Raw genomic sequence first — 144,179 nt, 5'->3', positions numbered from 1 at the left:
TCAGCATTTTGTCAGAACGAAAGGCATTCACCCTACCAGAAAAGCCCCCTATCACACTGCCTCAAATGGTAGTGGAGAGAGCTGCACAAACGTTCAAGGCAGCTAAGAAGAAGCAGTCAACCAGACCACTACTTAGGTTGGCCACTTTTCTTTTGTCCGAAAATACTACTCCCCATGCTCTACGGGTGTCACACTTGTACATCTTACAACCATCTCCTTGTGACCCGACGTGCCCCCACTTATATTGGAATGCCTTATCACATGACCACTGTCTTGCGACTGCATGGTGTGTGCAATTCTTGATGTGGCTGTCGGAAACTGGCAGAATGTATAGCCACCTGCTGATTGGAGGTCTCACCACCAGCCATCTATGATATTGCTTATAGGCATATCGCCACACCACGCCAGGCAGTGGAGACATTCAAGTCAAAGATGTAGCCATCTAAGATGGCCGCCTGCAAAGGACCACACGCTGATCAGCGCCACTCCCTTTACACAGAGAGCCCAACTGCCAAGGTCAATGACCGCTAAGGATCCACCCAGCTACAAAGGCACCCGCCCCTTTATTGGCCGAAATCAAAGACAGTGATCAGAGCCCTGTCAAACTATTGGGTCCAAGGATAAGGACCGCCCCAAAGAGCGCAAAATCCCAGAGGGATAAAAGAGAGCACAGTCATGTGTTCTGTCTCTTTTGGATCCAGCCTGTGTCAGCCCAACTGTAGCAGGAACAGCCAGCCAAGTTCAAGACCAACGATCGCTACCTGATGGATGAGCCCAGCAGAGACAGAACCACTTTCTTCGAACCAGTCAAGTGAAATCCAGATAAAGGCCTTATCCATTTGCACAGTGCTGGTTGCCCTGAAGTTAAGTATAGGTTATTGTAGCTGATAAGTGTAGTTTAACTCGTAGTAGATATTGTGTCTGCATGTCGAGGTAACTCTTGTGTATGTAAATAAACCATCTTTTGAACTAACTAACTGGTTGTGTGGTCATTTAATCGATATAAGGGAAGGCTTGTGGTTCACCAACATTATCATTAATATTAGCAACAGTATTGACGACGCTGTTGGGATCGAAAACGAGCAACAAAGCCTCCCTGTACATGGACAACATTACTGTCTTCTGCTCAGATCCACTGTCAGTGCACAGATTGGTCAACATCTGCGACCAGGTTGAACTGGCCTCGGGTGCCAAGGCAAATTGTGACAAGAGCGAGGCCATGTTCTTTGGGAACTGGGCTGATTGATCCCTTGTCCCCATCACCATCAGGTCAGACAGCCTGAAGGTGCTGGTGATACGGTTCGGAGGGACCAGAACATGCATTAAAAACTTGAAGGAATGAGTAGGTATAATGAACCACAACTTTGGTAGGTGGGATTGCGCTCCCTCTCCATTGCGGGTAAGATCTTGGTCATCAGGTGTGAGGCACTCTCGGTATTGCTGTACGTGGCGCAGGTCTGGCCCGTTCCTCACTCTTGAGTCGTGGTGATTACCCAAGCTATTTTCTGCTTCATGTGGGGGTTAGAAATGGACCCTGTTTGAAGGGACACGATGTAGAAAAGGGGCAAGGGGAAACAAGCCCAATATCGCCTTGGACTTGATGGCCACTTTTGTGTGAGGATGCATTAAGCTGTGCATAAATCCTCGGTATGCAAACACCAAGTGTCACTATCTTCTTTTCAAATGAGTAGCTTGTTCTGCAATTTCAGTGGGCAGTTAAGATTTAACTACATTACTGTGGTCCTGGAGTCACATATAGGTCAAACTGGCTATGGATGTCAGATTACCTTCCCTAAAGGACATAAATGAACCAGATAATGACAATCTATTAGTTAAATGGTCACCATTTCTGAGGCTTGTTTTTTGATTTTATGTTAGATTTATTTAATTAACTGAATTTCAATACACAGCTGTCATGGGGATTTAAACCCTTCTTCTGATCATTGCTGCAGGTCTTGATTACCAGTCCCATACATAACCATTGCTACTGATCCACGTCCTTAACCCTCACTTCGTGCAAATTGGCTGCCACTTTCCTAAATGACAAGTGACTATACTCCAAAAATATTTACTTGGCTAGAAAGTTGTTCAGAATATCCTGAAGTATTTTTCGGTATGTCACTGTTCTACCCTGGACAGTGCATTTACCAACTGAGGCAGTAAAGGAGATTGCACTTTGAAATGCAACTCAAGCTGTGCTGTAAACCAAATAAAAAACAATTTAATTTACCAGCTGTAGCACTTGGAGAAAAATAGAATGGAAAACACAGAACTATTAAGGATAAGACTTACAGCATTCTACAGAATTACAAATTCTAACGTTGCTTATTTAAAATTGTTGTCAATATAAGTAGAACGGAATCTGTTGATTGAATCTTGCTGACAACTGCTGACATTCGAGGTCATCTTTCAGGTTTTCTACTGTTGACCTCAAGAAGCTGACAGGCATTTTGCAAGTCAACCATCTGTGCCCACCTGGAATCTGGCTCGATAATAATGGGGGCTTCTTCACGTATCGAGTTCCCATCTGTCTTATTGCATCACCCTTGTTTGCTGTTACTTTTTCTTGTGTTGGGGTTTCTAGATGCACTGTTTGTTCAAACAATGTTGACATAGTAGGATTTTGGAAAAAGTTTGGAGCAGCTTTTCTGCACAACACTTGCAACAACTTAACTTATTTAACTTCTTTAATGTAGCAAAATATCCAAAGTATTTTATGGAAGACTTATTGGACAAAACCTGACACTGAGCCATGTAAAACGATATTAGGACAGGTGACCCAAGCTTGGTCAAAGAGGTAGGTTTTAAGAAGTGGACTTAAAGGAGAAGAGAGAGGTAAAGAGGCGGAGAGGTTGATAGAGGCAATTCCAGAGCTTAGGACCTTGCAGCTGTTGGCATGATTGCAAATTTGCAGTGGCAAAGGAAATCAAGGGTGCACAAGAGGTCAGAAATGGGGGAATGTAGAGATCTCAGTGTGTTTATATATCAACGGGGTCTTAAAGGCCAAGCAAGTTGATGGAAACAGATCAGTTATTTTTGCTCAATCTTTTTAGATGACGGCTTAACCATATTGCACTTTTAAAAATAATTGAACATATTGTGAAGGCAGCCAATTTGTAACTCTAGTTTCCAGTCAAGCCTCCTGACTCAGAAACTTGATTAATGGCTTCTCCAGTTTGTTAGGTACAAAGTGTTTCTTGAAGAGTAACCCAGAATAATATATTAATTGGCGAGCTTCCCCCTTCAATTTCCAAGATACATTATGACACTGCCTCATGTTTTTGTTTTCATTGCAGCAAAGACTGCTGTACCTTTTCATTTCCCTCAACAATTTGGTGGAATTTCCTTCTGAATCTTTTGACAGATAATCTCAGCAGGCTGACTTCTCTCACAGATGACCTATTTCCTGCTGGTCAGAAAACACAAATATTTGTTAGATTATTCATTGTGAAAGCAGACTGGACATCAGAGTCAGCACAGGACTCTGAAAGATGCTTGTTTTTCTGACCCATAAATCATTCTTATACCTTGTGGTGAGCCACGTATGGCTGTTGTATATATTATTGTATTTACTCACTGTTACTGTTGTTGTGTTGATGTTGTTGTTGGCTCCGCCTGTGGCTCCGCCCCTCTGAGAAGGTATATAACCCATCGATCCGGGACAGCCTCTCAGTGCGGGAGAAGCTACTGTTGGGCACATTCTAGTTGATTAAATTGATATTAATTGATTTAATCAGCTAGAATGTGCACACCAGTAGCTTCTCCCGCACTTCGACTCCGGGAGCACGGATAGCTTCGTCCACCCGGACATGGTAAGGCCCTGTTCCCTTCTGGTCCTCCCCGTCTCACAAGTCATATCCCTAGCTTCCAGATCACACTCCGTGCAGATCCGGGGGTACTGCACCGCCAACCTGCAATACAGGGCGTCGAATACGCCAATTTCAAACTCTACGTCCCCCCCCATCTCTGCGCCCCTCTCCTATTGGGTATAGACTTTCAGTGCAACCTCTGTAGTCTAACCCTTAAGTTCGGGGAACCCCTGCCACTTTTAACCAGGCAGGGAGGCCTGTCGCCTTTTTTGCCCGTACTCTCCATGCCTCCGAAATTCGACACTCCTCTGTTGAAAAGGAGGCGCAAGCCATTGTGGAAGCTGTGTGTCACTGGAGGCATTACCTGGCCGGCAGGAGATTCACTCTCCTCACTGACCAACCGTCGGTTGCCTTCATGTTCAACAACACACAGCGGGGCAAAATTAAGAAAGACAAGATTTTGCAGTGGCGGATCGAGCTCTCCACCTATAACTATGACATCTTGTATCGTTCTGGGAAGCTCAATGAGCCCCCAGATGACCTGTCCCGTGGCACCTGCGCCGGTTATGGGCTATCCACAACGACCTCTGTCACCTGGGGGTCACCTGGCTTCTCCACTTTGTCTAGGCCCGCAACCTGCCCTACTCCACAGAGGAGGTCAAGGCCATGACCAGGGACTGCCAAGTCTGTGCGGAGTGCATGCCGCACTTCTATCGGCTAGACAAGGCCCACCTGGTGAAGGCCTCCCGCCCTGTTGAAAGCCTCAGTATGGATTTCAAAGGGCCACTTCCCTTCACTGATCGTAACGTGTACTTTCTCAAAGTTGTTGATGAGTACTCACGTTTCCCTTTCGCCTTCCCATGCCCTGACATGACCTCTGCCACAGTCATCAAGGCCCTGCGCAGCATCTTCACCCTGTTCGGTTTCCCCACTTACATTCACAGCGATCGGGGATCCTCATTCATGAGCGATGAGCTGCGTCAGTAGCTGCTCAGTAAGGGCATCGCCTCGAGCAGGACTACCAGCTACAACCCCAGGGGAAACGGACAGGTGGAAAGGGAGAATGCTACGGTCTGGAAGGCCGTCCTTCTGGCCCTACGGTCTAGAAGTCTCCCAGTCGCCCGCTGGCAGTAGGTCCTCCCTGACGCACTCCACTCCATCCGGTCACTGTTGTGTACTGCCACTAACGAGAACCCTCACGAACGTCTATTTGTCTTTCCCAGGACGCCGATCTCCGGGGACTCGCTTCCTACCTGGCTCACGACTCCTGGGCACCCGGTACTCCTCCGGAAGCACGTGAGGAGCCATAAGGCCGACCCCTTGGTCGAGAGGGTTCACCTCCTCCATGCGAACCCTCAGTACGCATACGTGACACACCGCGACGGGCGGCAGGACACAGTCTCCCTCAGGGACCTGGCCCCCGCGGGTACCCCTGCACCCACCATCACCTCACCGCTTCCTTCTACCTTCCCATCTACCCCATCAACTCATCTGGGGTCCATTAGCACCGCCCCTGCGCCATCACCCTGTCCGGGACCCTGTTGTGAGGACGACGTGCTCCCGGAGTCGAAGGTCTTGACGCCAGCACCTACACTGCGACGTTCACAGCGGACAATACACCCTCCTGTGAGACTGAACCTGTGAGTCCACTTCATACCCGCTGGACTTTTTTTTAACAAGGGGTGAATGTGGTGAGCCACGTATGGCTGTTGTATATATTATTGTATTTACTCACTGTTACTGTTGTTATGTTGATGTTGTTGTTGGCTCCGCCTGTGGCTCCGCCCCTCTGAGAAGGTATATAACCCATCGATCCGGGACAGCCTCTCAGTGCGGGAGAAGCTACTGGTGAGCACATTCTAGCTGATTAAAACCACAGTTCTTGTTAACTACCATTTCGACTGGATTGACTGGTATCATACCTTTTCTCAAATTTACTTCTTGTATAATCTTAACCACCCAGAACCAGTGTATTGTTTGTCATATCTCCATGGTTAATGTGAATGTCACTTCCTGTTTATCCCACCAGGGGGCACTGATGCAACACACAGCAGCTGGATAATTTTCCATTCCTTCCCATAGGATCACCTAATCAAGATGGGCAAATCCAGCCTCAATGAAAAACTTAAAATAGCAATATCCCTGCAAGCTGGGCTTCAAATCATCTTTAATGTAATTAAACACACCAAGGTGCTTCACAGGTACAAGATATCGGACCACGCAAGGCATCAGATATTACGTCAGATGGCTAAAAACTTGGTCAAAGAGATAGGTTTTAAGGAGTGTCTTGAAGAAAGAGACTTTTAGAGTTTGAATTCCAGGGCTTCGTGTCTAGACAGACGAAGGCACAACTGCCAATGGTAGAGTGTTTAAAGTCAAAAACTCTCAAGAGACCAGAATTATATTATGGGCCAGGGTTTAGAGAACCCCAAAGTGTATCATGGAGTTCACCTGACCCACAACTTTTAATAGATTGTGATATGGGGAGCGCACGCCCACTCAACAGGTGTGGTACAGCAGAAATGGAAAAGTATTTTTTACAGCAAAACAATGTTTATTCTATGAACTCAAGTTAACCTTTTTAAAATATACAGTGAATATCTTAGCAACCATTAATTCAAATACAATCTCCAAAGAATACAACACTAAGTAATCCTTTAAGCTTTCCTTTTAACATCCATAAGACTTAAAAAATCTTTAACAGAAGCACATCAGGTTAAAGTCACTACTTTATTAGTTTTAAATCACCAAAGGATCGGTTTACATTCTTTAGATAACAGAGAGAGACTAATACCCCTTCTGGCTGTGACTGCAGCTGTCCAGCTCTGAAAACGAAACTAAAACACACCCTGCAGCAAACAGCCTAAAACGAAAGTAAAAAGCTGACAGACAGCCCAGCTCCACCCACTCTCTGACATCACTGATAAACACCCATTTCTTAAAGGTACATTTCTTAAACACTCATTTCTTAAAGGTACTCTCACATGACAATTAGATGAGCGTAGATCTCTTAAAGGATTGTAAGGTCAGAGGAGATTACAGGGATAGGGAAAGAGGGTGGTCATGGAGGGTTTAATCTAACAACAAGGATGAGTATTTTTAAAAACTGCACGCTTGACCAGGAGCCAATGTAGGTCAGCAAGCAGTGATGGGTGAACGGACTTGGCGTGAGTAAGGACATGGGCAGCAGAGTTTTGAATGGTTTTATGGAGGGTGGAATGTGGGCACCCAGTCAAGAATTTTATAATCAGGAATCTAAAATTTACATTTTCTGGAGAGCTTTTGAAAGATAACAGATCTGGGGAGTACAAGTTTTGCACTTTTTTCATGCAGTTTCAATTTCAGAAAAAAGGCAGAGTAATGTTCCCCTGTATCTTGTCCTGACAATCGGCCTTGCAAACCTCCCTCACTGGTATTTTTTTTTCTCTTTCTATGCCAGGTGTGCTAATTGCGTCTTTGAGAGACATTGCCAGCTGAATGCCAGATCACACTGGACGACATCAGTTTATTTGTTGGACCCCATGCTTTCCAAATTCTGAGCTGTTTCAGTACAAATTTAGAACCAGCAGACAGAGAAGACCATAATTTCACTGTCCAGACTGGATGTCAAATCAAACCTCCGAGGTGCATGGGCAATGTGTTAAACAAACAGAGATGCGAGCTTAACCCAGGCTATTTGTAAAGCTACGGCACTACTTTCATCCATTATAAACATGCTGTGAACTTTCACTGAGATTGCCTTATGTAAGACTCAAATAAAAGTTTAACAAACAAAACAAAATCATAAGGGCAGCATGGTGGCACAGTGCTTAGCACTGCTGCCTCGCAGCTCCAGGGACTCGGGGTCAATTCTGGCCTTGGGTGACTATCTGTGTGGCGTCTGCACGTTCTCCCTGTGTGTGCGTAGGTTTCCTCCAGGTGCTCCGGTTTCCTCCCACAGTCCAAAGATGTGCGGGTTAGGTGGATTGGCCATGCTAAATTGACCTTTAGTGTCCAGGGATGTGTAGGTTATGGGGATAGGGAGGATAGACGGGGGAGTGGACATGGACAGAGTGCTCTTTCAAAGGGTCAGTGCAGACTCGATGGGCCGAATGGCCTCCATCTGCACTGTAGGAATTCTATGATAGCATCCAAGGGATAGATATTGTGTTTTCGGGCACAATTTGCAATCAGACATTGAGATCTTTCGGCTATATAGGGCAGAGTTTTATGGCCCATCCCGTTGGCAATCACTGTTTGTCGATGTACTCTGTTGATTATTCTTTTTGTTTACTATGTACGTACTGTGTTCCCTCAGCCGCAGAAAAATATTTTTCACTGTACTTCGGTACATGTGACAATAAATCAAATCAAATCAAGGCAGGATTTTCTGGTCCCGCCAAAGTCAATGGGGTTTTGAACAGCTCACCGCAGTTTCCAACCTACCCTGCCACATCAAGGCTATAAAATTCCACCCATAAAGGATAGTCACAAAAACACAAAATAATATGAAACTATGGGTGTAGAATATGCTTTAAATGCAGAACGTGAAAATACTTTATTACTGAATTTTAGGTCCCATCTGGGGTGGAGCAGCGTTTAGAACTGCCATGCACAACACTGACAGTGAGATTTCCTACCAAATGATCAATCAATTACTGAATTTTAGTGACTAGCGTCTGTTGAACATCAAGTGTTGAACTGCAGCTACAACAACTTGCATTTATATAGTGGAGAGCAAAACAAAGTGAGCATTTCAGGCCAATGGCCATCTGTCAGAGTTGGGTGTAATAGATTTTAAGTAAGTGAAAAAGGAGAGTGTGGGGAAAGTGATGAAAAGAGAACATCTGCAATCGGATAGAAGGCAGGAGCGATTAGCTAACAAAAGGGTTGGTGAGGCAAGGCCAAAGAATTGGTTATGGGACAAATAAAGAAACAAAAGATTTGACCAGAACGAATAGCTGCCATGCGAAAGCAAAAGGAAACAGAAAAAGAAATAAATGAGAAAATACCCAAAATTATTTAGTCTTTAACACAGAAAAATGTCCCAAACTGATTCACAGGTAGCCAGACAAAAATTGGCACGAAGCCAAAGAAGGGGACAGATAATCATGATCAGAGGTAGGTTTTAAGAAGGTTTCTTAAGAGTGGGTCAGTGGTGGGGAGAGCTCCAGAGTTTAGGACCAAAACAGTTATAAAGGCTTGACTGCCAGTGGTGGGGAGAAAGGAAATAGGGGATTGCCACAAACGTGTAATTATGATATTACAGATTTTAAGGACAACTGTTTTAAAGGTACATTTATGTTTTCAAACATTTACAGTGAGTTTAAAAGCTTTTTTCAACATGGAACTATGAACAGACAACATGGCACCTTTTATGTATGTTCAAATCGTGTCAGACTCATATCTCTAGAGCTGGCTACAAACAGTTTTCCTAAAATTAAAAGGGATGACTATTGAATCTTCTAAAAGGTGTTAAAAACCCTTTTAACTCTGAGTGAACAGGAGTCATGAAGGGACTTCAAAGGAACAGAATGTAATTAACTAATTTGCCTGATTTTGGTTTGGTTGAAACAAAAACTGACTTAATTTTCCAATAAGCTATTATGTACAGCTCCAGTAGTTCCCTACTGGGTCTTCTCTAGTCAGTGCCTGACTGTCCGACTCTATTTTTTTACAAAGCCAAGTATTGTTAAAAGTCCCTCACCCCCTTATCAGGGGAGCTTGCGTTCTGTATAATCCACGGGGTAGTTCACCATCCCTACCCCTTAAGACCTGTGCAGCATATAACATCCCTCCTCTGCCAAAGTCGGAAGAATCCTCCGAAGACTATGGCAAAGGAGGGCACCGGACCCGTTTGGCGACTGGCTGGGTGTCGTGTTCCCGAGGTTCTGGATCTGGCGGCGAGTATCTAGAAGGTGAATGCCGCTTCCAAAATGAATGACATGGCGGCTGCCATTCCTGACACTCTGGATCTGAGGGTTCCTCATTGGATACCTCCTGCATTTCCATCTCCGAATCTGAGTCAACGTCCTCAGTTATCTTGGTGACTTGACCCCCTTGGGGTACCTCTGTCGATCAGGCATCTGATGCAGTTTTAGAAGAAGATTCCAGTGAGGAGGTTCCGCTGTGGCCAGATCAGGCAGCAGATGCGGTTCTAGAAGAGGTTTCCAAGGACGAGGAACTTTCTGAAGAATTGGTCACCTGGACCAAATATGGTCAAGGTGCTTTCGCATAGTACGACCCTCGGCTTGCACCTGGTAAGAAAACGGCCTTGTCTGGTGAAGGATAATGCTGGAGATCCACTGGGCGCCGTCGGCGAAGTTACGAATAAACACTGAGTCACCTGATACAAAGGGCAGCACGGTAGCATTGTGGATAGCACAATTGCTTCACAGCTCCAGGGTCCCAGGTTTGATTCCGCCTTGTGTCTCTGTCTGTGCGGAGTCTGCACATCCTCCCTGTGTGTGCGTGGGTTTCCTCCGGGTGCTCCGGTTTCCTCCCACAGTCCAAAGATGTGCAGGTTAGGTGGATTGGCCATGATAAATTGCCCTCAGTGTCCAAAATTGCCCTTAGTGTTGGGTGGAGTTACTGGGTTATGGGGATAGGGTGGCGTGTTGCCCTTGGGTAGGGTGCTCTTTCCAAGAGCCGGTGCAGACTCGATGGGCTGAATGGCCTCCTTCTGCACTGTAAATTCTATGTAAATCTATGTAAAGTGGCTGGAAGGTCGATGTCGACTGGGGCATCCTTGCTACTCCTGATTGTGGCGCATATTCGCACTGAAGTTTCAAAAAATCATACAGAGTCTTCGGCCCATCAATGGTTCTGCGGGGGCTACCCCAGTCACTGTGTGTGGAGTGGTCCTGTGGCAAAACAAGAAATGAGCCAGCCTAGTGTCCATCAATCCAGAAGACTGTTTCTTGAGGCCTCGTTTACATGCTCGCTTTGCTAAACCATTAGAAGTCTGGTGGTATGGGGCGGTATGAATATGCCACCCCTCATTTGCCTTCAAAAACCCAGAGAACTCTTCACTCGTGAAAGGTGTGCCGTTATCAGTGACAAGTACTTCAGGGAGGCCATGCGTGCAAAACGATAAACGCAACTTCTCAATAGCCTCCTGGGGCAAGGTGCCACCATCCTGTGCACTTCGAGCCACTTTGAATAGGCGTCAATCAACAAAAGGAACATGGACCCCTGAAACGGACCGGGAAAGTTGGAATGCAACTGCGCCCAATGGCTGGCATGGCCATTACAATGCTGCAGAGACGCGGCTGGCAGGAGCTTCTGATGCTTGGCATATGGAGCATTGTTGGACTATCTTCTCAACGTCTGCACTGAGGCCCGACCACCATACGTAACTGCCTGCCAGCATTTTCATCTTGGACACACTGGGATGACCGTGTGGAGATCTTTTAAGATCATCTCCTCTCCTTTGTCTGGAATGACTACTCGCATACCCCACTGCAGGATACCATCCTCTACACTGAACTCAGATAGCTTGGAGGTAAATGCTCTTAATTCGCCTGAGATCAGTCGATGCTGTACACCATATAAGACCAGGTACTGAACTTTGGATAGGATCAGGTCCTTCTGGGTCCACTCATGGATCCATAATACCATTACAGGTAAAGAGTTCATGAAATTCAGAGACCCGACTACCTCGACCGTCTTGGAGGTCAATGAAGGGCCAGTTGACAAAGGAAACCGGCTAAGTGCATCAGCATTCGCAATTTGTCCCCGGCCTATGTTCAAAAGAATACTCATAGGCAGCGAGTAACAAGGCCCAGCGCCTTGAGTTGAAGCAATGGGCAGAATTGCCAGCCCTCCTTGAAAAGCACGAGCAAAGGCTTTTGATCCATAACGAGTGTGAAGTGGCAGCCATGGATGTATTGGTGAAAATGTTTCACTGCGAAGACCACCGCCAGACCTTCCTTCTCGATCTGTGTGTATTTCCTTTCCACTACAGCTAATGTACGGGAGGCGAAGGCAATCGGCCGTTCCCTGCAATTCTCCAAATGGTGGGACAGAACGGCCCCAATACCATGTGATGAGCAAGGATTTAGTTGGATAGTAATCGGTCAGTAACCTGGAAGACAACAACTGCTTCTTCACATGTTGAAAAGCTGTTTCCTGTGGCTGGCCCCAGGCCCACACATATGGGCGCGATTCTCCACTCCCACGCCGGTTGGGAGAATCGCCTGGGCCGCCAGAATTTCCCGGGACGCTGGTCCGACGCCCTCCCGCGATTCTCCCAAGCGGCGGGAACGGCCTGGTCAAGTTTCGTGGGCCGCAGGCCGGAGAATCACCGGAGACACCAAAAATGGCGATTCTCCGGCACCCCCGCTATTCTGAGGCCCGGATGGGCCGAGCGGCCAGGCCAAAACGGCGGGTTCCCCCCGGCGTCGTCCACACCTGGTCGCTGCAGTCGTGAGCGGTGCGTGAACGCTGGGGGGGTGTCCTGCGGGGGGGCGAGGGGGGATCCTGCACCGGGGGGTACCTCAGATGTGGGGTGGCCCGCGATCGGTGCCCACCGATCGTCGGGCCGTCCTCTCTGAAGGAGGACCTCCTTCCTTCCGCGGCCCCACAAGATCCGTCAGACATCTTCTTGCGGGTCGGACTTAGAGAGGACGGCAACCACGCATGCGCGGGTTGGCGCCGGCCAACCCGCGCATGCGCGGATGACGCCCGTTATGCGGCGCCGGCCGCGTCATCTATGCGGCGCCTCTTTTACGCGGGCGACAAGGCCCGGCGCATGTAGATGACGTGGCCCCGATCCTGGCCCATTGACAGGGCCCGAATCGGTCGGGACCGGGGCTGTTTCGCGCCGTCGTGAACGTAGACGGCATTCACGACGGCGCGGCCACTTCGGCGCGGGAGTGGAGAATCCCGCCCATGATTTTTCTTCAGGAGAAGGTGTAAGGGAGCCAACATGGTCTCAATGTTTAAGACACACTTTCCATAATAGTTAATGAGACCCAGGAAAGAGCAGAGTTTCAAGGCATCCTTTCAAGGCATCCTTTGGGTGGGGGTCTGCTGAAAGGTGCAAATCTTCGCTGGTCCCCCCGCTGGCCAAGGTAGACCACATCTCTCGCATGAAATGCACATTTCGCTCATCATAAGCGGATACCAGCTTGAGATAACAGCCTCCAGGTTGTCCAAGTGTTCTTGCTCAGAGGATCCTGTGATCAGTACATCATCTAAATAAACAGCCACACATGGCAGCCTCGCAGGATGTTCTCCATTACACACTGGAAAATAGCACAGGCGGAGGAGGCTCCGAAAAGCAGCCGCATATACTCATACTGGCCCCTGTGCTTATTGATGGTGACATATTTGCAGGAGGTAGGATCCAACAAAAACTGCAACTAGGCATGGCTCAAATCAAGCTTCGTGAATGAATGTCCACCTGCAAGTTTCATATAGAGATCCTCTATCCAGGGCATGGGATAGCTGTCCAATTGGGAAGCCGTGTTTACCGTCAATTTGTAGTCCCCTCCTTAAACGAACCATTTTGTCCGGCTTCATTACTGGCACCACCAGCGCTGCCCAATCAGTGAACCGTACAGGCCTAATGATACCCCAAAATCCAAACTAACTGAGCTCTGTCTCCACCTTTTCCAGCAAGGCATAAGGAACCGGGTACGCCTGAAATACTGTTTTAGGACTTCCAGCTCGGCCTGTATGCGGGCTATGGTCCCTTTTATCATCCCCAATCCAGGTTGGAACATTTCTGAATATTTTACTAACAGCTCGCCCAAACCACTAGAACCCATCTGGAGGATGGCTGCCAGTGCAGCTGTAGATGGCGCAACCAGTCATGGCCCAACAGGCTGGGCCCATGGCCCTTGACCACAGTAAGCGGATGGAGCACTGACTGGTGCCCAAAAACTACTGGGGTGACAGTAGTACCTGTGATATCTAACGGTTCTCCCATGTGGGTGGCCAACCTGGCTTGGGTGTCCATCAAATCCAAGGTCTGAATCCCCAGGTTAACGACTTTTGTCCAAGTACAGAGACCGCCACGCCAGTGTCCAATTCCATATCAAGCAGAGGTCCATTCACCCGCACTGTATTTTAATGGGGGCCACTCGGGGGGGGGGGGGGGGGGGGGGCGGCGGTTTGCCACACGATTCAACTGAATGCAGTTGTCTTCCTTGTCTGGCTCATCTAAATGGAAAGTATGGGACCTGGGATGGCGTCTGCCTCTACCAGCATGCCTGGACCCCTGGTTCATTCGCAGCCTGCTTTCATGCCGGGGTTGGCGACCGCAAGCCCCACATTGATCCCATCTGCTGACTTTGGGGAAGTCTCCCGTCAGGAAGGCTCTTCCCTCGGCCGTCAGGTCGGGCTGTTATGGCGTTTGGTCCAGGGTGGGGCGGCGGTTCGGGAAGAGGCCCCTTGATTGGAGGGGTGTGCCCTAGTGTGTTCACTTGCATCCCCTGTATCTCCTGCACCCCTCACTCTGCATTTTCCAGGACAGTGTAACTTGGATGGCCTGTTACAAGGTCAGGGTTGGCTCGGTTAGCAGACTTTTCTTGCAGGCTGCATAATTAATACCGTAAACTAAGTGGTCACATAGCATTTCAGATAGGGCGGCGCCATATTCACAGAATTCTGCAATTTTACATAACCTTGACAAGAGTGCGGTGACGGACACACCTGAGGTCTGTTTGGTGGTATTAAACCAGTACTGTTGTACTATAACGGATGGGGTTGGGTTAAGATTTTGCCCCACTAAAGCCACAAGTTCATCGAAGGTTCTAGTGTCTGAGGCCTATGGGTATGTAAGGCTCCATATGAATGAATACGCAGCACAGGCAGTTGGAAAATGACTACCTGGTCGTTCTCGCTGATATTGTTGGCCCGGAAAAAGTAACACATCCTCTGTGCGTACTAATTCCAATCTTCCAGTCTGGCATCAATCACATCCGAAAAGAGATGTAATGAAAACAAATTTCCAACGTGCATCCATGAGGGAGGTAGCTGTGCAGTGTCGATAGCTATCAGGTTTTTACCCTCATCGCCAGTTTTGTAAGAGCAACAAAGAATCCATACCAAGTTTGGTCAACACAAAAATGTACTTTATTTTACAATAACTGTTATGTACAGCTCCAGTAGGTCCCTATTGGGTCTTCTCTCTTTGGAGCCATTACTGGCTGACTCTATTTAAGAAGTTCCCCGCGCATGCGCAGGATGGCGCGGCCCAACTGCGCATGCATAGGAAAGAGCTGCCCCAACTGTGCATGTGAGGGTTGGTGCGGCACCCATTTGGCGCCCCATAAGGAGGCTGGAGCGGCATGAACCACTCCAGCGCCGTGCTGGCCCCCTATGGGGGCCAATATTTGCATTTACAAAGCAATTTTTCTTCTGTTAGGGACATTTGTTCTGAAACCTTTTCCAAAGACTGCCTCAGTGACAAATTTCATGACTTTCTCAGTCGATTTCCAAAGCCTTCTCCTCTGTAACTTTCATGACCTCTCTCGGTCGATTTCCAAAGTCTTTTTTGTAACTTTCATGCCCTCTCCCAGTCAATTTCAAAAACCTTCTCCTCTGCAACTTTCATGGTGTCTCTTGGTCAGTTTCCAAAGCCTGTGCCTCTGCAACTTTCAGAACAGCATTCTTTCCTCTCTCTAAGCTCCACCCTGCCCCTAAAACAAAGATTCTCTGCTGGGGTTTCCAGGCTTGAACCATCAATGTTATCTTGACTGTTTGGTTTCCCACTCCCGTTCATACAAAAGAACAGAGCCATGCTATTGATATGCAACTAACCTCCCATTGATGGACAAAGAGACCATCAGACTCTGTAAGAGGCTAATAGCTGGTCAGACAGGAGTGTCCCAAAGAATCTGGGGCATCCTGTGTATTCCCACTAATGAGTTGAAGTCTGACGGGCAATGTAGCTCGGCCAGGTATGGGCTTATCCCTCCGACTCGTGCAAGCAGGTTTTTTCTCCCCTCAGTCGGTTTAACCTTTAAATTGCCCGCTACAATGGGGTCTCATTTCTGACCCAATTTCCTCATATCACCCCCACGTAACAATATTCAATTGCAGAAGCCATCATAGCTGCTAAACAGAGCCTCAAGTTTCAACCTCTTCACTTCAGAAAGAAGGAATTCAAGCAACAGGCCCACAATGATAGCTCACAGAGACTGATTTGAAATCTCGGGCTGGATTCTCCGATTTGGAGACTATGTCCTGACTCCAGCATGGGAGCGGTGGCGTTTTACGACCGAAGAAATGGCGCAAAACGGCCACCGATCCCCCGTCTGGCTGGGGGCTAGCAGGCACGCAGCGTAGAGCACCCGGCTCTAGCTGCCGATACAGCCGGAGAATTGCTAGGTCCGTGACTGCGCATGCGCGCGGCGGCGGCCTGCAGCGGCCACGCCATGCAACATGGCGCCGGCCGCGCGCGGACCCGGCCTGCCAAATAGTGCCCCCCCTTTGGCCAGGCTCGCCACCCCCGGACCACCCCCCACCAGTGTCTCCTGCCAAAGCCCCCCTGCCCGTGGATTGGCTCTCCCCTGACTGTGGCGGCGCTGGACTCTGTCCGCAGCCATCATGCCAAGTTCCCCTCAACAAATAGCATGAGTGACCCACGCCGTCGGGAACTCGGCCTGTCGGGGGCGGAGCATCAGGGGGAGTGCCTCAGGTAACGTCCTGAGGCCATCCATACGGTGTGCAGCGTACTCCTAGAGCACGCCATTTTGGAGGGGGCGGAGCATCGAAAACTGGCACCGCCTCCGATTTCGGCGCCAACGTGGCCTTCTCCGGCCGATCGCCGAAAACGATTTTGGCGTTGGAGACCACAGAATCCCACCCCTCATCTTTCAGTATCTTTTTTCCTTTATCTACATTTGAAGCTTTGTATCTGTATTTTAGTTAATAGCAATATCACTTTTACTTAAGTAACTATCAGCAATTGCTTTGTAATAAACTAACCATCATCCTGTCTAAGACCAAAGCTTTGCTGCTGGATAATTTTAAATCAAACCATTTGCAAAATAAAAGGGAGATGCATACACACACAAGATATTCTTAGTTCACAGACCACTTTGAGGAAACACCTTTTATGTGGTCATGACAGGGATGGACAAATGACTAGAGAAACACAGGTTTGTAAGGCTGGAAGATGCTGCAGTACTAGGGAGGGGCGAGGCCAAGGAGGATTAGAACACATCCTAGATTAGTAATGCATTTAAGATAAATTCATGAAGGAGAAACAAATGGAAGAATAGCTTTGGAGGGTGAAGTGAAGTAAATTATGTGGAAATTGACTCCTAGACTGGTTAGGCTGAATAGCCTGTTTTTGTATAATGAACCCCATAACTTTTTTTAATTGCCTCATTTAATATTTACTGCTATACATTGGCCAGCATTCAGATGTGTATTTTGAATTGCATTGCATTTGTAAGACTTTTTAAACTCACATGAAGGGCATTTCACTCCATTCATATTAAGTAGCAGAAAAAATTCCCACATGGGAATTATTTTGAATTCTCTCCATTTTCCCAGGCATTGATACAAATGGCCTTTTGTTCTGAAAATGTTCACCCATTTTTTTGCAATTTAACACAATTTTGACTATAGGGTTGCAACTTTTGGATGTAGTTGATATTTGGGAGTTTGGTGAGTGGCCATTCTCCACATAAGATCCTTAATTTATTTATGCCAATTCGAGACACTGTAAACAGGCTAAATATTTCCTTTGAGGGTGGGGTGAAAAATTTGCAGCATGCAATTCTTGCACATTTCCTAGCAGCTAGGTATGAAACAGATCTGAAAATGACTTGGTTTGGGAACCTGTTACCTTAAGGTAGTGTTGTTCAATTACAGACAAGCCACAGTTGTGGATACCGTGGTACTGTTTTATCTACATCCACTAACTAGAAATGCCTTACGCACAATACTCCATGTGTGTATATTTATGAATAAACATCTACTACTGTTCAGTAACCAAGGCTGTGAAGCACTCATGACAATCAAAAAGCACTCATATATTCTGCTTCTTGTCTTATTTTACCAGCAAGTGTATGAAAAGGCCAAAGTTTATAGGCATGCATTGTGCAAATTCTGGACTCCCAATGTGGCTAAAGTTTTGGACAACATTGATTTAGGGAGTCTTTCTCTTGATGTAGGGAGAGGAGAGAGCGCATGGAAGAATAAAACCAGAAGATAACACAAAACATTTTTAAAAATTCCGAATGAAGAACTTTAATTGTTTTTGTGTATTGCATGATGCAGTGATTAGAATGATATCCTTTCAAAAAATGGGATCTGGGTTTCAATGTAGCTCAGATGATGGGACGAACGTTTATTTTTTCTGATGGGTGTCAGAATTCTAATTGCAATGAGCTTGAGCCGCCTCAATCCAGTTATTGTTGGTTGTAGTTCCAACAGTTCAAAACTGTCCATAAATTGCCATTGAACTGGCAATCTTACTTCTGGGGCAACCTCTACACGGCGTTAGGATAGGTTTAAGAACAGCATAGATAGGGGTGGGGGTAACAGGCCCTCATTGTAAGTTTTGTGGATCACAAAGGAGTTCACACCGAGTGGTTAGATGAAGCAAAGTTTTATTACAATGAACTATTATTTATACAACATAGGTTCTTCCTTGCCAGGTCACTTCCCGTTGGTACCAAAACTAGCTGACTTTATACAAGAGACAATCATATATGGGTTTGAGCTCCCTGCTCCCTTAACGGTGGAGCTTGTATTCAGCGAGGTTGACAGAGTTCCAATTGTAAGCCCCGTGTTGGTTATGACATCCCTCCCCACCAAAGTCCGAAGAATCCTCCAATGCCTACAGGGGAGGCAGGATATTGGACTCACTTTGTCTCTGGTGCTGGATTGAGTGGCGTGTATCAGGAAGGCGAATGCCTCATCCAACAGGAATGTCGTGGCAGGAGCTCTGTCTGGGGCTGCTATGACATCGATTCCCCCATCAGAGACCCCTGACGCCTCCGCTTCGTTATCCAAATCCGTGTTGACTACTTCTCTCATGTCGATGTCCGGACCCCCGTGGGGCTCTGCTCTGGTCTGTTCAGGCATCGGGTTCGGTCACCTAGACCAAATGTGCTTCAGGTGTTTTCACAATACTCGACCTTGGGCTTGTACTTGATAGGAAACTGGTCCTGTCTGCTGGATAACGGTCCCGGAGACCCACTAGGTCTGCAAAGTTTTGGACAAACACTGCATCATTCGGTACAAAGAGCCTGGGCAGTCGGCGTCAAATGGGGTAACGGCCTTGCAGGTCTTGGTTGCGGGGATCTTTCCCGCCTATATCAGGAAAAACCATAAGGCGGATCCGAAGCTGCATCAGCAGTTCAGCCGGGCCCACCCTGGTCACGGTGTGTGTCGTGGTCCAAAACAAAAACCGGGCCAACTTTGTGTCCAGCGACCCTGAAGACTGTTTCCACAACCCGCATTTGAATGTCTGGACCGCCCGCTCCACTAGTCCATTTGAAACCGGGTGGTATGGGGCAGGATGTGCCAGATCCCATTACCCTTTATAAAGCCATAGACTTCCTCACTTGTACAGGGCATGCTGTTGTCCAACGCTTCGGGATTGCTGGGTGTATGAAGGACAAACACAGCTTCTCAGTTGTTGTTCTGGAGGTTGTCACTGCCATCCTGTGGACCTCCAGCCATTTTGAATGGCCGTCAACCAGCAGAAGGAACATGGAACCCTGAAGTGGGCCAGCAAAGTCAGCATGCAACCATGCTCACGGCCACCCCAGCTACTCCCAAGGCTGGAGGGGGCGACCAGTGGGGGCTTTTTGTGCTCCTGACAGACACTGCAATGTTGTGTCATAAGTTCAGTGTCCACATCCAGGCCCAGTCACCAAACGTAGCTGCGCTCTAACATTTTCATTTGTGAAATTCCGTTGTGAAGGTCTTTCGAGATTAAATCCTGCCCTTTTCCGGGACGATGACGCGTGTACCCCATAGTAGGACACCATCCTCCACACTGAACTCAGACATCTTTGATGAGAAAGCCCTCAATTCGCCCACGAGTTGACAATGCTGACCACCATGCAATACGAGATGCTGAACGTTTGAAAGAACTGGGCCCGTTTGGGTCCACTCATGGATCCTAGACGCAGTGACCGGCAATGAATCCATAAAGTTTAAAGTGGTGACAATTCCTGCCCTGGGGGAAGATGGAGGGCTAGTTGGCATGGGCAGCTGGCTCAATGCATCGACGTTTGCAATCTGAGTGCCCGGCCGATGTTTAAATGGATACTCGTAGGGGGCCAACAAAAGGGCCCACCACTGGAACCGAGCGCAAGTGATGGTGGAATTGCCTTGTCCTCCTTAAAAAGACCGAGAAGCAGTTTGTGGTCCGTGATGATGGTGAAATGCCGGCCGTACACGTATTGGTGGAATTTCAGCACCGCGAACACCATCGCTAGGCCTGCCTTTTCGATATGCCTCACCATGACTATAGACACAGGAGATCTGTTTGAAATGTTATTCATAAAAAGTCTAGCATTTCCATTACACTCCTGGATGATAAAACCAGGTGTTACACTTTGTTATGGGCACTAAACAATCATAAAAAAAGAGAAAAAGAAGCCAGTCATTGCCCTTAAATCTACGAGAAATTACAACTGCCGTTTGATTTTAGCAGATTATAGATTTGCTTATACAAAGGCCAAGTTAGCAGCTAATCGTCACAGCTTTATTCATGGGCTGAGTTTTCCAATGAGGGATTGCCAGGAAATTTGTTCATGTTTTTTGTGGCACCTTTTCTTACTTGTCTATAAATCATTAATGTTTGAAGATTCTTTGAATGTAACAGGATAAAAATAGTGGCAATATACAATTGTTCTGAAATCCCATAGATCTTCTGGAAGTCCAATTAGACAACATTTATAGATATTTCCCATTGCACCATGACAGTGACCTCCTCAAAATATTCAATTAGATTAGTCAGACATGACCTGCCCTTCAAAAATCCATGCTCCCTTTTATCAGCTCTTACCTGTTCAAATGTCCAGCTATACTGTCGCTAATCATTTCAACCTCTCCCTCCCTCCTTAAATAATGGAGTAACGTTTGAAATTTTACAATCCAAAAACACAGCTCCAGAACCTTGAGCGAATATGCCTCCAATTTTCTCATTTACTTGTATTACCTTGGGGTGGAAACCATGAGATCTCTATGTATGTTTAGCTTAAGTCCTGTTATTTTTTTCCATTTTCGAATCCACTAAATTCCCTTCTACTGCTGCTATTTGTCCTCTTACATCATAAATTTATCGACTTGAGAATTTGGGTGTGAAAGGTACATTAAGACCTCAATCTCTCTCCAATTCCTCAACACCTCAGCCGGGCTGCTGTATGACTTCCTAGATTAACTTTTTAAAAAAAATTTAGAGTACCCAATTCATTTTTGCCAATTAAGGGGCAATTTAGCATGGCCAATCCACCTACCCTGCACATCTTTGGGTTGTGGGGGCGAAACCCAGGCAGAGACAGGGAGAATGTGCAAACTCCACACGGACAGTGACCCAGAGCTGGGTTCGAACCTGGGACCTTGGCGCCGTGAGGCAGCATTGCTAACTACTGCGCCACCGTGCTGCCGTTTCCCAGATTAAACATACACAGGTTGTTTTATACGGCATTGTGCTACAGAAATTTACATAAACCAATCACTAGTTGCCCTTGTCAATAATTAGTCAATCACGGGACTATGCACGCTGTCCTTGTGATTACACCCACCTCCCTGCATAGTGAGTGTCCAGTTCCTTTGTTCTACATTCAAATGGCTTCGTTCAAACTGGCTGTTCTGGCCAATTGTATCAATACCATGCATATAGCAATGCTCCCATGAGGCCTAGAAGGGGTCAGTTTACATTTCATCAACAGTGTTTACAAGATAACAATCAAAGACTCAAGGACTTGTGGTTACCAGCCACCTATTTCCCCTCCATTTTAAGTAACCTTCCTCCATTTTGAGTACTCTGATTAAATTTAATAAATCCTGTTAGAAGGGAGGCATGAAGGAAGGCATGGGATGTTGAGTAAGGTGAGGAAAGTTAGTTGAAAGAAGGGCTGGGGAAGAGGTCCTGTTTGTGTAAGCCATGTTGCCTGGGGTTTTTTATTGGGTGGGTGTGTTGTTTACCTTGTTTTGTTCCTTTGATACCTGGTGGCTAAAATTGTTAAATTATAAATGCCTTAATAAAATATCTTCTAAAAACAAAAAATCCTGTTAGTGTGATGTACCATCAATGACGACAGACGAGAGTTGGAAGAGTAAACTGTGGTTTTAATCAGGTAAAAGATACCTGCTGGCAGCCGGTCCCAGAATGAGGGCAGGGCTGGAGTTAGCTACCATTATACTTGAGCCCGAGGGGCGGAGCCAGCAGCGACAAACCCAGACATGTAACAAACAGTAAGAACAATAAGTACAATAAGTAAGAACAGTATGTACAATATAATACAGTGGTTTGCCACATTCACCCCCTGTTAAAAAAAAAGAGCCCGGTGGGAGTGAAGTGGACGGGTTGAATTAGAGATCGAGTCTGTCGGGGGCTCTGACCTTCCGCTGTGATCGCCTCAGTCCCAGCTGTGGTGACGACACTGGTGTCGGATGAAGTGTTGAGGCCTGTCGTGTCGTCTTCCGGATAAGTAGCAATGGAGGGAGACGGTGTAGAGTCGTGAGTAGCAAATTTAAAAAAAAAGATATTTTATTCCAAACGCAAACAATAACAACAAATCCACATTCCAGAGTTAACAATTTGTACATTTTTTCCCTTTCCATCCCATCCCTTGCCATCCCCCCCACGACGAACATCTCCTCAAATATCATCATGAACAGCCTCCAATGTACCTAAAAGCCCTCTCCTGACCCCCTTAAGGCAAATTTAATCTTTTCCAACAGGAGAAACTCATACAGGTCTCCCAGCCAAGTAGTAACCCACGGTGGCGTATCTGATTTCCAATTCCGAAGAATCCGTCGCCGGACAATCAGAGAGGCAAAGGCTGCGACATCGGGCCCCTTTCCCTCTAGCAGCTCCAGCACCTCCGAAACCCCAAAGATCACCACCATGGGGTCCGGCTTCACCTCAGCCCCCACTATCCTCAATAAAGTCCCAAACACAGCCTCGCAGAAGCTCTCCAACTTCTCACAACTCTAAAACATGTGAACATGATTCGCCAGCCTGGCCCACACTTCTCACATCCATCTATTACCCCCGGGAAGAACCCACTCATCCCAGCCCAAGTCATGTGCACCCTGTGCATCACTTTAAACTGAATCAAGCTCATTCTACCACAGGAGTGTGGTAAACCACTGTATTGTATTGTACTGTTACATGCCTGGGCTAGTCCCTGCTGGGTCCGAACCACTGTAGTATATAATCTGTGGATTGTGGTAAACTGCCACTGTATTATATGTAATGTGGTACACTACTGCCTGCTGGCTCCGCCTCCCCCGGGCTCGGTATAAAGGTGCCTAGGCTCCGCTGCTGCCCCAGTTCGGGATCCGAGGCCAAGAGGCTTTCTGTTTAGTTTATTAAAGCCTCAGTTACGTTCACCACTCATCGTGTGTTCATTGATGGCACATCAATTTAATAAACTAAACATCGAAGATGAATTCATCACTCAAGCCTGATCGCCTGGAGCTGGACCCACAGGAGCCGACGCCACTGCAACATTTGAGCACTGGCTAAGCTGCTTCGAAGCGTACCTCGGATCCTTCACCGAAGACTTCACCGACCTCCAAAAGAAGCAGATCCTCCACACACGGGTGAGCCTGCAAGTCTTTCTTCTCATCAGGGACGCCCCCTCGTATACAGAGGTGATAATGCTGCTGAAGGGACACTATGTAAAGTTTGTAAACGAAGTGTATGCTAGGCACCTTCTCGCCACGAGACGACAACGCCCTGGGGAATCACTAGCCGAATTCCTGCGTGCCTTGCGGGTACTCTGTCGGAACTATGACTGGCAGGCGGTATCAGCTACCCAACACATGGAGCTGTTGGTCAGGGACGCTTATGTCGCAGGCATGAAATCAAACTACATCCGCCAGCGATTGCTAGAAGGTGGTACGCTCGGCCTCCCAGAGACAGTGCATCTCTCCAACTCACTGGAGGTGGCCTTTCAGAACATGGAGGCCTACACCTCCGACCGTTCGGCACCCTCGTGGACCTCGTGGGCGCCGCCAATCACCCGACTCGAGTGCAGTGCAAGCCTGTGCCACACAGCAGCCCGCCAACGCCGGAAGCCCGAAGTGCTACTTTTGAGGCCAGGGTAAGCATCCCAGACAATGCTGCCCTCCACGGAACACGACTTGCAACGGGTGTGGGAGGAAGGGCCACTTTGCGAAAGCCTGCCAGGCTCGATCTCTCCCGAAAACTCCTAGGCTAGGCCCAACAGCGCTGCCTGCTGCCTGTCGAGGCCGCCCCCAGCTGCCGCGCCACACGCCATGTGCGACCCATGGGTGCCGCCATCTTGCCGCCATCTTCAATTTCACCCGCCACGTGCGACCCATGGGGGCCGCCATCTTTGATGCCATCTTGCACTCCACCCGTCATGCGCAACCCATGGGGCCCGCCATCTTTGACGCCATCCCCAATGCCACCCGCCACATGCGACCCATGGGGGCCACCATCTTGGCACCACTCCGCAGCCTCCTGGGAACCCTGCTCACCCGGTCATACGCTGGCCGCCGCTACCTCCGACCGGCCTACCCATCACCTTCCGATGCTCGCCTCCATTACGCTCGACCAGTCTCGGCCTCAACACCTCACATAATCTACGATGATCATCCGGATCAACGGGCACGAGACGGCCTGCCTTTTCGACTCCAGGAGCACAGACAACTTCATACACCCAGATACGGTAAGGCGCTGCTCCCTCCCAATCTTACCCGCGACACAAAAAATCTCCCTGGCTTCCGGATCACATTCAGTAGCAATCCGGGGGTACTGTGTCGCGACCCTTACTGTACAAGGCGTAGAGTACACAAAATTTAAGCTCTACGTCCTTCCCCATCTCTGCGCTGCCCTATTACTGGGGCTCGACGAGAAATGGACCGAATGGTTGACCAGTATGGGCTGCGGGCCACGTTCCCGTACTTAGATAATGTCACCACCTGCGGCCATGACCAGCAGGACCAAGTCGAAAACCTCCGGCACTTCTTCCACACCGCTAAACTCCTGAACCTCACCTATAATAAGGAAAAGTGCGTTTTCCGCACAACCCGCCTAGCCATCCTTGGCTACGTTGTGGAAAACGGAGTCCTAGGGCCCGACCCCGACTGCATGCGCACCGTCCTGGAACTCCCCCTCCCCCATTGCCCCAAGGCCCTGAAGAGTTTTCTTATTGTAGAGATTATTGAAGAGATGCCTGGGGTTCTTCTCTTACTATGCCCAGTGGGTCCCCAATTATGCGGACAAGGCCCGTCCAATTATTAAATCCACCGTTTTTCCCCTGACGGCTGAGGCCCGCCTGGCCTACAACTGCATCAAGGCAGACATTGCCAAAGCCGCGATGCACGCTGTGGACGAGTCCCTTCCGTTCCAGGTGGAAAGCGATGCGTCGGACTTTGCTCTGGCCGCTACCCTCAACCAGGTGGGCAGGCTCGTGTGTAGCCACCTGAGTTGGCCGCTTCCCAACTTAAAATGGAGAACCGCAAAGACTGAAGGGAAATTCAGCCAACACAGGCAAAGACTAGCAAATACAGAAATCATGTATATTGGAACCTGCAAAACAACCAGACAGCACCGAAACCTGCAGCCATCTGCATAGTAATGTAGCAGCCATCCACATAGTAATGTGCGATTCCCAGGCACAATGGCAACAGTTAAGGTAAACAAAGCCAAGCCAGACTCCTCGGCGCCAGCAGGAGCCAAGACAAAGGAAGACCAACGGACACTTAGGGACCGCCCAGCAATCAGGGAACCGCTCCAGCATTGGAGAAATCGATCCAAGTGATCGGAAAGTAGTCCAATCACTTGGAACCAGGTACGGGGTCCGCCCCGAAGGGCGGGAAGCCCCTGGGGACTATAAAGTAAAGCCCCCAAGTTCAAATTGTCCTTCTTGACAGGGTCACTCAGCAACGCGAAGCAACCCCTGAGAGTGAACTGTCCAGCGGCCGCCAAACAAGTAAGTCTCAAGTCAACGCTCGCTGCGAGATAGGCGCTCCTAGCTACCAGTCCATACCAGCTTTTGAATCCATTTGTTCCCCTGACCTGGTGGGCCAGTCTGAAGCTAAGTATAGGCCTGTTAGTGATAGAAATAGCCTAGAAAGTAGAGTTTATGCATGAGTAGCGATTGACTGTGTATAATAAATGTGTTTTGATTTGAATCTTACTAATTGGTGTGTTGAGTTATTGATCAGTACTTGAACTTGAACCTCGTGGCGGTATCATAAAGATACCTGGCGACTCTAGAGCAAAGGTTATAAAACAGAGCCAATTGAACCAACCAAAAGTTAGCAACATATTACTGGCGACATCCTGACGGGACCTGATCTAGAAGTGGCTTAACCACTCCGGGAGAACCCAAAATTTGAATTAGAAATCCAATTGGGAACAGAAAACCACAAGTGCTCAAGCAGTTCTGATCAATCCTCAAAATTCAGAAGTGTGTTAATGCATGCGTAACTAATAGGGCGATAAGGCCTTCCGGAAAATAGCGAAAGCAGTACCCGTAATTAGAGCACTGCCTTAATACCCCTTGTTCCAAATTTTAAGAGAAGTATTCAGAAAGGAAAGATGGCAATGCAGGCAATGCAACGCCTCATGAACCCCGAAGAATTTGTGGTCGCAGCGACCAGCAGTAGAGTGGGACAGTGTCCCATTTGGGAAGAGGAAATCAGAAAGTACCTCAAAGGGAAAGGATGGCCCCTTTGGAGCGAATTCTGTGAAAATGAGGAAACAGGTCCCGGGAGTATAGGACATTCTTGGTGGGAGAACCTGAGCAAAATCCATAAGAAAAGCTTGGGAAAAGCTCGCAAGCCGATGGCAATCGTGTCCTGTTTGGCACAATTGCGAGGCACAGAGGAGGTCGTTCGGACGCTCCGCAGAGAGATAGAGGAGGCACATCGAAGGAGTAAGGTCGATGTGGGCGAGATAGAGAAAGAGAACCTAGAATTAAGAATGAAGATAGCAGCAAAGGACGGAGAGGTGGATGATGCCATGTGGGTACACCAGTCTTGACTGGCGCACCTAAGCAGCTTCCAATCCCAGTACGAAAAGGCCTATCAGGACACGCAACGTGCCGGAAGCAGATTGCAGAACTGCAATCTCTGCTTTCAGTTCAAAAAGGATTCCAGGAAACCTTTGGATCACAGTTAGATGAGGAAGACGGCCCTGATTGGGAAGAATTGAATGAGATATGTTCAGGGAACATGTGCGCAGGGAAAGCCCCAGAAGAGAAAAGCGCCCCAACCCCCCACAGAGCAGATAGTTCAGGCTCCAATGAACCCAGTCACCACCCACCGCACAGCCACATCGGACGACATGGAATTTCTGTACACCACCCCCTTAACAGTGACCCAATTACGAGACGCGTGCGATAAAATCAAACCGTTCCTCCCCACCTCAGACCCCCACCACTTCTTTGCCAGAGTAAAACAGCAGGCTACCATGTATGGCCTGGATGAGCGAGAGCAAGTAAATATCACAGTTTTGAATTTAGACCCTTCGGTCGTAGCAGCCCTTCCCGACCCACAAAATGTAGGAGGAGGCACCCTTGCAGAAATGCATACCGCGATCCTAGACGCGATCGGGTATAACAGGGGTGACCCCGTAGAAGGCCTCAATAAGTGCAGGGAAAAGAAAACCAAGTATCCCACAGCATTTGCTGGACGCTTGTGGATCCATTTCGCAGCAGTTTTCGGAGACTTAGACCGCGCCCATTTGTCCCCAGATAACATGGCCAAATGGACCCGCACCCTTATCTCCCATGCCACAGAAACAGGACAAAAAGCTTGTGCCAATTATGATCCCTCAGAGGAGGCTCATAATGAGAAATGGGTTGTAAAAAGATTGTCCCGCACCTGTGAGCAATCTGTTCAAAACAAACCCACGAACAAAAATCCCGAAGAACAGCAGGCAGAAGCAGACATACACACAGTTAAGGCACACCAGAACCCCGCATGGGTAAATGAAGGCAGGAACAGCCCCCCACAAAAGCCACAGGAGTGTTACAACGGTGGACAGTTAGGACACTTTGCACGAGAATGCAATGCCCCACGAAAGCCACAGAGTGCCCAGCAGGCAGGCACTCTGAATAAGAATAGGACAGAGCCCATACATGGTGTGAGCACCCGTTCAGACCAGACGGACCTGAACGGAATGGACTGACGGTGTTCGTGCTCCCCTAGTTGGGTCTGCGGCACACTTTGGGATAGGTCTGGCCGACCGGTATTTGCAGCAAAGATACGGGGACAGCCCATCGAGTTTCTCTGGGACACAGGAGGGTCCCGCACCACAATCAATTCCTCCACCATGTTTCAAAAGGACACGTGGCCCACTACAGCCACCATCACCCTCAGCGGCTTTACAGGCCACTCACAGCAGGGACACATCACAGCCCCTGTACCCATTCAAATCGGCAACATCACCACCAAGCACCCCATAGTTTTAGTCGATCTACCCCACACAGCAGAACACATTTTAGGCATAAACTTTATGAATTCCCACAACCTGTCCTTCGATCCAGTCAATCAATGTGTTTGGAAAATATCCGCAAGAGCCTCCACAACGCTCACAATAGGAGAATATGCAAACAAGATTAACGCAGTCGGCGAATTTTGGTTTGACCCGACCACAATTAGCACAGACAAGCAGGTTAGGACAGTTCTGCAGAAGCACAGGACAGCATTTGCGACCCACAAACACGACTGTGGCCGGATTACTGGTTCCGTTCAAATCACAGGACATGACCCTAGACCCCAAAAGCAATACGGATTTCCCCAAGAGGCAGAGGGAGAAATCGCAAAAGTTATCGACAGCTTATTAGAGCAGGGCGTACTCAGATCAGTAGCCTCCACTAATAATGCCCCGATTTGGCCAGCGAGAAAGCCCGATGGATCATGGCGACTGACCATCGATTACCGGGAACTCAACAAAGTCACCCCTGCAGCAGCCCCCACGGTAACCCCAAGTCCCAAGACCATGCTCAAACAGGGACTCAACTCACGATACGTTACAGTTTTGGGCGTCAGTAATGGATTCTGGTCCATTCCATTGGCAAAAGCGTGCCAATACAAATTTACCTTCACTTTTAAAAATCAGCAGTACACGTGGACATGCCTTCCACAAGGACTCCACAATTCCCCCTCCATTTTCCACCGACAGTTGGCAAATGGTTTGACAAAATTTTCTCGCCCCAAATGTCTGGTCCAGTATGCGGACGACCTATTACTGCAGACAGACACCAAGGAAGAGCACATCGAGCTTCTATCCGAACTCCTAGCACTCCTACAAGAAATTGGTTGTAAAGTAAACCCCAAAAAGGCCCAGATTTTGGAAAACAAGGTGATATATTTGGGTATTATCACACATGGTAAACGCGAGATCGAGCATAAAAGGATTGACTTGATTGCCAAATTGCCCCTTCCCCAGAATGTTTCAGCCCTCCGGTCGTTTTTAGGACTGGTTGGCTATTGCCGAAACCACATAGACGGTTTTGCCAGCAAGGCAGCACCCCTCTCGGAACTCCTAAAGAAAGGAGCCCCCTGGGAATGGCTTCCGCAGCATACGGATGCTGTGGACTCTTTGAAAAGAGCACTCATAGCAGCCCCCACACTACAAGTTCCAGACCCGCTTTCCCCCTATGCGATAGAGGTAGCAAGCACAGACCGCACCCTTTCGGCCGTGCTCCTCCATTAACAGCACGAACAGTTAAGGCCTGTGGCTTACGCCTCCAGAGTCTTGGATGCTGTGGAGCAGGGATTTTCAGCCTGTGAAAGGCACCTGCTCGCACTTTTTTGGGCAGTACAATATTTTTCATACATAACCGGACTGAACCCCATCACAATCCTGACGGAACACACCCCCACCCAACTTTTACTGGACGGACGACTTAAGGATGGCACAGTCAGTCAAATAAGAGCAGCCAGATGGACCCTTCTTTTGCAGGGACAGGACATCACTGTTAAAAGGACCAAGACCCACACTTTCTTAGCAGATAACCTTCAGTACCCAGGCACCCCCCATGAATGTGAAATCATCTCACCGCACCTCAACACAGGCCCCTTTATTGCAAACCCCCCCCCGCCCTCCCAGAAAGACAGGTAGTTCACGCCAGAGCCCCCAGCACACAGGCACGTGCGCACCTTTGCGAATATATGTGGATGGTTCTTCCACTATATTAGAAGGGAAGCGCATTACAGGATGCGGCATTTATGTCGAGAACGCGCAGGGACACGCCCTAGAAGAAACCTCGCTAAAACTACCAGGACACTTAGGCGCACAGGCGGCAGAACTAGCAGCCATTGCGTACATTATAGATCACCCAGATTCCTTCCCCAGCCCAGCAGACATATACTCGGACAGCCTCTATGTCTGCAACAGCCTTACAGAGTTCCTACCCCTGTGGAAAGCAAGAGGACTTGTTTCCGCAGATGGAAAACCCCTCCCCTCAGCCCCATTGCTCCGCCACATTTTAGAAAAAGCACAGGGCAGGACTTTTGGAATAGTTAAAGTTCGTAGTCACCATCGTTCCTCCCCTCCCTGGAAATGTAAAATCCGACGCACTGGCAAAAGCAGGTTCCAGGCACGGATATTTTTGGACACACCCCGAAAGTGCACCAGTAAATGCAGTTCAGGTCTCGCAGACTAATATCGAGGATTTAGTGCAGGCCCAGAAGCAGGATAGCAATCTCAGGGAGATTCTGAAAGGAAAATTTACGGCACCTTATGATAGGTTTAGAAATGCACTAACCACACATTACGGTGTGGTGTTAAAAGCCACCCTTCATGTGGTTCCTGAACAGGACAGGAATCAGCTCATTTGTTTGTTCCATGACAGTCATGGACATCAGGGAATTGATCCCACTACAGCCCACCTCAGGAAGCTCTGTTGGTGGTCAAGTTTAAAAGAAGACGTAAGGCACTATGTTCAGAATTGCCTTATCTGTGCCCAGAACGATCCGGACAGATACGCCAAGAAAGCTCAACTTAGTCACACCTGCCCCGTTAATGGCCCCTGGACTAACCTCCAGATTGATTTTATAGGACCATTGCCCCCTTGCAGGAATGGTTATAAGTATGTACTCGTTGTGATAGACACGTTTACAAAATGTGTAGAGGCATTCCCATCCAGAACGAACACGGCAAAGACCACAGCCAAGATCTTAACCCACCACATCTTTATGAGATGGGGACTCCCCCGCAGCATTGAATCCGACTACGGTTCCCATTTTACGGGATGTGTCATGAAGAACGTCCTCACGATACTTGGCATTACCCAAAAATTCCACATCGCATACCACCCCCAGTCAAGTGGTATCGTGGAGCGCATGAATCGGACCCTAAAATCCACCCTCAGAAAAATGGTCCAACAAAACAACACCACTTGGGATTCAGTCCTCCCTTTTGCGCTGATGTTTTTGCGAAATACGGTTTCAACATCTACAGGTTACACCCCACACACCCTCATGACTGGACGCCCCATGAAAGGCACAGAATTTTTATTGGGATTAGATTTGACCAGCCCCGAAGTGATGGCCCTCACACACGAGAAAGCAGTAGAACAACTGGTAGAGAATGTGAAAACGGCTCAGCAGCAGCCGCGGTACGATTAGGCACACAGAAGAAACAAAGCAAGGCCTGTTTCGATAAGACAGTGCATACGACTGAGTTCAGTGTAGGACAGCAAGTCATGCTCTCCATATACAACCCCAGCACATTCCTGTCACCTAAATATTCGGGTCCGTACTCCATTGCGGACAAAGTAAGCCCCTCCGTCTACAAAATCAAGTACCCCAATGGAAAGACGGCGTGGTTCCCTATTAACCAGTTTAAGGCATATGGACCACAGTCGAACCACACACACCACATCATGCTCGACGCAGCAGACCACGCCCCGCCCACAGCCAACGTAACCCTACCCTCCCCCAACACGTCCAGCCCAGCCATGGGCTCAACCCTGACTCCACCCCCAAGCTATACACTCCGTCCCGGAACGCCCACAGACTGCAGCAGCAGCGACAGCGACTGTGACTCGGACAATAGCCACAGCATGCCACCCTACTATCCCCATACATCAGGCCCCACACCCAGCGAATCTGAACACGATTCGAGTGATCCCTTCATGATCACTTTCCTAAACAAACCCCAACACCGACCACCGACCTACGATTACGACCCCGACTCCGTCCCCACAGAACTAGACACCATCTTTTGGCACCGCGACAACTCATACAGAGATGGATCCCAAATCGTACCATGCAGCCCCATCCGCCCTTATACACTCAAGAGTTTGGCATCTGGGAGAAGATGACGACTTTGAGTCTGACTCCCAAAGCGAGAACCCCTTTGAGACCCTGTTCGCAACCGATAACTGAGGTGTCCAGATGATGTTTTAAAAAGGAACCGCTTGGGAGAAAATGGTGTCCTTTCTGATGGAACCTGCAGCATGTTTAATGTTGTTTGTTACTGTTAGTGTTAAATGTTGTTTGTAAGATCGGAAATTCTTTCCACGGTCCCACGCCTTATTTCTCGGCCGAAACCTTTGAGAACTTGCCAGCACACTCAGCGGCAGAAACCGCTGAGAGCTTGCCAGACCCCCGCTCGTAACTGCCCTTCTGGTTCGAAGGTAGAACCAATATGGCAACCCCCACGATGACTACATTTCTTGCCCGTTCTTGCCGGTTGCTCAGGCAGTGGAGAAACGGCATTGGTCTCCGCCCTGCGTGAGGACCCCCATCTGGTCAGCTACGCTCGGGTAGAGCACACACAGCATTGGTCGCCATCCTACCCGGGGATTCCATCCAGATTTTACCCGTCGCGGCCCATACGCACCTCATTTCGGCACTTTTGGTTCAAAAAGTTTTGTTTGTTTTCAGGCGACCCTTAGGTTGCCATCCCTATGGTATTTACATCCTCAAACATTTGGATGGTAAATCGCACAGCCTGCGAGACGGCTCGCACTGGTTCAGTATTTGTTAAGTGTGTCTTGTCCGGAATATTCGGTTTAAAAAAAAAATGAGGGAGTCACACATGGTGACAAATTGTAAAGGGAGAATTGGCACAAAAGGACAGACATACTAACAGACGAGATATTAAACCAAGATAGTAACAGACACTATGCTTGATCCCACAGAACTCCAGAAGCTCCAGGAAAAGAGACGAAACGGAAAGGAAGAGAAGAGAAGAGAAGAGAAAGAAGAAGACAACAATGAAGATGGCATACGTGTTTTTCGTTATTGCGATTTGTATTCGGTTGCGCGCGAACGCGAACCCCATGACCCCAACCCCCCCCCCCCCCCCCCCCCCCAGTCGTTAATGATTCACTTCCCCATAGCACCCAGAGCCCAGTAACAGGCAACACCACACCATCATGGTGTGATAAGCTCATAACGTGGTACTCCCTTTCCTACGTAGTCGAATCCCTATTAGTGTTCGTGATACTCTGCAGCATCGTGCAGACTATCCGCATGAGGAAATGGAGAAGGAGAGTCTACCGCGCTCTCACCCCGGTATACAGAATAAGATCCCCTATGTTCAGTTATCCCCAGGACCCCGAACCCCTCGATCTATAATAAAGGACATTTGTTTGCGTTCTTCTGTAAATAAAGAAATGGAAAGATTGTACAACTCTGTGCTTGACTGCCAAGCCAGGAAAAATGTAAATGCTGCTTTCATTTTGTATTGTTTAGGAAGTTAATATGATTGAATGTTTGAGTGAGTGTAGTTTATTAAGGACAGTTAGAGGTACCGTTTTTTAAATTTTGTAATGCATGTCCCTGTTTTGACATAGCGCCACGTAGAATGCTAGTTAAAATTTTTCTTCCATAGTTATGGTCAGTGTAGAGGCCATAGAAGAGTGCTCGCCGGGTCAGGGAATGAAGACAACACAGTTATGTGATCCTTCACGCTTCGCGTTAGGATCACAAGGAGGGCATGTAGCCACCTGAGTTGGCCACTTCCCAACTTAAAATGGAGAACCGCAAAGGCTGAAGGGCCAATACAGGCAAAGACTAGCAAATACAGAAATCATGTATATTGGAACCTGCAAAACAACCAGACAGCACCGAAACCAGCAGCCGTCTGCATAGTAATGTAGCAGCCATCCACATAGTAATGTGCGATTCCCAGGCACAATGGCAACAGTTAAGGTAAACAATGCCAAGCCAGACTCCTCGGCGCCAGCAAGAGCCAAGACAAAGGAAGATCAACGGACACTTAGAGACCGCCCAGCGATCAGGGAACCACTCCATCGGAAAGTAGTCCAATCACTTGGAACCAGGTACGGGGTCCGCCCCAAAGGGTGGGAAGCCCCTGGGGACTATAAAGTAAAGCCCCCAAGTTCAAATCGTCCTTCTTGACAGGGTCATTCAGCAATGCGAAGCAACCCCTGAGAGTGAACTGTCCAGCGGCCGCCAAACAAGTAAGTCTCAAGTCAACGCTCGCTGCGAGATAGGCGCTCCTAGCTACCAGTCCATACCAGCTTTTGAATCCTACAGACTCAGGACCTGAACGAAAGGCCATTTGTTCCCCTGACCTGGTGGGCCAGTCTGAAGCTAAGTATAGGCCTGTTAGTGATAGAAATAGCCTAGAAAGTAGAGTTTATGCATGAGTAGCGATTGACTGTGTATAATAAATGTGTTTTGATTTGCATCTTACTAATTGGTGTGTGGCAACTCTAGAGCAAAGTTTATAAAACAGAACCAATTGAACCAACCAAAAGTTAGCAACATGTGGCTTTCTTCTCCCGTACCCTCCATGCCTCCGAAATTCGACACTCCTCCGTCGAAAAGGAAGCCCAAGCCATCGTAGAAGCTGTGCGACATTGGAGGCATTACCTGGCCGGCAGGCAATTCACTCTCCTCACTGACCAACGGTCGGTTGCCTTCATGTTTAACAATACACAGCGGGGCAAAATCAAGAACGACAAGATTCTGAGGTGGAGGATCGAGGTCTCCACCTACAACTATGATATCTTGTATCGACCTGGGAGGTTCAATGAGCCCCCATATGCCCTATCCCGCAGTACATGTGCCAGCGCACAAGTAGACCGACTCCGGGCCCTCCACAATGACCTCTGTCACCCGGGGGTCACCCGTTTTTTTCATTTTATCAAGGCTCGCAACCTGCCTTACTCCATCGAGGAGGTCAGGACCGTGACCAGGGACTGCCAGGTCTGCGCGGAGTGCAAACCACACTTCTATCGGCCAGACAGAACGCACCTGATAAAGGCCTCTCGCCCCTTTGAGCGCCTCAGCATCGATTTCAAAGGGCCCCTCCCCTCCACTGACCGTAACGTGTACTTCCTCAACATGGTTGACGAATACTCAAGATTCCCCTTTGCCATCCCATGCCTTGACATGACTTCTGCCACAGTCATCAAGGCCGTGCACAGTCTTTTCACCTTGTTCGGGTTCCCCACCTACATCCATAGCGATCGGGGTTCCTCCTTCATGAGTGATGAGCTGTGTCTGTTCCTGCTCAGCAAGGGCATTGCCTCCAGCAGAACGACCAGTTACAACCCCCAGGGCAACGGGCAGGTGGAGAGGGAGAACAGGATGGTCTGGAAGGCCGTCCTCCTGGCCCTACGGTCTAGAAGTCTCCCAGTCTCCCGCTGGCAGGAGGTCCTCTCCGATGCGCTCCACTCCATCCGGTCGCTCCTGTGCACTGCCACCAACGAGACCCCTCGCAAGTGTATGTTTGCCTTCCCCAGGAAGTCCACCTCCGGGGTATCGCTCCCATCCTGGCTGACAGTCCCAGGGCCCGTCCTCCTTCGGAAGCATGCGAGGAGCCATAAAGCAGATCCCCTCGTCGAGAAGGTCATGCTCCTCCATGCCAATCCACAATATGCCTACGTGGCACATCATGACGGGTGACAGGACACTGTCTCCCTCCGGGATTTGACACCTGCAGGTTCCCCAGCGACCATCACCACCACCCCCGACCCTACACCGTTTCCCTCCACCACTACCCAGCTACTTCAAGGTCTGGCACCTGCAGGTCCACCGGCGGCTATCACCACCACCCCCGCCCACACACCGCCCCCCCCCTCCACCGACTCATCTACTGGGTGAAGAAGAGGATGACACGCTCCCGGACACGCAGGTCTCGACACCGGTGCCCACACCACAGCCGGGACTGAGGCGATCACGGCGGAAGGTCAAGGACCCCGACAGACTTGATCTTTAAGTCCACTTCACCCCCGCTGGACTCTTTTTTTTAACAGGGGGTGAATGTGGTAAGCCACTGTATTGTATTGTACTGTTGTACTGTTACATGCCTGGGCTTGTCCCTGCTGGGTTCGAACCACTGTAGTATATAATCTGTGGATTGTGGTAAACTACCACTGCATTGTATGTAATGTGGTAAACTACTGCCTGCTGGCTCCGCCTCCCCCGGGCTCGGCATAAAGGTGGCTAGGCTCCGCCGTTGCACCAGTATGGGATCCGAGGCCAGAAGGCTTTTTGTTTAGTTTATTAAAGGCTCAGTTACGTTCACCACTCGTCGTGTGTTCATTGATGACATATCAAGGAGGAAGTTGAGTTCCCTTGCTGCATCGCCTCACACCAGAGACCCCGTCCTATCTCCATCCCCAACTCCCCTTTTCACTTGGATTGGATTGGATTGGATTTGTTTATTGTCACATGTACCGAGGTACAGTGAAAAGTAGTTTTCTGCGAGCAGCTCAACAGATCATTAAGTACATGAGAAGAAAAGGGAATAAAAGAAAATACATAACAGGGCAACACAAGGTATACAATGTAACTACATAAGCACTGGCATCGGATGAAGCATACAGGGCTGTAGTGTTGATGAGGTCAGTCCATACGAGGGTCATTTAGGAGTCTGGTGACAGTGGGGAAGAAGCTGGTTTTTTTTGGTTTTTAAAAAAAAATGTTATTCTCCTACTTTTTCACATTTTCTCCCACATTTACATCCATCAACAATAAACAATAATCAGTAAGATATGTCAGTCCCCATAATAACAACGATCCCATCTACCCACCAACCCCCAAACCTCAACCCGCATGTTTACATAAACAAATGACAAAAAGGAATCAGGGATTACCCGTAGTCACCCTTCATCTTACATAGCTGCCCCCCCCCTCCCCACACCCCAGGTCTCCAGCTCCTCCTGTCCACTGCCTCTTGTAAAACTCCTCCTCCCAACCTCGGCTCCTTCCCCCCACTTTCCACCCCGGCTAGACCACTCGGACCCTGTTCTGCCAGGCTCCGATGGCCGCAGCCCCTCCCCCCACCTCACTCCCGTTCACTGGCCGGCTTAAACCGGCCAGCGTAGAGGCCCCCGCCCGGGTCCCTTTCCTACTTGCCCGGCCCCAGGAAAGCCCAAAGATCCCCTTTTAGCACACAAACCCCGCCTATCCACCTACACCCCAAGGAACCCTCATTTCGAGTGAAAGTCCCGTCCTTTCCCTTGTCCAAATATATACCACATTGGCTCCTTTAGTCTCTACACCCGCGCGCAGTGATACAAAAAAGAAGAAAATACAGTCATGAGGTTACATTGGCACGGTAGCATTGTGGATAGCACAACTGCTTCACAGCTCCAGGGTCCCAGGTTCGATTCCAGCTTGGGTCACTGTCTGTGCGGAGTCTGCACATCCTCCCCGTGTGTGCGTGGGTTTCCTCCGGGTGCTCCGGTTTCCTCCCACAGTCCAAAGATGTGCAGGTTAGGTGGATTGGCCATGATAAATTGCCCTTGATGTCAAAAATTACCCTTCGTGTTGGGTGGGGCTACTGGGTTATGGGGATAGGGTGGAGGTGTGGACCTTGGGTAGGGTGCTCTTTCCAAGAGCCGGTGCAGACTCGATGGGCCGAATGGCCTCCTTCTGCACTGTAAATTCTATGATCTATGGCCATTCCTCAATTTGTCAGTTCTGCCACAGTCCTTCTGCTTTCGCAAACTCCTCCGCTGCTTCCGCCATTCCAAAATAAAAGTCCCTGAGCTTGTAAGTCACCCTCAGCTTCGCTGGATATACAATGCTGCACCGCACCTTGCTAATGTACAGTGCCCTCTTCACCCGGTTGAAGGCAGCCTGCCTCCTTGCCAGCTCCACCGTAAAGTCCTAGTATACACGTATACCAGCTCCAGCCCACTGCACCACCCGCTTCTGCTTGGCCCAGCTCAGGACCTTCTCCTTCACACTGTACCAATGGAAGCACAGAGTCACTGCCCTTGGCGGCTCACTCGCCTTTGGTACAGGCCTCCACGACCGATGAGCCCAATCCAGTTCATATCGGGAGGGATCCTCCCCTCCCCCAATAGTTTTGCCAGCATCGTGGCAAAATACTCAGTCGACTTCGGTCCTTCAACTCCTTCGGGCAGCCCCACAATTCTCAAATTCTGTCGCCTGGATCTGTTTTCCAGGTCTTCCATTTTTCCTCGCAGATCCTTGTTAGTGTCCATCACCTTCCGCATCTCTTTCCCCATCGAGGCAAGTTGATCACTGTGCTGCAATAACGTCTCCTCCACTTCCTTCAGCGCCTCCCCTTGCTCTCGCACCTCCGCCACTGCGCTCGCCACCGCCGTCCTCACCGGGGAAACCGCCTCCTCCACCAGCACACTCAAAACCTCCCTCATCTCCTTCCTCACCGTCTCCATGCATTTCGCAATCTGCGCCAACTACTTTTCAAATTCCGCAGCCATCACCTTAGTTATTTCTTCAGCCGTAAGCAGTGCAGCCTTCCCTGGTGCTCCAGCCTCCATTTTCCTTGGTGACCCCGCGGTGACCTTTCCACTCCCCGACGGACCTTCAGCTGTTTTTTTTCCGGCCGTTTTCTTGCTCACCCTCGACATTTTTCTTTGTTTTTTTTTCCTCCTGTGTCTTCACTGTGCCTCCTCCGTGCCTTCTCCCTGCTTCTGCCGCCTCCGTGGACCCTGGGACCGGGCTTAAAGCCCCGAAAATGCCGTTCCCGAACGGGAGCCCTCCATTGTGCGGCCGCCTCCCGCCCGCCGTCACCCAGAAGAAGCTGTTTTTGGGTCTGTTCGTGCGTGTTCTCATAATCCTTTCCACCACTGCCTTACCCTGCTCTCCGAACCGCCTGTATATGTCTCCGATCCTGCCCTCACCCACCTCATCTGGGAGCATTTCTCCAGCAGCGTGTACTAGGGAAGTTGGCAATACCAGCAGCTCCTTTGGCGCAAAGTCCCACACCTGTCAGTACCTAAACTGACTTCCCCTCGGTAACTCAAACCTTCCCTGCAGCTCATCCAACCCAGTGGATTTCCCCTCCGAGAATATATTGCTGATCTGCTTCACCCCCTCCTCTCTCCACCACCAATATCCCCCCCTCCCCCGGCATAAACCTGTGGTTCCCATACAATGGCATCAACACAGACATCTGGTCCAATTTAAAGTGCCTCCTCAGTTGATTCCAAATCTTAATAGTCGACACCACCACCAGATTTTTATATACTTCCTCGGGGCTAACGGCAACGGGGCCATCACCATGGCCCTCAAACTTGAGCCCCTACAGGATGCCTCCTTCTGGTGGAATTTTGTTGAGGTGTTGGGGGTCTTGAATGGCGGCTGAAGATCCAGTGAGAGACCCACACTGCTTCTTTTCAGGAAAGTCCACCGAAACACAAGCCAATCAGGCAGGTTTGCGGCGGGCCCTCCCCTGGAACCAAGGCTTGGGAGGCAGAAGTCATGCCTACCAAGAGCTACCGATCAGTTGGAGGAGTTGGCTGCTGTCAGAAGGACAATTACTGGAGTCCTAGGATCATGGCGCAACAGGTAAGAAATGAGGACGGCACCGAGGACCCGGGTTCGATCCCGGCCCTGGGTCACTGTCTGTGTGTAGTTTGCACATTCTCTCCGTGTCTGCATGGGTTTCATCCCCACAACCCAAAGATGTATAGGGTAGGTGGATTGGCCACGTTAAAATTGCCCTTTAATTGGAAAAAAATAATTGGGTACTCAAAATTTATTTTAAAAAAGGTAAGTAATGAGGGGGGAGGGGGGGGGAGAGGGGGGGGGGGAGGGGGGAGGGTTTGGCGGATGTGGGGAGAAAAGCGGCAAGGATTTGATTTGATTATTGTCACGTGTATTGATGTACAGTCAAAACTATTATTCTGCGTACAGTCCAGGCAGATCATTCCAAACATGAAAAAAGACATAGGGCAAACACAATGTAAAAACATAGACACAGACATCGGATGAAGCAAACGGAGTGCAGTACTACTCAGTAGAGAAGGAGTGTGAAGAGATCAGATCAGTCCATAAGAGGGCTGTTTAGGAGTCTGGTAACAGGGGGGAAGAAGCTGTTTTTGAATCTGTTGGTGTGTGTTGTCAGATTTTTGTATCTCCTGCCCGATGGAAGAAGTTGGGAAAGTGAATAAGCCGGGTGGGAGGGGTCTTTGATTATGCTGCCCGCTTTCCCACGGCAGCGGGAGGTGTAAACAGAGTCAATGCATGGGAGGTGGGGCTGCATCATAGACTGGGCTGTGTTCACGACTCTCTGTTGTTTCTTACGGTCTTGGGCCGAGCAGTTGCCATACCAGACTGCAGGCTACAGGGCAGGGGGATGTCACTCAGTGAGCCCCCTTTTCCTGACATTGAGTCCATTGATGCAGGTTTTGTCATGATATGCAAACATGCAGCTAATGAACACATAGAATAGGACACGACCAATGAGCAGTCAGGACACTCAGGGGTGGTATCTCACTATAAAAGGGATGAGGCACTCACACCCCGCCTCTTTCCACAGACCAACATCTACAGAGTGAGACAGGGTGTATCCTCAGCATCACACCCTAGCACATGGCTGAGAGAAAGGCTGGTTCAGTTAGACTGATTTACTACATTTAGATTAGCAAAGAGTCGAGCTCATTGAGAACTGTGCTAATAGTTCAATAAAACACATTGAACTCACTTCAAAGTCTGGAGCATCTTTTACTCAAAACTGCAGCTTGTGTTATTCAAAATTACATAACACAACATGATACCAGGAGTCTGTTCAATCTAGTTAGTTCAACTCAGCAAGATCCGTGACGACCAGCGAATGTATACCGGCACAATTGAAATGATTCAGGCTCCTATCCAGCTCACGACCTCCGGCAATCTCAGTGCCAACCGGCGGACATTCAAGCATAAATTTCAGCTTTGCGTCGAAGCATCAGACCTCAATGGTGCGTCTGATGCATGGAAGATAGCTCTTTTTCTCACCACAGCGGGTGATCACGCCTTGGAAATATTCAACTCCTTTCACTTCGCCGAAGACCAGGACAAGACAAAGTTTCAGACCATCCTGGACAAGTTTGACAGCCATTGTGAGGTGGACACTAACAAAATCTTCGAGTTCTACATATTCAAGCAGCGATTGCAAGGTAAAGACGAATTCTTCAACTCATATTTAACTAACCTTAGACTGCAACGCAATCCTGCAACTTCGGTGATCAAATCATTTTTGGAGTTCACTCTGATCCTCTGAGAGAGCAGTTAGTGAAGACCAAGCATATGACCCTACCAGTCGTGATTGAAACATGCACAGTGCATGAGCACCTTAAAATTCGATAGTCTCAGTACAAAACGGCAGAAAATGATAAACTCACCTCCCACGAGGCAGAGAGTGTGCAGGCCATCTCCTGGATGCAGCGCCTCAACATTGATGAAAGCGGCCATTTCGCGCGCTCTTCCCGGGGCCGACGGATGCGCGATGCGAATGGGATAACGAAGTGGCCGAAACCCGCACTGCGCAGGTGCAGACATCTGAGAACCGCACTGCGCATGTGCAACGACGCACGGAGCGTCAGGACACCGACATCATGACGTGTTAGAACTGTGGCACCGCCCATTTAAAGAAACACTGCCCTGCAAGAGGCAGATGCTGCTTAAACTGCGGGAAGCCAGGCCACTATGCAGCCCTGTGCAGATCTGCACCACCAGTCAGGAGCCAGCGCTCCCAATTCTGGTGACGGCGCATCCGGAGTGTGCAACAAAGCCTACAGTATTCTAATCCCGGCAGTGCAACGGATCCAGATGCTGAATGCCTGGACAACGCCTACCTTGTGGGCATTATTACAAAGTGTGAATATGCCACACCAGACACATCGCAAGTCCAACTGATCCTAGCTGTGAATTCCGAGGACGAATGGTGAGCAGTGATGAAGGTCAACCACTGCCCCATCCAGTTCAAGCTGGACACAGGTGCCTCTGCCAACCTCCTCTCACAGGCAGACTTCAGACGCATTAAGAAGCCCCCCCACGGTCCTTCCAGCTGCCAACAAGCTCCTGGATTACAACGGGAATGCCATCACGGCACTGGGATCCTGCCATCTGCACATATCCAACCAACACACACAAGCACGGTTACGCTTTGAAATCGTTAAGCCGGACAGGGCATCCCTACTAGGTGCGCACGCCTGCAAGCAGCTGAACCTCATTCAAAGAGTTCACACCACGACATCCTCCCATGTGGATCTTCAGGCCGGCATCGACAACATCCTCGCCCAGTATCCAGATGTGTTCGACGGGATGGGCACGTTGCCGTATCGATACAAGATTCTGCTATGGCCTGATGCCAAGCCAGTGGTCCACGCACCACGACAAGTCCCTGCTCCACTGAGAGAGCGCCTGAAGGCACAGCTCAAGGATCTTCAGCAAAAAGGCATCATATCCAAGGTCACCGAACCAACTGACTGGGTCAGCTCGATGGTGTGCGTAAAGAAGCCTTTCGGGGGACCTGGGCATCTGCATTGATCCCAAGGATCTCAATAAGAATCTCATGCGGGAACACTACCCCATCCCGAAGCGGGAGGAACTCACAAGTGAGATGGCACACGCGCGCCTCTTCACCAAATTGGATGCATCACAGGGATTTTGGCAAATCCAGTGGAAGAGTCCAGCAGAAGGCTCTGCACCTTCAACACGCCTTTTAGCAGATACTGGTACAATCGCATGCCATTTGGCACCATCTCGGCATCGGAGATATTCCATCGCATCATGGAGCAGATGATGGAAGGCATTGAAGGGGTTTGTGTGTACGTGGACGACATCATCATGTGGTCCACGACCCCTGAAGAACATGTGTCCCGTCTCCAGAAGGTATTCCGCCATGTACATGCCAACGGCCTGAAGTTAAACAGGTCCAAATGTTGTTTTGGCACATCGTGCTCAAGTTCCTAGGCGACCAGATCTCACAGCATGGTGTGCGCCCGGACACAGACAAAATCAAGGCCATCGAGGCGCTGAAGGTCCTTGAATACAAAAAGGCGGTGCTGGTCAATTTTGGTCTTGGGTATGGTCAATTTTCTGGGCAAGTTCATTCCAAACATGGCCACACACACCATGGCCCTATGCAACCTGGTGAAAAAGTCAACTGCCTTTGAGTGGAAGACGGCACACCAGATAGAGTGGCTGGAGCTGAAAGCCAAGCTCACCACTGCACCAGTACTGGCATTCTTCGACCGGGACCGGGAGACAAAGATATCCACAGATACGAGTCAGGATGGCATAGGTGCGGTGTTGCTTCAATGAGATGACACATCATCCTGGGCACCAGTAGCCTACGCATTAAGGGCGATGACGCCCACTGAAAACAGATATGCACATATTGAGAAGGAGTGCTTGGGTCTTCTCACCGGCATCCTCAAATTTCATGATTATGTCTATGGCCTGCTGACATTCACTGTCAAGACGGATCATAGGCCTCTGGTCCACATCATCCACAAGGACCTGAACGACATGACGCCTCGGTTGCAGAGAATCCTGCTTAAATTTAGGAGGTATGACTTCAACTTGGTGTACACACCTGGCAAGGAGATCATCATCGCTGATGCATTGTCCCGCTCCGTCACCTCGCCCAGTGAGCCGCTGGAGATCATCCAATCGCAGGTGCAGCTGTATGCTAGCACTCCCCCAGCGACAGATGAGAAGGTAGTTCTCATCCGTGATGAGACAGCCAAGGACCCCCTCTTGTAGCGCGTCATCCATAACCTCACCAATGGCTGGCAGAAAGGGCAATACCCACAATTTTACAATGTGAAGGACGACCTGACGGTGATTGATGGTATCCTCCTCAAGCTGGACAGGATTGTCATTCCGCTCCGTCTCCAGAGCTTGGTGCTGCGCCAGATTCATGTGGGACACCTGGGCGTTGAGAAGTGCAGACACAGAGCCCGGCAAGCCGTCTACTGGCCCGGCATCAGCCAGCACATCACGAACATGGACCTGAACTGTGCTACCTGTCAGCGGTTCCAGCCAGCGCAGAGCAAGGAGACGCTCCAACAGCATGACATAGTGACCTCTCCGTGGTCCAAGGTTGGCATCGACCTCTTTCATGCGAATGGTCGCGACTACGTATTGATCATCGACTATTTCTCGAATTACCCTGAGGTCATGAAGCTCCCGGACCTCACCTCTTGGACTGTCATCAAAGCCTGTAAGGAGACGTTCCCAAGGCATGGCATCCCAATCACCGCCATGAGCGACAATGGCCTGTGCTTTAACAGTCGAGAATGGTCCACGTCTGCCAGGTCATACAATTTCCAGCATGTCACCTCCAGTCCGCACTATCCGCAGTCCAATGGAAAAGTTAAGAAAGGGGTGCACATTGTGAAACAGCTCATCTGCAAGGCCGTGGACTCTGCTTCCGACATACACCCTGCACTGCTCGCGTACAGGGCGACTCCATTGTCCACTGGCATGTCGCCGGCTCAACTCCTGATGAAAAGGGACCCGCGGACGACGCTTCCAGCCATACACCTGCCCAACCTGATTCACCTCCCGGTGCTGCAGAAGATGCAGCAGCTCACAGACCGTCAAAAGCAGGGCTATGATGCCTATGCCACTGATCTGGCCGTGCTATCCCCGGCAGACACTGTCAGGATCCAGATACCGGATGGTGGCTGGTCTGCCCCGGCTGTCGTTGTTCGACAGGCCACGCCCCGCTCTTATGTTGTATGTATGGCTGATGGCTCCATCGTGCGAAGGAACCCACGGGCACTGCACAAAGTTGCTTGCCCGCAACCACTTTCTCCTCCATTTCCATATGTTGAATTGCCACCTCCTGATACCTTGCCACCATGAGGACATCAGTCAAGCTTCCATCCCACCTGTCAAGGCGCCATCGTCCCTCCGCCACCTCTCCGGAGGTCGACCAGGATCAGACGCAAGCCTCAGAGACTGGACTTGTGAACATGTTTTGTTTGCTCTGTTCTGTTGTCTTCCGTCAGTCACATTAGACAGACTCATTCACATGTAAATACATTCACATACGCCAACAAAACATGAAAAAAAGGGAGCTGTCATGATATGCAAACATGCAGCTAATGAACACATAGAATAGGACACGACCAATGAGCAGTCAGGACACTCAGGGGTGGTATCTCACTATAAAAGGGATGAGGCACTCACACCCCACCTTTTTCCACAGATGTGTTATTCCAAATTACATAACACAACAGGTTTTAGCTGCCGGAAACACTGCATGCAACAGGCCTGCGCTGCCTGCAGCTGTGTTGAACTCTTTTGAGGTCACACAATTATACTAAAAGAAACAAACTCAAGGACAAATTAAAAGGCGCTGCGAAGTGGGAAATGGTCCAAAAGGGCACTTGGCACAGAAGATGGCTGCCTGACACACATGATGGAGACACAGAGAATAGAGCAGACATAACTGATGCCTGGAGTCCAGTGGGGTGCCAGTAGCACAGATAGGAACTGATCCAGGACAAAGGGTGCCAGGCAGGAAGATTAAGAAATACATAAATGTGGGACACCACTTGAATAAAGCTGACTTCAGCCAAGGTGTACACAATGATATGGTAATACGAATGTCTTGGGCCATTTCCTAAAACAAAGGGACAATCGATACTATCTTCCTGCTGCTGCCTGTAACCTGTAAAACCTCTCTGACTGTGGCCATGTGTAATTGGCAAAACGCTTACAGAGATGTACAATCTATAAAATGTTTAAAGATAACAAGGTGATAATTGTTTCGTATCTGGGCTCATTGTGAACCCAAAGTATAAAATGAATGACTGCCATTCAAACCGGGAGAAAAGCTGGCTACTGTACCGCAGGGTACGTACGCTTTCTCCCGAAGCTTCATGTAACAATAAAACTGCACTTATTTGAACACAGCAAGTCTGACTCTTGAAGTGGTTGATTTCCCACAACAGCTGCTCCTGATAGGGACACTGCCCAAACAAAACAAAGATCAACGGAAACTTGACAAACATCAAATCTCAGTGTGATTTAAGAGGGTTGCTGCAGCTGTGTTGATATCAGCGATGGGTTGAGGTCCTTAAGTTGTCATTAATTAGCCACTTATGGGCATCAGTTGACCGAGGGGCGGGTGGTGAATCCAGTACACCACCATCCCGCCTAATTACATGCCTTTCCTGTCTGCAAGCTCTCTGTTTCTCTTCCCACAAATGCAGTCTACAGGGCTGCAGTGTTTGAGCAAGAGCAACTGACTGGATTTCTGTGGAAAACTGGCATGGACTCGATAGGTCAAATAGCTTCCCTCTGTGCTATAAAATGGCAGTGTGACCTGCTAAATATCTGGCATTTTCTGTGTTTGTTACTTATTTGACACGTTTGCCATTTCCTTCTTGTCCCTTGTAGTCTTGCCTCCACCTGTCTCTAATGGGCACACATTGTTATAATTCTCTGTTATTTATAATAAACATTTGCTAGTAATCCTTGCCAGTTGCTTTTAGTCTCCCAGTTTGTTGGAATTTGACTCCCAGCGTGCCGTGCACAGCGGACAAATTAGAATGTCAAAAGAGTGCGAATAGTTTTCCCTCACGCCTGCTCAGTACAGCCCTAGTACTAAACAGCATACTCCGCCTCACTGTGAGCAACCCAGAGAGACCGGATACGTTTAAACGGGAAAGAAAATATTCAACAAGAGAGCAGGAAATGCGTCTTTGTGCTGTCTCGTTGGTAGTGTTAGCCTAACGTGTCTCGCCTGTAAATAAAATATCTAAATGTGTGTCACACGTTGGTCTTCTCTGGAGAGTGTGCTGGTGAGGAGAATGTGTCCGCCTCTTCTGTCACCCAGATGGGGCCTGCACGCGAACTAGGAAATTGCTGTTGAGGGGAGCGCCATTGTGACTGGGCGGCTGTTGCCAGGTTAGTGGGTCGGGTTCGCTCTGTGAGAAGCGGCCGGGAGTTCATGTGCTGCAAACGCCCAGCCGGTCGCTGGTCAGGGCTACTGACTGGATTGCCGTGGAGAACTGGCAAGGGGTGGATAAATAAATATATATCAAAGAAACCTAAACCGTGAACGTTCGTAAAATGGATCGAAATCCTTGTAGGTCGACCTCGGTCCACTTGACTGGATGGGGTGGGATTATGGACGCGGCAATTCAACTCGGTTTTTGATTTGGGGACTTTATGCGCTTGCTAAATGTTATAAGGCCAAAAGCATCTCTAGGTCGGAGACAAGTGTGCATTTTTTTCGGTTAGAGGAACTATGCCTTGTTCTAAATCATTCAACTGATCTGATAACTGAAAAATACATCCCTGCAATTTTACCGTACAAGCCATTGGATAATTCCAGACCTTTTTTAAACACAAAATAGACTGAATTATCAGTAGGTAGTATTCTCCAAAGTATAAAATGGAAACTGTTTGCATCCAGAGATAAATGTGTAATTTAAAATTTGGGAAGCGTTGTGACTTGCATTGTCCTCTTTAAGTGTATTGTTGCCATTTGAGATGGGAAGTTAAACAAAAATATTTTTCTCAAGATTGGCCCAAATAACGTTCATATTTTGAGATAATCTTGCAGTTTATAAATTGGAATCTTAAAAATGGATATGGGGCTATGTAATAATTTAATCCTCTTCACTAGTTGATTGTTGGTTGTTAAGGATAGGCTATGTTCTTTACTTTTATGGGATGTGGGCTTTGCTGGCAAGGTGAGCATTTGTTGCCCATTCCTTTTTTAAAAAGTTTAGAGTACCCAATTATTTTTTTTCCAATTAAGGGGCAATTTAGTGTAGCCAATCCACCTAACCTGCACATCTTTGGGTTGTGGGGGTGAAACCCACGCAGACATAGGGAGAAGGTGCAAACTCCACACGGACAGTGACCCAGGGCCGGGATACGAACCCGGTCCTCAGTGCTGCAATCCCAGTGCTAACCACTGTGCTACATGCTGCCCATCCCTAATTGCCTTTGAGAAGGTGGTGGTGAGCTGCCATCTTGAACAGCTGCAGACCATGTGGTGTAGCTACACCCACTGTTATGAGGGAGGAAGTTACAGGGTTTTGACACAGCAACATTGAAGGACCGGTGATATATTTCCAACTCTGGGTGGTGAGTGGCTTGGAGAGGAGCTTCCAGGTGGTGGTGTTCCTATGTATCTGCTGCCCTTGTCCTTCTAGATGGTAGTGGTCTTGGGTTTGAAAGGTGCTGCCTAAGGAGCCTTAGTGAGTTCCTGCAGTGCATGTTGTAGATGGTACACACAAGTATACAACGGCGGTGGAGGGAGCGAATGCTTGTGGAAGGGGTGCCAATCAAGCAGGCTGCTATGTCCTGGATGGTGTTCAGTTTCTTGTGTTGGAGCTGCACTCATTCAGGCAAGTGGAGAGTATTTCATGCACTCCTGACTTGTGCCATGTAGGTGGTTGACAGGATTTGGGGAGTCAGGAGGTGAGCTACCCACCACAGGATTCCTAACCTCTGATCTGCTCTTGTAGCTACAGTATTTATATGGCTAGTCTAGTTCAGTTTGTGGTCAATGGTAACCCTCCAGGATGTTTAGAGGGGATTCAGTGATGGTAATGCCATTGAATGTCAAGGGGCAATGGTTTAATTCTCTCTTATTGGAGATGGTCATTGCCTGGCACTTGTGTGGTGCAAATGTTACTTGTGTTCTGAACTATGCCCATAATGCTCTCTCAACATTTAATCTTTATGGTGGCTTGGAATTTCATCTCGTCTCATTTAAGATCTGTGTAATTCTAATGGGACTTGAGACAAAGCCTTGGTGACTGTGGCAATCCTTTTTATTAAAAAAAAATGTTTTTATTGAATTTTCATATTTTATATCCAAGAATTCATAAATTACAAATGACAAAACTGCACCAGATAACCAACACGTACATTTACAATCAAGTGTCTTCACTGCAACTGTGGCCGTGACCCCCTGTTAGTCAGTGTCAGCATACATATTTTACAATCCCCAATATGGCCAAAGCACATATTTACAAGTGTCTATTTACAGTTTGGTTTGGGCTTTAACTTGCCCTCGGACCAGTCCCCTGTGGCATTGTCCCTCGTGTCCCCCCTACCTCCCCTTTTCTTTTCCTCTGCCCTATGGCTTGTCCATCTCCACTCCTTACTCGACCCTCACTCCCACAACCCTGGACATGTTTCAAAGACGATCATCCAGTACCCGACAAGTCTGGGGCCTGCCCAGAACATGTGGTTGTGGTTGGCCAGTCTCCCTGCCCCAGTTTGCATTTACGCTCCACCGGCAGAAAGAATCCACTCATTCGAGTTCTAGTTAGGTGTGATCTGTGTATTACCTTTAGCTGCAATAGGTTACGCTCTGTGTATGTGGGAGTAAAATTTGCCCTGTGCAATGCTTCAGTCCAGAGAGACACCCCCCCCGCCCCCCAAATCTCTATGCCTAGTTCCATCTCCCATTTTTTCCGTGTCTCGTCCAGGGAGGATCGTACCTCCTACAACAGTCACCTGTACAGATCTGCACAGTTTCCCTTGCCTAGGTCGCCTGTGTCCAGCAGGTCTACTAACAAATATCCTGGTATGTGGGGGTATGTCGTTGTTCCTTGCGGAGGAGGTTTTTGATCTGAACGTATCTGTTTGTTTCCTCTTGGTGACTTGAACCTCCCCGTGGTTCCCCTAGGGTCGCTACTGTAACATCCATGTACATGTCCCTAACAGTCAAAAAATCCTCGTTCTGTCTCCACTTTTTAAAGGTGGTGTCCATTATTGTGGGCGTGAACCTGTGGTTGTTGCAGACGGGGGCTATGGTGGACATTTCGGTTAGCCCGAAGTGTTGCCAGATTTGGTACCACGTCTGAAGCGTGGCTACCACCACTGGGCTATTCAAGTATTTGGCCAGGGGGGACAGGAGAGCGACTGTGGCTAGGGCTCGGAGGGATGTCCCTATGCAGGAACTCTCTTCCATCTTCACCCACTCTGCTCCCGGTTCCTTAACACATCCCTGTACTGTTTCTGTGGAACTAGGCATAGAGATTGGGGGGGGGGGGGGGCTCTGGATTGAAGCATTGCACAGGGCAAATTTTACCCCCACGTACGCAGAGCTGAACCTAATTCAGCTAAAGGTAATGCACAGATCACACCTAACTAGAACTCGAATGAGTGGATTCTTTCTGGAGGTGGAGGGCAAATGCAAACTGGCAGGGAGGCTGGCCAACCACACCCACGTCCCACATGTTCTGGGCTGCCCAGTGGTTGAAATGTAAGCTCTGGAAGGCCAGGCCTGCCATGTTTCTTCTCCTTTTGTAAGGCCTTCTTTTGGATCCTCGTGCTCTTCTCTCCCCTCCAATCCCCACACACGTGTACGTGCAGACGCACGGGTACACACGTTGGAAAAGGCCTTGGGCGTGTAGATCGGGAAGAATGAACAGGAAGAGGAACCTGGGCAGCACGTTCATGTTGATCATCTGCATTCTCCCTACGAGGTTGAGTGGGTGTGGGCCCCACCTCTGCAGGTCTTTTTTTACTTCCTCCACCAGACCGGTCAGGTTCCATTTGTGGATCCGTGTCCAGTCGTGGGTATTTGGTCCCCAGGTGGTGGAATTTGGTCTGGGCTGGCTTAAACAGCAGTCTCTCTCTCTCTCTCTCTCTCTCTCTTTCCCCCCCCCCCCCCCTCTCTCTCTCTCTCTCTTTCCCCCCCACCCCCTTTCTCTCTCTCTCTTTCTTTCTCTCTCTCTCTCTCTCTCTCTCCCCCCCCCCCCCCCCCCCCCCCCCCCCCGCGCGTGGAACTTTGTAACCTGAGAAGGCTCCCAACTCCTTTAGGCGTTTCGTTATCCCTTCTATACTGTCAGGAAGTTTGAGATATAGAGGAGCAGGTTATCTTCGTAGAGTGAAACCCTATGCTCAAAAAAGTTAGATGTACCTTTCAGCACCAGAGGCACGGAGTGATGATCACTATGGTGTCAATCGAGGAATATTTTCAAACGAGCAGTGGAGGAGACTGGCTAAATTAAACCAAATACTGGACAGAAGACTCGCCTCAATCTTGGTGGAGAGTTGAAACAATGACTCATACGGTCACTCAAAGGATGAAAATCAGTCAAGTGATGTCACCGTAAGTATGCTACAAAGTCATATTGGGTATGGTATTTAAATTTATCTTTAATGAGGGTTTACAAATTAAAGCTCGCTTTTCATATTTTTTTAAAGGACTGAATAGCTCAACACGGCTTCAAGGAGGGGTGAGCATCCACAGCCTACCCTCCATACTAGTCAAGAGGAAGACCCTCGACACTTGTCAAGAGGGAGGTGTTTGACATCTCTTTATTGTTTCCCACGGGCATGATTCAAGAATATCTGTCCCAAGTGATTGGAAAAGTGGATACATTGACCTCATAAGGTAGGTGTATTTGTTTTTAAAAAAATATATATATTTTTTATTCTCCTTTTCACATTTTCTCCCAAATTTACACCCAACAATAAACAATAATCAGTAACGAATGTAATGTCAATCCCCGTATCAATAACAACGATCCCATCCTCCCACCAAACCCCAGACATTGGCCTGCATGTTAACATAAACAAATGACAAAAAGGAATCCGGAATCACCCATAGTCACCATTAACACATCCAGCCCCCAACATCCAGCCCCCAACCTAATGTTCGATGTAATCCAATTCTAGAAAGAGCATAATGTATAACGCCCATGAATTGTAGAACCCCTCCATCCTTCCCCTCAGTTCAAATTTGACCTTTTCAAAGAACAAAGAACAAAGAAATGTACAGCACAGGAGCAGGCCCTCCAAGCCCGTGCCGACCATGCTGGCCGACTAAACTACAATCTTCTACACTTCCTGGGTCCGTATCCCTCTATTCCCATCCTATTCATGTATTTGTCAAGATGCCCCTTAAATGTCACTATCGTCCCTGCTTCCACCACCTCCTCCGGTAGCGAGTTCCAGGCACCCACTACCCTCTGCGTAAAAAACTTGCCTCGTACATCTACTCTAAACCTTGCCCCTCTCACCTTAAACCTATGCCCCCTAGTAATTGACCCCTCTACCCTGGGGAAAAGCCTCTGACTATCCACTCTATCTATGCCCCTCATAATTTTGTATACCTCTATCAGGTTTCCCCTCAACCTCCTTCGTTCCAGTGAGAACAAACCGAGTTTATTCAACCGCTCCTCATAGCTAATGCCCTCCATACCAGGCAACATTCTGGTAAATCTCTTCTGCACCCTCTCTAAAGCCTCCACATCCTTCTGGTAGTGTGGCGACCAGAATTGAACACTATACTCCAAGTGTGGCCTAACTAAGGTTCTATACAGCTGCAACATGACTTGCCAATTCTTATACTCAATGCCCCGGCCAATGAAGGCAAGCATGCCGTATGCCTTCTTGACTACCTTCTCCACCTGTGTTGCCCCTTTCAATGACCTGTGGATCTGTACTCCTAGATCTCTTTGACTTTCAATACTCTTGAGGGTTCTACCATTCACCGTATATTCCCTACCTGCATTCGACCTTCCAAAATGCATTACCTCACATTTGTCCGGATTAAACTCCATCTGCCATCTCTCCGCCCAAGTCTCCAAACAATCTAAATCCTGCTGTATCCTCCGACAGTCCTCATCGCTATCCGCAATTCCACCAACCTTTGTGTCGTCTGCAAACTTACTAATCAGACCAGTTACATTTTCCTCCAAATCATTTATATATACTACAAAGAGCAAAGGTCCCAGCACTGATCCCTGTGGAACACCACTGGTCACAGCCCTCCAATTAGAAAAGCATCCTTCCATTGCTACTCTCTGCCTTCTATGGCCTAGCCAGTTCTGTATCCACCTTGCCAGCTCACCCCTGATCCTGTGTGACTTCACCTTTTGTACTAGTCTACCATGAGGGACCTTGTCCAAGGCCTTACTGAAGTCCATATAGACAACATCCACTGCCCTACCTGCATCAATCATCTTAGTGACCTCCTCGAAAAACTCTATCAAGTTAGTGAGACACGACCTCCCCTTCACAAAACCGTGCTGCCTCTCACTAATACGTCCATTTGCTTCCAAATGGGAGTAGATCCTGTCTCGAAGAATTCTCTCCAGTAATTTCCCTACCACTGAAGTAAGGCTCACCGGCCTGTAGTTCCCGGGATTATCCTTGCTACCCTTCTTAAACAGAGGAACAACATTGGCTATTCTCCAGTCCTCCGGGACATCCCCTGAAGACAGCGAGGATCCAAAGATTTCTGTCAAGGCCTCAGCAATTTCCTCTCCAGCCTCCTTCAGTATTCTGGGGTAGATCCCATCAGGCCCTGGGGACTTATCTACCTTAATATTTTTTAAGACACCCAACACCTCTTCTTTTTGGATCTCAATGTGACCCAGGCTATCTACACACCCTTCTCCAGACTCAACATCTACCAATTTCTTCTCTTTGGTGAATACTGATGCAAAGTATTCATTTAGTACCTCGCCCATTTCCTCTGGCTCCACACATAGATTCCCTTGCCTATCCTTCAGTGGGCCAACCCTTTCCCTGGCTACCCTTTTGCTTTTTATGTACGTGTAAAAAGCCTTGGGATTTTCCTTAACCCTATTTGCCAATGACTTTTTGTGACCCCTTCTAGCCCTCCTGACTCCTTGCTTAAGTTCCTTCCTACTTTCCTTATATTCCACGCAGGCTTCGTCTGTTCCCAGCCTTTTAGCCCTGACAAATGCCTCCTTTTTCTTTTTGACGAGGCCTACAATATCTCTCGTCATCCAAGGTTCCTGAAAATTGCCGTATTTATCCTTCTTCCTCACAGGAACATGCCGGTCCTGAATTCCTTTCAACTGCCACTTGAAAGCCTCCCTTTCAAGCATTAAGAATTCCAGCAGGTGCCCCCGCCACGTCAGGGCACAGGGTGGAGAGATTGATCTCCACCCTAACAGGATCTGCCTTCGGGTGATCAACGAGGCGAAGGCTACAACATCTGCCTTCGCGCCCGTTTCCAACCCTGGCTGGTCAGACACCCCGAATATGGCCTCCCAGGGGCCCGGGTCCAGTTACACGTGCACCACTTTAGAGATTGCCCTAAACACCTCCTTCCAGTAATCCTCCAGCTTTGGACACGACCAAAACATATGAACGTGGTTTGCGACCCGCCCCCCCCTGCAACATTCACATACATCTTCTACCCCCTCAAAGTGCCGGCTCGCCCTCGCCCTTGTAAGGTACACTCTATACATCACCTTCAGCTGTATCAGCCCCAACCTCGCACACGAGGTGGAGGCATTCACCCTCTGGAGCACCTCGCACCAGAGCCCCTCCTCCATACCTTCACCCAACTCTTCCTCCCACTTTGCCTTGATTCCTTCTAGCGACGCCTTCTCCTCCTCCAAAATAGCCCCGCAAACTGCCAATATTACCCCCTTCTCTAGTCCCCGCCGTCACCACCTCCTCCAGCAATGTGGAAGCCGGCTCTACTGGGAAGAGATGTATTTGGTCCACTTGAAGATGTTCCACTTGTGAATTCAAAATAACAATTAATTGCTGAATAGATACAAGCCATATTAAGTGCCAAAGGCTTGCAATCGAGTGGGTTATTAATTCCAGACTAATGAGTTTGACGAAACATATGGGCATAATCTCAATGTTTTCTTTTAGCTATAGTTCTTATTTTAGTGAACATGCTACATGTTTTTTCGGCCTTTGTCATGAGCTGTTCCTATATCACCTCTATTTTTAGATTAGCCAATGGGAAGCTTGGGGATTGTGACACACGGATTATTCTTGCTCTGAGTTTTCTTTCCTTTGTCTTCGGGAAGTGTCTGGATATTGCTAGGCACTTCCTGCAGCAGCAACCTAATTGACTTGGACAACTTTGGAGTGGAGTGCCATAGTTCAAATCTGTTTTGCTGTAACTTAATCATTGCATGCAACAATGATATTCTTCTGTGATTCTGGATTAACATTATTTAATTTCCCTTTTATAACCATGTTTGCACTTCATTTCAAATCCATTTGCAGACCTACAATTGGATGACCTTGAGGGTCTTTATGTGATAGTACATTTTAACAGCTGGTGAACACCGACACAGCACTCTGTTCCTTTTCTTTTATTTCCTTTTCTTCCCATGTACTTAATGATCTGTTGAGCTGCTCGCAGAAAAATACTTTTCACTGTACCTCGGTACACGTGACAATAAACAAATCCAATCCAATCCACCCATTCATGTTTGCTTCCCTCCGTTGTGTGAAGGTTGAATGGTATCCATTGTACTTTACATTGCTCCTACTGCTGCACAAAAGTATTTCTATTGGCATCTGGTTAAATATTGATCATTTCTGAAAGGCGAGGCAGTGACGTAGTGGTCACTGGACCAGTAATCCAGAGGCCCAGAATCATGCTCTGGAGACCTGGGTTCGAATCCCAGCATGGCAGATGGTGAAATTTGAATTCAATAAAAATCTGGAATTAAAGTCTCTAAAAGGTGACCATGAAACTGTTGTCGATTGTCGTAAAAGTCCATCTGGTCCACAGATAGTCGTCCTTACCTGGTCTGGCCTACATGTGACTCCAGATCCACAGCAATGTAAACTCTTAAATGCCCTCGGGGTTAGGCAATAAATGCTGGTCCAGCCAGCGAAATGTAATAAAATTTAGCTGGAGAGTAATTGTAAATGGCCTCCGGTCCAATACAATTGCTCCCATTGGTTAAAAAATCAGGCCAGGTGTGTCAGATAGAGACAAGGGATGATCCTAATGTGAAGTGCATAAATGCTGATGGGTCTCAAAGTGAGCTGTCTCTCGAATACCCTATTTTAGGGACAAATTGTGGAAATACTTCAAGGTTTTCTTGAGTGGAGATTTATAAGGTCACCAAGCTTTGACAAAATGGTATGTGAACAGCTGGTTTATAAAGTCATTTTCTGGGACAGTAATGGTATATTAATTAACTTTCTAGAAATCTAGAATCTTACTATGGTGTACTGACTGAAGTGTTAGTAAACTTTGTTGATTCTAACTTTGACTCTCAACCTTCTTTTATTCATGCCAGAATGCACCTTTTAGTCAACTACTTTAATTAGGAGAGGTGCCTCAATTGTGTTGTCTAGGATAGTCTTAATTTGATAATTAATATTGGAAGCTTAAAGATTATGAAAACTAGCTTGAACTTGGCTTTTATTACTGTGAATCGGAGATTTACAGATTAGCCATGATTTGATTGAATGGCAGAGCAGGCTTAAGGGGTTGAATGGCCTCCTCCTGTTCCTAATAGTCCGATGACACATTCTATTGATCTTTGGATGTAACAACTATGCTATAGTCTTGGAGAAAACAATTCAGTTCACGTTCTACTTATTAGTGTGCTTGGGCAATGATGAACATAGTGATGGATGTGACTCTGATCCATAGTGGGACCAGTCTTACTTAAAAAAAAGAATATGTTTGCCTGAGATGCTTGTATGGTCCATAATGCCTATGGGGATGGCTTCCAAGAGCTAGAGCACAGTTTTGGTGTACTGCACCTGTATTATAGTGTAATGGGGATGGATATTTGTGGTATATGTGACAGGACAGTGTTATTGGTAAGCAGATTCTTCTTCCTGTGCCCTGTGCCCTCCCGTACACTTTGGAAATTATGTTTTTATGTTCATCATCACCTGTCTGTGCCGCAATTACGATGTCGAAGAATCTCAAATGGCATTTCACAGAACAAAAAACAAGAATGGGTGCCAAATCTTTGTGGGGAGGTTTAAGACCGACCAAAAAGCTTGGTCAAAGAGATGGGTGGATGCACAAAAGGGCAGAGCCAGATGACCAGAACAGATGAACGACCGCCTGAGATTGTAGACATTTGTAGATGAGGACATGTGTATTTGTTTTGTTTAGGGGACAGGAGCGATTTGTAAAATTTAGGATAAGTGACTGGGACTTAATGCAGAGCAGCATATGAGTAGTACTATTTTAGATCGTTTCTGTCAGAAGCTTTTAGAAGGCCAACAATTAAAGAAATGGAGTCTAAGCAACAATGGGGACAAGTGCAGGATGGAAGTTGGTGATGTAATCCGGTTTTTTGGTGATGTATAGAATAAGGACTTTGTCAACTCTTGGTTAGTCTGGAGCCGTGGTTTACACTACGATTAATTTGTGTCTTGACTTTTTTTTGTACTGTACAATGTCACTTTTTCTATATGTCTAAAATAACTCAATAAAATTGTTTGCTTAAAAAAAACCTCTTGGTTAGCCTGAGTGAGCAGCAAAGGAGTGGAGAGGAAGGTTTTTTCTTTTGCAGGAGCCAAATCTAATCCATGTGGCCTTTCCAATATTAAACTTTCTATCATAAAGAAGCCCTCCTATCTATCCATTTCATAAGACATTTAGGAGAACTTGGGAGTTTTGTTGAGCTGGTAAACAGAATTTTTTTTATCTGCTCTCTGCAAATAAATAATAATGAACAAAAGCAAAGCCAGGCTATCGGTGAGCATGATTAAGGGTGCTGTTATTTTCAGATGTGTGCAGTATTTCATGCAATCCTAACAAGACTTCAGAGAGTAATGTGTTGATGTTCAACATGTCAATAGTTATGTTTAGCTGGTGGCAACCATTTCAAAAAGTAACAGTTTTTTCCAGTTCTAACTAAAACAATTTGTACCATATTGCTTTTATCTTTATATTTATGTACTTTTACTATCTAACTTACAACCTGCTGGAAGCATTGTCTTCTGATCCTTCTTTCCAGAAATCTAACTCATTCAAGATCACGACCACCATCTGTGGCTAGTTAAAGAAGTTAAAGATGGTATCAAATGGGAAGGAAAAAGCATACAATTCTGTCAAGATGAGAGACAGGTTAGGAGATTGCAAAGAAAAAGCATGCAATTCTGCAAAGATCAGGGACAGGTTAGGAGATTGCAAAGAAAAACCGTACAATTCTGCAAAGATCAGGGACAGGTTAGAAGATTGGACAAAATACAACTAACAGCACAGAATGGTTTAAAGATTAATAAGGGGGGGAGAAATTAGAGAATGAGAGAAAGCGAGCTACAAATAGTAAGAGTTTATACAAATTGAAAAAGGAAGAGAGTTAAGTAGAGTGAGCATGGGAATTAATAATAGGAATGACAGATGAACCAATATTTTGCGTCTGTCTTCACTGTCAAAGATACAAATGCACGATAGCAGAGTGGTTAGCACAATTGCTTTACAGCTCCACAGTCGTAGGTTCGATTCCCGGCTTGGGTCACTGTCTGTGTGGAGTCTGCACGTTCTCCCCATGTGTGCGTGGGTTTCCTCCGGGTGCTCCGGTTTCCTCCCACTTTTCAAAGATGTGCAGGTTAGATGGATTGGCCATGCCAAATTGCCCTGAGTGTCCAAATTTGCCCTTGGTATTGGGTGGGGCTATTGGGTTATGGGGATAGGGTGGAGGTGTGGGCTTGGATAGGGTGCTCTTTCCAAGAGCCGGTGCAGACTCGATGGGCCGAATGGCCTCCTTCTGCACTGTAAATTCTATGAACATCCCAGAAATATTTTTGAACCAGGAGATGAAAGGGAAGGAGGAACTAAGAACCATTGCCATTAAGAACATAAGAACTAGAAGCAGGAGTAGGCCATCTGGCCCCTCGAGCCTGCTCCACCATTCAATGAGATCATGGCTGATCTTTTGTGGACTCAGCTCCACTTTCCGGCCCGAACACCATAACCCTTAATCCCTTTATTCTTCAAAAAACTACCTATCTTTATCTTAAAAACATTTAATGAAGGAGCCTCTACTGCTTCACTGGGCAAGGAATTCCATAGATTCACAACCCTTTGGGTGAAGAGGTTCCTCCTAAACTCAGTCCTAAATCTACTTCCCCTTATTTTGAGGCTATGCCCCCTAGTTCTGCTTTCACCCGCCAGTGGAAACAACCTGCCCGCATCTATCCTATCTATTCCCTTCATAATTTTATATGTTTCTATAAGATCCCCCCCCTCATCCTTCTAAATTCCAACGAGTACAGTCCCAGTATTCTCAACCTCTCCTCGTAATCCAACCCTTTCAGCTCTGGGATTAACCTAGTGAATCTCCTCTGCACACCCTCCAGTGCCAGTACATCCTTTCTCAAGTAAGGAGACCAAAACTGAACACATTACTCCAGGTGTGGCCTCACTAACACCTTATACAATTGCAGCATAATCTCCCTAGTCTTAAACTCCATCCCTCTAGCAATGAAGGACAAAATTCCATTTGCCTTCTTAATCACCTGTAAACCAACTTTTTGCGACTGATGCACTAGCACACCCAGGTCTCTCTGCACAGCAGCATGTTTTAATATTTATCATTTAAATAATCCCTTTTGCTGTTATTCCTACCAAAATGGATAACCTCACATTTGTCAACATTGTATTCCATCTGCCAGACCCTAGCCCATTCACTTAGCCTATCCAAATCCCTCTGCAGACTTCCAGTATCCTCTGCACTTTTTGCTTTACCACTTATCTTAGTGTCGTCTGCAAACTTGGACACATTGCCCTTGGTCCCCAACTCCAAATCATCCATGTAAATTGTGAACAACTGCGGGCCCAACACTGATCCCTGAGGGACACCACTAGCTACGGATTGCCAACCAGAGAAACACCCATTAATCCCCACTCTCTGCTTTCTGTTAGTTAACCAATCCTCTATCCATGCTACTACTTTCCCCTTAATGCCATGCATCTTTATCTTATGCAGCAACCTTTTGTGTGGCACCTTGTCAAAGGCTTTCTAGAAATCCAGATATACCACATCCATTGCCTCCCTGTTATCTGCCGCACTGGTAATGTCCTCAAAAAATTCCACTAAATTAGTTAGGCACTTTATGAACCCATGCTGCGTCTGCCCAATGGGACAATTTCCATCCAGATGCCTCGCTATTTCTTCCTTGATGATCGATTCCAACATCTTCCCTACTACCGAAGTTAAGTTCACTGGCCTATAATTACCCGCTTTCTGCCTACCTCCTTTTTTAAACAGTGGTGTCACCTTTGCTAATTTCCAATCCGCCGGGCCCATCCCAGAGTCTAGTGAATTTTGGTAAATTATCACTAGTGCATTTGCAAATTCCCTAGCCATCTCTTTTCGCACTCTGGGATGCATTCCATCAGGGCCAGGAGACTTGTCTACCTTTAGCCCCATTAGCTTGCCCACCACTACCTCCTTGGTGATAACAATCCTCTCAAGGTCCTCACCTGTCTTGGCCTCATTTCCATCAGTCACTGGCATGTTATTTGTGTCTTCCACTGTGAAGACCGACCCAAAAAACCTGTTCAGTTCCTCAGCCATTTCCTCATCTCCCATTATTAAATCTCCCTTCTCATCCTCTAAAGGACCAATATTTACCTTAGCCATTCTTTTTTGTTTTATATATTTGTAGAAACTTTTACTATCTGTTTTTATATTCTGAGCAAGTTAACTCTCATAATCTATCTTACTCTTCTTTATAGCTTTTTTAGTAGCGTTCTGTTGCCCCCTAAAGATTTCCGAGTCCTCTAGTCTCCCACTAATCTTTGCTACTTTGTATGCTTTTTCCTTCAATTTGATACTCTCCCTTATTTCCTTAGATATCCACGGTCGATTTTTCATCTTTCTACCGTCCTTCCTTTTTGTTGGTATAAACCTTTGCTGAGCACTGTGAAAAATCGCTTGGAAGGTTCTCCACTGTTTCTCAACTTTTTCACCATAAAGTCTTTGCTCCCAGTCTACTTTAGCTAGTTCTTCTCTCATCCCATTGTAATCTCCTTTGTTTAAGCACAAAACACTAGTGCTTGATTTTACCTTCTCACCCTCCATCTGTATTTTAAATTCCACCATATTGTGATCGCTCCTTCCGAGAGGATCCCTTACTGAGATCCTGAATCAATCCTGTCTCATTACACAGGACCAGATCTAGGACTGCTTGATCCCTCGTAGGTTCCATTTCATACTGTTCTAGGAAACTATCGCGGCTATAAACTCCTCCTCAAGGCTGCCTTGACCGACCTGGTTAAACCTATCGACATGTAGATTAAAATCCCCCATGATAACTGCTGTACCATTTCTACATGCATCAGTTATTTCTTTGTTTATTGCCTGCCCCACCATAATGTTACTATTTGGTGGCCTATAGACTACTCCTATCAGTGACTTTTTCACCTTACTATTCCGGATTTCCACCCAAATGGATTCAACCTTTTCCTCCATAGCACCAATGTCATCCCTTACTGTTGCCCGGATGTCATCCTTAAATAACAGAACTAGACCAGCTCCCTTACCATCCACTCTGTCCTTCCGAATAGTTTGATACCCTCGGATATTTAACTCCCAGTCGTGACCATCCTTTAACCATGGTTCAGTAATGGCCACTAAATCATAGTCATTCACGATGATTTGCGCCATCAACTCATTTACCTTATTCCGAATACTACGAGCATTCAGGTAAAGTACACTTATGTTGGCTTTTTTTTACCTCTGTTCTGAATCTTAACACCTCGATCAGTAACCTCTCCTAAGTTATATTTCCTCTTAACCTTTCTCCTAATTTTCCTTGTCGTTGAACCCATATCTTCATGTAACAACCTGCCGCGTCGCTTACCATTAATGTTTTCACTTCCTGTTTTATTCCTTTTAGTATTCCTGGTCCTATTCACTGTGCTCCCCTCAGTCACTGTACCTTTTTGATTTTTGACTATGGCTTCTCTGCCTTACACTTTTCCCCCTTACTGCCTTTTGTTTCTGTCCCTGTTTTACTACCTTCCAACTTCCTGCATCGGTTCCCATCCCCCTGCCACATTAGTTTAAACTCTCCCCAACAGCTCTAGCAAACCCCCCCCCCCAGGACATCGGATCCAGTCCTGCCCAGGTGCAGACCGTCCGGTTTGTACCGGTCCCAACTCCCCCAGAACCGGTTCCAATGCCCCAGGAATTTGAATCCCTCCCTCTTGCACCATCTCTCGAGCCACGCATTCATCCTATCTGTCCTGACATTCCTACTCTGACTAGCTCGTGGCACTGGTAGCAATCCTGAGATTACTACCTTTTGAGGTCCTACTTTTTAGTTTAACTCCTAACTCCCTGAATTCAGCTTGTAGGACCTCGCCCCTTTTTTTACCAATATAGTTGGTGCCTATGTGCACCACGACAGCTGGCTGTTCACTCCCCCCCCCCCCCCCCCCAAGAATGTCCTGCAGACGCTCCCGAGACATCCTTGACCCTTGCACCAGGGAGGCAACATACCATCCTGGAGTCTTGATTGCGTCCGCAGAACCGCCTGTCTATTCCCCTTACAATTGAGTCCCCTATCACTATAGCCCTGCCATTCTTCTTCCTGCCCAGCTGCGCAGCAGAGCCAGCCAAGGTGCCATGAACCTGGCTGCTGCTGCCTTCCCCTGGTGAGCCATCTCCCTCAACAATATCCAAAGCGGTATATCTGTTTTGCAGGGAGATGACCGCAGAGGACACCTGCACTGCCTTCCTACTCTTACTCTGTCTTTTGGTCACCCATTTTCTATCTCCCTCAGTACCTTTCACCTGCGGTGTGACCAACTCGCTAAACGTGCTATCCACGACGTCCTCAGCATCGCGGATGCTCCAAAGTGAGTCCATCCGCAGCTCCAGAGCCGTCAAGCGGTCTAACAGGAGCTGCAACTGGACACACTTCTTCCATGTGAAGGAGCCAGGGACAGTGGACGTGTCCCTGAGCTCCCACATCGCACATGAGGAGCATGACACAGTTCTGAGATCTCCTGCCATGTCTTAAACCTTCGGTTAACTTCAACAACTACAATTTCCCAAAATAAAATAAAATAAATAAATAAACAACGAAGAAAAAATAAATAAATATACCAATGAAAAGAAAACGAAAACAGAAACACTACTTACCAGTCACTTACCAGGGATAAAAAGCACTTCTTCCACACCCAGCTTGGAATTCCCACTTAGATTCAAATTCCCAAACTCACTCTTGGTTCTGTCTCACTCTGGCTGTGTCTTCTCTGGCTCACTGGGAGAACTCACTTGGAGTGAGTTTACAAGTTGCACTTTTTAAATTGTCCTGAATTGACTCCCCTCCCCCATCCGCTTTTAGATCAAGGTAGATTTAAGTGACTGACACTTAACTGCCAACCAGTTATGTGAGTGGGTGGGGCAGCCCTTGTTAACCTCCACTGCACAATTCTAGCTTAATTTAAATTAATTTAAACTCCTGAAATTTAAAAGGAGTTGCCTTACTGATTTGATTCAATTCCCACCTAGATTCAAATTCCCAAACTCACTCTTGGTTCTGCCCTGGCTGTCTTCTCTCTGGCTCACTGGGAGAACTCACTTGGTTTCAATTGCAATTATCAGGGAAAAGGTCATGAGAATTATTACAACTGACTCCAGGTCCTGATTAACTTAATCCTGGCATCTTAAACTGGGTACTGAGATAGTATATGTATTAGTTTTTAATTTTCAAAAATATGACTCCTCTATTTGAGAAAGGAAGGAGACTGGAAACTACATGCCAGTTAGCTCAACGTCTGTCATAAGAAAAATGCTGGAATTGAAGAGGTTATAGTGGGACACTTGGAAAATCTTAATGCAATCAGGCAGAGTCCGTATGGTTTTTGAAAGGGAAATCATGTTTGTCTAACTTTATCAGAATTCTTTGAGGAATTAATGTGGATAAAGGGGAGCCTGTCAATGTGCTGTACTTAGACTTCCAGAAAGCATTTGACAAGGTGCCACACCAAGGGTTATTATTGCAATGTAAAGTGTTCATGATGTAGGGGATAACATATTCATACTCCTAAACAGCCCCTCTCGCCCTTCTCGACTGATGCACCGCTTTCCCTGTGCACAATAGGTCAAACCTCGCCTGCAACTCCTTCTTTGCCAGGAGATCCGGGTTCCCCGCGTACCTCCGTCCACCTCCAAAATGTCTTCTATCAGTCATTGACGTTCCTCCCTCTCCTCCCTATCCACCTTGGCCTTAAAAGAGATCTCCTCCCCCCTCATCACTGCCTTCAGTGCTTACCAGACCACCGATCGTGAGACCTCCCCCGTGCAATTAAACCCCACATACTCCTCAATCACTTTCTCTATCTTGTCACAGAAGATCTGATCCACCAGTAACCCCACATCCATTCTCCACTCTGGCCTCTGGGCTGCCACCTTCTCCAAAACCACATCCATCCAATGCGGAATCCCGAATGAAACAGCCTCACCTGATCCTTCACCCTCAAATGGGTCTCCTGCAGCATCACCATATTGGCTTTTAAGCTCTTCAAGTGTGTGAAAACTCTCACTCTTTTCACCCCCCCCCCCCCCCCCCCCCCCAATCTCTCTCCTGTTCCACATCACCATTCTGACTGGCAGCACGGTAGCATTGTGGATAGCACAATTGCTTCACAGCTCCAGGATCCCAGGTTCGATTCCGGCTTGGATCACTGTCTGTGCGGAGTCTGCACATCCTCCCCGTGTGTGCGTGGGTTTCCTCCGGGTGCTTCGGTTTCCTCCCACAGTCCAAAGACGTGCAGGTTAGGTGGATTGGCCATGATAAATTGCCCTTGGTGTCCAAAATTGCCCTTAGTATTGGGTGGGGTTACTGGGTTATGGGGATAGGGTGGAGGTGTTGACCTTGGGTAGGGTGCTCTTTCCAAGAGCCGGTGCAGACTCGATGGGCCGAATGGCCTCCTGCACTGTAAATTCTATTTATCTAGCTATCTATGACTGGGGGGTCCCCCCCACCACACTTGCGTTCACTAGCCAACCTCGGTGACCACTGCCAAAGCCCCCCCCTCCTCAGTAACCTGGCCCCAACTGCCAAACTCACCTCCCTTAAACAAAGAAACAATACGGAGCTGCACCCAAAAGGAAAAAAGAAAACCACAACCCAGAACACATATAAATGAACCTCCCCATTCAAGAGTCAAGAGGCAAAAAACTAAACCCCAATCAAATAGAAAATCCTCCATAAGTAAAAGACAATCCCCGTCCCCACCAACTAAGTCCAAATCCCAACTTTCATCTCATTCCCAGTCCTTCAGCCGTAACGAACGCCCCCACCATCTCAAAATAAAAATCCCTCGAATTGTGAGTCACGCTCAGCTTCGCAGGGTAGACCACTCCAAATATCACTCCGCTGCCATTCAATACCACCTTCACCCGTCCAAAAGCTGTCAGATCTTGGTATATTCGTATACCAATGCCTTCCTACTTCACATCTCACCTCTGCTTCACCCAGCACAAAACCACCTTCTTCATGTGATAGCTGTAGAAGCAGACTATGACCGCCCTTGATGGCTCATTCGCTTTAGGCTTCGGCCTGAGTGACCATTGTGCTCTGTCCAACTTGTAGTGGGAAGGATCTTCCCCCTACCCCATCAACTCCGCAAACATTTTTGCAAAGTACTTGGTCGGCCTTGGGCAGACTCCCGATTCTCAAATTTTGCCTCCTCGACCTGTTTTCCAGGTTCTCCACCTTGGCTCTGAGCGACAGTGCCTTCTCCACCCCGTTCAACTGATGATCTGGCACCCGCCCACCTCGACTGACGTCATCATCACTGCCGCCTTTACCAGGCAATCGCCTCCGCCACCATTGGAGTCATCATCTCCCTCCGAAGCACCTCCACATGCATGCCAAACAGCCTTTCAAATTCCACCGACATCACCTCGGTTCGAGTTTCCACTGTGAGGGGAGTGGCCCCACCCGACGGGCCCTGTCCTCTTTCTTCCTGCAGGACTTGCAGCCTCAGCGCCAGTGGACTTTCGTTTGCCCCCTTCTTTCCACCACCTTTCTTATGGAGCTTCAATATTTCCCGTCTTCTTCCTTATGACTTCCCACACCAACTCAACCACAAATTACCCCTGAAACCAGGGTAAAAGTCCAAAATCCAGAGACTCTAGCAGGAGCACCTAACGTGTGACCCCCACCTACATGCTGTCACCGGAAGCCTGGTTTCTTTTTAAGAAAGGATGTAAATACATTAGAAGCAGCTCAGAGAAGGGACACTCGACTGATAACCTGGGTTTGGGGGGACTAGGGGGCATTATCGCGTGATAACTGGGACTGCATCCATTGGAGTTTAGATTTTTGAATGATTATTTGATTAAAACACATACAATCCTGAGGGGACTTGACAGGGTGGATGTTTTTCCTTCAGTTTAAAAATAAGTGCTCTCCCATTTAAGATTGAAATGAGGAGACAGTTTTTTTCTCTGGAGGGTCATTCCGGGTGCTGGGTGGGAGGGGTCTTTGATAATGCTGCCCGCTTTTCCAAGGCAGAGGAGGTGTAGACCGGGTCAATGGATGGGAGGCAGGTTTGCATGATGGACTGGGCTGTGTTTACGACACTCTGTAGTTTCTTATGGTTTTGGGCTGAGCAGTTGCCATACCAGGCTGTGATGCAGCCAGACAGGATACTTTCTATGGTGCATCTGTAAAAGTTGGAAAGAGACAATGTGGAAATGCTGAATTTCCTTAGTTTCCTGAGGAAGTATAGGTGCTGTTGTGCTTTCTTGTTTGTAGCTCAACGTGGATGGACCAGGACAGATTCACTGGTGAATAATCCACTGGTGATGTGCAGTGGAGGCAGTGCAGATTCACTGGAATGATACCAAGGGTTAAAATGTCTAGTCTTGAGGACGGGCAGCGTAATGTTGTCATACATTTCCTTGAGTATTAAAGATTAACCCCCCCCCCCCCAGTGCAATTGAGGTTTCAATAGGGGGAGTTTGGGAAGCACTGGAGAAGAGGATTCAAATATTGAATTGACTACATAAATAGGAAAAAAAATTCTGGTGGGGAATACAAATCTTGAAATTAGAATGAATCTAGGAAGTACTTATTCGTACAAAGAGTAGTAGAACTCTGGGGCACTCATTACACCTAGCTAAATTGCAGCTTTCAAAATTGGCAACGGATACCCAGAGATTGGAGTTGAGGTACAGGTCAGCCATGAGACAATTGAACATGAGATGCTGAATAACCTACTCCTGCCCCTATCACACCATTAGAACGTCTCAAAACTCTTCACAATCAGTATTTCTAAAGTGCAGTTTAGGCAGATATGGGAGCCAGTTTACATGGAGATAAACAAACGAGAAGAAGAACCCATTATGCTAGGTTGTTTTTGCTTTGGTTATGAAAAGAATGTTGACTGGGATCCAGGAGAACCTTTTGTTCTTTGAGTAGTGCCATGGGATCCTTTTTTTAAACAGGCACCTGAATTGACAGACCGGATGTGATGCTCTTTATTCAATTCAAGAAGACTTATTCCAAGTTTAAAGGGAATGAGCTGAGAGGAAAGACTACAGAATAATAATAATAATCGCATATTGTCACAAGTCGGCTTCAATGAAGTTACTGTGAAAAGCCCCTAGTCGCCACATTCCGCCGCCTGTTCGGGGAGGCCGGTACGGGAATTAAGCCTGTGCTGCTTGCATTGTTTTGCATTACAAGCCAGCTGTTTAGCCCACTGTTCTAAACCATTAAAAACGAGACCCTTAACTTGAAGTGTCAATATTAAAAAATTATTCCAGGATCTTGTACAAAAGTAAAACTGGAAAATACCAGCTTCATTTGTTGAACAGAGCCAACACCTTTTTTTAATAAACAAAAAATAGGGCGGTGTGGTAGCACAGTGGTTAGCATTGTTGCTTCACAGTACCAGGTCCCAGGTTAGATTCCCGGCTTGGGTGGGAGTCTGCATGTCTGTGCGGAGTCTGCACGTTCTCCCCGTGTCTGCGTGGGTTTCCTCTGAGTGCTCCGGTTTCCTCCCACAAGTCCCGAAAGACGTGCTGTTAGGTGAATTGGACATTCTGAATTATCCCTCTGTGTACCCGAACAGGCGCCAGAGTGTGGTGACTAGGGGCTTTTCACAGTAACTTCATTGTAGTGTTCATGTAACAATAAAGATTATTATTATTTAAATCATTATCGCATGATTGTAGGACCATATTTTGCACCATTGGCTGCTGCATTTCCTGCATTACATTTCTTCAGTTGTAAAATGCTTTGGGATGTCCTAAATTTAAGAAAGTTGCTATATAAATTCAAGTTTTACTTTAAATGTAATATGATAACATAACGAGCTGGTTACAATGGTAGAAGAGTGGCAAATGGCATTTAACCATGAAAAGTGTTAGGTAGTGTATTTTGGGACAACTAACAAGACGAGGGAATATACAACGAATGGTCAGACCCTAGGAAGTACAGAGGATCAAAGGCACCTTGGTGTGCATGTTCACAGTTATCTGAAGTCAGCAGGGCAGGTAGATAAGGTAGTTGAGAAGACTTTTGGGATTTTTACATTCAATGCCTTGGTTGATAATTTTGCTAAAAGGAACGTTTTTTTAAATAGGAAAAAATGATTAGACATTAGAATTGTTTTCATTGGTCTTTGTTCAGTGTTGCATTTAGAAATTAGATGTTTAATATTCTCACAAACTCTACAGTGAAATAGTATGTTTATGGGAAATGATGTGAACCAAATCTCCGTGTTTCTTCTTTAAAAGGCTAAATAGATATTTTGAACGTGCAGTGAATGTTATTATAGCTGTAAAGAGGTGAAGTGCTAAACTCAAAAATGTTAGTGTCCAGTGCCATAGTTATTTTGGTTCATGAGGTCTCGGAGTTTTAGGCATATGGGCAAATCATTAGGCTCATCAACACGGTTGCGGATGGTACAACTCAGTTTTATTACTAATATATATTTACAATGGTAAACTGGTTATTGTGGTTCGATCATAACCCTTGAATCTGTGGACCTATTCCTAATACTATCTTGGAGTTGCACTCAGCATATGGTGGATGGCTGAGTGGCTTGTTGTGAGCTCTGTGCCCTGAGCTGTCTCCTGCTGGAATGCGCGGGAAGTGTCGTGTTCCCCGTTTTATAGTGGGTATGCTCTTGCCTGTGATTGGCTGTGGTGTTGTGTGTGTATTGATTGGTCCGTTGATCTGTCCATCAGTATGTATGTGTGTTTGCACCATGATGTTTACCTGAATATCATGACAGAAACATGTGCCTCACGATCATTTTTCACATTGCCTGCTTCAATGACCTTCCTAAATTTCTCATTCCAAATTCTTGGTTATTCTTCAGGTGAAATAGTTGCATCCAACTTCTCTTTTTTTCTTAACTTGGAATCATAGAATCAGGCAGCACAGAGGAATCCGTTTCTGTTTGGCCCATCTCTTTGAAAAATACTTGCCTAATTAGTTCCACTCCCTTGCTCATTCCTGTAATCTTGCAAAGGTTTACTTCGTTCTTTTTGAATTTGCATCATATATTCTTAATTCTGCCAAAACCTTTCATGATTTTAAACACCTATTAAATCTTGCCATAACCTTCTCTGCTGTATGGAGTACAATATCTGTTTCTCTAGTTTGTGCACATAACTGAGTCTGTTACAAAGTGTCTGTTAAATTTTGATCCCTGATGATTGAAGCAAATATTTTTTCCAGATCAGTTTTTCGCAAATTTCCCTCATGATCTTGACTTGATTACATCCCAATGACTGCTCTGTTCAACTTGCTTGAACTTTTTCTGCTTACCTCCTGTACTCGAGTAACCTTCTAGTTACCCTTGAGTAACCATGTCATTTAGATAACCAGAACTGCGCACACTACTGCAGATGGAGTCTGAATAATACTACTTATAGCATCTGTACTCTATTTCACTGCTAATACCTCATTTTCAGTTATTTTTATTGTAGCTAAGCACTGTCCTTATCCAGTAGAAACATTGATCTCTTGCCTGTTCCATTTAACAGCCATTCATAGAACACGATTAAGCACTTGTTTTTGAAGGTTCCTTTATAGTCACAATTTATATGTAAGAACGTTTCTTGTAATATATGTTTGAATCTGTTAGAATATAATTCATTACTTCGGTTGGGATGAATGGTTTATTGTGTTGAGATTTTCAGATTTAAGACAACATGATCACTGTTCTTTCTTCATACATACAGTGTCTTCCAACCGGCCAAAAACACTCCAGCTGGCAATCAGAACTGTATTGAGCCTTGGAGCGGAGTTTGCTTGTGTCATGAAAATGCTACTCGAGTACAGGGAACTTAGGTTCTCTGCTGTTGTGCATTCACCAAAGCCAAATCAAATATGTTTATAAAGGTGAAGGAGGAACAAGGGAACATCCAACTCTGGCTTCATGTCTGTTGCACAAGCTACTTGTGACTGCTGCTAACGAGCAGACACATAGGAAGATCTGATGCATCAACTTGTGGGATCTACCACACCTGCAGAACACATTCCGTTGCCAAGGATGCTGGTCCAGGTATATTATGTGACACTTGTGTGATGAATGCCTGGTTTCCTGGACTGTTGTCTCCTGCAATTAATGTGTCAAAGAATGATTTTGGTGAAACTAAAAATAAATGGTTCAACAAAATTTACTTAGCGTGCATTTTGATTTTTGTCGAGTTGTCTTCAATTTAAATTTAGAAATATGTATACATGTTTGATTTTTCCCTTCAGATAAAAATATATTATTTTGCAATAATGAATTCCTTACATTTGAAAACACACAGATGTTAGCGGGTTTTTTAATTCAGTAAAAAATGAATACTTGGAAATTGTTTTTCAAATATTCTTCTTCATATCAGGGTGGTTAGAATGACCTTTTGGCGCATAATGATGTTTAAGTACTTTAAATCAAATCATTAAGAAACATTTAACTGTTTGAGGAGCAGCCCGCAGCCCTCTTCTGTACAGAGTGTTGAGCTGCATTCAAAATGTCCTTGAATGAAGTGTTTAAAAATAGAGCAAAAATAATTTGCTAAGCACATTCACTACAACAAAATGCATTTGTAGAGCACTTTTTAATGTAGCAAATCATCACTGTGTACTTCAGATAGAAGGCATTCTTATCTACCATTCGAGATGGTTGTGTCTGAAGAAAATACATGCATTTGGAATTGCACAGCTACTGTCATTTTCAGGTTCTTGTTGAGCAAAGGGACATGACCATTTGCTAACTGCATTATATTATTCGATTATTGACAATATACACCATTCTGTCAGGCATCTTTGATATGAAGGATGAATAATGGGGCAGCTTGATATTATATGTGTTATTTTCACTTTAAGAAAGGTGACCCTGAACACATGGGAATATTGGAAACCTTGGCCGGAATGGAAGAATTGTGTCGCCCCAAAAAATCATGGGGAATAAGAATTGTACAATCCAGATTGCCTGCAAAATAAAATGTTACAACCATATGTCTATAAACAAACAGCCTTGGGTTAGTGGTAGTGCCTCTCCGACAAAAGGTTGAGGTTTTAAGACTCATTCCAGAGTTAGCACATAACTCAGGCTGCCACTTTAAAAAGAAAATTCCAATTAACGGGCAATTTTAGCATGGCTAATCCAGCTACCCTGCACATCTTTGGGTTGTGGGGGTTAGACCCAGACACGGGGAGAATGTGGAAACGTCACACAGATAGTGACCCGGGACTGTACCCGTCCTCGCTGTCGTGAGGCACTGTGCTGCCCCTCAGGCTGCCACTTCACTGAGTACACTGAACTACTGTAATGTCAGAGGTAACATCTTTTGGATGAGAACCCTCTCAGTTGGGTGTAGGGATCCTTGTGCATGATTCGAGAATTTTTGGGAGTTCTCCCCAGATGTTCTGGCGAGGTTTGATTTTATTCAGTCTTGTAGGCTTTGCCAGCATCTGTTGTCCTGCCTTTTGTAGACTGAACATAACATTTATCATATTCCTAGGCAGATGCCAGACTTTGAACGGCTTTGCTAGGGGCAGAGCTAAGACTTGGCGCACAAGTATTCAGTACTCTTGCCAGAATGTTGTCAGGGTCCATGGCCCATGACATCACATGGAGTTAATTGAATTTGCTGAACACTGGTATCTGTGATGCTGGGGACCTCTAGAGAAGCCTGAGATGGATCATTCATTCTGCACTCCTGGCAGAAGATGGTTGCAAATGCTTCAGCCTTGTTTTTTGCATTGACATTCTTGGCTCCTCCATCATTGAGGATAGGAATATTTGTGGATCCTCCTTCTCCAGTTAGTTTAACTGTTCACCACCATTCATGACTGGATGTGGCAGGTTTACAGAGCTTTGTTCGTTCTGATCTGTTAGTTCTGTCGCTTAGCTTTGTCTGTCTCCTAATACTGCTTCTGCTTTTTGACATGCAAGTAGTTCTGTTCTGTGGCTTCACCAGGTTGACACCTTATTTTTAGGTGTGTCTGGTGCTGCTCCTGGCATGTCCTCCGGAACTCTATTGAACCAGGATTGTTTGCGCGGCTTGATAATGGTAGAGTGGGGGATATTTGGGTCTGAGATTACATGCAGATGGTGCTTACCCAATAATTCTGCTGCTGCTGATCGCCCGCACAAAAACTGAATTGACTTTTAACAAACCTATTTCTATACCTTAGCAAGAAAAGCTCCAAAATAGATGGCATGTAACCGTGTGCTTATTGTATAATATGTTTCTTAAAATGCAGTCTTGGCATTTTGATGGGAATTAATGCCCTTTTACGACTCCCAGAAGTAGAGTAGGCCATTCAGTCCTTTGACCCAATTCTGCCATTAATTTGGATCACTCCCATGTGGTTGACTTTCAACCACTCCCCTGAAATGGCCTATCAAACTACTGCAGCAAAGCCAGACCACCCAACATCAACTTAAAAACTTTGAAAGTAGTTGATTCTGCAAATGCCTCCTCACTACTGACTTGTGCAAAATTGGGAGAGCTGTCACACAGACTAGTCCAGTGGCAGCCTGACTGAACCATGCCTTCAGTCAAGGTCCCAGACACTTTCTCCCATCACTGTCTTTGGGTATGTTTTGTCCCAATGACAGCACAGACACACCGGGGGTGGGACAGTGATATATATAGTTGGGAGGGAATGGCCATCTTGAACTACTGCAGTCCATCTGGTTTCGGTACACCACCTGTGCTATTAGGAAGTTCCAGGGTTTTGACCAGTGCATAGTGGCAGCTGCAGCATTTCACGAAAGCCCCTTCAACAATACCGTTCCAAACTCCTGACTTCTACCACCAAAATGACTAAGGAACAGATGTAAGGGAACACCACTACCTGCAATTCCCCTCCAATGACACGCCATCCCAACTTGGACCTATATCTGCATTCCTTTACTGTCACTGGGCCAAAAAATATGGAATTTCAAACCAAAGAGCAATGTGGATGTACCTATACTTCATAGATTGCAGCTGTACGAACAGGTGTCTCACCACCACCTTTAGCTGCGATTGGACGAATAGCAAATAATGGCCTTACCAGGGCGGCTCGGTGGTGCAGTGGTTAGCACTGCTACCTCACCACGCTGAGGATCCGTGTTTGATTCCGGCTCCGGGTTACTGTCGGTGTGGAGTTTGCACATTCTCCCCGTGTCTGTGTGGGTCGCACTCCCACAACCCCAAACAAAATGTGCAGGGTAGGTGAATTGGCCGTGCTAAATTGCCCCTTAATTGGAAAGAAAAAGAATTGGGTACTCTAAATTTATTTTGAAAACATAATGGCCGGACCAGCGATGTTCGCCTCAGGAACAAATAAAAAAACTTGATCGCCTGACCCAACAAATCTCTGTCTTGAGTTCCAGGTTTTCACTGCGCTCTGTATGAAGGGCTGCTTGATTTTACTCTTGAATTGCCTGGCTCCAATTTTTAACATTATGCTCCCTTATTTTGGATTTTCATACATGTTTAACACTAGGTGGGATTCTCCAGCCGCATCCGCCCAGCGACCAGAGAATCGCGTCAGGTCAATGGACTTCTTGACTGCGTGTCGCCCGTGGCGAGAATCCAGCACTATCTCTGTATATCCGTTTTAACATCTTAAGCACCTCTATTGGGTCATCTCTCAATCTTCTAGATTCAAGGGAATACAAGGTTATTTAATCGGTGCTCCATGATTTAACCCCTTTGTGCCTCAGTTTCATACTGGTGAATCTGTCCTCTACACCGGCGATCCAGAACTGAATGCAGTACTTTAGATGAGGTCTGAACAAAGCTCTCTAACTTGCCTGCAATTTCACTGCGTTTTGTTCTTGCTGGGAAATCTTAATGTTTACAGATTGGCAGAAAATATCCAAGATTTAAAAAAATATGCTATCATATCAAATAATTAGAAACACAAAGGAACTCTATCATGTTACTGTGTTTGACATCTGACCACTACTATGTAGTTTACCATAATCTTCAAATCTCTTCTTCAAGAGTACAACCCTGGGTTAGAGCTGCATTCTCCAACTTGTTTTTGTGCTGACCTGTCCAGTCAGCTTTCACGTGCTCAGAATATCTGGAAGAGGGGCAAGTGGACCATTACTAAAGTGTAGTTTAATGCTGCATCTTATTGTTTGTGTTTGAATTGTGCAACAGTATGTTTGATCTTATTTATGGGGCAGACATTGAGTTCTGAAATTAGGAACTTTGTAAGAATTGTTGATGAATTAGCACTTTAACAAACAATGTATTGACATATTCTAATCCCTCTCCGTTTCAAAACTGTAGTTAGGGGGCAGAAAGAGTAAATTCAGCCCATAGTATCTGTGCCATCCAAACTAGCCACCTACTTTAATCCCACTTCCCTGCACCCAGTCTGTAGCCATGCAGATTATAGCACTTCAGGTGCAGATCCAGGTTTTTTTCCCGATGAGTTGAGCGCTTCAGCCTCAATTAGTAAGTTCAGGCAATGAATTCCAGACACCCACCACCCTTTGGGTGAAAATGTTTTCCCTCATGTCCCCTCTAATCCTTCTACCAATCGCTGTATCTATGTCCTCTGGTAATTGATCTCTCGTAAGAACATTATTTGGAGCAGGAGTAGGCAATTCAGCCCCTCTAGCCTACTCTACCATTCAATACGATTATGGCTGATCTCATCTACAGCTTCTTGCCTGCTCCCTATAACCGTTCATCCTGCTATCTATCTGCTCGGATTTGTTTCGTGTTCTGGTGTCCACTGCTCTCTGGATAGAGAATTCCACAAATTCATGCCCTTTGAGTGAAATAATTCCTCATTTGTGTTTTAAATATGTCACCCCTTGGTCTAAAACTATGGCCTCTCATTCTAGAATGCCCAACAAGGGGAAACATCTGCTCTACGTCTATCCTGCCAACCTTTTTATATGCCTCAATAGATCTCCCCTCATTCTTCTAAACTCCAGCAAGTATGCACCTTAACTGCTTAATCTCTCTTCATAAGACAAATCCTTCTTCCCTTGAATCTCTATCTTGTGAACCTTCTCTGAACTGCCTCTAAAGCACTTGTAACCTTCCTTAAGTAAGGGGACCAAAACTCTGTGCAATACTCCAGATGTGGTCTCACCAATGCCCTATACAGTTCCAACTGCACTTCCCTACTTTTATACTCTGTTCCATTAGCAATGAAAGCCAAAATTTGGTTTACCTTATTACCTTTTGTACCTACGTACTAACTTTCTGTGATTTGTGCACAAGGACGCACACATACCTCTGCAATGAAGCATTTTGAAGTTTTTCTCCTATAGATAATTTGCCTTTTTATTCCTGAGCAAAATGGATAACATCACACTTATCCACGATAAATTCCATCTGCCAAACTTTGGCCCATTCACTTAACCTATCCATTTGTAAATTTCATATTTCCTCGTCACAACTTGCTTTTCCATTTACTTTAGTTTCAGCTGCAAATTTAGCCATAGTGCATTATATCCCTGTGTTCAAGTCATTAACATAGATTGTAAATAGTTGGGGCCTGAAAAGACCATTTCCAAGCTGATGTTACCCCAACCCTGTCGGATTCTACTTTGTGTATTAACCTATTGTGCAGCACCTTATCAAATGCCTGCTGGAAGTCTAGATACACTACATCTACAGGACACCCATTATCCACTTTGCTTGTTACATCTTTGAAGAACTCCAGCAAAGTGGTTGAACACTACCTTTTCATAAAACTATGTTGACTCTGGATTGCATTTTGATTTTCCAAAAGTTCACTGCCTTAATGGATTCCAACAGTTTCCCAACGACGGATGTTAAACTTAACTAGCCCCCTTTTTGAACCGAGGTGTTACATTTGCCTCTTTCCAATCCATTAGAACCTTTTCCAGAATTCAGGGAGTTTTGTAATATTATAACCAATGCCTGTACTATCTTTCCTTTAAGACCCTAGTTTGTGGGCTATCAGGCACTGGGGATTTGTCTGTATTTAATCCAGAGAGCTGGCTCAGTACTATTTCCCTAGTGATTGTGGCCATTTTAATTTCCTCTTCAACAACCACTGCATTTCCTGTTACTACTGGGATGGTTCTAGTGTCCTCCACTGTGAAAACTGGCAAAATATTGATTTAGTGTCTCTGCCATTTCTGTGTTCTGCATTATTAATGCCCCAGTCGCTTCCTCTAAGGGGCCAACGTTGACTTTAGCTACTCTCTTTTATACATTTATAGAATCTTTTGCTATCTGTTTTTATTTTTTGTGCTAGATTTCTTTTCATTATTTACCTTTGCTCTTTTTATTTTTAGTACCCCTCTGTTGGACTTCAAAAGTTTCCCAATCTTTCAGCCTGTCACTGATTTTTGCAATGGGGTGGATAGCATAGTGGTTAGCACTGCTGCCTCGCAGCTCCAGGGACCCGGATTCAATTCTGACTTTGAGTGACTGTCTGTGTGCAGTTTGTATTTTCTCCCCATGTCTGCGTGGGTTTCCTCCGGGTGCTCCGGTTTTCTCCCACAGTCCAAAGATGTGCAGGTTAGGTGGATTGGCCGTGCCAAATTGCCCCTTGGTGTCCAAAAGGTTAGTTGGAGTGCTGGGTTACGGAGATTGGGTAGTGCGTGGGCTTAGGTGGGGTCTCTTTCCAAGGGCCACTGCAGACTCGGTGGGCCGAATGGCCTCCTGCACTGTAAATTCTATGAATATGATATACCTTTGTTACCTTTAACCTCCTTGCTTAGTTTCGGATGCATTAGCCCCACTCTTACAATATTCTTCTCTGGAATGTGTTTTAGTTAGGAGGAATTGAATATCTCCTTAAATATCTGTCACTGTTCATCAACTTTTAATCTTGTCTATCCAGTCCACAAGGGCCAAATCTGACTTCATGCCTATGTATACCTTGGATTAATATCAGAACACTAGTGTGGGACTCTAGTTTATTGCCCTAAAACTGAATTTGAAATTCTTTAAAAAAAAAAAAATTTTGAGTACTCCATTCTTTTTTTTTCAATTAAGGGGCAATTTAGCATGGCCAATCCACCTACACTACATATCTTTGGGATGTGGGGTGACTGAATTTGCAATATAAGCATGCAATGAACACTCTTCCCTGAGGATCCTTTACTACAAGATCATTAAATAATCCCAAATCATACACCATACTAAATCCAAAACCGCTTGCTCCCTGTTTGGTACAACAACATATTGTTCCAAGAAATGATTTCTAATACACTCTACGAATTCTCCTTTGAGTTACCTTTGCTAATTTGATTAATCCAGTCTATATGCTTATTAAAATCATCCATGATTATTATTGTACCTTTCTTACAAACCCCCAGTATTTCCTTGTTTATACTGTGGAACTACTATTAAGGGACCGGTACATTACTCCCACCAGAGACTACTTTCCACTGCTATTTCTATCCAAATTGATTCTACGTTTTGATCTGCAGTGCCGATATTATTTCTCAATATAATACTGATCCCTTCCTTTACTAACAAAGCTATGCCATCTCCTTTTTTGGGACCCTTCGATATTCAGCTCCCAGACCTGGTCTTGTAATCATGTCTCCGTAATCTCCACCAAATCATACCCTGTTGCCTCTATTTGCACTGTTAGCTCATTAATTTTATTCAAAATGCTACGCACATTATGATTCAAAGCCTTTAGGTTTGTCCTATCATTAATTTTCCCTACTCTTGTGCAATTCCCTGGTGTAATATGATGTTCACAAGCTTTGTCCCTTCTTTTCATTATCTGTGAACAATTGGCCTCATCATTAACCTTCTCTTTAAACATGATTTTTAAAAAATGTCCTTCAGACTGTGCCTTCCCTACTATTTAGTTTAAAGCCCTATCCTACGTTATTTGATTTTGCCAGGGCACTAGTCCTGGCATGATTCCAGTGGGAGCCCATCCCAACACAACAGCTCCTTTTTCCAGTACTGTGCCAATTTCCCATGAACTCTAACTCATTTCTCCCACACCAATCTTTGAGCCACACATTTACCTCTTTAGCCTTCTTGACCTTATCTATGCCAGCAGAAACTGCTCTTTCCTGTCTAGGGGTCTCCTAATTTTGTACACCACAATTAGATTGCCCCTCTGACCAAAGGAAAGCAACCCTAGCCTATCCAATCTTTCCTTATAGCTGCAATTCTCAAGCCCTGGCAACATGTTAGTAAATCTCCTCTCCATGCTGGCCCGTCATGCTCTTTGAAAGAGCATTCCAATTAGATCTATTGCCTGACCTTTGCCCATAGCCCTGCAAATATTTCCCCTTCAAGTATTTATCCAGTTCCCTTTTGAATGCTATTGAATCTGCTTCCACCACCCTTTCAAGCAGTGTATTCCAGATAATAACTGACTGCGTGACTGACTTTACGAAGCCTGTCTGGTCCTCCGCGACCACCCGAGACACAACCTTCCATCCTTCCCGCCACCAACTTAGCCAGCACTTTCTCATCTGTTTTTAACAGCGATATGGGCCTAAACAACCCACATTCCAACGGGTCCTTCCCGTTCTTTGGTATCAATGTGATTGTTGCCTGCGTCATCGTCTCCAGCAGCTCCCCATTCTCCAACCTTCATTAAACACCCCCAGAGATGCGGTGCCAGGTCCGTCTAAAATTCCACTGGGTAACCATAGGGCCCTGGGGCCTTCCCTGACTTTGTACCCTTTATTACTCTCCAATACCTCCCTTAGGCCTAAAGGCTCCTCTAGTGCCTGCCTCTTCTCTTTCCTCCAACTGTGCAAACTGTTGCCCATCTAAAGACTGCCCCATGTCTTCCTCTTCACCCCACCCCCCTCCCGGGTCCGCCCTGTACAGCTCCTTATAGTATTCCCTAAATGTCTAATTTATCCTCCTGGGCTCGTTCACCACCTCCACTGTTTCAGCCCGTAGCCTCAATATTTCCATTGAATATAGTCTCCCTCCGCAGCTGATGTGGTAACCCTGTATTCATACTGCATCCCCCTTGCCTTGCGCAGCTGCCCCACCGCCCTCCCAGCGTCAACCTATCAAATTGCCCCTGCAACTTTTTCCTCCTCGCCAATCTTTCCGTGATTGTCGCCATCCAGTACCCCCTATCTACTTTGACTATCTCGCTCATACTCCTCCCTCCTTTCCCTATCCTCATCTGCCTTGAACGAGATAATCTTCCCGCAGATCACCGCCTTTAGTGCTTCCCAAAATGTGGCCCACAACACCTCCCTGTTCTGGTTCAACTCTACATAATCTTTAATCCGACCGCACTTTAGCACCCTCTATCCGCCAACAACCCTGAATCGGGCCTCCACCCCAGCCTCTGCTCCCGTCCTGATCTAAGCCGAATCTCCAGCTAGTGGAATGGCTGATCCAAATGATTATCTCCGCGTACTCTGCCCCCTCCACCCCAACCAAACCCCCGGCTAACCACAAAAAAGTTGATTCTTGAATACACCCTATAAAAAGGTGAGAAAAAGGAATACTCCCTTCCCCCTGGGTTCTTAAAGCGGCATAGATCCACCAGACCCATCTTTTCCATGAACCCTCCCAACTCTGTTGCCATTCGTATCCTACCCATTGACCTGGGAATCGACTTATCTACTCTCGGCTCTAGGACACAGTTTAAAATCTCCTCCCATGACCAAATCCAGGATCGCTGCCAGCAGCCCCCTCATAAAACTTACATCATCCCAATTCAGTGCATATACATTCACCAATACCACCGGCGACCCGTCCAATACCCTGCTCATCATCACATATCTCCCACCCGGATCCCTCATTTCCTTCATGCTCACAAACCCCTTTTTCTTGCTCATCAGGATGGCCATCCTCTGCAACTTTGAGTCGAATCCTGATTGGAATACCTGACCCACTCGCCCATTTCTCTGCCTAACCTGGTCCTTCATGTGGAGGTGTGTCTCCTGCAGAAAGACCCCTCCGCCTTTAAACTCCTGAGATGCGCAAAGACCTAAGATCTTTTCACCGGTCCATTGAGCCCTCACGCGTTGCATGTTATAAGCCTAACTTGGGGCTTACGCCTCCATTCCCCTCTACTGTCTGCCATCCTCCCCTTTCAGCTCTAACCCCTTTCATTTCACCCTGTACCTGGCCCATCCAAGTTGGCCCCCTTCTCCGCCCCTGACCATGCATCTTCTCCAACCCTGCCACGTCACGTCCCACTCCTTTCCTGCCATCCCCCTCTGTCATCTCTCGTGGCCTTCTCTGTCACCTCACTTGCTTTCACCAGCATTACCTGCCAGCCTGCCAGCATGGCAACACCTGCCCAAAGGCTCCTCTTACTGGCCCCTCCCCCCACCCTCCCCTCTTTGTTCTATGAAGAAGGCTCCCTGCCGAACTCCCCCTCCCCCACCCAAACAAACAAAGACACATCTCAAACTACAGGTCACCTCCCCCAAAAGCAAACAAACAAGAAAAACACAGCCACAAGTAGCAGCAGGAGGGGAGGGGGGGGGACGGGGACGACGACAACGCGAATCCTGACAAATGTTTCATCCCCACTACCCATTATCGACCCAACAAAATGCCCTCCACTTAGGAGGAAAAGAAAAAAAGCCCCTCCTCCCTCTAACCCCCACTCTACCTGCATCTTCCTTTGTTCTAGAGTGCCAGCATGCCAGCTCCCAAAAATGTTCAGTTCTCCCCCAGTTTTTGCTCCTTGATAAAGACATTTACTGTTTCTGGGGTCTCAAAGTAGTATTCCTGCCCCTCATAAGTCACCCATAGTTTTTCCGGTTAGAGAACCCCAAACCTGATCTGCTGTCGATATAGCACCGCCTTGGCCCTGTTGAACCCCACACACCATTTTGCCAATTCAGTTCCAAAGTCCTGATGTATTTGGGCCTTGTTCCTCTGCCATTCGCAGTTCCACTTCTCCTGGCCCACTGCAGGATCTTCTGTTTCTCCACGAACTTGTGGAGTGTCATGATCACCGCCCGCGGCGGCTCCCCAGCTCTTGGCTTCTGCCTCAGAGACCTGTGCTCTCTGTCCATCTTCGGGGCCTTATCCAGCACACCCTCCTCCACCAGCACCCCCTCCTCCACCTGCCCAGCCAGCATCCTCGAGAATACCTCCTGGCACTCATACTTCTACTTCTTCAGGCAGGGTTTGCAAATTATGCTTTCTCGACCTGTTTTCCTGCTCCTCCACCTTTGTTCTCAGCGTCTTGCCAAGGTCTCTTAAGAGCCCCACCTCCGCCTCCAGCTCCACCACTATCTTTATGTCTGACATCACCCTCGCAATCTCTTGGATCTGTGATCCCTGTGCAACCAGACATTTTTCAACCTTTTCCATTGAGCCCTTCAGGGGTGCGACAGCCCCTTCGATCTATTGTCATGTAAGAAATGTGTATTTCTCAAATGGCAGCAGTGATGCCAGAGTGTGGGTGGAGCTGGGCTGTCTTTCACTTTCATTTTGAGCTGAAAAGCTGCTTTGTGGCTCTGTTTAGTTTTGTTTTAGATTTGGAGAAGCTGCAATCACAGCAAGATGTGTATGAATCGCTGCGAGCCAAAGAATGTTCATTTGGTGATTTCAAAGTTGGAACTGCTCTCCTTCTGTAAAATGGGTTTTTGTCTTATGGATATCTTGAGTACTGTATTCTTTGTTGGGGCGTATTTGAATTGATGGTTGCTAAGATGTTCACTCTGTCTATAAAATGTTAACTGGGTTCATAGAATAAACATGGTTTTTGTTTAAAAATACTCTTTGTTGTCTGTTGCATCACACCTGTAAAGTGGACCCTTGTGTTCCCCATAACTAAAATCTATTTAAAGTTGTGGGTCAGGTGAACTCCATGATACACTTTGGGGTTCTCTAAACCCTGGACCTTAACACTATCCTCCTTCCTCTGCTGACGGAACTCTTCCCTGATGGAAGACCATTAACTGTTCCATTTAGGGCCTTCCAACTTGCACTGACATCTTTCCACCAGCTGCTGCACAGGTCTCTTCCAACTCCTTGGCCAGATCCTTCACCTTCTGCTGGGTTTGGTAGCGAGCAGTCATGGGGAGGGGGGGGGACTTCTCCAACCTTCAGCTACACTTTTCTGTCGACGTTACATCCGTTTTTGGTTAAAAGAGCTCTTTTCTACACCTTCAAGCAGGAGCTGCCCTGTGTGTGACCACTCACACCATGGCTGCCACCAGAAGTTCTAATCTATGCTATCATGAACACTACTTTTTTTCCACCTCCCAAACATCTCTGATCCGCCCTTCTCTTCTATCTTCTGCTGAAATCGTCCTTCATAACTTGGTTATTCCAATGCACTCCTGGCAGAGCTCATCCAAAACTTAGCACCTGCTCTAACTCTCATCAAGTCTCACCCATGTCCAACATTTTCACTAATTTCTGTTTGTTGGACTGCAATATCTATTAAGATTACCACATGGCTGACTTCTGGTGGTGACTTGTAGGTGGAGATCGCATATCAGGTGTCTCCTGCGAGAGACTTTGATTTTTGGACTTTTATGCCTGGTCTCGGGGATAGTTTCTGGAAGAGCTGGTGTGGAAAGTCGTAAGGAGGTGGGCAGCATGGTAGCACAGGTGGATAGCACTGTGGCTTCACAGCGCCAGGGTCCCAGGTTCGATTCCCCGCTGGGTCACTGTCTGTGCGGAGTCTGCACGTTCTCCCCGTGTCTGCGTGGGTTTTCTCCGGGTGCTCTGGTTTCCTCCCACAGTCCAAAGATGTGCAGGTTAGGTGGATTGGCCATGCTAAATTGCCCTTAGTGACCAAAAAGGTTAGGAGGGGTTATTGGGTTATGGGGATAGGGTGGAAGTGAGGGCTTAAGTGGGTCGGTGCAGACCCGATGGGCCGAATGGCCGCCTTCTGCATGTTCTATGAATGTTGAAGTCCCAGAAGAAAGGTCTTGGAAAGAAGGGGACGAACGAAAGTCTGCTGGCAAGTGTTGCTGTGAGTCCAGTAGGAGGAAAGATTGGCGGGGGCTGGGTCATCGGGTGGGGCCATCTCATTACGGTTGAAACGTTGACCGAGGTGGTGTCGGTGGAATTTAAAGGCTGTTTGAAAAACATTTGGAGCTACTTTGGAGGGAGATGGCGTTTTCGCTTAGAGTGGATGGAGGAGGCGATGACCCCGATAAGGTGGCATTGACAAAGACGTCGGTTGAGGTGCGTGAGCAAAGAGAGAAGATGAAAGGGTGGAGGAGACATTGTTGCAACACAGCGACAGTTCACCTCGATGGTTGAGGAGCAGTGGAGGGTGGCAGAGTGGAGCACAGGAGAACATGTCGAGGAGGCAAAATCTGAGGATCGTGGGTCTGTCCAAGGGGGTGGTGGGCCAGAGGCTGACCGAGTACTTTGCAAAGATGTTTGTCGAATTGATGGGGGGAGGGGGAAGAGCCCTCCCTCTGAGTTGGACAGGGCGCATCGATCGCTCCGGCTGAAGCCTAAAGTGAGTGAGCCACCAACGGCAGTCATAGTCTGCTTCCACAGCTACCACGTGAAGAAGGTTTTGAGTTGAGTAAAGCAGAGATGAGATGTGAAGTGGGAAGGCGTTGGCATACGCACATACCAAGATTTGTTGGCGTGAAAGTGGGTGGTCTTTGGACGGGTGAAGGTGGCACTGTACGGTTTGGAGTGGTCTACCCAGCAAAGCTGTGAGTGGCTTACAATTTGAAGGACTTTTATTTTGAGACGGTGAAGGCATTCATTAAAGCGGAAGAACTGGGACGGAGATGAGAGTGGAGACTTGGAATGGTTTTCTTATTGAGTTTTTTCTTTGAATTGGGGTTTTGTTTCTGTCTCTTAATGGGAGGGGGTTTATTTACATGTGTTCTTATGAGTGTGGTTCTTTTGTTGGTTTGTGGGAGGTGGGGTTCTGGGCATGAGGGGCTGGGTTACTGAGGGTGGGGTGGGAGGAGGGGGGCTCTGGCAGGTGCCACCGTGCTAGCAAACAAAGCTTGGTTAGTGAACAGGAGTGTGGTGGGGGGGAGGGGCCACTGTCGTTGGAGCCTGGTCGAACAGGTTTTGATGGACCTGGGAGGTGAGAATGGGGGGAGAGAATCTATACTGGGTGAGGTAGATAGTAAAAGCTTCTACAAATATATAAGACAAAAAAGAGTGGCTAAGGTAAATATTGGTCCTTTGGAAGATGAGAAGGGAGATTTAATAATAGGAGACGGGGAAATGGCTGAGGAGCTGAACAGGTTTTTTGGGTCAGTCTTCACAGTGGAGGACACAAATAACATGCCAGTGACTGATGGAAATAAGGATATGATAGATGAGGACCTTGAGATGATTGTAATCACTAAGGAGGCAGTATTGGGCAAGCTAATGGGGCTAAAGATAGACAAGTCTCCTGGCCCTGATGGGATGCATCCCAGAGTGTTAAAAGAGATGGCTAGGGAAATTGTAAACGCACTAGTGATAATTTATCAAAATTCACTAGACTCTGGGGTGGTCCCAGAGGATTGGAAAGTAGCAAACGTGACACCACTGTTTAAAAAAGGAGGTCGGCAGAAAGCGGGTAATTATAGGCCGGTAAGCTTAACTTCGGTTGTAGGGAAAATGCTGGAATCTATCATTAAGGAGGAAATAGCGGGGCACCTGGAGGGAAATTGTCCCATTGGGCAGACGCAGCTAAGGTTCACAAAAAGTAGGTCGTGTCTGACTAATTTGGTAGAATTTTTTGAGGACTTTTACCAGTGCAGTAGATGACGGGGAGCCAATGGATGTGGTATATCTGGATTTCCAGAAAGCTTTTGACAAGGTGCCACACAAAAGGTTGCTGCATAAACTAAAGATGCATGGTATTGAGGGTAAAGTGGTAGCATGGGTAGAGGATTGGTTAACTAACAGAAAGCAGAGAGTGGGGATAAATGGGTGTTTCTCTGGTTGGCAACCTGTAACTAGTGGGGTCCCTCAAGGATCAGTGTTGGGCCCGCAGTTGTTCACAATTTACATAGACGATTTGGAGTTGGGGACTAAGTGCAATGTGTCAAAGTTTGCAGACGACACTAAGATGAGTGGTAAAGCAAAAAGTGCAGAGGATACCGGAAGTCTGCAGAAGGATTTGGATAGGTTAGGTGAATGGGCTAGGGTCTGGCAGATGGAATTCAATGTTGCCAAGTGTGAGGCTATCCATTTTGGGAGGAATAACAGCAGAATGGATTATTATTTAAACGGTAAGATGTTAAAACATGCTGCTGTGCAGAGGGACCTGGGTGTGCTGATGTACGAGTCGCAAAAAGTTGGTGTGCAGGTGCAACAGGTGATTAAGAAGGCTAATCGAGTTTTGTCCTTCATTGCTAGAGGGATGGAGTTCAAGACTAGTGAGGTTATGCTGCAATTGTATAGGGTGTTGGTGAGGCCGCATCTGGAGTATTGTGTCCAGTTTTGGTCTCCTTACCTGAGAAAGGACATATTGGCACTGGAGGGAGTGCAGCGGAGATTCACTAGGTTGATCCCAGAGTTGAGGGGATTAGATTATGACGAGAGGTTGAGTAGACTGGGACTGTACTCATTGGAGTTTAGAAGGATGCGGGGGGATCATATTGAGACATATAAAATTATGAAGGGAATAGATAGGATAGATGCGGGCAGGTTGTTTCCACTGGTCGGGGAAAGCAGAACTAGGGGGCATAGCCTCAAAATAAGGGGAGGTAGATTTAGGACGGAGTGTAGGAGGAACGTCTTCACTCAAAGGGTTGTGAATCTCTGGAATTCCTTGCCCAGTGAAGCAGTTGAGGCTCCTTCTTTAAACGTTTTTAAGAAAAAGATAGATGCCTTTCTAAAGAATAAAGGGATTCGGGGATATGGTGTACGGGCCGGAGAGTGGAGCTGAGTCCACAAAGATCAGCCATGATCTCATTAAATGGCGGAGCAGGCTCGAGGGGCCAGATGGCCTACTCCTGTTCCTAATTCTTATGTAGGTGTTTGCAAGAAGAAGTGGATGGGGGAGATTCTGGGGGTGGGTGGACCAGAAACAAAAGGATGGGGTGGGTCCGCCCAGATGGGTGTGGCCTGGGTTAACGGTGATGGTGGATATGAGGGCTGGGGGTGGGGGGGGGGGGGGGGGGGGGGGGCGGAGCGGAGAAAGAGATCCCTGATCAGAATGGCAACAGAAAATGAGTGGGTTAGGGCTCATCTGCAAAGTCTAGGATGAGTCTGATATTCAAAGGAGAGGAGGGCAGCATGGTAGCACAGTGGTTAGCACTGTTGCTTCACAGCGCCAGGGTCCCAGGTTCGATTCCAGGCTTGTGTCACTGTCTGCTGAGCCTGCATGTTCTCCCCGTGTCTGCGTGGGTTTCCTCCAGGTGCTCCGGTTTCCCCCCACAAGTCCCGAAAGACGTGCTGTTTGGACATTCTGAATTCTCCCTCTGTACCTGAACAGGCACCGGAATGTGGTGACTGGGGGCTTTTCACGGTAACTTCATTGTAGTGCTAATAAATAATAAAGATTATTATTGTCATCTGTAAGCGATGTGGGAGGAGCCCTGTGAACCATGTTCCTGTTTTGGGCCTGCCTGAAGTTGGGAATGTTTTGGAGGGCCATTTTCAGTACCATTTTGGGGGTTCGACATGTTGATGTGGAGCCGGGTGTCCTGGAAGCCATATGCGGGGTGTTGGACCGGCCGGAGTTGCAGATGGGTGCGGGGGCAGATGTCTTGCCCTTTGCCTCAATGATAGCTCGCAGACAGGTCTGCTGGGTTGGAGGTCAGCTGCTCCACATGTGCCTCGGCATTGCGGGGGGACCTGGTGAGTGTTTGGCCCTGGAGAAAGTGAAATTTGCTCTAAGTTGGGGGTGATGGGTTCCCCACGGTGCAGAGCAAAATATCCTGAATGTCGTGCAGACACTCGCCCTCGGCTCCCTGCACAACAGCCTTACACAATCTACAAATCGTGGCCCAATCACAGACCGCTCCAGAACTGCCATCAAATACCCTCACTCTACTCGGTTTAACGCCTTCTCCAATGCCACAACCGCCTCTGTCTCCCTCCCCTCTGCCGGCGCCATAACCACATTCAGTAATGTTTGAAAGAGCTGCCTCCCTGTCACGAATCCCGTCTGATCTTCGCTTATCACCTTTGTGATGCACTCCGCCAACCTACCCGCCAAATATCTTCTCCAACACCTTTGCGTCCACATTCAAAAGTGATAGGGGCCTATACGACCCACGTTCTGCCGGATCCTTATCCTTCTTGAGCAACAGGGAGATCGATGCCTGCCCCAAAGTCTGTGGCAACTTCCCCTTTCCCTATCACCTCAAAACGTCCCCACCATCAGCGGCGCCAACTTATCTTTAAATTTCTTGTAATAGTCCACCGGAAACTCATCTGGCCCTGCTACCTTCCCTGACTGCATCCTCCCAATCGCATCTTTTATCTCCTGGTCCGCTATCGCCCCATCCTATATGGCCCTGTCCCCCACCCCAACCTCGGGTATTCCAAACCATCCAGGAATTCCTGCATCTCCCGATCCTTCCCAGGTGGCTCTGACCTATACAATCTCTTGTAAAACTCCTCAAACACCCTATTTATCTGATCTGGAGCCACCATCAACTTCCTGCTCTATTCCACACCTGAACAATTTCCCTCGCCGCTGCCTCCCTCTGAAGTTGACCTGCCAGAATGAGTCCCGCCTTCACTCCATACTGGTAGACCGCTCCCCTCGCTATCCTCAATTCCTTCCTTGTGGACAGCCGGTCAAAACTCGCCTGCAACTCCTTTCTCTTTTCGAACAGTGTTGGATCCACATCCTCTGCTTCATCTTCAAAGCTTCCCATACCACCACCTGTGAGACCTCACCCGTACGATTAAACCGCACATATTCCTCAATCACTTTGCCAATCTTATCACAAATCCTTCGGTCCCCCAACAGCCCCACATCCAATCTTCACCCATGCTTCTGCACTATTCCCTTCTCCAACATCATATCAACCCATGGTCTGATATCACAATTGCTGAATATTCCGACCCCTTCACCCCGGCCAACAGTGACTTCCCCACCACAAAAGAAATCTATCTGCGAATAGGCCTTATGAACTTAAGAGAAGAAAGAATATTCCCACTCCCCCTCGTGTGCATGAACCTCCAAGGGTCCACTCCTCCCATTTCCACCATTAACCCAGCCATTGCCTTCGCTCCCCCTGACTGGGTAAGCGATCGTGGTTGTGACCTGTCCAATTTTGGCTCCTACACAATATTCTAGTCTCCACCCACTATCATTTCATGTGAATCCAAGTCGGGGATGGCCCCACACACCTTTACAAACCCTGCATCATCCCAGTTGGAATCATACACGCTTACCAACGCCACCAACCTCCCTTCCAATGCCCCATGTCACTATTATGTACCTACCTCCCTGATCTGCCACAATGTTCTCCATTTGGAACCTCATTCTTTTATTCACTAGAACCGCAACCCCCAGTGCCCTACTATCTATCAGCCCTTTCCCAGCCTCCCCTGATCCTTCACCCTCGAGTGAGTCTCCTGCAGCATAGCCACATCTGCTTTCAAACTTTTCAAATGCACAAGCACCCTCAGCCTCATCACTGGGCCTCTCAACCCCCTCACGTTCCACGTAACTACCCTAACGGGGTCTCTTTCCTCTCCCCCATCCACCACCATCATCATTTCGGCCCTACCCACTGAGTCTGACACATCCTTATCCATTGTTGACATTAAACACCATCCCCTCCCCTCACTTTTCTCACCCCCTAGGCGCATTGAAACCTGTTCACCAGGCTACAATGTCCACAGCCCCTCCACCCACAACACCTCCTTTCACTAGCCAAATAAAATTAGCTAGTGTGGGTGCCCCTGCACAGGCCTTTACTCCCCGCCCAGTCCCAGGGAAGAAAACAATCACATCTATACTTTTCATTTAAAAAAAAAAAGGTTGCTCCTGTTATGGGTCAGGGTTTAGAGAACCCCAAAGTGTATCATGGAGTTCACCTGACCCACAACTTTTAATAGATTGTGGTATGGGGAGCACACGGCCCACTCTACAGGTGTGGTACCGCAGAAATGAAGAGGTTCTTTTTTAAAGCAAAACAATGTTTATTCTATGAACTCAAGTTAACCTTTTTAAAACAAACTAAATATCTTAGCAACCATTAATTCAAAGATAATCCCCAAAGAATACAACACTAAGTAATCCTTTAAGCTGTCCTTTTAACATCCAAAAGACTTAACAATCTTTAAACAGAAGCACATCAGGATTTACGTTCAATACTGAAAACATTTAAATTTCTGAATTCACCAAATGATCAAGAGATAGTCCTTCATAGCAGAGAGCTCAACAATATAGCTGCTTTGGCTGACTTCAGCTGCAACACACTGAAAAACGAAACCAAAAAGACAGGCATACCCAAGCTTTTCTCAAAGTGAAACTAAAAAGCCGAACCAGAGCTCAACTCCACCCACACTCTGACATCACTGCAGTAACATGAGCAGCCAAACATTTCTTAAAGCGACATTCTCATGACGCTTCAAAAAACTGTAACCTCTATAACAGCATGAAGAACATTATTCCATTCAAAGTTGCATATATACATTCATATATACATTCTCCCACTCTACTTCCATCCCAAGCCTTCTGCCTTCATAAATGCCTCCATTGTCTCAAAATAAAAGTCTCTGGGGTTGTGGGTCACCCTTAGCTTTGCTGGATACACCACTCCAAACCGCACTGCACTGTCGTACAAGGCCGACTTCACTCGTCCGAAAGCCGCTCGCCGCTTTGCCAATTCCACCGTCAAGTCCTGATAGATACGAACCTTGGCACCAGCCCATTGCACCTCCCGCTCCTCCTTTTCCCAGTTCCATACCTTCTCCTTCATGTTATAATCAATGAAAACAGATAATCGCTGCCCTTAGTAGTTTGTTTAACTTGGGCTTAGGCCTCAGCAACCGATGAGCTTGGTCCAGTTCATACCGAGCGGGTTCTTCTCCCTCCCCTATCGGTTCTGTCAACATCTTGGCAAAATACTCTTGTCGGCCTCGGGCCCTCCGCCCCCTTGGGCAGGCCCACAATCCTTAAATTGTATCGTCTCGAGCGGTTCTCAATATCCTCCAGCTTTGCTCGCAGCCCCTTATTGGCCTCAACAACCCTCTGCTGTTCCTCTCCCATTGAGGTGAGCTGATGCCGGCCAGCATCCTTGACACATATTTTGTGGCGCTCATTCCTTCCACACCCTCTGGTAGCTGCACAAACCCCAGGTTCTGCTGCCTGGACCTGCTTTCCTGCTCCTTCACCTTCACCCTCAATGACTTGACCAGTCACACTGCATCTCCATCCTTTGCTGGTGAAATTCATCTTTGGCTATCAACTGTTCCATCTGGGCCTTTCCTACTAATGATGCCCCTTCCCCCTCCACCATTTTTGCAATTGCTGCTGTGCCACAGGTCCCCTCCAATTCCTTAGCCAGGTCTTTAACTGTTTTTAGCAGGGTCTTGTAGCTAGTAGACATGCCAATCTTGAGGAGAACCTTTCCCTCTACACCTTGTGCACCACTTTCCTGCCGGAGCTAACCCGCTAGTGGGTATAAACTAAAGAGCTGGTCATTGACTTCAGGAAGCAAAGTACTGTACACACCCCTGTCCGCATCAACGGGACCGAGGTGGAGATGGTCAGCAGTTTCAAATTCCTAGGGATGCACATCTCCAAAAATCTGTCCTGGTCCACCCATGTTGACGCTACCACCAAGAAAGCACAACAGTGCCAATACTTCCTCAGGAAACTAAGGAAATTCGGCATGTCCACATTAACCCTTACCAACTTTTACAGATGCACCATAGAAAGCATCCTATCGGGCTGCATCACAGCCTGGTATGGCAACTGCTCGGCCCAGGACCGCAAGAAACTTCGGAGAGTCGTGAACACCGCCCAGTCCATCACACGATCCCTCCCACCCGGCTAACTCACTCTTCCAACTTCTTCCATCGGGCAGGAGATACAGAAGTCTGAGAACACTCACGAACAGACTCAAAAACAGCTTCTTCCCCACTGTCACCAGACTCCTAAATGACCCTCTTATGGACTGACCTCATTAACACTACACCCCTATATGCTTCATCCGATGCCAGTGCTTATGTAGTTACATTGTATATGTTGTGTTGCCCTATTATGTATTTTCTTTTATTCCCTTTTCTTCCCATGTATTTAATGAGCTGCTCGCAGAAAAATACTTTCACTGTACCTCGGTACACGTGACAATAAACAAATCCAATCCAATCCAAACCGACGCCTTTGAACCGGAGCTGTCTTGTATGCAATCACTCATCCATAGCCACCACCGGAAGTGTGGGCTTAGATTTTCAGTGCAATGTTTTGCCATAGAGTCCTGAAATGTGTAATTTCCAGGTACATTCTATGATAGTTATATTGCTGCATTTCTCAGACACTTAGTTGAAATGCAGCAGTGTTTTCCCACACTCCCTAGTCTTGTTCCAGAATCTGATTTCTCTCCCCAGGTTAGTGATGTGATCAACTCCTTTCCTAGGCAGCCATCTTGATTTTAATTATTCTCCCACCAGAGGCAGGTTTTGGATCTGAAACAGTCCCAACTCCTGTTTTCAACCCCCTTGGGGTAAATTCTGCCTCTGTCTATTTTACCAAATTTATTTAAACCTGTCAGAATTTTAAAATCCTCTGTTAGGTCACCCCTCAGCCTTCCTGTTCACCCTTACCATGTGGATTGCAGTTCTGAAATCGTCTGTCTAAGTCTCTTTTCCACCTTCTCCAATGCCTCCTATATCCTCTTTTCTAATATGTATACATTATTCATTTAAAAAAAAAAAAAATTTTTTTTATTAAAGTTTCACAAAATATCAACAACAAAATGTAAAAGGAACCCAATAGAATTAAATACAAACAAAACAACCCCGGGCCCCCCTCCCCCCAGACATAAATAATAAATTAACACCCGCCGAAACACATAGCAAATATATCCACTCCCTCAGATCCCCCAGTATAGACAAACAAAAATACAATGGAACCCCCCCCCCCCACCCGGGTTGCTGCTGCTGACCAATGTCTACCGTTCTGCCAGGAAGTCTAAAAACGGTTGCCACCGCCTGAAAAACCCTTGCACCGATCCCCTTAAGGCAAATTTCACTCTCTCCAATTTAATAAACCCCGCCATATCGTTGATCCAGGATTCCACGCTTGGGGGCCTTGCATCCTTTCACTGAAGAAGAATCCTTCGCCGGGCTACCAGGGACGTATTGGCCAGAATATCGGCCTCTTTCGCCTCCTGCACTCCCGGCTCCCCTGCAACCCCAAATATTACGAGCCCCCAGCCCGGTTTGACCCTGGATCCTACCACCCTTGACACTGTCATCGCTACTCCCTTCCTAAATTCCTCCAGCGCTGGGCATGCCCAGAACATATGGGTGTGGTTTGCTGGGTTCCTTGAACGCCTAACACACCTGTCCTCACCCCCCAAAAAACGGCTCATCCTTGTCCCGGTCATGTGTGCCCTATGCAGCACCTTAAACTGCATGAGGCTGAGCCTTGTGCACGAAGAGGAAGAGTTCACCCACCCAAGGGCATCTGCCCACGTCCCTTCCTCGATCTCCTCCCCCAACTCCTCCTCCCACTTACCTTTCAGCTCCTCCACCGAGGCCTCCTCCTCCTCCTGCATCACCTGGATGTTGCCGAGATCTTCCCCTCTCCACCCCACCACCCGAGAGCACCCTGTCCTGTACCGTGCGTGGCGGTAGCAGTGGGAATTCTACCACTTGCCGCCTGGCAAACACCCTTACCTGTAGATACCTAAAGGTGTTTCCGGGGAAAGCCCGTACTTTTCCTCCAGCTCACCCAGGCTCGCGACCATCCACAACCTTCTTATCCCTGCCCTGTGCCACACTGAAAACCCTCCATCTATTCTCCCTAGGAGAAACCGGTGGTTCCCCCGTATCGGGGTCCACACCGAGGCCCCCACTTCCCCCCGGTGCCGCCTCCATTGCCCGCAAATTTTGACGGTAGCCGCCACCACCGGGCTCATGATATACCTCATTGGAGGGAGCGGCAGTGGCGCCGTTGCCAGCGCCTCCAGACTCGTACCCTCACAAGACTCCGACTCCAGCCTCTTCCATGCCGCCCCCTCCCCCTCCATCACCCACTTGCGCACCATTGCTGCATTGGTGGCCCAGTAGTACCCACAGAGGTTGGGCAGCGCCAGCTCCCCCCATCCCTACTCCGCTCCAGGAACACCCTTCTCACCCTCTGAGTCCCTCGCACCCACACAAACTCCGTTATGCTCCTGTTGACCCACCTAAAGAAGGCCTTTGGGATAAGAATGGGGAGACACTGGAACAGGAACAAAAACCTTGGGAGCACCGTCACCTTGACTGACTGCACCCTACCCGCCAAGGACAGCGGCAACGCGTCCCATCTCTTGAACTCCTCCTCCATTTGTTCCACCAGCCTCGTGAAATTAAATCTGCAGAGCCCCCCAGCTCCTGGCCACCTGGACCCCCAAATACCTGAAGCTCCCCTCCGCCCTTTTTAGTGGGAGCTCGCCAATCTCCCTCTCCTGGTCCCCTGGGTGAACCACGAACAACTCGCTCTTCCCCATGTTGAGCTTGTACCCTGAGAAATCCCAGAACTCCCTGAGGATCCTCATTACCTCCGTCATTCCCCCTACCGGGTCCGCCACATATAGCAGCAATGTGCATAGAGCGACACCCTATGCTCCTCCCCACCCCGCACCAACCCCCTCCAGTTCCTCGACTCCCTCAGTGCCATAGCTAGGGGTTCAATCGCCAGTGCGAAGAGCAGGGGGGACAGGGGACACCCCTGCCTCGTCCCTCGATGCAACCAAAAGTACTCAGACCTCCTCTTGTTCGTGGCCACACTCGCCATCAGGACCTCGTACAACAGCCTAACCCACCTGACGAACCCCTCCCCAAACCCGAACCTCTTCAGCACCTCCCACAAGTGCCCCCACTCTACCCTATCGAATGCCTTCTCAGCGTCCATCGCCACCACTATCTCCACCTCCCCCTCCTTCGCCAGCATCATAACGTTCAGGAGCCTCCGCACATTCGCGTTCAACTGCCGCCCCTTCACGAACCCTGTCTGGTCTTCGTGGATGACCTGCGGCACCCAATCCTCAATTCTCGTGGCTAAGACCTTCGCCAGCACCTTGGCATCTACATTTAACAACAAAATCGGCCTGTAAGAGCCACACTGCAGGGGATCCTTGTCCCTCTTCAGGATCAAGGAGATCAGTGTCCGGGACATTGTCGGGGGCAAAGCCCCCCCCCCCCCTCCCTTGCCGCATTGAAGGTCCTAACCAGCAACGGGCCCAACAGGTCCACATATATTTTTTGTAAAATTCGACCGGGAAGCCGTCCGGCCCCGGTGCCTTCCCCGCCTGCATGCTCCCTATCCCTTTGGCCAGCTCCTCTAGCCCAATCGGGGCCCCTAATCCAGCCACCAGTCTCTCCTCCACCTTCGGGAATCTCAGTTGGTCCAGAAAGCAGCCCATCCTTCCCTCCTCCAGTGGGGGCTGGGACCGATACAGTTCCTCATAAAAGTCCCTGAAGACCCCATTGATGCCAACCCCACTCCGCACCATACTCCCTGCCCTATCCTTAACTCCCCCGATCTCCCTAGCTGCGTCCCGCTTCCGACGCCGGTGCGCCAGCATCCGGCTTGCCTTTTCCCCATATTCATAAACCGCCCCCTGGGCCTTCCTCCACTGCGCCTCCGCCTTCCTGGTGGTCAACAGGTCGAATTCGGCCTGGAGGTTACGCCTCTCCCTCAACAGTCCCTCCTCCAGCACATTCGCATACCTCCTGTCTGCCCTCACCATCTCCCCCACCAGCCTCTCCCTCTGCTCTCTCCTCTCCTTGTGGACCCTAATGGAGATCAGGTCTCCCCGAACCACCGCCTTCAGTGCCTCCCAGACCATCCACACTCAGACCTCCCCGTTATCGTTGGCATCCAGGTATCTATGCTTCCTCAGACCCGCTCGCTCACCTCCTCGTCCGCCAACAGCCCCACCTCCACGCGCCACAACGGGCGCTGGTCCCTCTCCTCCCCCAGCTCTAAGTCTACCCAATGCGGGGTGTGATCCGAAATGGCTACCGCCGAGTACTCGGTATCCTCTACTCTGCAATCAGCGCCCTGCTCATAACAAAAAAGTCGATCCGGGAATAGGCCTTATGAACATGCGAGAGAAGAATGAAAATTCCCTAGCCCCCGGCCTTGTAAATCTCCAAGGGTCCACCCCTCCCATCTGGTCCATAAACCCCCTCAGCACTTTAGCCGCCGCCGGCCTCCTACTCGTCCTAGACCTGGAGTGATCCAGTGCAGGATCCAACACCGTGTTAAAGTCTCCCCCCCCCCCCCCCCCCCCCCCCCCCCCCCCGATTATCAGGCCCCCCACTTCCAAGTCCGGGATCCAACCCAACATGCGCCGCATAAAACCAGCATTGTCCCAGTTCGGAGCATACACGTTGACCAGCACCACGCTCTCCCCTTGCATCTTACCACTTACCATTACGTACCTGCTGCCATTGTCTGTCACAATGCTCGACGCCTCGAACGACACCCTCTTTCCCACCAAGATCGCCACCCCCCGATTTTTGGCATTCAGCCCCGAATGAAACACTTGACCAACCCACCCTTTCCTTAATCTTACCTGGTCTGCCACCTTCAGGTGTGTCTCCTGGAGCATGACCACATCCGCCTTCAGCCCCTTCAGGTGCGCGAACACCAGGGCCCGCTTAACCGGCCCATTCAGTCCCCTTGCGTTCCAGGTTATCAGCCGGATCAGGGGGCTACCCGCCCCCCTCCCCGCCGACTAGCCATAACCGCTCCTCGGCCAGCCATGCGCCCGCGCCCCACGCCCGGCCCGTTCCCCACGGCGGCAGACCCCGGTCCCAAACCCATCTACTCGCTCCGGCTCCCCCTTAACCATACCAGCAGCAACCTGGTTTCCCCCCCCCCAGCTAGGACCCCTCCTAGCTGCATTGCTCCCCCCATTGCACTCCCGCAAGTCAGCTGACTCCTGCTGACCCCGGCCACTCCCACCACTCCTTCGACTCCTCCCATTGTGGGACTTCCCCTCCCCTCCATTACCCACCAGCAGGCTTTCCGCCTCCCCCTTCCATCACAAGCGCGGGGGAAAAAACCCGCGCTTCTCTGCCCCGGCCCCGCCCCCTTCTGCCTTCAGCATAGGAAAAAGCCCGCGCTTTCCACCTGCCCGGCCCCCCCTCCTCTGGTGCAGCTCCTTTTACAGGGTGAGTCCCCTCACCCCCGACTCGGGCCTCCCCCTCCCCCACAGGGCCCCATCCCCCCCTACCGGCCATCCACCCCTTACTCCGTTTACTTGCCCCCCTCCAAGAGCCCACCCGACAGACCTAACCAAAACAGTGCCCAACCCACCCTAACCACCCACACCGAACCAAAAAGAAACAAGAACAAAGAACCCCCCCTCAAAATGTAACACAACAACAACAAGCCCCGACCATCCCCATGCCCGACCCCCCATCCCGACCCTCAGTTTGTGTCCAGCTTCTCGGCCTGATCAAAGGCCCACGCCTCCTCCGGGGACACAAAATAATGGTGCTGGTCCTTGTAGGTGACCCACAGACGCGCCGGCTGCAGCATGCAAACTTCACCCTCTTCCTGTGCAGCACCGTCTTCGCCCGATTGTACCGGGCCCTCTACTTCGCCGCCCCCGCGCTCGAGTCCTGATGTATTTGAACCTCCGTGATCTCCCACCTGCTGCTGCTCTCTTTCTTGGCCCACCTGAGCACGCACTCCTGATCAGCGAACCGATGAAACCGCACCAGCACCGCCTGCTGCGGCTCGTTAGCCTTGGGCCTCCTCGCCAACACTCTATGGGCCCCTTCCAGCTCCAGGGGCCCCTGGAAGGACCCCGCTCCCATCAGCGAGTTTAACATGGTGACCACATAGGCACTCATGTCTGACCCCTCCAGCCCCTCCGGAAGGCCCAGAATCCCCAGATTCTTCCACCTCAACCGATTCTCCATCTCCTCGAACCATTCCTGCCATTTCTTGTGGAGCGCCTCCACCTTTACCGCTAGGCCCAAGATCTCGTCCTCGTTATCTGAGATCTTTTGTCGGACCTCGCGGATCGCCACCCCCTGGGCTGTCTGGGTCTCCAGCAGCTTATCAATAGAAGCCTTCATCGGCTCCAGCAGGTCTGCTTTGAGCTCCCTGAAGCAGCGCTGGATAGCCTCCTGCGCCCACTGCATCCACGCTGCCTGGTCCCCGCCCGCCGCCATCTTGCTCTTCTTCCCTCGCACTTTCTTTGGCTTCACCACCACTTTTTTAGTCGCCCCGCTCCTGGTCCAAGCCATACACTGTCGGGGGAATGTTGCAGTCTTCTTCCCACACTGGGAAATGTCTAAAAAGTGCCGTTGGGGGACCTGAAAAGAGCCCAAAAGTCAGTTCCAAGCAGGAGCTGCCGAACGTGCAACTTAGCTCTGCATAACCGCAACCGGCTATATACATTATTCATGAGTAACGGTCTATTCTTATTCCCAATTATGCCGTATTTATTCTAACTAAATTTAGGCCAGTCTTTTTCTGTTGCTGCGTCTCTAATGTGCTATTAAAAATATCCCATTGTTTGACCTGTCCATGAATTTTCCTCTCTGCTTGTCCATTGTTTCTATTCATTACATAACAGCCTGACTAAAAACAGGCACTTAGCATTGAGTATATATCAACAAGTGATTGTTTTTAAAATTCTACAATGTGGGTTCAATACCAACCAGCTAATCGCTTGTACTATATTTTTGAATATATATTCAAGATATTTATGATGTCTTTTCTATTTTTCTTAAATAGAAATGGAATTGTTTGAAGAAGAGTTGACCTGTCCCATCTGTTGCTGTTTATTTGAAGACCCACGAGTTCTCCCTTGTTCACACAATTTCTGCAAACAATGCCTCGAAGGCATCTTGGAAGGAAGTGGGAGAGGTATGCAATATAAAGTTCCTTTCAAATGTCCAACTTGTCGCAAAGAAACCCCTGCCATGGGAATTAGCAATTTGCAAGTGAATTATTCGCTGAGGGGAATAATAGAGAAGTACAACAGGATTCGAATCATACCTAAAATTCCGATCTGCAGGAAGCATAGTGGGCAACCACTGAACATCTTTTGCTCAACGGATCTTCAATTAATCTGTGGGTTTTGTGCTACTATGGGAGATCATGAGGGACATTCCTTCTGTGCCATCAAGGATGCCTATAGAGAAGAGAGAGAAGCTTTTGATGGACTTTTCCAAGGACTAGAAACCTGGTGTTCTGCTGATGTGCAGACATGTCTGGAGAAATTAGAAAGTGACAAGAAAAAGTCCCTGCAGCTAATAAGCAAGGATGCAAAAAAGGTGATGGAATATTTTACCAAGTTGCAGCACACACTGGAGCAGAAAAAGAATGAGGTTCTTTCAGATTTTGAAACCATGAAGCTGGTGGTGATGCAGGCCTATGATCCAGAGATAAATAAATTGAAGATGATCCTAGAAGAACAGAAAAGGGCTTTTACTATGGCAGAGACATTTAAGGATGTTACTGACCCAGTCTTATTTCTACAGCAGATGCAAGAGTTTCGTGATAAAATTAAAGTCGTTAAGGAAACACCATTGCCTTCCTGCACAGATGTTGAGGTGCATCCTGTAATGAAAAATTTTAATACGAGCCGTTGGGATAGCGTGAGGCTGAAGGATGTTGATAAAGTTACTTTGCCTACAGAGAATTATACCTTCAGATTCAAGGACCCTGCTAAGAAGACGGGCAGAGTGTTTACAGTTTCAATTATCTGTCTCCTGCTTTTTATCATGGCATTCTGTCATTGTGAGGTAATACTTGAGAGCATTGAGGCTTTGAAAAGTCAAATGACCACACTCACTGGCTTAGTGCACTATAGTGAAATTGTGGATATACTTTCACTTGGGTGTCAAGGGTGTAAAAGTATTATCCACAAGCTGTGGCAGAATGTAGCAGAATTTGTGCAAATTCTGAAATTGTAACCGCAACATCATCCATTGTGGAGTTGCATCTCTGAGATAGGACCAAGATATCTGGAATCTATCTTTCTCCCTACTGAATATGCAAGAAATTGTGAAGGAGTCATGATTTTTAAAAATATTTTGTACTTTAGTGAATTGGGGATTTTATTTTCAGGTTCAAGTTTTAAATTTATGGCAGTTGATTCATGTCATCAGATGGATACACTTTGGCTGTTTAATGTCTGCCTACATGATTGGGGACTGTTGTAACTGAATAATGGTCTCCCTTAGATTTATTTTATCTTGTAACATGGTGATATGCGAAGGATCTAATTAAATTAAATGTCTGAGTAATTGGTAGTTTTCCTACTTGCCACTTGCATTGTATAATCTAGGCACACATGCACGCGCAGTTATGCACATCTGCTTTCTGCTTCTGCAAAACCTGCAGCTTTTCATGAAGACTACTTGTTTTACCAAAACGAATATACTTTCATTTTTTGTGCATTGTTATGGATGAATACAGTGCTGTGCACATCATTACAGATGTACTTGTATCATTAAGGCATACATAGACTACAACTGATTCTGGATGCTTATACTTAATAAACCTTTTAATCATTTACAACTGCTTATTTTCAAATTAATTCAGAAATACGTGTGTTATAACACTACACGTTGCCAATAAAATTGACACTATTGTCCTATTCAGATGCAGCTTGCATTCTATAAATTAAACAGTGACTCATGCGTAATGCAATTCATAGATGTTATAGAACATAGAACAATACAGCGCAGTTCAGGCCCTTCGGCCCACGATGTTGCACCGAAACAAAAGCCATCTAACCTACACTATGCCATTATCATCCATATGTTTATCCAATAAACTTTTAAATGCCCTCAATGTTGGCGAGTTCACTACTGTAGCAGGTAGGGCATTCCACGGCCTCACTACTCTTTGCGTAAAGAACCTACCTCTGACCTCCGTCCTATATCTATTACCCCTCAGTTTAAAGTTATGTCCCCTCGTGCCAGCCATATCCATCCGCGGGAGAAGGCTCTCACTGTCCACCCTATCCAACCCCCTGATCATTTTGTATGCCTCTATTAAGTCTCCTCTTAACCTTCTTCTCTCCAACGAAAACAACCTCAAGGCCATCAGCCTTTCCTCATAAGATTTTCCCTCCATACCAGGCAACATCCTGGTAAATCTCCTCTGCACCCGCGCCAAAGCCTCCACGTCCTTCCTATAATGCGGTGACCAGAACTGTACGCAATACTCCAAATGCGGCCGTACCAGAGTTCTGTACAGCTGCAACATGACCTCCCGACTCTGGAACTCAATCCCTCTACCAATAAAGGCCAACACTCCATAGGCCTTCTTCACAACCCTATCAACCTGGGTGGCAACTTTCAGGGATCTATGTACATGGACACCTAGATCCCTCTGCTCATCCACACTTTCAAGAACTTTACCATTAGCCAAATATTCCGCATTCCTGTTATTCCTTCCAAAGTGAATCACCTCACACTTCTCTACATTAAACTCCATTTGCCACCTCTCAGCCCAGCTCTGCATCTTATCTATATCCCTCTGTAACCTGCTACATCCTTCCACACTATCGATAACACCACCGACTTTAGTATCGTCTGCAAATTTACTCACCCACCCTTCTGCGCCTTCCTCTAGGTCATTGATAAAATGACAATGTTATGCTTTGTAATTTTTTCTGGTAGATGAACTACATTTCATGGGTTCTGTTAAAATACACCTCAAACCTTTTCTCCAGGTTTTAAAAATTTCTATCACAATGGGTGATGAGCAGCAATCAACAATGATGCACTGCATTGACAAATATTGATATTTGCATAAAAATGCATAATTTTGGCACCGCCTGATTTAAGCTTTTGGTTGGGTATTGGGAGCATTGGGGCCAAACTGGACGGCTGTTTCATATGTGCCCCCCATCCAGAATGAAGCCTTACCAGTCCTGACACAAACTTCTGCCATTATGTCACTGCCAGCAGATGGGAGTGGTCCCCATGGAACTTGGGGAATTTAAGTGAAGGAGTGGGGAATTGTCAAAGCTCACAATTGAGGCATGAGGAAAAGCTTATGAAGGGGCATGGGGCAAGGTTTCAGTGTGGGGCTAGGAGTACTCCTGCACCATCTATTTGGTGTTTGAGTACCACAGGAATCTTGCATCATCAAACTTGCTGGTCCCTGACCAGTTGAATGTGTGGACTCTCCAGAAGATAATTTTAAAAAAACATGCAGACAGATAAATCTATATCCAGACTGAGAAAGCGCTCTGCAGTTACGAGGCAAGTATGCAAACCAAGGTTACAAATGTTCACTTATTACAGATGTGTTAAAGCTACAGAATTAGAATGCATGGCTTAATTATTTTACAAAGCATAATTGTAAAGCATGCCATTCAGCCTGCAAAGTCTGTTCTGTCATTCAATTCGATCATGATTGATCTGTACCCCCATTTACCTACCCTATGCTCCATATTTCTTAACACCGTTAGGAAACAGTATTATCTCAATCCACTCAGAATCCAAAGCTTTTTAGGGGAGAGAGAATTGGGTATCTCTACTATCCTGTGGAAAAACATTACTCCCTTAATTCACACTTAAATGGGCTGGCTGTAATTTTAAGGAATTTGTCATGTAATTTAGCCAAAGCCCACAAATGTATGGTGTCCTAAACATAATAGGATCTGGCCACGACTCTGTACAGCTGAAACATAACTTTTTTTATTACCACACCTTAAGACCAGCTTTTTATTTGCCTTGGTTACGGATTTATAACATAAAATAATCGACATTTCTGAAAACAAAACCATGACCGGCAGCATGGCAGCATAGTGGTTAGCCCAATTGCTTCACAGCTCCAGGGTCCCAGGTTCGATTCCTGACTTGGGTCACTGTCTGTGCGGAGTCTGCACATTCTCCCCGTATCTGCGTGGGTTTCCTCCGGGTGCTCCGGTTTCCTCCCACAGTCTAAAGATGTGCAGGTTAGGTGGATTGACCATGCTAAATTACCCTTGGTGTCCAAAATTGCCCTTAATGTTGGGTGGGATTACTGGGTTATGGGGATGGGTGGAGGTGTGGGCTTGGGTAGGGTGCTCTTTCCAAGACCTGTGGCAGACTCGATGGGCTGAATGGCCTCCTGCACTAAATTCTATGATAAAACTTGATGTTATACCACCATTGCCTCCCTCTTCTCTACAGCTTTGATGTTGCAACCTGAGAGCTTTGTGGATGGAGTAAGTATACTTGCGTTAGCACTGGAAATAGGCTCCACGATGCCAGTTTCCTCACCGCTTCAGTAAATAATAATCTTTATTGTTGTCACAAGTAGGCTTACATTAACACTGCAATGAAGTTACTGTGACAAGCCCCTAGTGGCCACATTCCGGAGCCTGTTCGGGTACAGATGGAGAATTCAGAATGTCCAATTCACCTAGCAGGCATAGCTTTCAGGACTTGTGGGAGGAAACTGGAGCACCCGGAGGAAACCCACGCAGACACAGGAAGAACATGCAGACTCTGCACAGACAGTGACCCAAGCCTGGAATCGAACCTGGGACCCTGGTGCTGTGAAGCCAGTGCTAACCACGTGCGACCGTGCTCAGGCAAGGTGCTATCCAAACTGTATGGCTTCTTTGCCCAGGGACCACCACAAACTGGATGAGTACTCATCCTCTTTAAGCAAACATCTTTAGGTGTCACTGGCAGGATTAAAGCTGGGCAAATTGATAACCTGAGATCCAATCTCTGAACTTGGGCTTTAGGAATTTCACGCCCTGAATCTTTCTATGGCCATCGATATATATTTAAAAGAAAACCATTTTGGAGCTGTTTCTGCATTGCCTTTTCGTACAGATGGAGCTATCTCTTGATCTTTTTGGGTTATCATATATCCTGAGTTTACCTAATCCTCTCTCTGCCCTGCAACTAAATACGGTTTATATTTACTTGTTCCCTTCTAGCGCTTCCAGTTTAATCCTCAACCAGAAGTTGAATCACTACAATCCTGTAAAAGGAAATTAAGACAGTTGCTCGAAAAGCAGGAATATTAATTCATGGCCATGAGAAGTGAACAATGATGCAAATTGGATGGATGGGAAATTATGTGAGCAAAAATATTTTGGGCCGAATGCATCTTTTCTTTCCTGTGACATTCTAGAAAAGCCACTGAACAGGATTATTGCAAATTAGGGTAATTGTTCATCCCCAGTAACTTTATTGCAGTGTTAATGTGAGCCTACTTGTGACAATAATAAAGATTATTATAAGATGTGCAGGGTAGGTGAATTGACCATGTTAAATTGCCCTTTAATTGGGTAAAAATATTAATTGTGTAATCTAAATTTATTTTTAAAATTAAAATACTGCTTGGAAATGATATCCCAAAAGCCGCTCTTGTCCTCCACAAAAACTGCTGGGAAGTTGTTGAGAGACAAAATCTCATTGAAATATACACCACACCTAATTATATAACTGCTTCCAGTAAGAGAGAGATTGTGACAATACAGAGTTAGGCCTGGGGATGGGTTAGCACTGCTACCTCGTGTGTCGAGGACCTGGGTCTGATCCTGACCCCGGGTCACTGTCTGTGGAGTTTGAACATTCTTCCCGAGTCTGCATGAATCTCGAATCTCACCCCCATAACTAAAAGATGTGCAAGGTGGTCATGCTAAATTACGCTTAATTGGAAAAAATTAATTGCATACTCAAAAAAAATGTTATGCCTTAATTTTACATGTCATGTGTGTGCATGGTGGAGGGACCAGAAGCAGCCACGTTTCCTGGTCCCGCCCGAGATCAATTAATGATCACTATATTACGCTGACTGGCTATATAACTGACTGCCAGTATTAGTTGCGTCCATACTGGGTCAGTGGGGTTGGTGCCAGGTCTAATGGCACAAAGTTTGAAGGTGGCTGCCAAATGCTGCTGAAGACAACTGGAGGGGGCGAATGGTGGTGGCAGGAAGGCACACCATGCAGGAGGAATGTTCAGGTGGTACCCCCCCCCCCCCCCCCCGTTTTACTGGAGTGTGTGCATGCCCTTGTGGAGGTAGTGACAGGAGGAACATTCTTATACTGAGACATGGCAGGAAGAGGCCATTCTACCTCACCAAGGCAGCCTCAGCAGAGGTGGCAGCTGAGGTCAGTGGGCATAACCTTGACTGGCGCATATGGATATAGTGCCGGAAAAAGTTCAATGACCATCTGCAATTGGCAAGGGTGAGATCTGAGTGAACATTGTCCAGTGTGGGGGACTGGGGATGGGTGCCCATCCATAGTGGGATTTGCAGTCTCCGCACACATCTCTGCCTATGTGTCTCAAAGCTGGAGAGAAGATTTGAAGTCTTGGGCCCATTAAAGGGCCAGGGGTGCACAGTAGCACAGTGGTTAGCACTGTTGCCTCACCGTGCCAAGGTCCCAGGTTTGTTCTCCAGCTTGGGTCACTGTGTGGAGTCTGCACATTCTCATTGTGTTTGCATGGGTTTTCTCTGGGTGCTCTGGTTTCCTCCTACAAGTCCTTAAAGACGTCCTATTAGGTTATTTGGGCATTCTGAATTCTCCCTCCATTTACTCGAACAGGTGCCGGAATGTGGCGACTCTGGGCTTTTCACAGTAACTTCATTGCAGTGTTAATGTAAGCCTACTTGTGACAATAAAAAATTATTATTATGTTCACAAGTCTTGTGGGTGTGATCTGGTCTGGGGGACGTATGGTATGTTGCTTGAGGTGAAGGGTTGAGTCAATGGAATTCTGCACGAACTTGCATGAGAAGCAGAGCCACAAGAACAAGGAAAGATCTGCTGCTGGTAGTGGGGTCTTTGGTGCCTCTCACGGCAGCCGGATGAGGACAGCAGCTCCTCCGCATCTCTGCCAGTCACCGCACTATCCTGAGAGTCCATGGCGACTGAGGAATGTCCAACCATGTCACTGAGTGCAGCCTCCCAGAAGGTTCCTGCTCAGGCCCTACCAGCCAGAGGGTGACAACCAAGGTCATCTGCAACAACAGGGCACCACAGTCAACAACCTGCCTCTAATGCTGCGACCTCGACATAGCGCCTGCAATGTATGCCTAAGACTGTGAACACAGCAAAGCACAGTAGGCTTATGTTTTCTTTTCATATCACTTGAGTTTAGAAATGATCCAACTGACTTCCGGTTGCGGCCATGCCTGGGTAGGTCGCACGTTTGGCAGCTCCTGCCGTGAACGGGCTTTTGGGCCCTTTTAAGGAGCGCCAGTGGCACTTGGATGACGGTTCCTGGTGTGGGAAGGCAGCAGTGAGGTTTCCCCAGCACTGTATGGAGTGGACCAGGAGCGGTCAAAAAAGCAGCACTGGAAAAGAGAGGAGAGCGGGTGCGGAAAAGCGGATTTGATTTGATGTGTGTGTTTTCTGAGTATGTGTATTGATCTGGGAGGGGCTGTTCCCCGCGTTTGAAGGGGGAAGTGGGCCTTTGGGGATCGGGGAGAGGCTGCAGGAGAAAGGAGCTGCGCCCCAGGGGGCGGGGCCGGCCCAGGCAGGGAACGCGGGCCTTTTCCCACGCAAAAGGGGGGGGCGTGGCCGGACGGGAGCTCGCATTCGTTTGTAGGGGGGGGGGTACTTCGAGGGGAAATTCAATCGAGGGATCGTCGGCAGAGGCGGGAGCGGCCGGGGTCAGCTGACTTACGGGAGTGCAATGGGGGGAGCAGGGGGGCTAAGCAATTGCCTGGCCGGGGGAAGGGGGGGGTGGTTCTGGGTTGCTGCTGTACTGACTGAGGGGAGCTGGAGGTAAGAGGGAGAGTTGGAGCTCCCGTCTGGGGGGCTGGAGAGTGTGGGAGGCGTGGGCACATGGTTGGCCTAAGAAAGGAGATGGCTAGTGGGGGGGGGGAGGTGGGGGGTGTCCCCCAATCTGGCTGATCGCGTGGAACGTGAGCGACCTGAATGGGCTGGTCAAGAGGGCCCGGGTGTTTGCGCACTTAAAGGGACTGAAGGCAGATGTCGCTATGTTGCAGGAGATGCACCTGAAGGTGGCAGATCAGACCAGGCTGAGGAAGGGATGGGTGGGGCAGGTCTTTCACTCTGGGCTGGATGCGAAGAACAGAGGGGTCGCAATCCTGGTGATCAAGCGGGTGACTTTCGAGGCGGTGAGTATTGTGGCGGATAAAGGGGGCCGTTATGTGATGGTGAGTGGTAGGCTGCAGGGGGCCCGGGTGGTGCTGGTGAATGTATATGCACCGAATTGGAACGATGCAGGGTTCATGAAGCGCTGCTGAGTCGGATCCCGGATCTGGAGGCAGGGAACCTGATAATTGGGGGGGGACTTCAATACGGTACTGGACCCAGCATTGGATCGGTCGAGGTCGAGCAGGAGGCCAGCTGCGGCCAAGGTTCTGAGGGGGTTTATGGATCAGATGGGGGGAGTGGAGGTATGTCAGGCCAGCGGCGAGAGAGTTCTCCTTTTCCCATGTGCACAAGGCCTATTCACGGATAGACTTCTTCGTGGTGAGTAGGGCGTTGATTGTCCAGTGTGGGGGACTGGGGCGGAGTACACGGCCATAGCGATTTCGGACCATGCCATGCACTGGGTGGAGTTGGGGGAGGAGAGGGGCCAGCGCCCGCTGTGGCGCATGGATGTGGGACTGCTGGCGGATAAGGAGGTCTGTGGGCGGGTCTGAGTGCATTCAAAGGTACAGAGAGGCCAATGATAATGGGGAGGCACCGGAGAGTGTGGTCTGGGAGGCGCTGAAGGCGGTGGTCAGGGGAGAGCTAATCTCAATCTGGGCTCACAGGGAGAAGAGGGAGAGATTGGTGGGGGAGATACTGAGGGTGGATAGGAGATATGTGGAATCCCCTGAAGAGGGGCTGCTGAAGGAGCGCCGGAGCCTCCAAACGGAGTTTGATTTGCTGACTACTGGGAAAGCTGTGGCCCAGTGGAGGAAGGTGCAGGGGGCAGCGTACGAGTATGGGGAGAAGGCGAGTCAGATGCTGGCGCATCAGCTACGTAGGAAGGAGGCGGCTAGGGAAATTGGAGGAATCGGGGACAGGGGGGGGAACACGGTGCGGAGTACAGCCAAAATAAATGAGGTCTTTCGGGATTTCTACGGGAACCTGTACAAGTCAGAACCCCCGGAGGGGGGGGGGGGGATGCGGTGGTTCCTGGACCAATTGAGGTTCCTGAGGGTGGAGGAGGGACAGGTCGAAGGTTTGGGGGCCCCGATCGGGATGGAGGAGCTGGTTAAGGGGTTGGGGAGCATGCAGGCGGGCAAGGCCCCGGAGCCGGATGGGTTCCCGGTCGGGTTCTATAGGAAGTTTGTGAAACTGTTGGGTCCGTTGCTGGTGAGAACCTTCAACGAGGCGAAGGAAGAAGGGATTCTTCCCCCGACGATGTCTCGGGCACTGATCTTGCTTATCCTCAAGCGGGACAAGGACCCGCTGCAATATGTCTCGTATAGGCCGATTTCGCTCCTCAATGTGGATGCTAAGTTGCTGGCGACGGTCCTGGCCACTCGGATTGAGGATTGTGTCCAGGGAGTGATACACGAGGACCAGGCGGGGTTTGTGAAGGGCAGGCAATTGAATGCAAATGTGCGGAGGCTCCTGAATGTGATCATGATGCCCTCGGAGGGTGGGGAGGCGGAAGTGGTGGCGGCAATTGACGTGGAGAAGGCCTTCGATCGGGTGGAGTGGGGGTACCTGTGGGAAGTGCTGGGCAGGTTTGGGTTCGGGGAGGGGTTCATAGGGTGGGTCAAATTGTTGTACCAGGCCCCTTTGGCGAGCATATCGACAAGTCAGCTGAGATCAGAGTACTTCAGACTGTACCGTGGGACGAGACGGGTGCCCCCTGTCCCCCCTGCTGTTTGCCCTGGCAATTGAGCCGCTGGCCATGGCACTAAGGGAGTCTAGAAACTGGAGGGGGTTGGTCCGGGGAGGGGAGGATCATCGGGTCTCATTATATGCGGATGACCTGCTTTTGTATATGGCGGATCCAGTGGAGGGGAGACCCTTGGGGAGTTTGGAGATTTCACGGGATACAAGCTCAATGGTGGGAAGAGCGAGCTCTTTGTGGTGCATGCGAGGGGTCAGGAGAAGAGGCTGGAGGAGCTGCTGCTCAAGAGGGTGAAGAGGAGTTTCCGGTATTTGGGTATCCAGGTGGCCAAGAGTTGGGGGGTCCTGCATAAGCTCAACTTAGCGCGGTTGGTGGACCAGATGGAGGAGGACTTTAAGAGATGGGATGTGTTGCCACTCTCCATGGCGGGCAGGGTGCAGTCCGTTAAGATGGCGGTCCTCCCTAGGTTCTTGTTTGTGTTCCAGTGCCTGCCCATTCTCATCCCTAAGGCCTTTTTCATGCGAGTGAGCAAGAGCATTATGGGGTTTGTATGGGCAAGTAAGACCCCAAGGGTTAAGAGACTGTTCTTGGAGCACAGTCGGGGGGGGCTGGCGCTGCCGAATTTGTGTAGCTATAGGGGCAGCTAATGTGGCAATGATTCGGAAATGGGTAATGGAGGGAGAGGGGGCGGTGTGGAAAAGACTAGAGGCGGCGTCATGTGTAGGTACTAGCCTGGGGGCACTGGAGACGGCATCGTTGCGGCTACCGCCGACACGGTACACCACGAGCCCGGTGGTGGCGGCAACATTGAGGATCTGGGGGCAGTGGAGACGGCACGGGGGGAGGTGGGGGCCTCAATCTGGTCCCCGATACGGAACAACCATAGGTTTGCGCCGGGCAGGATGGATGGCGGATTCCTAAGTTGGCATCGGGCGGGAATTAAAAGGATGGGGGACTTGTTCATTGATGGGACTTTTGCCAGTCTGAGGGCGCTGGAGGAGAAACGTGGGTTACCACTGGGAAATGCCTTCAGGTATATGCAGGTTAGGGCGTTTGTGAGGAGGCAGGTAGGGGAATTCCCACTGCTGCCTGCCCGGAGGATACAGGACAGGGTGATTTTGGGCGTGTGGGTTGGAGAGGGTAAGGTCTCGGCGATATACCAGGAGCTGCAGGAGGCGGAGGAAGCCTCGGTGGAGAAGCTGAAGGGCAAGTGGGAGGTGAAGCTGGGTGAGGGCCTGGGCAGGGTTAATTCCTCCTCGTCTTGTGCCAGGCTCAGCCTGATCCAGTTTAAAGTGGTGCACAGGGCGCATATGACAGGGGCGAGGATGTGTAAGTTTTTGGGGGTAGAGGACAGGTGTGTGAGGTGTTCGGGGAGCCCAGCAAATCACGCCCATATGTTTTGGCGTGTCCGGCGCTTGCGGGGTTTTGGAGGGGCTTCGCAAAGGCTATGTCCAAGGTCTTGGATACTCGGGTAAAACCGAGCTGGGGGATAGCAATACTTGGGGTGTCAGACGAGCCGGGAGTGCAGGAGCCGAAAGAGGCCGGAGTTCTGGCCTTTGCCTTTTTGGTAGCCCGAAGAAAGAGCTTACTAATGTGGAGGGACGCGAAGCCCCCAAGTGTGGAGGCTTGGGTCAATGACATGGCGGGGTTTCTCAGGTTGGAGAAGATAAAGTTTGCCTTGCGAGGGTCTGTGCAGGGGTTCTCCGGGCGGTGGCAGCCTTTCCTTGACTTTCTCACGGAACGTTAGGTGGAGGTCAATAGCAGCAGCAACCTGTGGGGGGTTTCTTGTTCAGATTTATGTAAGGGGCGTTTGCCCCATTTTGTTCTTAATTTGTTAAATCGTTTCGAGGATTAAGTTGCTTTGTTTGTTGGCGTATTGCCCTTTTTACTTTTGTATATTTTCTTTCCTTTTAGGAGTGTTTTGTAAAAATTATTGAAAAACTTTGAATAAACATATTTAAAAAAAAAAAGAAATGATCCAACAGGATGGATTTGCTTTGTTTCACGTTAATGTTATCACGATAAATTACTGCTTGCTTACAAGTGTTATTACTCCTAAACCACAATGTGTTTTAACCCGTATACGGTGGACAAATGACTACAAGTCTATTTCATGAAACAATTCAATATTTATTCACTTGAACACAATGTTAAAGTTACTCAATCACACATACACACGTAAATCAAACTGCAAAGCTAATACACACAAGACCTTCACTTAAACTTTCAAGTGACTGATGAGAACCGAACAGATATGTCCTTTATCTGTGACCCGCAGTCTTGCATTTTACGATGATCGGCTGTTGATCTTCCTTGTCCTTTGCTCTGGTCTTCCTTCTATCGGTGGCCTGGGTGGTCTTCCTCTTTGGCCGGTGAAGGGTCACCGTTGTTGGGTGCTGCTGTGCAGAACGATTCTGGTGATGCAGCACCTTTTAACCTGAATTATGTCTGGTAGCACAGTGATTAGCACTGTTGCTTCACAGCTCCAGGGTCCCAGGTTCGAGTCCCGGCTTGGGTCACTGTCTGTATGGAGTCTGCACGTTCTCCGTGTCTGCATGGGTTTCCTCCGGGTGCTCTGGTTTTTCCCCACAAGTCCTGAAAGACGTGCTGTTAGGTGAATTGGACATTCTGAATTCTCCCTGTGTACCTGAGCAGGCGCCGGATATGGTGACTAGGCGCTTTTCACAGTAACATCATTGCAATTTTAATGTAAGCCTACTTGTGACAATAATAAAGATTATTATGGGTGACACGGTAACGCAGTGGTTAGCACTGTTGCTTCACAGCGCCAGGGTCCCAGGTTCGATTCCCGGCTTGGGTCATTGGCTGTGCAGAGTCTGCACGTTCTCCGTGTCTGGGTGGGTTTCCTCTGGGTGCTCCGGTTTCCTCCCACCTGTCCTGAAAGACGTGCTTGTCAATTGAATTGGACATTCTGAATTCTCCCTCCATGTACCCGAACAGGCGCCGGAGTGTGGTGACGAGGGGCTTTTCACAGTAACTTAAGCCTACTTGTGACAATAAAGATTATTATTATATTAACCTGCTTGGATTTTGTGCTCTTTTGTGGGCGGTTTCTGAGTCATTGTCAATCAATTGATCAGGGCTCGATCACCCTGATCAATCAAGTCCAATCAGGGGCTGCCACATCAATTTTGGGGTGGGCACTCAGTGGCCATGCCTGCAAGTGTTGGGGGCAGGTCGGCACTTCCAAATAAGGAGTTTTATGTGCTACTATGTCTGGTAAACATGTGTGATTGACAGGACAGTTCTATTTGGCCTGGAGATGGCCTTTTTCCTGTGTATTTGCAAAGTCTGGGCTGCAGCCTGCTTGTCCTTGATGTTGTCCACTTTTCCCAGCATCCCTTGCCGGACACCATTTTAGGTGGCCACACAAGCCATGAGTGTCCTGCATCTTGCCTCTGCGCTGAGGTGATGCCTGCCTTTTGGTCTCCTCTCTTTGTCCTCTGTCCTCCTCAGGGGAGGTGCTCCCTGCTGAGCAAATCATGCCCATCTGCAGAGATGAAAATTGGGCTGACCCATGCACGGAGAATGCCAGTGGAAGGCAAATCTCTGATGTCAGAGGACAGCAATGTCCTGAAAGCTTCAGATCATATGCTGAACCCTCCAAAGACTGCAGATAAGATGCTCAAAACCGAACTCTCAAATTCCTAACTCCTCAGTCTGCCTTTGCACCAGCCCCCTTCATTCCCGTTCTTAGAGGAGAAAACTGCAAAACAGATTAGCCACTGCCGTGTTGTCCGTGCGCCAATCTATAAATCGCACTGGCAACGTCAATTGGAGAATGATTCCTGTCAAGTGGTTCCCTCATTGTTGGCGGATCCTCCTGATCCGCACCTGCTGCCGCCGCCAACTGAGATATCACGCAAATGTGCCCACCCCTAGCGCGTAAAATCCTCCCCTTAGTGTCAATGCAGATAGTTAAAGTACACTTTCTGATAAAAGGAAAGTAACAGTGGAATAGAAACAGAAAATGCTGGGAATATCAGCAGGTCTGGAAGCATTCTGTGGAGAAAGAAACAATTAGCAGTTGGTGTCCCTTCTTCAAAACTAGACAAATTGTCACTGACCTGAAACTTTAATTCTACTTGTCTCTCTCTCTCTCTCCATAGAATACTGCCAGACTTGCTGTGTCGGTCCAGTATCTGAAGTACTTTGCACGTGCATTCGTCTTTTAGTAAAAGTGGAACTTGAGTTTCTATTTTGAATGAGGATGTCTATCTAATAGTGTACAAAAAAGCAGCAGATTTGTCAGGTTATCGAACTCAGCCCGAGTTGATATCTTAACCTTTACAAAATGTTGGTGCTATTATTCTTGCTATAAAGTATACTTTTGAAGGACGCCACATTTTCTTTATAGGGGAAGGGGTATTAGAATTCACTTCCAAATGTAAACACATCAACCATGAAAGACTGGAGGATTTCAGAGGCAGTATTCATTGTTCCCATTTGTTGGGGATTCCTTGCAGTAACATTTCCTGGACACCACTGCCAGTTATTTATTGTGTATATAGCTGAGTTGCTTGGAAACCAGTCAGCCTTCAGTCGCTGGGGTAACAAAACGGTGCACTCACAGTGGAAGAACCATAGCCATTGTGAATAGGGCAGAAATAGCTAACCTTGCAAAAATGAGTAAAGGTGAGGTAGTAATTCTGAACGTTGGTGGGATGAAGTTCACTACCTTTGCTGCCACGCTCAAGAGATATCAAGACTCCAAATTGGCACGAATGTTGGAAGGGGGTGACCCTGATTTCCGAGTGGTCAACGGGCAGCTGTTTGTAGACAGGGATGGCAGTTTATTTTGTTATGTCCTGGACTTCCTGAGGACCCGCCAGATCACCCTTCCTGCAGGATTCTCAGATTATGACAGGCTGATGAGGGAGGCAGATTTCTATGACTTGCCATCTTTGGTTGATCTCCTCATCCAGGATCGACTCAAGCAGAGACTCGAGATTCTGGAGGTGAGGTTCTCCCTCCAGGAAACCTATTCCTTTTTCCGAATTTTCTGTTCATGCAACAGCACCATTGAGTCCTTAGCCGGTCGCATTACAGTGTCTGCAGAGCAGCCTGGCCAAAACTGGAACCATTCTTTCTCAGCTCACAGACCATTGGTTCCAATTCCAATGCAGAGACCTTCTCATCACGATCTGGTTTTCCAGTGTGGAACCGACTATTCCGCTGGGGATGAGTTCTCAACAAGGTAAATACCCAATTCCTCAATACCCCCAAAGGCCCTTTTCTAATATTTCTGAAAACACAGGAGAGAACCTGTTTATATAGTGTCTCACCATCTTAAGCTTTTCCCAAAGCACGTTAGAAACCAATTAAATAACATTTGAAGCGTCACAGTTGTAGGAAACACAACAGCAAATGTGTGCACAGCAAATCTCACAAAAACCCATGTGGCAATGACCCTATAATGATTTTTTCAAACTGTTGTTAACTGAGGGTTAAATATTGACTAGGGCACCCATTATTTTCCTTAAAAAGTACCTTTGGATCTTTTACATTCACCTGAGGAGGCAGACAGGGCCTTGGTTTAACATTTCACAGATGAATACAATTTAATTATTGTTCCTCAGAAATCATGTTTACACCAAACTTGTAAATGTTAAATGTTTAACTTTTATGCCTTTTGAGGGCTCATGACAAAATCCAGCGCAGTTACCCAACCGTGTAGAATTGTTTACAGTGAGAATGATACATCCAAGTCTATTAATGAAAGCTTAGAATCAACGAATACCCCAAGCTATTCCCAACTGGTTTCAATATAAATTAGGTCTGTTGGTTTTTTATGTGAACAAATTCAGAGGCAACGCAACATAAATGTACAACGGATTTCCTGACTATTTATTTGCCCATCTCCAACTACCTGCTCTTAAACTGCCTCTTGAGCTCAGTGGTATGAAACATCCCACCAATTTGAATTCAGATTGACTTCTGCTGGAGTCAGGGAAGTGGCCTCCCCATATCTAGGCTTACTTGTAAGTTAGCAACACCAAGTGTGTTGCACAAGTAACTATTTGGCTGCAGTGTTTTGGGATGTTGTAAATAAACAATTCTTTCTCAACAAACTCCTGGCCCCATCCTTATGATGAGTGGATGCTCAGAGATGATGAGAACAGGATTGTAATTTAGATTATTTTAAATGAGTATTTTTTAGTTGGAATGAGCAATCTCGTTATAATACTTTATTAATAGCCCTTATTTTGAGGCCGGTACTTACAGTGATGTTTGTCACTTTATTAATCTGCTTCAGGAGTCTTGTCCCACTTTTCCTTTGATAATTTCAGTCACTATTATGCAAAGTTCAATATATAGTACAGTCAAAACATGTGAGCCGATGGAAAGGTGCTGTTTTACTCCATTTTGGCATGGCTATGAAATAGTTTCTGCTGTGCAGTGACACAAAAGAGGCAGTCATTCTGGAGTTAGCTCAATGATCTGATTCCGCTGTGCATAAACTTGGAAAAGTGAAACCCTTGGCAATTGGAGAATTTGAAATTGTTTTCCAGTCTGAAGGCAGCTGTATAAATCCAGCCTCTGGCAGGCCATGTTTTAAAGAAGGCTTCATTTATTTGTGCCACAACACTAGGGGGTGCACTTCCCGCTCACTTGTATTTCTCCCATCGACCAGCGCAGATGCGATGGGGCAAAGGGCCTCTAATGTGCTGTAGACCTCTTATGATCCTTGCTGCTTCCTTGCTTCCCCTTCTTGCCTCCCCAGTGCTCTCTCCTGCAGAACCTTGTTGCTTACTTCACCGCTGGCTCACTGGCAGAATGAAAGGCAGGCAGTGGAAGGCAGAAATGAAGGGAATGGCAAGTGGCCATGGGAGGGAACTGGAGGCAGAAGCAGTTAGGTAGAGCAGGAGAGAAGTGGAGGGAAATGAGCCAGTGATGAAGGGTTGTAGGCGAAGTGGGAAGTGGCGGGCAATTTGAGGGCAGGGGGAGAATGTTCGTGAGGGGCAAAGGGCAGGAAGGAGTGAGCAATGGGCAGGAGTTGAAGTTTCATACTGCACAAGTAATGACTCGCAACTTCCTCCTTGCGGCGGGAAGCCATGGGCTGCCGATTTTGAAAAATAAATGTGCACACTTGCCTGTGCTCCGGTGTTACGACAAACCACCTTTTCCCTTTGGCAGCCTGGGGCCTCCAGTGCCCGGTCTGCGCAGGCTCCAGCACAGCGCAGGAGTGCTGCACCACCCCCTTATGATGTGGACAGCTTGGGAACACCCATTGAGGGCAAGCATTTAGACAATAGATTTAGATAGAAAACAACAGGCAACTATGTTAACAAGTGTTTTAAATGTATGTAGACGTTTTAACCAGTTGTTTTTCTCTTTCTTTTAAACAGGCATTGTTGATTCTTTTAAAGTAATTTTTAAAAAAAATTATGATTAAGGGTGATTATTTAGAAGTGAAAATAGGTTTGGTTATTTGTTTTAAATATGTGATACTATTTAAATCTGCATTATATTATTATATAATTTTACATGTGCATGCTTAAAAATGTGTGTTTTAATTTAGATTATGGTCATAAGATTTTAAGGGAAGAGGGGGACGGAAGAGAGGGGAAGGGGAGGGAGGGAAGAGGGGAAGAGGGGGAAAGGGGAGGGTTTCGAGAATTGTTAATTGACAAGCTCAAGGTCTGAAAGGAGCAGCTGCTGAAGCACAGTGTCCCGGTATGCATCTCCTCTGACATCATTTTGGGATGTCCTTTGGCAGTATACTCTTAGGGGTGGTTGATTGGTTCACTGCAATACCTGTCAGACAGATAGTTCACATTAACTTACAGGAGGCTTACATATATCATTACGCATTAAAGTCTCTTAAAGCATTTTACATAATCACTGAGGCTTCTAAGGATGCACATTACTCAGGGAGACTCGTAAACAACTCAGTTTAAAATCCATTGCAAAATCAAAATGTACTTAGCTTTGAATAAGCTGGTGGGCAGGCGTGCTATTGTTAGTGTCCTTGAAGGAGTTAATAGCACCAGTTTCAAGGCCATGATCACCAACTCCGCTGGACCTCCCATATGCTTAGGATGTCAGAGTCCTGACTGCCAAAGCAAATCTTTACTCAGCTCGAGGGAGGGTCCCAAACAAGAGGACAAAGGAAGCTCTTCAAAGACACGTTGTAAGCTTACCTCAAGAAATGGAATATAGACATCAATGCTTGGGAGACCTTTGCTGAAAAGAGACTTACTTGGGGGGACCTCCTGATTGAAGGGTCACAATTCTTCGAGAGCACCTGACCGCAAGAGGAGGTCCGGAAACGGAGCCTGAGAAAGGAATACCCGCGACTTAGCGTTCAAGGACCGATCCCATCATTTGTAATCTCCTGCCAAGTAAGTGATTGAAGGTGCTCTTCTAGGATCGGACTCATAGCCACGCAAGGACCTACAGAACCCGTGGCCAGCAACACGGAGTACCTTAGGTGGGCAATCTTAACCATCAGTGAGTGATCACTGCATTCTATCCATTATAGTTCCTTTAATGGAATTAACATTCTCATGACAAACCAAAGTTTAAAAAAAAATAAAAATACATCTCCCTTTCATTTTATTTTATTTGCATTTTAAACATATTTTTAAATGCTAAGCACTAATAATATAAAACTTTATCCTGCCAAAAAATGTCTCCTGATGTCTCCTGCCTCTGCTGGACAGAAAATTTCTATGTAAATATAAAGGTGTAAAAACTCACTAAATATCGGGGTGAGTGGTCCAAGTTAGCGCTGGATTTTCCATTCGGCAGTGCAAGGGGAAAAAAACTGGCTCTGAGTTTGAACGGCGCATGCTTTCAGCACACATGCCTGAAAGGCCACACTTCTGGGTGGTCACGCAGAGCATGTGTGGTGCACCAGCAATTTAAGTCACAAATCCTGTGGGAAGGTATGGGCCTATGACATAAGCAGTCGGAAAAACTGCGCAGAAACCGGGGCTGGAGTCAGAGCTGACTTCCTGATTTCCCGTTTCTGTTTGGCAGCAGCAGGAGTTAGTGTTTTGAGAAGTCAAGATTTCATATTGAAAACCACATACTCAATCAGTGTATAGAGTTCATGTTGCCTTCGGCCATTCTCATTTTACTTTAGCCTGATATATAAATGTAAGTTGTTACTCAGGATGGTAGATCAAATTAGTTAAGGCTGTATTTATACTGCATTGCTCATATCGATCTTGAGTACACAGCCACACAAAAGTGTATAATTTGAGCATCAGATCCTGATATGACTCTTGAGACCCTCAAGTCAATTGATGGGGAAACCCTCAGCAGTAGTGCGAGCCCTCCTACGAGCTTGAATTCAGATCACAAGCAGCCTAGGGCTGGTCAGATTTTAGAGGCATCTGTGAGTAATCAATCTGTTTGTCACTAAACTTTCAATACTTCGAATAGAATATCTTTAATGGCATGAGCAAATGGAGCAACAGTCAATTTGTGCACAGTAAAGTCCCATAAACAAAGAGAATATAGATAATTTTTGAAGCAATCACTTCTCGGGGATTAATATTTTCTAAGGAGAACTCCCCCGCTCTTCTTTAAACTGGTGCAATCAAACTTTTTACATTTACATAAGGTTCCACTAGTAGGAAAAATTAGAACCCGAGGGCACATTTTCAGACAGAAGGAACAATCCTTTAAAACAGAGATGAGGAGGAATTTCTTCAGCCAGAGGATGGTGAATTTGTGTAACTCATTGCGGCAGAAGGCTGTGCAGGCCAAATCACTGAGTGTCTTTAAGAAAGCGATATATAGGTTCTGGATTAATAATGGGGCCAGGGGTTATGAGGTGAAGGCAGGAGAATGGGGATGAGAAACTTATCAGCCATGATCGAATGGCGGAGCAGACTCAATGGGTTAAATGGCCTAATTCTGCTCCTTTGTCTTATGGTCTTATGTCAGAGGGCCTCAGTTTAACACCTCACCAGAAAGATAGCACTGCCAGCGGTGCAGCACGTCCTTTGTTCTGCAAGTGAGTGTCGGCTTGGATTATGTGCATTAAGTCTCTGGGGTCAGTTAAGATTGTACATTCAAGCTTTCGGTTCTGGGGTCTTGAGATCCTTGTCGACATGAGAGCTAAGTGGCGGAAGAAGCGTATGCGCAGGCTGAAGTGTAAAAGACGAAAGATGAGGCAGAGGTCGAGGTGAACAACTGCTGAAGATGCAGTACTGACCAGGCTTTGATGAATCTTACATGGCAAATGGACACTTGATGCTTCTGTTTATACATCTTTTTCTAAGACCCAACGATGTAGAGGCACCTTGGAAGCTGGTCATGAGAAGATCTGTACATTGATCTGTTCTGGTACTGTGCCTTCATGTACAGTCGTTGTGAAATAAAATGGGAAAACTGAAAAAAAAAAGATTGTACATTCAAAATATTTTCAGCTTATCTAAGGTTGAAATGGTGTTCACTTAGTAGTACTTTTTAAAAATAAATTTAGAGTATCCAATTCTTTTTTTTCCAATTAAGGGGCAATTTAGTGTGGCCAATCCACCTACTCTGCACATCTTTTTGGGTTGTGAGGTGAGACCCACGCAGACACGGGGAAAATGTTTGCACAGTGACCTGAGGCCGGGATCGAACCTGGGTCCTCAGTGCCTAGAGGCAGCAGTGCTAACCACTGTACCCCTGTGCCGCCCTATTCATTTAGTAGTACATCTGGGTTGCATGTTTTATAATTTAAAAGATTTCATTCTAAAATTATCCCAGGAATGTTGTAATATCAAGACATATATGGAAAATATTTTCAGGAACATAAATAAGGCAAAGATTTTACTGCAATAAACAGCTTTGCTCTGAATTCAATGGATAAATTCATGATTAAAGACCCTAATGATAATTTTTACATGATCTATTTCAGGTATGTGTCCATTCAACCTGATCAAAGACAGCTTATCAATGGCAGCAATGTCCTGGGATTACTTGTAGACACATTGTTGAGAGAAGGGTTCCGTCTTATAAGTACCCGGACAGTTTCACCCAAGGAGAAGATTGAATGTTACACATTTGAACGAACCAGGAGAAATGAACTTCTCAGCACATCAATTGAGCATGAAGGAGCAAATGCAAATGCAGCGCATTTTAAGGCAGAAAAATCACAGTCCAAAAGGAGGTAATAGATTGCACCATTTAAGGTCTATTAAAGTGTTGCAAAACAAATGGAACACTGTACTGCAGCAGCCTATTGTCTTGGTAATGGTTTGCACATAACGACCTGACTTGGCCGTCTTAGGGAGTCTCTGGTAGGCCAATATAATACAAAACTCCTCAAAAAGATCACCACTGGCAGAAGTACTTTCGCATTTGCGATGGGTAATTGGATGATGAACCCATTTGTTAGCTTCCATTCAGTTAACAGATGGAATGGTGGACTCAATGTGCCACTGCCACCGAAACAACTTACGAAGAACATTTTTCGGTTTCAAACCAGCAAGCTAGTATGGAAAATCCCAGCAGAGATAGGCAACTTAAAGTTTTGATTTACATTACTCCACATTTTGTGCATCAACATTAGGAAACATCTACATGTGTGTCCTAGTATACAGAACTTCTAGATACTCATATAACCCAACTCTAGCATTATTTGCAAGGCTGAGCAGCCCAATTAAGCCTCCCACCCCAATGCAGAGCACAGATAAAAACAGCTGTTGGATAATGATTAAATAAGCAGCCAGGAATCAGTACTTTGTCAGACCATAGTGTTTTTATGGTAAGGCAAAAATGGTTGGCCCATCTGCAAATACAAAATGTTCTGAACAAACAGTGAGGATTCCAAGCCACTCACACAATGGCCGCAATTCTCCCATCGGGAGACTAAGTCCCGACGCCGGAGTGAAAACCGGAGTGTTTCACTCCGGCGTCGGAGGCCGTTCCCAACCCCCTATTCTCCCGCCCCCTGGGGGCTAGGAGCGGCGTCACGTCATTTATGCGCGCCGGGCCTCGGCGCCGCGTAAAAGCGCGCCACGTAAATGACGTTACCCATGCATGCGCGGTTGCTGTCCTCCCCGCGGCCGCTCCGCAAGAAGATGTCAGATGGATCTTGCGGGGCAGCGGAGGTCCTCCTTCAGAGAGGCCGGCCCGCCGATCAGTGGGCACCGATCGCGGGCCAGACCCCTTTTGAGCCCCCCCGCCCGGTGCAAGAACCCCCCTAGCTCCCCTGCAGGCCGCCCCCCCCCCCCCCCCCCCCCCAGCGTTCCCGAGCTGTTCCCGCCGGCAGCGACCAGGTGTGGATGGTGCCGGCGGGAACCTGTCGTGTTGGGCAGGTCGCTCGGCCCATCCAGGCCGGAGAATCGGCGCTCGCCCATTACCAACGACAAGTGACGATTCTCCCAGCGGCCAGCCTTGATTTGCGCCGCACCGGTTTGGGGGTGGGGCGGGGGGGGGGGAGAATCCGTGCAGGCGTCGGGGAGGGACTCGCGCGGCACCCGGGCGATTCTCCCACCCGGCGTGGGGGGGGGGGGGGGGGGAGAATTCCGCCCAATACGCCTTACAACATTCAAGGAGAAATTTAATTGATACATTCCCATTGCTCTTTAATTAAACTTATAAGTTTTAAGAACAGTCTCTAGACATCATAGAAATCCTGCCTGTCATGGTAGAGCTGGATATTGAACTCACAGTGGAGGAGCTTAGCAAAACTATTGGCTAGGGCACAGCTCTAGGTGCTGATGCTATACTGCCTGAACTCAACAAGCAAAGGAAAGTGGTGTTTCTGCAACGTCTCCAAAACTTCTCTGTCTCTGCTGAAGGGAGGCCCAGGATATGTGTGATGCAAAGAGTGTGACCGCGTGCAAGAACAAGGGTGACTACAGTGATTACAACAACAACCTGCTGACCGTTGTGGAAAAAGTATTCGCCCATGCTGCCCTTGACAGACTGCAGATTCTGGCTGCACCCATCTATCTCAAATCACAGGGTCTTAAGAACTTGAACATCGTGATTTTCCCAGTCCAGCAGCTGCGAGATAAATGCTATGAGCAAAAGAGACCACTATATATATATTACCATCATCAATTTCACAAAGGCATTTGACCATGTGAGCAGTCTATTTAAAATGTTGGAGAAAATTGGCTGCCTGCCAAAGCTGCTCAATGTGGTCTCCTTATTCCATGACAACGTGATGGGTAAGGTCAGCTATGATGGGACAATATCAGAAGCCTTGGAGATCCACAGTGGGGTCAAACAGGGCTATGTTCTGCCACTGACACTCTCGACATATTCTTCTCTTTGCTGCCATCATATGTGTTCAGGTCATCGACACATGGTTTCAACTTGTATATCAGAACCGATGAAAGGCTGTTCAGCCTTGCCAAGTCCTTTCCAGGGAATTGCTCTACACTGGTGATGTTGCATTAACATTCCATAACTAGGAACATCTGCAGCACCAAATGGACAGACAGTCTTGTGCCTGTAAAATGTTTAGTTTGACCATTCGGGTCAGGAAGACAAAGGTCATGTTACAGGATGTTGCCATACTGCCAGCTATCAGCATTGACAATGTGAACGCTGTTGGTTGTTGATAGCTTCACATTTCTAGGTTGCACAACCTGTCACTTGATGCTGAAGTCAACGCATGCATCACAAAAGCTGCAGTTGTTAGGTCCAAGCTGTGTAAGAGTGTGGCACAAAACCAACTTGACTGAGAACACCAAGCTACGCCTCCAAGCCTGTGTCCTCAGTGCATTCATCTACAGCGGTGAGACCTGCACAACTTATGTCAGGCAAGAAAAAAGTCTGAACAGTTTCCACCTTTGCTGTTTCAGACCTATCCTTGGCATCTCAGAGATCTGGAAGTATGCCCATTACATCTGCATGCACTCATTGTCCGTGCTGGCTTGGCTACATTCATCAGGTGGATAATTCAGCAGAAGTCATATTGAACTTGAAACATTAACTCTATTTCTCTCATCACAGATCCTGCCAGACCTGGTGAGTTTTTCCAGCACCTTATTTTTATTTAAAATTTCCAGCATCCGCTATACTTTGATTCTACTCATCAGATAGATGATGGTTTTAGACCCAAAGGTCTTCTGTACAGTGAATTGGTCACTGGGTCACGACCTCCTGCGGGTCCTCTGCTGCAAGGATCCTGCAAGCGAGTTTTAAGATAGTGGATATTGACACTGACAATTGGGAGATAGTGGTGACATGACATCTGGAAGCTGACCATTTGGAAGGGCATTTGAAGAAGCAAGGAGAATTGATCTCAACTGACCGACAAGAGAGCCCAGAGAAAACAGGCCAGTGAAATATGTACCAACTTAGTCCACTGTCTTCTCCACAGCAAATGCAGCAGAGATTGCCATGGCCAGAGTGGGGCTCCTGAGCCACACAAAGCAATGCTTAACAGAGTTGACCACCACAGCAGAGGCAATTGTCTTATAAGATTTTCTTGGCCGTCACATACACATCTTTCAAAAAAGCCACATTTGGAAGAAATTAGAAGCTGACGGTCCTGCTCAGTGCAGCCATGTACTTTCAATATTACCCACATAGAATACAAGATTTTCCAACATACATGAGATGCACCAGCTTAATAGATTTAAATGGTAGAGGGGAGGCAGGGAGTTTGATAATGGGGGGCGACTTTAACACGGTACCGGATCCAGCATTGGACCGCTCCAGGTCCAGGACGGGTAAGAGGCCGGCAGCGGCCAAGGTGCTGAGGGGGTTTATGGACCAGATGGGAGGAGTGGACCCATGGAGGTTTGTCAGGCCGGAGGCCAGGGAATTTTCATTTTTTTCCCACGTCCATAAAGCCGACTCCCGGATAGACTTCTTCATTATGAGCAGGGCACTAATCCCGAGGGTGGAGGACGTGGCATATTCGACCACAGCCATCTCAGACCATGCCCTGCATTGGGTGGAGCTGGAGCTAGGGGAGGAGAGGGACCAGCGCCTGCTGTGGCGCCTGGATGTGGGCTTGCTGGCGGATGAGGAGGTGAGCGGGCGGATCCGGGGGTGCAGTGAAAGCTATCGAGAGGCTAACGATAATGGGGAGGTGCAGGTGGGGGTGGTCTGGGAGGCACTGAAGGCGGTGATTAGGGGAGAGCTAATCTCCACAAGGGCCCACAAGGAGGGGAGAGATTGGTGGGGGAGATTTTAAGTGGATAGGTATGCAGAGGTCCCTGAGGAGGGACTACTCAAGGAGCGACGAAGCCACCAGGCCGAGTTCAACCTGTTGACCACCAAGAAGGCAGAGGTGCAGTGGAGGAAAGCGCAAGGGGCGGTGTATGAGTACGGGGAGAAGGCTAGCTGGATGTTGGCACACAAGCTTCGGAAGCGGGAGACAGCAAGGGAGATTGGGGGAGTTAGGGATAAAGGGGGGAACATGGTGCAGAGTGCGGTGGGAATAAATGGGGTGTTTACAGACTTTTATGAGGGGCTGTATAGGTCTGAGCCCCCGACGGAGGAGGGGGGGATGCGTCGATTTTTGGATCGGTTGAGGTTCCGGAGGGTGGAGGAGGAGAAGGTGGCTGGGCTTGGGGCACCAGTCGGGCTGGAGGAGCTGACTAAAGGGCTGGGGCGCATGCAGGCGGAGAAGGCACCGGGGCCAGATGGGTTCCCGGTGGAATTTTACCGGACGTACATGGACCTGCTGGGCCCTCTACTAGTGAGGACTTTCAATGAGGCGTGGGAGGGGGGGGGATGCCCTACCTCCGACGATGTCCAGGGCGTTGATCTCGCTGATCTTGAAGCGGGACAAGGACCCATTACAGTGTGGGTCGTATAGGCCAATCTCGCTCCTCAACGTGGACGCGAAGCTGTTAGCAAAGGTGTTGGCTACCAGAATTGAGGACTGTGTCCCGGGGGTTTTGTGAAGGAAAGGCAGCTGAATACAAATGTGCGGAGGCTCCTTAATGTAATCATGATGCCTGCAGTGGAGGGGGAAGCGGAGATAGTGGCGGCGATGGACGCGGAGAAGGCCTTCGATAGGGTGGAGTGGGGGTACCTTTGGGAAGTGTTGACGAGGTTTGGGTTCGGGGAGGGGTTCATTAGTTGGGTTAAGCTACTTTACGAAGGCGAGTGTGGCCATGAATCGGAGGAGGTCGGAATACTTTCGGCTGTACCGGGGGACGAAGCAGGGGTGCCCCCATCCCTCTTGCTATTTGCATTGGCAATTGAGCCTTTGGCTATGGCTTTAAGGGTGTCCAGGAACTGGAGGAGGCTGGTACGTGGGGGGGGGGGGAGGAACACCGGGTATCGTTATATGCCGATGACCTGCTACTGTATGTGGCAGACCCAGTGGGGGGGATGCCGGAGGTGATGCGGATCCTCAGGGAGTTTGGAGACTTTTCCGGGTATAAGCTCAATGTGGGGAAGAGCGAGCTCTTCGTGGTACACCCAGGGGACCACGGAAGGGGGATAGACGAGCTTCCATTGAAGAGGGCGGAAAGGAGTTTTCGGTACCTGGGGATCCAGGTGGCCAGGAGCTGGGGGGCCCGACACCATCTCAACTTGACGAGCTGGTGGAGCAGATGGAGGAGGAGTTTAAAAGGTGGGACATGCTGCCACTCTCCCTGGCGGGTAGGGTGCAGTCGGTGAAAATGATGGTGCTCCCGAGGTTCCTTTTTGTATTCCAGTGCCTCCCCATCCTGATCCCTTAGGCCTTTTTTAAGCGGGTCAGCAGGAGCATCATGGGATTTGTGTGGGCGAAAAAGACCCCGAGGGTGAGAAGGGTGTTTCTGGGACGGAGTAGGGACAGAGGAGGGTGAGCATTGCCTAATCTGTGTGGCTACTATTGGGCGATGATAGGCAAGTGGGTAATGGAGGGGGAGAGGGCGGCGTGGAAGAGGCTGGAGATGGCGTCCTGTGTGGGCACGAGTCTGAGAGCGCTGGTGACAGCACCGCTGCTGCTCCCACCGATTAGGTACACCACGAGTCCGGTGGTGGCGGCGACTTTGAAAATTTGGGGGCAGTGGAGATGCCACAGGGGTGAGGTAGAGGATTTGGTTTGGTCCCCAATCCGAGAGAACCATCGGTTCGTCCCGGGGAGAATGGATGGAGGGTTCCTGAGCTGGCACAGGGCAGGAATTAGAAGGATGGGGGACCTGTTTTTAGATGGGACGTTTGCGAGCATTGGGGCACTGGAGGAAAAATTCTGGCTTCCCCCCGGAAATGCCTTCAGGTACATCCAGGTAAGGGCGTTTGTAAGACGCAGGTGAGGGAGTCCTGCTGCTTCCAGCACGTAGGATCCAGGATAGGGTGCTCTCGGGGGTGTGGGTTAGAGAAGGCAAGGTCTCGGCGATCTACCAGGAGATGCAGGAGGAGGAGACCTCGGTGGAGGAGCTAAAGGGTAAATGGGAGGAGGAGCTTGGGGAGGAGATAGATGAGGGTACGTGGGCGGACGCCCTGGGTAGGGTTAATTCTTCCTTCTCTTGCGCCAGGCTTAGTGTGATATAATTTAAGGTTCTTCACAGAGCGCATATGACAAGGGTGAGGCTGAGCAGGTTCTTTGGGGTGGAAGACAGGTGTGTGAGGTGCTTGGGGAGCTCAGCAAATCACGCCCATATGTTCTGGGCGTGCCCGGGCTGGATGGGTTCTGGAGGGGCGTTGCGAGGACGGTGTCTAAGGTGGTGAACACCCGGGTTAAGCCGAGCTGGGGGTTAGCACTATTTGGGGTATCGGATGAGCCGGGAGTGCAGGAGGCGAAAGAGGCCGGTATTTTGGCCTTTGCATCCCTGGTAGCCCGGCGGAGGATTCTGCTACAGTGGAAGGATGCGAGGCCCCCGAGCGTGGAAGCCTGGATCAGCGACATGGCAGGGTTCATTCAATTGGAGAGGGTGAAATTTGCTTTGAGAGGGTCTGTGCAAGGGTTCTTCAGGCGGTGGCAACCGTTCCTAGACTTTCTAGTGGAGCGTTAGGAGGTGGTCAGCAGCAACCGGGGGGGGGGGGGGGGGGGGGGAGGGGGGGGGGTGCGGGGTGTACTTTGTGTTTACTACTGTGTTTATGTAGTTGTAAGATGTTTATTTATGCGTTCTTTGTTTTTCTTTTTTCTGTAGGGGGGGTTGTTGAAAATATGTAAAAATTTGAATTAAAAAATTTAAATGGTAGAGGGGAAAATAGATTGAATATATGGCATAAAAAAAAGTTATTTGTTTACATTTGAGTCATAGTCATACAGTACTGAAAAGGCCCTTTGCACCATCAAGTCTGCACTGACAAAACTACACTAAATCTACACGATTCCACTTTATAGCACTTGGCCCATAGTCTTGAATGTTATGACATTTCAAGTGCTCATCCACATACTTTTTAAATATTGTGAGGTTTCCTGGCCTCTATTATAATAATAATAATCTTTATTGTCACAAGTAGTTTACATTAACACTGCAATGAAGTTACTGTGAAAAGCCCCTAGTCGCCACATTCCGCCCCAAATTACCTAACGGCACATCTTTCAGGACTTGTGGGAGGAAACGGGAGCACCCGGAGAAAACCCACACAGACACAGGGAGCACGTGCAGACTCTGCACAGACCAAGCCGGAAATCGAACCTGGGACCCTGGCGTTGTGAAGCAACCAGTGCTAACCACTGTGCTACTGTGCTGCCGAGGCAGTGCTACCCTCCTAGGCAGTACATTCCACACTCCCACCACCCTCTTGGTGAAATATTTTTCCCTCAATCCCTTCTAAACCTTCTGCCCCTCTTCTGAAAATTATACATTCTCATTATTGACTCTTTAACTAAGGGGAACAGCTGCTTCCTATCCACCCTGTCCATATCCCTCATAATCTTACACACCCCAATCAGGTACCCCCCATCAGCTTCTTTCCTCTAAAGAAAACAACCCAAGCCTATCCATGCCAATCTTCATAGTTCAAAATCTCCATTCCAGACAACATCCTGGTGAATTCCCTCTGCAACCTCTCCAGTGCAATCACATCCTTCCTATAGTGAGGTGGCCAGAATGACACACAGCTGCATGCTGGCACACCAGCTAAGAAAGCAAGCAGCTGCAAAGGGGATAGCGCAAGTTAGGGACAGAAATGGTAGGATGGTAGCAGACCTAAACAAGGTTAACAAGGTCATTGCAAACTTTTACCAAGGGCTGTTCATCTCTGAACCCCTGGAGGGAGACTGGATGTACCGGTGGTGAGGGAGGACAGGAAACACGGGCTGGAAGCACTGCTAGAGCTCGGCAGAATCGTGCATTAATTCCTTGTAGTCAGGGAAAGCGTCGGGACCGGATGGGTTCCGGTACGTTCACAAAATATTTGCAGCAGGGCTTGCCAAGCACTTGTGGGAGATATTCAACAACTCACTGTCAAACGCCACGCTGGCCCAGACCTCAATCTCACTGATCCCCAAAAAGGACAAAGACCAGACAGTGTGTGGATCATACAGACCCATCTCTCTCTTAAACACTGATGCAAAAGTCCGAGCAAAAGTGCTGGCCAGGCGCCTGGAGAGCTGCCTGCCAGAAGTGACCGTGGAAGATCAGAGCGGGTTTGTCAAGGGCAGACAGCTAACAGCGAACATCAGACACCTGCTGAATGTAATAATGACCCCATCCAGGGAGAGGACACCAGAGGTGATCATCTCCCTGGACGCTGAGGAAGCCTTCGGTCGAGGAGAATGCGGGTATCCCATGGAGGTGAGATTTTGTGTTTGGACCAGGTATCACTGCATGGGTGAAGCTCCTGTACAGCGCTCCTACGGCGAGGAAAGGACAAATGCTACCAGCTCTTAATAATTTCGGCTGCACAGGGGAATGAGGTGGGGTGCCCGTTATCCCTGCTCCTGTTCACACTGGCAATCGAACCACTGGTCAATGCCCTTAGACCAGCGGAATGGTGGATGGGCATTCGGAGAAAGGGCAGAGAGCAGAGAGTCTCGCTGTGTACGGATGACCTGTCCCTCTACTTGTCGAACCCCTCTAGCCAGCATGGGAAAGATAACCATGGGCGCGATTCTCCAACCCCCCCACCGGGTCAGAGAATCGCCGGGTGCTGGCGTGAATCCCGCCCCCGCCGTGTCCCGAATTCTCCGCCACCAGAGATTAGGCGGGGTTGGGAATCGCGCCACGCCGGTCGGCGGGCCCACCCCCGGCGATTCTCCAGCCCGCGACGGGCCGAAGTCCCGCCGCTGTCAACCCTCTCCCGCCGGCGTGGATTAAACCACCTTTTGTACGGTGGGACAAGGCGGCGCGGGCGGGCTCCGGGGTCCTGTGGAGGGCGCAGGACGATCTGGTCCCGGGGGGTGCCCCTACGGTGGCCTGGCCCGCGATCGGGGCCCACTGGTCCGCGGGCGGGTCTGTGCCGTGATGGCACTCTTTTTCTTCTGCCTTTGCCATGGTCTTCACTATGGCGGAGGCGGAAGAGACCCCTCCCCTGTGCATGCGTAGGGGTGATGTCAGCAGCCGCTGACGCTCCCGCACATGCGTCGCCCGGCGAAGACCTTTTGGCGCCGGCTGGCGTGGCGCCAAAGGCCTTTCCCGCCAGCCGGCAGAGCGGAAACCACTCCGGCGCAGGCCGAGCCCCTCAAGGTGAGGGCTTGGCCCCTAAAGGTGCTCGCCGGTCCAATCGTCGGGGTCTCCGTCCCCGAACTCCATGGGCGATCCCTGGCCGGCGCCAACTTGGATGGGGCCCCAAGCCCCCAGCGCGGCTGGCTACGCGCCGCCCGACCAAAACCCTGTGTTGCAGCTGGCCTCCGCCACGCTGGAGCAGCGTGCGCCGCCAGTTTGCTCCTCCCCGCCGCCATCTTCCGAGTCCCCGGACTCCACGTGCGATCCATGGCCGGCGCCATCTTGGATGGGGCCTCACCCCCCAGCGCGGCTGGCTACGCACTGCCCAACCAAAACCCTTTGTTGCAGCTGGCCTCCCCGCCGCCATTTTGTTTCTCCCCGCCGCCTTCCTCGGAGTCCCCGGACTCCATGTGCGATCCATAGACAGCGCCGTCTTGGATGGGGCCTCAAGCCCCCAACACGACTGACGATGCGCTGCCCAATCTTCACTCCTTGCTGCAGCTGGCCTCCGTCACCCTGGACCAGAGTCGGCCCCGAACGCTAGCAAAGGCCACCACGACGATCGGCATCAATGGCCACGTGACGTCATGCCTCATCGACTCCGGGAGCACGGAGAGTTTTGTCCACCCCGACACGGTAAGGCGCTGTTCTCTGGTCACCTACCCCACCCAACAAAGGATCTCCCTGGCCTCCGGGTCACACGCGGTGCAGATAAAAGAGTTCTGCCTCGCGAACCTCACCATCCAAGGCAGGGAATTCCGCAATTTCCGCATCAATTAGCATGGTACCTGCAATACCTGGTCCTACCATGAAAAGGCGACAGTAATACTGGCCATCACCCCGCCGACTCTTTTTTTAAGAGGGGGTGAATGTGGTAATACCAGGTATTGCGGTACCAGAGAGAGGAATAACCATTGGCTAGACTGCGGGGTCGCCCATTGGGCAATGTACATAGCCCCGCCCTGAGAGGCGGGGTATAAGAACCAATGCCGTCCCAGCAGCCTTCACTTCTGTAACTTCGCTGCTGGGTACAGTTCTATCTGATTAAAGCTGAATCGATATGACTCCACGTGGACTCGAGCGTATTGATTGCGTATCACACGGGCAGCGGGGTATGCCGCCGTCGACGGGATACTCCAGGTCCAGAGGATGATCGATGGAATGCATGTCCCCCACGAGCACCGGCTGATGAGAGGCTGCTCTACAAACCAAAAGGGGTTCCACTCGATGACCGTGCAGCTGATATGTGACCATCAGCTGTGCATCATACACATCTGTGCACGGTACCTGGGCAGTTTGCAGGACGCCTTCATCCTGGCACACTCGACGATTCCTGACATGTTTGAGACGCCTCCTTCCCGGGCCAGGGTACAGAGTCATCCGGCGCTCCTCCACTGCGCCCAAGAGGGTCTCCAGCTCGGTGTCTGTGAATCTTGGGGTTGCTCCCCTTGCTGCCATCTTGTTGGCTGGAATGGTGTGTATGGGGGGAGAATTGTTTATATGAGGCTGCAGCTTGTCAGTCTTTAGGTGACAATCTTTTTGTTGTGAAAGTCCATGGATTCAGCGTTGGCATTAACACTTAGACTCAGAAACGGAGAGAATCCTGCCCTTATGTCAAACTGCACATTTCCTCTCCCGGAATTATGTACCTACATCCTACTTCACCTGAGTGAAGACAGATGTGAAGTACTCATTTATGTCCTCCGGCTCCACACACTGATTACCCCCTTGGTCACTAATGGGCCCTACTCTTGCCCTCTTCCTTTTAATATATTTATAGAATATCTTGAGATTCTCCCTAATCTTACTTGCCAGTACTTTTTCATGCCTTTTCTGCTCTCCTAATTACTTTCTTAAGTTCCCTCTTGCACTTTCTAGACTCCACTAAGGCCTCCGCTGATTTGCTCCCTTTATACCTGCTTTCAGCCTTTCTTTTCTTCCTTACCCAGTCCTAAATATTCTTAGACATCCAGGATTCTCTGGACTCGTTGCTCTTACATTTCAGCCTGAAGGAAACATGTCGGGGTCTGTACTCTCCCCATTTTCTTTATGAACACCCTCCACTGCTTTGCTGTAGATTTTCCCATACTAAGATGTTCCCAGTCTACTTTGGCCAGATTCTGTCTTATTTTAATAAAATATGCCTTCTCCCAATCCAACAATCCAAAACAGTTTATTGGACAAACACGTATGGTTCAATATCCTCAAAAGCAGAGCAAGGGATGGATGCCTGTGCGTTTCATAGGCTGCAGCAGCATGCTTGTTACTTCATCTGCCTCTTGCCAGGAAGGAGAGTGTGGCAATGTCAATTTGGAGTCATGGTAGCTGACGTTATAAAATTGCAGCTCTTCTTTCCGGATGGTCACTCTTGAGATTATCTATGAGTATTCTAACATTCCAAGTTCCAAAATTAAAGTTCCCTTTCATTGACCATAAAGATCCCACAGGGTGTGATTCCACAGCCAAGAGAAAGTGGGATAACCCTTTTAATGCGCCACTGAAATCTGGGGCGAAATTTTCCGGTATCGGCGCGATGTCCGCCGACTGGCGCCCAAAACGGCGCAAATCAGTCGGGCATCGCGCCGCCCCAAAAGTGCGGAATGCTCCGCATCTTGGGGGGCCGAGCCCCAACCTTAAGGGGCTAGGCCCGTGCCGGACTAATTTCCACCCTGCCAGCTGGCGGAAAAGGCCTTTGGTGCCCCGCCAGCTGGCACGGAAATGACATCTCCGGGCGGCGCATGCGCGGGAGCGTTAGCGGCCGCTGACGGCATTCCCGCACATGCGCAGTGGGGGGAGTCTCTTCCGCCTCCGCCATGGTGGAGACCGTGGTGAAGGCGGAAGGAAAAGAGTGCCCCCAAGGTGGGCCCCGATCGCGGGCCACGCCACTGTGGGGGCACCCCCCCGGGGCCAGATTGCCCCGCGCCCCCCCCCCCAGGACCCCGGAGCCCGCCCGCGCCGCCTTGTCCCGCCGGTAAGGTAGGTGGTTTAATCTACGCCGGCGGGACAGGCATTTTAGCAGCGGGACTTCGGCCCATCCGGGCCGGAGAATCGTGGGGGGGGGGGGCCCGCCAACCGGCACGGCGCGATTCCCGCCCCCGCCGAATATCCGGTGCCGGAGAATTCGGCAACCGGCGGGGGCGGGATTCATGCCAGCCCCCGGCGATTCTCCGACCCGGCGGGGGGTCGGAGAATCTCGCCCCTGATTACCAACCTGTCAAAATTGTGGGTACTATGACAACGTCCCACATTAAACAATGTCATGCACAGGGTTTTACCAGAGTCCATTTGACAAGTCTTGTGACATTGCGAATTGGTGTAGGGAATCTGGGAGTCCTTAGTTAAGATGTAATGCAGCAACTCACAAGCCTCCTTAGATAGCACCTTCCAAACCCACGACTGTTACCATCTAGAAGGACAAGGGCAGCAGATACATGGGAACACCACCATCTGGAAATTCTCCTCCAAGCCACACACCATCATGATTTGGAAATATATTGCCATTCCTCCACTGTCACCGAGTCAAAATCCTGGAACTCCCTCCTGAAAAGTACTGTGGATGTACCTATATAGACTGAACGGTTCAAGAAGGCAGCACACCATCTTCTCAAGGACAATTACGCCTCCAATTTTGGCATCATCGTGGATTCTCCGCTTCTTTGCCGAACGCGATTTTGGCGTCGGCGATCGGAGAATCCAGCCCCACGTCTTTCAGGACTTGTGGGAGGGAACCAGAGCACCCGGAGGAAACCCACGCAAACATGGTGAGAACGTGCAGACTTTGCACAAACAGTGACCCAAGCCGGGAATCGAGCCTGGGACCCTGGCGCTGTGAAGCAACGGTGCTAACCACTGTGCTACCGTGCCGCCCAATTTAAATGAACTAATTGTTCGATCATTGTGAATGTCCAGATTTACCGTAGCTAACAAACACATTTATTGGGAAACCGGTGAGTTCAGAGGCTATGGTCCAAATTTTCACAATGACCTAGTCTTAGCCAAAATGGCGCCGGAGCACCAATTCCGGAGGTCCTACCCGTGAACCTGGCACCCACCTTTTTCCCCAAGGGGAATGGGGATAGGTTGTAGTTTGCACATTTGTGATTCATGGAGGCAACAGTACATGCAAAAGATCGTGAGGGAGGTCAAGGAGGTAGACCCGGTGCCCATGTGCCCCTCTGACACTGCCTGGGGGTTGGGTGGGCTCGGACTGGGGGTAAGGGGTTGACCTCGAGACTCTCCCCAGGATGGGAGTCCCATTGGCTAAACAGGCCCTTCTAGCCCTGGGAAACTTGAAGATCACTCTTACACGGGGATTTCATGCAGCTCTCTGATTAAAATCATCATCCTTGTATGTGTACTGTGAAAACTTTGAAGTGGCCTGTTCACTTTGAACTGCTCTGCTTGACAGCTGATCAGCAGATCAAACAGTCCATTGAGGATGCAAGCTACCAAGCCCCAAGTGCTTTCCCTTTCTCCACATCTGCTCACTCAGCCTCATGCTTTTAAAACTGCAGCTTTTTGAAGTCTTCAAGCCTTCTTAGAACGCTCACAACCCTTGAAAAGTTTTGAAATCCTCTGAGACCTATGAAATACTTTGTTTTCATGATTTATACACAGCAGGCAGGAGCTTTGTTTATTTCTCTTTCCCTTCCTGGTTGAATGTACCTGAAGTACCCCAATTGACCTAATCGCAATGTTTATACAAACCCAACACTGTGGTTCGCACAGGGGAACTGAAAAGACTTGGCATTTTTGAAGTTGCCTGCAGCTGTCAATCAGAACAAGGATGTTTATAAACATTGTGTTTAGGAACAATGGGGAGTACTTCAGGTGCATTCAACTGTGGTGCCTGCATGGTGTGGGGGGAGGGGTGTGACCCATTACTTCCCTGGTGGGGGGAGGGGATGGGGAGAATGTCCCTCTTTTCTGAGGGTTTGGGTGCTCCCTTTGTCAGTGGAGGGTCACCATTTCTGTTGTGGGGTGGAGGGGGACCGGTCTTTGGACGCTGGGGCATCCCAAAATTGATAAGAGTAGGCTCACCAGCATGCTATCCGCTATGAATATTTTAGCGTACTAAAGGTGAGGGAATCTCACCTCAGAGGCACTCCTAGTGCCAATGGGAACTACTCCGGTTTTCCCGCTAGTCGGAGTAACTCTTTTCAAAATGGGAGATTTGTGCCCTTATTGTCTGGTTCCCCACTTTTGGATTGAACTGGGTGGGTTTGCAGATGAGTGGGGAACTCCCCTCATCTTCGTGAAACTGTTAGGTCAATCATTAAAACATTCAAATAGATAATTAATAGAGTTATAGCATTATACAGGAAGAGGCTCTTTGGCTCACCGTGTCTGAGCTGGCTATCAAGCACCTATGTATTGCAATCCCATTTTCCAGCACTTGGCCCATACACTTGTAGGCTACGGCATTTCAAGTGCTCATCTAAATGCTTCATAAATGTTGTGAGGGTTCTCGCTTTTACCGCCCTTTCAGGCAGTGAGTTTCAGATTCCCACCACCCCTGGGTGAAAAGGTTTTTCATCAAATCCCCTCTAAATCTCCTGCCCGTTATGTTAAATCTATGCCCCTTGATTATTGACTCCTCAACTTAGGGGGGAAGGTTTCTTATTATCTAGGGGTTTTCACAGTAACTTCATTGCAGTGTTAATGTAAGCCTACTTGTGACAATAAAGATTATTATCTACCCTATCTATGTCCTTCATAATTTTGTATACCTATTGGCCGCATGGTGGTGCTATGGTTAGCACTGCTGCCCGGGTTTGACCCCGGCCCCGGGTCACTGACCGTGTAGAGTTGCACATTCTCCCCGTGTCTGCATGAGTCTCACCCCCACAACCCAAAGGTGCGCAGGGTAGGTGGATTGTCCACGCTAAATTGACTCTTAACTGGAAAAAAATTAAAAATATAATTTTGTACCCCTCTAACAGGTCCCCCCTCAGCTTTTCTCTACTCAAAGGAAAACAACCCCAGCCTAACCAGCCTCTCTTCATAGCTGAAATGCTCCAGCCCAGGCAACATCCTGGTGAACCTCCTCTGCACCCTTTCTAGTACAATCACTTCCTTCCTATAGTGTGGCGACCAGAACTGCGCACAGTACTCTAGCTGTGGCTAAACAAACACTTTATACAGCTCCATCATAACCTTCTTGCTCTTTGTTTTTAAATATATTTTTAATTAGCTTTTCTCCACATTTTAACAATAATTGCAACAAATAACAGAAAAATTGTGCAACACGGGTGCAGGCAGAACAGAGTTATTGTCAGCATAAATAAAAACAAAACAGTACAGAATAGATTTGGATCAGGACAATTGAGGGTTCAGAGCTTCTAGCTTAAATGCTGGATCAATCCAACAATGAGATAAGTGGGGAAAAGAGAGACAGATCATATTAATACAGAAGGAGAACAATGCAAGCCGTATACCCCTAAATATAGTGATTCAGACTGACAATTTGAGATGAATTAAATTGAATTGAAATAAGACAAATTCACTCATGGAACGTCCAACAGAAGCAAGTCAGCCAAAGTGCAGCCTACAAATTTAAGATCGGGATCCCACACTTTACAGAACGCATCCTACATACAAACAGGTTTCAGGTTGACCCTGTGGGCAGAGGCGTTGGGAAAGAAAAAGAAAAGATCAAAATGGAAGACAGAGCTCATAGTCTGAAATTATTGAACTCAAGGTTAAGTCCAGAAGGCTGTAAAGTGCTTAATCAGAATATGAGGTGCTATTTCTACAGTTTGTGTTGGGCTTCACTGAAACATTGCAGCAGGATGAGAACGTAGATGTTGAATTGAAATGGCAAGTGACAGGAAGGTCGGGGATATGCTTGCTGGACTGAGTGAATGTCTTCATTGCTGAAGGAGTCACCCAGGTTGTGTTTAGTCTCCCCGATGTAGAGAAGACCGCATGGTGAGCAGCTGATACAGTAGACTAAATTGAAAGAAGTACAAATGATTCACTGCTTCACCTGAAAGGAGTGTTTGGGGCCCTGGACTGTGAGGAGAGAGGAGGTAAAGGCGCAAGTGTTACACTTTCTGTGATTCATTTGTACTTCTTTCCTCATTCTGCTATTAGGGCATTCTGCTATCTAACCTTTGGACCACTATTTGCGCTTTCCTCAGTCTATCATTTGTCTTGTGTCCATGACATCTTTGCCAAATCTCTGCTGAGCTCTCACCTGTCTTTGGCCTTGGATTTTGCTGCACCAGCTCCACTCCCCCTTTCTTCGACAGAATAAACTCAATCACATTCCTACCTCTCCTGCTCTGAACTCGAAGAGAAATGACACTAAATCATCCAGACATCTGGCTGCCTGGAAGCTGACAATCACAGCTTAGTAAAATAAATTTCTCATTGATGTGAATAAAAGCCTGCCTGCAGATCAAAGGATCTGAGGGGGTTTAAATCCTGGTGATGTGGTTTTCACTTTCTCAGAATTTATAGCTGCCTGAGTCTCTGCCTTTCTCTGCCTGAGTCAGCAGCTGTAGGGGACAGGTGATTTTTTAAAGCAGTGATTTTTTTCACTGTTTCTGTCTGGACTGTTCTTTAGCTTCAAGCAGGGTTCTCTGTCAGGGAGGTTCTCTGTTAAGGGGGGGTCTCTGTAATGGAGGATTTCTGTTATGGGGATCACTGTGGTGGGCTCCGATGGAGCATCTGGTGGGGGTGGGGTGGGCTGGATTTATAATGTGAGGGGGCGGGGGATCCTCCGATGGACTTTGGGGGCACATACCTGAAAGACTTACCCCCTTGGCCAACGCGCCAGGGCCACGCTGACAAATACCTGCACCAATCTATACTCAAATGAATCCCAGCCCAGAGGATCAGCAAATCATGGAGGCGTGGAAAATAGTTAATAGAATACAAATGGGTCAATTTTTACCTATTTGGGTCCTCCCACTGTCGTGGGATGCGAACTTTGATACTGCCGCCAAAGGGGGACTGAAGCATCAGAAACGGATTGTGCCCTTTTTTGCCCGATCACCATCTCTTTGCCAGCAACGGAGATTCCAGCCCATTATGTACCCCAGAATATTTAATCCCCAACCTTGATCACTTTGTAACCATGTTTCTGTAATGGCAATTAGATCTAAATGATTTACATCTATTTGTGCCATTATTTCAACTGCCTAATTGCAAATACATTGTGCATTCAGCTGAAGAATCTTAATCTAATTCTTTTAAACTTCTATTCCCTGAAATTACCTCATTCACTGATGTACAGTTTTTCTTAAACGCTCTGTCCCTTCTTGTCTCATTCTGCTTGCCTTTACCCACATTGTATACTGTTCCAATGTCTCTTTCTTTGAATTGCTAAATCTCACTTCATCCGAATCATAATTTACAAGCTAAAAGATCTAACATTTTGTTTATAAAGGAGATGCGACACAGGAATTAAGAGAAGAATATGATTATGAAACACACAAGCATTATGAAAACTACAATGGGCCAATTACCTTTCTTAATTTTTGAAGGCCTGATTTTTAGTTTTGCAACGTTCTAACCACTGTTGTTATCCAATATATTACAATGATATTGAATCATATCATCTCCCTCATGAAAAATAAACTTTCCATTGGAGCCAGGATGACTAACTTTTATGAAAGAAAATAAGGGACATTCTCCCCCTAGTGGCTGACAGCTATATTGCACAAGTTTACAAAATCAACAGAGGCAAATGCAAGAGGGGACTTGTGGTGAACCACTGTATTATGGGATGTAAGGTAGGACCTGCACTACAGATTCGCTGGTAGCCCCTGCCGGCTGGCTCTGCCCACTAAGATCTGTATAAATATGCATGACCTCCATTGCCCTGCCATTTCGCCAGCTGCAGCAGGAGGCCACGCACCTGACTGCAATAAAGCCTCAGTTGTACCCAATCTGCGTCTTTGTGCAATTGATTGCGCATCAATTTATTGCAGTCAGATTTTTCCACAGAATGGATATCAGAATCAAACCCGATGGCCTGCAGCTGGATCCGCACTCGCCCGACGCCAGAAAAGACTTTACTCACTGGCTAGCCTGTTTTGAGGCCTACATCAACGCTGCGGAGGCTCAGAAGATAAATGTTCTGTACTCCAGACTGAGCTCCAGCGTGTTCTCGTTGAACCAAGACGCCTCGAATTATGCGAAAGCAATGGCACTCCTTAAAGAACACTATGCTCAGAATACAAACATGCTCTTTGCCAGGTATGTACTCGCCACCTGCTCGCAACTACCTGGTGAGTCCATCGAAGACTTCTGGCGCGCCCTAATTCCACTTGTCCGGGACTGTGACTGTCAGGCCGTTATGGCCGCTGGACATGCTAATCTCCTCATGCGCGATGCTTTCGTGACAGGGATTGCGTCGGACCACATCCGAGAATGATTATTGGAAGGGGCCACACTCGAACTAGCAGAAACGAAAGCCTTGGCGCTCTCCATGACGGTCGAATCCCGTAATGTACAGTCTTATCCCTCCCACCGTGCTGCCCACCCTTCTACCCCTTCCTATCCCTCCTGGACCCCGCTGACGACCTCCTCAGCTGGTGCCCTGCCTTCCCAATACGCCTGCGCCGCACGCCGATCCGCGCACCCCGTGGGTCCCCGCTGTTACTTCTGCGGTCAACAGAAGCACCCCCGCCAACACTGCCCGGCCCGCACTGCCGTTTGTAAATCCTGCAGTAAGAAGGGCCACTTCGCGGCTGTGTGCCAGGCCCGCGCAGTCGTTGCGATTGCGTCCGCTATCGCCCCCTCCCCCACGCCAAACGCACAATGGGAGCCGCCATCTTCTCCTCCCCGGGCCATGTGCGACCAATGGCCGCCGCCATCTTATCCCCCTTCGGCCACGTGCGCCCCATGGGCGTCGCCATCTTGTCCTGACCCCGCAATGTGCGCACCATGGGCGCCGCTGTTTTGTTCCCCACAGGGTCTCCGGACATCCCGAGATCGGAACCGCACACGCTCGCCATCCGAAGCATCCGATGACTACCCGCAGCTCCCTTCGATGACGCTGGACCAATCTCGCCCCCACAACCTGGCCACCGCGTCGACGACGGTGAAAATGAACGGCCACGTGACCTCGTGCCTGCTGGACTCCGGGAGCACCAAAATCTTTGTACACCCAGATACGGTAAGGCGCTGCTCCCTCACGGTCCATCCTACCAATCAAAGGATCTCCCTAGCCTCTGGATCCCACTCCGTCCCGATCCGAGGCTTCTGTACAGTCACCCTCACTGTCCAGGGCATAGAATTTAGTAACTTCCGCCTCTATGTCCTTCCGAATCTCTGCGCTGCACTCTTGTTGGGCCTGGACTTCCAGTGCAATCTCCAGAGCCTCACCCTCAAATTCGGCGGGCCTCTACCCCCCCCTTACCGTTCGCGGCCTCGCGACCCTCAAGGTCGACCCCCTCTCCCTCTTTGCCAATCTAACTGCGGATTGCAAGCCCATCGCCACCAGGAGCAGACGGAACAGCACCCAGGACAAGACCTTCATCAGGTCCGAAGTCCAGCGGCTGCTTAAGGAGGGTATTATTGAGGCCAGCAACAGACCCTGGAGAGCCCAAGTGGTAGTGGTTAAAACTGGGGAGAAACACAGGATGGTCGTGGACTACAGCCAGACCATCAATCGGTACACGTAGCTCGACGCATACCCCCTCCCATGCCGGACTCATTTCTAACAGGGGATGAATGTGGTGAACCACTGTATTAGGGGATGTAAGGTAGGACCTGCAGTGCAGGTTCGCCGGTAGCCCCTGCCAGCTGGCTCTGCCCACTAAGATCTCTATAAATATGCATGACCTCCATTGCCCTGCCATTTCGCCAGCTGCAGCAGGAGGCCACGCATCTGACTGTAATAAAGCCACAGTTGTACCCAATCTGCGTCTTTGTGTAATTGATTGCGCATCAAGACTCAGATTAAGTCTACCTAGAAATAAGGGACAAAAGGTGTCAGGGACATGGACAAATGGTCAAATAATCCCTTGAAATACAGGACCGTTCGTCAATTGGGTTTAAAGAGACCCTGGTGAGGGTCAGAATGGCTGCAGGAAGCCATATTTCTGAAGGTTAGTGTAGACAAAGAAATGCAAGGAATACGCAGGAAAATTGCTCCCCTCTTTCATTCCTCCATCTCCCCCCCATGCTCCCCCAGAATTCTCTGACTCCAGATTCTTCCTCGGAGATGATGCTGGAGGCAGTGAGGGCCAGAAGACAAGCTCTTTTCTCTGGATTAGAGGAAGAGACTAACCATCCAAACTAAACAAACGTGGCTGGAATAAAAACAGAAATGCTGGAAAAACTCAGCAGGTCTGATAGCATCTGTGGAGAGAGAAACAGAGTTAATTTTTTGAGTTAATATCTGACTGTGAAGTCAGAGAGCATGAGATGTATGGAAGCTCAAGGCCACTGGTTGGATTGGATGGATTTGTTTATTGTCACATGTTCCGAGGTATAGTGAAAAGTATTGTTCTGTATACAGTTCAGACAGATCATGCCATACATGAAAAGAAAAAACATAGGGCAAACATAAAATACACAATATAAATACATAGACACAGGCATCAAGTAAAGCATACAGGAGTAGAGCAGATGTGTGAAGAGATCAGGTCATTCCGTAAGGGGGCCATTTCGGAGTCTTGTAACAGCAGGGAAGAAGCTGTTTTTGAATCTGTTAGTGCGTGTTCTCAGACTTCTGTATCTCCTGCCTGATGGAAGAGGTTGGAAGAGTGAATAAGCCGGGTGAGAGGGGACTTTTCCAATGCAGCGGGAAGTGTAGAAAGAGTCAATGGATGAGAGACGGGTTTGTGTGATGGATTGGGCGGTGTTCACGAATCTCTGTAGTTTCTTACGGTCTTGGGTCAAGCAGTTGCCATACCAGACTGATGCAGCCAGATAGGATGCTTTCCATGGTGCATCTGTAAAAGTTGGTAAGAGTCAATGTGGACATGCCGAATTTCCTTAGTTTCCTGAGGAAGTATAGGCGCTGTCGTGCTTTCTTGGTCATAGCGTCGACGTGGGTGGACCAGGACTGATTGCGGTGATGTGCACACCTAGGAATTTGAAGCTGTCAACCATCTCCACTTTGGCCCGGTTGATGCTGACAGGGGTGTGTACAGTTCTTTGCTTTCTGAAGTCAATGACCAGCTCTTTTGTTTTGCTCACATCGAGGGAGAGATTATTGTCATTACACTACTCCACTAGGTTCTCTATCTCCCTCCTATATTCTGACTCATCATTGTTCGCGATCTGACCCACTACGGTCGGGTCGCCAGCAAACTTGTAGATGGAGTTGGAGCCAAATTTTGCCACGCAGTCGCGTGTGTACAGGGAGTATAGTAGGGGGCTAAGTACGCAGCCTTGAGGGGCCCCGGTATTGAGGACTATCGTGGAGGAGGCGTTGTTTATTCTTACTGATTGTGCTCCATGAGTCAGAAAGTAGAGGATTCAGTTGCAGAGTGAGGAGTCAAGTCCTAGGTTTTGGAGCTTTGTTATGAGCTTGGCTTGGATTATGGTGTTGAAGGTGGAGCTATAGGATGTAGGAGTCCTTGTTGTCAAGATGCTCCAGGGATGAGTGTAGACCAGGGAGATGGCATCTCCTGTGGACCGGTTGTGGCAGTATGCGAATTACAGTGGATCTAGGCAGTTCTGGGGGTATGGAGTTGATGTGCCTCATTACCAACCTCTCAAAGCACTTCATTACAATCAATGTCAAATCAACCGGATTTGGACATTGCCTGATTCTTCTTTGGCACCGATATGATGGTGGTCTTCTTGAAGCAGGTGGGAATCTTGGAATGGAGTAGGGAGAGGTTGAAGATGTCCGCGAACATATCTGTCAGCTGGTCCGCGCAAGATCCGAGTGCATGACCAGGGATCTCGTCAGGACCCGTCGCCTTCCGAGGGTTCACTTTCAAGAAGGCCGACCTGACTTTGGAAGCTGTGACAGTCGGTATGGGTGTGTCCAAGGCTGCTGGGTCGGTTGACAGCCGTTTGATGGTTTCCTGCTCTAACTGAGCATAGAATGCATTGAGTTCATTGGAGAGGGGTGCGCTGCTGCCGGAGATTCTGCCCGGCTTCGCTTTGTAGCCCATTATGGAGGCCAGGCTGTCAGGGATTAGTGTATGGGTGGCTGGCTGTTCAAGTTAGAAAGTTAGTTTAATCCACAATCCTTGAGTGTATTTTAGTTTGCTAACATTATCAAAATACAGAAAATAGTACAAACACATGGCACCCCAGAACCCACTTACCACCCCGCCGACCTACACCAGCAGAAAGGCACACCAGCCCAACCCACCAGAATAGGCCACTCCAACATAGTGCATGGCGGAGAGAGAGAAAAAACAGTCCACCCCTCTCGAGAGGGGCATAATTCAGCCTAGAATAACTCCAGCATACCATAAACCAAATCGTACGGAGCATATCAAAAGAAAAGGAACAATGGCACCAGCTGCTGAGTGCCCCCCCTCGCCGCCCCCCCCCCCCCCCCCCCCCCCGGCTAATTTAAGTCTTCACATGCATCAGGTGTGCCTCGCTTGCCACAAGGGGACGTGTTATAACCTGCCTGCTTACCATTGGCTGGGGACTAATGACAATCCCACAATCCTGTGGGAGTATGAGCTTCCCCAATGAGGGGGGCGGAGAAACCATTAGCAAACTCCAAGTATAAATATAGCTGGCCAGTTAAAGCAAGGGAAGTTGCTGTTGCTGTTATATATATGTGTTATTGTAAATAAATGTTATTACTTTGTATCCTTAAAACTCGTGCTGGATTCTTCGTGTTCCTTACAAAACTGGCGACGAGGGTTAACGTGAATAGTTGTCTACATTGCTGAAGCCACCTCCCTGGATTTTTGTTGGATACAGGTTGGAAGTTGTTTTCTATTATACCATGCCTCTGTACGGACGTTTGGATGTTTTTGATAACCTCCAGAGTTTAACGTTCCAATTCGGCAGCCCTATACCCCCATTTACTATCTGCGGCCTTACGACCCTCAAGGATGAACCACCTTCCCTGTTTGCGAACCTCACCCCGGACTGCAAACCCGTCGCCACTAGGAGCAGACGGTACAGCGCCCAGGACCGAACATTTATCCGGTCAGAAGTCCAGCGGCTGCTGAGGGAAGGCATAATCCAGGCCAGCAATAGTCCCTGGAGAGCTCAGGTGATAGTTGTAAAGACCAGGGAGAAGCAGAGGATGGTCATAGACTATAGTCAAACCATCAACAGGTACACGCAGCTAGATGCGTACCCTCTCCCCCGCATATCCGACATGGTCAATCGGATTGCACAGTACAAGGTCTTTTCCACCATGGACCTTAAGTCCGCATATCACCAGCTCCCCATCTGCCCGAGCGACCGCAAGCACACTGCCTTCGAAGCAGACGGGCGGCTCTACCAATTTTTAAGGGTTCCATTCGGCGTCACTAACGGAGTCTCGGTCTTCCAACGGGAGATGGACCGAATGGTTGACCAGCACGGTTTACGGGCCATGTTCCTGTACCTCGACAACGTCACCATCTGCGGCCATGATCAGCAGGAGCACACGCCAACCTCCGCAAATTCCTCCAGACCGCTAACGCCCTGAACCTCACCTACAACAGGGAAAAATGCGTGCTTAGCACCGACCGTCAATCCATCCTTGGCTACGCAGTGCGTAATGGAGTCATAGGCCTCGCCCCGAATGCATGCGCCCCTTTATGGAATTCCCCCTCGCTCACTGTTCCAAAGCCCTGAAATGCTGCCTGGGCTTTTTCTCTTATTACGCCCAGTGGGTCCCCAACTACGCGGACAAGGCCCGCCCACTAATTCAGTCCACTACGTTCCCCCCTGTAGACAGAGGCCCGCCAGGCCTTCAGCCGCATCAAAGCGGATATCGCAAAGGCCACGATGCACGCGAACGACGAGTTCCTCCCCTTTCCAAGTCGAGAGTGACGCATCCGACGTAGCTCTGGCGGCCACCCCAAACCAAGCGGGCAGACCCGTGGCATTTTTCTCCCGTACCCTCCACGCTTCAGAAATCCGCCACTCCTCAGTGGAAAAGGAAGTCCAGGCCATTGTGGAAGCTGTGCGACATTGGAGGCATTACCTGGCCGGCAGGAGATTCACTCTCCTCACTGACCAACGGTCGGTAGCCTTCATGTTCGATTATGCGCAGCGGGGCAAGATCAAGAACGAGCCGTCCGATGCCCTATCCCGCGGCACATGTGCCATCGCACAAGTGGACCGTCTCCGAACCCTCCACGAGGACATCTGCCACACAGGGGCCACTCGGTTCTATCACTTCATGAAGACCTGCAACCTGCCCTACTCCATCGAGGAGGTCAGGACCGCCACCAGGAACTGCCAGATCTGCGCAGAGTGCAAGCCGCATTTCAACCGGCCAGAGAAAGCGCACCTGATAAAGGCTTCCCGTCCCTTTGAGCGCCTCAGTCTGGATTTCAAAGGCCCCCTCCCCTCCACCGACCGCAACACGTACTTCCTGAACGTGGTTGACAAATACTCCCGTTTTCCTTTCGCCATCCCCTGCCCCGACATGACCGCGGCCACAGTCATTAAAGCCCTCTGCACCATCTTTACACTGTTCGGTTTCCCCGCCTACATGCATAGCGATAGGG

At 48.2% G+C, this 144,179-nt stretch overlaps 2 protein-coding genes across 5 annotated transcripts; both read left to right on the top strand.

The window, feature by feature from the left end:
• Positions 1-46,741: 46,741 nt before the first annotated feature.
• Positions 46,742-99,863, top strand: trim13 (tripartite motif containing 13). Of its 3 annotated transcripts, XM_072514222.1 has the most exons (4): positions 46,767-47,039; positions 51,032-51,216; positions 51,312-51,501; positions 98,073-99,863. In XM_072514222.1, exon 4 carries the CDS (start codon positions 98,075-98,077, stop codon positions 99,254-99,256), a length of 1,182 nt encoding a protein of 393 aa, XP_072370323.1. In that variant the 5' UTR covers positions 46,767-47,039; positions 51,032-51,216; positions 51,312-51,501; positions 98,073-98,074; the 3' UTR covers positions 99,257-99,863. The 3 variants fall into 3 exon arrangements, with proteins under 3 accessions (XP_072370324.1, XP_072370323.1, XP_072370321.1); XM_072514223.1 differs by lacking the exons at positions 46,767-47,039; positions 51,032-51,216; positions 51,312-51,501 and adding an exon at positions 46,742-46,760; XM_072514220.1 differs by lacking the exons at positions 51,032-51,216; positions 51,312-51,501.
• A 1,317-nt stretch (positions 99,864-101,180) lies between these two features.
• LOC140428129 (putative potassium channel regulatory protein) lies at positions 101,181-119,723 on the top strand. Of its 2 annotated transcripts, none has more exons than XR_011948715.1 (2): positions 101,181-101,560; positions 118,962-119,029. XR_011948715.1 is itself a non-coding variant. In XM_072514219.1 (2 exons), exons 1-2 carry the CDS (start codon positions 112,726-112,728, stop codon positions 119,215-119,217), a joined length of 828 nt encoding a protein of 275 aa, XP_072370320.1. In that variant the 3' UTR covers positions 119,218-119,723. The 2 variants fall into 2 exon arrangements, 1 of the variants encoding a protein (XP_072370320.1); XM_072514219.1 differs by lacking the exon at positions 101,181-101,560 and adding an exon at positions 112,726-113,297 and having other exon boundaries at positions 118,962-119,723.
• The last annotated feature ends 24,456 nt before the right edge of the window (positions 119,724-144,179 follow it).

Source organism: Scyliorhinus torazame, chromosome 8 (genome assembly GCF_047496885.1).
Source record: "Scyliorhinus torazame isolate Kashiwa2021f chromosome 8, sScyTor2.1, whole genome shotgun sequence".
In the NCBI taxonomy this organism is placed as follows: domain Eukaryota; kingdom Metazoa; phylum Chordata; class Chondrichthyes; order Carcharhiniformes; family Scyliorhinidae; genus Scyliorhinus; species Scyliorhinus torazame.
Note: the sequence above shows the minus strand (reverse complement) of the source record. Positions and strands in the feature narration are given on the sequence as shown.

Excerpts from the sequence above, each read along its gene's own strand:
- trim13 (XM_072514223.1), top strand. The coding sequence starts at position 98,075 with ATGGAATTGTTTGAAGAAGAGTTGACCTGTCCCATCTGTTGCTGTTTA.
- LOC140428129 (XM_072514219.1), top strand. The coding sequence starts at position 112,726 with ATGAGTAAAGGTGAGGTAGTAATTCTGAACGTTGGTGGGATGAAGTTC. Across the intron at positions 113,298-118,961 it reads GGGGATGAGTTCTCAACAAG|GTATGTGTCCATTCAACCTG; the intron begins GTAAATACCCAA and ends GATCTATTTCAG.